This window comes from Temnothorax americanus, unplaced genomic scaffold (genome assembly GCF_048541705.1).
Source record: "Temnothorax americanus isolate GAGA-0224 unplaced genomic scaffold, ASM4854170v1 Scaffold48, whole genome shotgun sequence".
In the NCBI taxonomy this organism is placed as follows: Eukaryota; Metazoa; Arthropoda; class Insecta; order Hymenoptera; family Formicidae; genus Temnothorax; species Temnothorax americanus.
In genome coordinates, this window is record NW_027509635.1 from 343,606 (window position 1) to 476,215 (window position 132,610).

The 132,610-nt window shown below is 39.4% G+C and overlaps 8 protein-coding genes and 2 long non-coding RNA genes across 16 annotated transcripts; 4 read left to right on the forward strand and 6 right to left on the reverse strand.

Moving 5' to 3' along the window:
• Positions 1-2,698: 2,698 nt before the first annotated feature.
• On the reverse strand, positions 2,699-11,214 carry LOC143903513 (uncharacterized). Its single transcript, XM_077417156.1, has 3 exons — positions 7,158-11,214; positions 4,636-4,690; positions 2,699-3,720 (listed from the first exon to the last, which is right to left on the reverse strand). The coding sequence occupies exons 1-3, from the start codon at positions 7,336-7,338 to the stop codon at positions 3,654-3,656; spliced, it is 303 nt and encodes a 100-aa protein (XP_077273282.1). The 5' UTR covers positions 7,339-11,214; the 3' UTR covers positions 2,699-3,653.
• Positions 11,215-11,466: 252 nt separating this feature from the next.
• On the forward strand, positions 11,467-64,014 carry LOC143903505 (putative inorganic phosphate cotransporter). 2 transcript variants are annotated; one of them, XM_077417143.1, is made up of 9 exons: positions 11,467-11,819; positions 23,427-23,671; positions 23,870-23,941; positions 41,968-42,101; positions 50,402-50,702; positions 58,430-58,686; positions 60,605-60,754; positions 61,587-61,961; positions 62,664-64,014. In XM_077417143.1, exons 4-9 carry the CDS (start codon positions 42,045-42,047, stop codon positions 62,829-62,831), a joined length of 1,308 nt encoding a protein of 435 aa, XP_077273269.1. In that variant the 5' UTR covers positions 11,467-11,819; positions 23,427-23,671; positions 23,870-23,941; positions 41,968-42,044; the 3' UTR covers positions 62,832-64,014. The 2 variants fall into 2 exon arrangements, with proteins under 2 accessions (XP_077273269.1, XP_077273270.1); XM_077417144.1 differs by lacking the exons at positions 11,467-11,819; positions 23,427-23,671; positions 23,870-23,941 and adding an exon at positions 15,735-16,634.
• Positions 20,051-21,845, forward strand: LOC143903536 (uncharacterized). The gene is made up of 4 exons (XM_077417179.1): positions 20,051-20,393; positions 20,490-21,271; positions 21,390-21,549; positions 21,666-21,845. The coding sequence occupies exons 2-4, from the start codon at positions 21,230-21,232 to the stop codon at positions 21,743-21,745; spliced, it is 282 nt and encodes a 93-aa protein (XP_077273305.1). The 5' UTR covers positions 20,051-20,393; positions 20,490-21,229; the 3' UTR covers positions 21,746-21,845.
• LOC143903516 (uncharacterized) lies at positions 29,536-30,641 on the reverse strand. Its single transcript, XR_013258730.1, has 4 exons — positions 30,426-30,641; positions 30,156-30,224; positions 29,856-30,002; positions 29,536-29,706 (listed from the first exon to the last, which is right to left on the reverse strand). It is a non-coding gene; the product is annotated as an uncharacterized LOC143903516 (long non-coding RNA).
• On the reverse strand, positions 35,220-37,587 carry LOC143903521 (uncharacterized). Its single transcript, XR_013258731.1, has 3 exons — positions 37,211-37,587; positions 36,673-36,830; positions 35,220-36,581 (listed from the first exon to the last, which is right to left on the reverse strand). It is a non-coding gene; the product is annotated as an uncharacterized LOC143903521 (long non-coding RNA).
• Positions 61,863-113,987, reverse strand: LOC143903503 (uncharacterized). 4 transcript variants are annotated; one of them, XR_013258727.1, is made up of 4 exons: positions 113,720-113,987; positions 113,140-113,291; positions 112,867-113,025; positions 61,863-61,998 (listed from the first exon to the last, which is right to left on the reverse strand). XR_013258727.1 is itself a non-coding variant. In XM_077417138.1 (4 exons), the coding sequence occupies exon 4, from the start codon at positions 109,023-109,025 to the stop codon at positions 103,737-103,739; it is 5,289 nt and encodes a 1,762-aa protein (XP_077273264.1). In that variant the 5' UTR covers positions 109,026-109,906; positions 112,867-113,025; positions 113,140-113,291; positions 113,720-113,861; the 3' UTR covers positions 103,227-103,736. The 4 variants fall into 4 exon arrangements, 3 of the variants coding, with proteins under 3 accessions (XP_077273264.1, XP_077273265.1, XP_077273266.1); XM_077417138.1 differs by lacking the exon at positions 61,863-61,998 and adding an exon at positions 103,227-109,906 and having other exon boundaries at positions 113,720-113,861; XM_077417139.1 differs by lacking the exons at positions 61,863-61,998; positions 113,720-113,987 and adding exons at positions 103,227-109,906; positions 113,641-113,698.
• Positions 81,534-86,657, forward strand: LOC143903524 (uncharacterized). The gene has a single exon (XM_077417171.1). The coding sequence runs from the start codon at positions 81,534-81,536 to the stop codon at positions 86,655-86,657; it is 5,124 nt and encodes a 1,707-aa protein (XP_077273297.1).
• LOC143903504 (uncharacterized) lies at positions 87,822-101,615 on the reverse strand. 3 transcript variants are annotated; one of them, XM_077417142.1, is made up of 7 exons: positions 101,559-101,615; positions 101,091-101,174; positions 100,105-100,323; positions 99,860-99,970; positions 90,745-90,831; positions 89,994-90,533; positions 89,263-89,448 (listed from the first exon to the last, which is right to left on the reverse strand). In XM_077417142.1, exons 3-7 carry the CDS (start codon positions 100,310-100,312, stop codon positions 89,402-89,404), a joined length of 993 nt encoding a protein of 330 aa, XP_077273268.1. In that variant the 5' UTR covers positions 100,313-100,323; positions 101,091-101,174; positions 101,559-101,615; the 3' UTR covers positions 89,263-89,401. The 3 variants fall into 3 exon arrangements, 2 of the variants coding, with proteins under 2 accessions (XP_077273268.1, XP_077273267.1); XM_077417141.1 differs by lacking the exons at positions 101,091-101,174; positions 101,559-101,615 and adding an exon at positions 100,397-101,075 and having other exon boundaries at positions 100,105-100,335; XR_013258728.1 differs by lacking the exons at positions 90,745-90,831; positions 99,860-99,970; positions 100,105-100,323; positions 101,091-101,174; positions 101,559-101,615 and adding exons at positions 87,822-88,517; positions 88,631-88,752; positions 88,966-89,125 and having other exon boundaries at positions 89,201-89,448; positions 89,994-90,134.
• A 427-nt stretch (positions 113,988-114,414) lies between the features above and the next one.
• Positions 114,415-116,032, forward strand: LOC143903507 (uncharacterized). The gene is made up of 3 exons (XM_077417145.1): positions 114,415-114,548; positions 114,804-115,104; positions 115,253-116,032. The coding sequence occupies exons 2-3, from the start codon at positions 114,865-114,867 to the stop codon at positions 115,736-115,738; spliced, it is 726 nt and encodes a 241-aa protein (XP_077273271.1). The 5' UTR covers positions 114,415-114,548; positions 114,804-114,864; the 3' UTR covers positions 115,739-116,032.
• LOC143903508 (exportin-2-like) lies at positions 115,133-116,983 on the reverse strand. Its single transcript, XM_077417146.1, has 3 exons — positions 116,617-116,983; positions 116,383-116,530; positions 115,133-115,616 (listed from the first exon to the last, which is right to left on the reverse strand). Exons 1-3 carry the CDS (start codon positions 116,633-116,635, stop codon positions 115,601-115,603), a joined length of 183 nt encoding a protein of 60 aa, XP_077273272.1. The 5' UTR covers positions 116,636-116,983; the 3' UTR covers positions 115,133-115,600.
• Positions 116,984-132,610: the final 15,627 nt, after the last annotated feature.

Below are 132,610 nucleotides of genomic sequence, written 5' to 3' on the forward strand. Positions count from 1 at the left end.
TTCGATACCATCCGTCATTTAAAAGGTACATTGTTGGAATTATACGACTACAAGTAGTTTGTGTTCCTGTTTTGAACAAAATGTGAGTTCTTGGCGCTAGAAAATAGCTTTCGTTTCCTTTAAGTACTGGTAATTGCTGATAACATTCTTGCGTATGTCGGTACTTTATGTCCACCGGAGTGCATTTAATTATATGTACAGCTTCTCCAGAGATCACTGCCATATATCCGGGTCCTTTCATAATTTGATATGCGAAATCGTCTGGAGCATGGATTGCTAGGGTCAGTGCGTTCTTCATTACTTGTCGTTCCAAATTACAGCGTTGTGTTAATACGTCTGTGTATAAGCGGTTCATATGTGTGCGTATATGTTTTTCTACATAAACAAATTTTGAATTAATATAAGCAAAAATATCTAAATTTTCTACTGATAATCGGCGCTTATGCGCGAAAGATTCTTCTTTTTTAATTTCTAAAATTACAAGTTTTGGATGCTCTGTTTTAATTAATGTGTATCCACAAAGAAGCTCTTCCCCCATTTGTGTTAACGCAAAAGTTACATCTCTAGTTGACAAGGAATAAATTATTTGCAAATTTTTATCTACATCACTAATCATTTTATTAGCTTTTCCTTCGTATAAAATATCATAATGATTGAATTTACAATAATCATTGGGTATTGTTTCCCAAAAGGTATATTTTCCTTCAATATCTATACAATTTCCATCTGAATATTGACAGGTTGTTCCTGTTTTTAAATGAATCTGATTTGTTTCTATATTAGTTACTGCTTGATGAGAATTTAAACTAATAGTTATTATTCCTTGCACAACTACATTTTGCCATGTCCCATAAGGATCTGAATATTGTGTTCCAAAACATTGTCCATCTGTTGTTACTGATCCTGCAAAAGTGATTGGTCGCGATGTCGTATGATTTACTTTTAGCCCATTGATTACATTGTTAACATTTATAATAAGTGTACCGGTTTTATGCATATTTTTACATTGATCTATTGTCGATTCAATAATATATTCCGCTTGCGCATTTGTTACAGTCGCTATGTGTGAGTGCATTCCGCAGTAATAAATTGTTCTTGAAATCAAAATTTTACATTGAATTACATTTATTGTATCGAATTTCGCAAGTTGTAATAATTGAATGTTAGTTTCCTCTATATGTGGTTCTATTAGTGGTATGTTGCATTCTTCGATCTCCAATAATGAGACAGTCGTCACATTGATGTTTGACGTCCCACAGTCGTACCCGATGATTCCATAAATTGGTTGAATGTTGAGAAATAGGGTGATTATTGGGATTATCATCTTCATCGGAATCTTCTTCTTCAGCTGTATTAATTACAATGTAAGAAAAGATTTTGAATTACTATTATTCTAAAGTATAATTCTAAAGTATATTGTCTTTTAAGATTAAAAATGTTGCGGGTACACTTTTAATCTTATTTAAGTTTTCATTTTTCTGACTTTATTTGAATGAACAATTCTTGATTTTCCTTTAAAAAGGAGTTTAATATTACCATTTGGTAAAATATCTGTAATTATATGTGGGCCAGAATATTGGTCTCCTAATTTACCTTTCTTCGGTTCATTTAAAAGAAAAACTTGATCGTTTATTTGAAAAGTTTGTGGATTAATCTTTTTATCATAATAATATTTTGATTTTAATTTTGATGCAATCAAGCATTCTCGTGCCAATTCTTGTAAATCATGAATATTTGTCATTAACTGATATAAATAATCATCATATGTCTTTTCTTTTCCAATATCGTTAACAATTTCACTGGATGGTTGTCTGGCTGTTTTTCCAAATACCAACTCATATGGAGTATATCCAGTTGATTCATGAGTGCTTGTATTATATGAAAAGGTAGCATATTCTAATAAATCATCCCATTCTGTAAATTTATTTACGTATTGTTTTAAATATTCTACTAATATTAAATGTGACCTTTCCAAAGCTCCATTTGCTTGTGGGTAAAAGGCAGTTGTTCTATATTGTTTAATTTTAAATTGTTTGGTAAATCTTTTCATTAAATTACTCATAAAATTTGTGCCTTGATCTGTCAAAATTATTTTAGGTGCTCCAAAAATGCAAATAAAATATTTTAATAATGCATCAGCTACTTGAACTGCAGTTATTGATTTTAGAGGAATAGCAAGAGAAAATTTTGTGAGATGATCTTGGATTGTTAGGATATAGGAATTTCCTTTGGTGGTTTCAGGTAATGGTCCAACTATGTCCATTGATATTTTTTCAAATGACGAAAATGGTGTGTCCGTGATTAAAATGGGCTGTTTAGTTTTAACTCTTACTAATTTTTTAATTTGACATTGCAAACACTGACTTATATAATTTTGAATATCAGCTTTTATATTTCCCCAATAAAAATTTTGTCTAATTCGATTATAAGTTTTGGTTATTCCTTTGTGTCCCCCGATTTTCGATGAATGAGCCTCTTCAATAATATCTTTCCTTTTTTGAATTTCCGGAATTATTACTAACCCATGGCATATAATTAATTTGATTGAAATTCCAAGCAATGTTTTTCGAATTTGATTTAAAATTTCCTCCCATTGAATATGATCTATTTCTTTTGTTTTTGCAATATTTATTATTTTAATTAAGTTTTCTTTTATTACTTCTCTTAATTTAAATGTAAGTTCAATTAATGTTTCTCTACTCATCTGTTCTTTAACATCTTCTATACAAATTAAAATCAAATGAATTTTATTTCCCCTTCTAATGATTTCAATGTTTCCTGATTTACTTTGTTTAATTTTGGGTAATAAATTTTGATTTTGAAGTTGTTTCGATCCTTCGTCACAAGGTTTACCATTTCTAGTTAGGAAATATAAATAATTTTCTTTCCTCATAAATATTTGATCACGACTATTTATTACACTGTGTTTTTGTCTTCGCGTAATTATTTGTCTTTCAGTTCTGTCCACGGTCTCGTCTGTAATCGTAAGTTCATTAAATGTTGTGTCTATGTCCTCTTCACTGTCACTGTCTCTTTCTTCTTCACTTCGTTCCACCTCTTCTTCTTCCTCAAAGTCGTCGTCGTCAGTAACTTGATCTTCTTGGTCATCTTTCAGGTTGTCGCCAATGGTTTCTCCTTCGACAATTTTTGTTTGGTCTTTGCAATGATTAACATGTGTAGCCTTATTTTGATAAAACTCATAATTTTCACAATCTCTTGTTAAACTATTTAATATTTCTAAAAGATTAGATGGTATAATTATTTGTGAATTTATTGTTTCATTATTGGTAATTGAAAAATTTAGATCATCGTTATTAATGTTTTCTAAAGATGTTCCTATCTCAAGTGTTTCATTTTGAGCGTCATCTATAATGTTCGGCGATTCCAAAGGTGATGATTCGTCATTATTTATCTGATTTATTGGATTGTTGTGTATTTCTAAAGATTCATTATTGTTTATTTGATTTTCTGAATTATTGTGTATTTCTAAAGTTTCATTATTATTTAATGACTCTAAAGGCAAAGATTCATCATTATTTGTTTGATTTATTGGATTATTGTGTATTTCTACATGGATTGTGTGTTCAATAAATAGCGGTTCTTCTAATTCCTTTTTTGTAAAGGGTATGCTTTCTCCTTCTGATTTCTCTGCATTACGTGTTCGCATTCCTGTAACTGTCGGCTCCGGTTCTTCTATCATCATTCCCCTTCTTTGCGAAACTGGAAAAGGTTTAGGATTAGCATTTCTTTGTCTTGCTTCATCATCTTCTGGACACTCTTCGATTTCATCAAATGAAGGATGTATTGGAAATATATTTGTCACAGGGTTTCTCGATAAAGCATCAGCATTAGCATTTATTTTTCCCGGTTTGTAAATTATTTCATAATCATATTCAGTTAATTTAATTCTCCATCTCGCTAATCGTGAAGTAGGATCTTTCAATTTATGAAGCCAGGTTAATGGTTTATGATCGGTTATTAATTTAAATTTTTTTCCATAAAGATAAGGTCTAAAATGTTGCACAGCGTAAACTATTGCTAATAATTCTTTTTCAATTGTAGAATAATTTTTCTCAGCTTCATTTAATACTCTTGAAGCGTAACTTATTGGTTGATCTTTTCCTATTTGTCCCTGACTTAAAATTGCACCAATTGCAGTTCCAGATGCATCAGTTGTTAAAAGAAAAGGTTTAGTAAAATCAGGATATTGTAATATTGGTTCATGACATAATGCATTTTTCAATATATCAAAGCTTTCTTGCTCTTTGTCCCCCCATTTAAAATCAATGTCTTTTTTTAATAAATTGGTTAATGGTTTAGCTATTTTTGAAAATCCTTGGATAAATCTACGATAGTATCCCGCTAGTCCCAGAAATTGTTTTATATTTTTAGCAGTTTTTGGAATTGGAAAATTTTGTACTGCCTCTATTTTTTTAGGGTCTGGACGGACTCCATTTTCTCCTATTATATGTCCTAAATAAGTAACTTCTTTTCTTAAAAATTCACATTTATCCGGTTGTAGTTTTAAATTTGCTTCGCGTAATCGCTTAATTAACTTTTCGAATTTAATTGCATGTTCTATTAAAGAACTTGAATATAATACTATGTCATCTAAGTATACAAAAATTTCATTACCTTGCATTCCTGTAAGCACTAAATCCATTAATCTTTGAAAGGTTGCCGGTGCATTCTTTAATCCAAAAGGCATTTGATTAAATTCATAATGTCCATATGGCGTTGAAAATGCTGTTTTATGACTATCAGCTGGATGCATTTTGATTTGATGAAAACCTGAAGCAAGGTCAAACACCGAGAAATATTTCGCGCCACCCAGCTGATCCAATATCTCCGTTATGTTTGGAAGTGGATATGCGTCACCTACTGTCTTATCATTTAGGTCGCGGAAATCTAACACCATTCTCCACCGTTTATTCCCCTTTGAATCTGGCTTCTTAGGGACTATCCACACAGGCGTGTTATATGGAGATTTTGACGCCTTAATGATATTCTGATCTAATAATTCATTTACCTGCCTACTTATTTCATCTTTATGAATTACTGGAAATCTATATTGTCGTGTGTGTATATTGGTATTTCATTTACCGTTGGAATTCGATGTTTTAAAACATTCGTATGTTCAAGTTTTTCTCCAGGCAAGTAAAAACAATCTGAACTTTTTTCAATTAATTCTTCAATATGTAATCGTTCTTCAGTATTTAAATGTTCTAATCTTAATGTTTTTATGATTTTTGCTTTTTTTCTTCTTTATTCACGTGAAAACAAAATCTTGAACTTGAGTTAAGGCTTTCGGAATTCGGAATTAGAATTATATCAGAGCTCGAGTTTGAGTTGAAATCAGAGTTTGAGTTAGAATTTGAATTATGAATTGAACTACCTAAGCAGTCCGAGTTTGGATTTATATTTGAATTATGAATTGAACTACCTAAGCAGTTCGAGTTTGGATTTGAATTTGAATTATGAATGGAACTACCTAAGCAGTCCGAGTTTGGATTTGAATTTGAATTATGAATTTGCTTTTCAGTTGTTTCAAACTCATATATTTTGATTGTGGGTACATATATCTCTTCTTCTTTATCATTCGTATTTATTACTTGTAGATATGCCCTGTCATCTTTTACTGTAACTAAAGCATCTCCTAAGTAAATGCCCTTTGTCACGTTTAATCGCGGTACATATCCTTCTTTTAATTCTGGATTTGCGACTCTAATATGCATTTGTGAAATACATCTCGGAGCAATTATGAAAGTTTCTTCTTTTTCTTCAAAAGGAATATAAGTATCATTCCATTCTAATTGATTTTGTTCATAATTAACTTTCACTTGAAATTGTTTAAAGAAATCTGAACCCAAAATCCCATTTTGTGGTATCGGAAAATCATCCTTGACTAAATGAAATACAACTGGACATCCTAAGATATCTATCTGTGCCAGCCCTAAGGTGGTCACATGATGCGTTGTTATTCCACTAAGTCTCAGAGTTTCATTTCTGTCCACTATGGTTTCAGGTGTAATAAAATTATCTTTAATTATATTTGGCCCTGATCCACTGTCCACTAAGAATTTTAAATTTTCCGTAAAGTTTGAACTATTTAATTTCACAGATGGTACATCTTCAATGTCAGCTATATTTACTCTTCGATATCTGATTCTGGTTCCCCCGATACTACTCGTGTGGGACGTATTTTGGCATTTCCCGGGGTCGCCCCTGTCCTCACGGGAATCTGTTCGTTTCCCTGATTTTGTGAATTCTGGCGGAGATTATTATTATATATACGTCTACGACATTCTTTTAATGTATGCCCGGATTTTTTGCAATACCTGCATATTATTGTTGAATTTAAATTTTGATTATTTGAATTTTGTTGTATACCTGAAGTTGTTCTTGATTATTATTAGTATTGTTCTGCGGATAGCCAGGTGTATTTTGATTCCCGTTCTTACTATTTCCCTGAAATTTATTGATTTGCCAGCACCGATCTGCTGTATGGCCTTTCTTATGACAAAATTGACAGGTTACTACTTCAGTTTCTATACGTCGTGTTGATGCTCGTTTTTCACCAGGTGTATTCTCAGCGAGCACAACGCTCCTTATCATTTTAACTGTCTCTAATTCTTTTTCAGCATCAATCGCCCGACTCTCAACCTCTTCGAACCTTCCTTCTTTTGATATTATAATTTCCTTATCTAAACCGCGTAAAAAGCTTGTTTTTAAATGATTTTCAATTGAATTTTGAAATTCTGGGCTTATCTGTCCTGATTCTCTTCTTTGTGCATCAAGTATTCGCTTCCCTAATTCTCGTATACGATTTGCATACGCGACTACTTTTTCATCCTTTTTCTGATATAAATAAGCTAACCGTCCCTGAGCTTCCTAAACTGTTTCTCTAGGCCCGTATTTAGTTCTCAAAAATTTTACTAATTCTTGCATTTTACCGAAAGTTTGCCCGAGAATTGATCTATGTGCGTCCCCTTTTAATTTGTTACGCACTGCACGGACTAAGTTTATTTCTTGTGTCGGCGTGATCATGCTGAGTGCTTCCTCACAACCCTCGACAAAATATACAAAAGGAATATTTCCTCCATCAAAATTTGGCACTGCTTCTAATGCATCTCTGATTGAAAAGTGCAAATAATTACCTAGTGTTCCTTCATTTATGATCGCCATTCCTGAACTCGGTGGTCGTGAACTTTGTGATTGTTGTAATTGTTGAATTACTTGTTGCTGGTGAGCCAAGGTCCTTCGTAATTCATCGATGTCCATATCTCCTGTTCCTGTACCCGTTGGCGTTTCCGTTTCGGAAGGTGGCGTACGAATCATCTTAATTTAATTTATACTTTTGTCACTGTTTACTTTGTTCCTTTTCACACAACCTTTAGTATCCCACCGCTGTCACCAAAATTATGTTACGTTCTGTCGTCCGTTTTTGGGTCAAAACATTTAAGTTATTTACCCGGGATTTGGACCAAGTTGTGTGATTAATCAAGGCCGAAAAGATAGCGAATTTTATAAGTTTTATAACGAGGATCAGACCTTTTAATTATTTCAAAATTAGGGAAATCAACCGTAAAATCCAAAGGAATTAATTTGTATGGAGTTAAGGGTTTTTTAATTTGAATTTTGGTTTCAACTTCCTTTAATTTTAAAAATAATGGAAAGGGGTCGTGATCAAATAGAATAGCTTGTTTAATAAGATATTTTAATTTTTTGATTTGGAATCTTTTGCCCCCTTTTCTGGGCATTCAGGAATCCTGTTGCCACGCTTTTGGCAGCGACAAGAATAATAGGAAATCTCCTGTTGCCACGCTTTTGGCAGCGACAAGATTAATAGGAAGTCTCCTGTTGCCACGCTTTTGGCAGCGACAAGAATAATAGGAAGTCTCCTGTTGCCACGCAGTTTGGCAGCGACAGTTAGTAGTGATGAAATCAAAAAGGTTTTGGATATGAAATTAGTTTCAAAATTAAAATTACCTTTATTCCGGAAAACTCGATTACAAATGTTAAATACGGTTTTTTAAAGTTGTTACTACGAGTTTAGATTTTGACAATAGAGTATCGACTACTCAAAACTCCGGACTTCGAATAACTACTGAATTAATCCTTCGCTCTTATTTATACTTAAATGGCGAGAACCTCCCCGCCTGAGCTTCCCACCATTTCATTGTCTTATCCTAAGGGAGGAGGAAGGTCTTATCACCAAGTGTAACTCGATTCCCTGTGAACCACGGCCAGAGAACTGTCTCCATGAGAAATCGGATAATTAATCGATATCGATTAGCATTCTTGGCTATTTAAAGATTTTAATATCAATTAGCACTTTTGGTTATTTAAAAGACTAAAATTTTGTTCACACGTAACAGAGAAGAAACACTTTATTCAAGTGATAGCAAAGATGAAGATTTTTAAACAAAATGCATTTTTGTGTGTGTACACATATATGTATGTATGTAAAATAAATATTCATAATTTGCGTGGAAAAATTTTTATAATAAATTTGTCAAAATGCTGCTGAAAAGTCCAATAATAATAGTCACAGCATTATCATTGCTAGAGAGCTAACATGTTCCAATATTTTCATCAGACACGTGTGAAAATCAAAAGTATATAAAATTTTAAAGAATTTGACAACTTTGTCCGATAGAAATATTCCAGTAAATAGTATCACATGTCCAATAATAATAATCACAACATTATTTTTGTCAGAGAGCAAATATGTCCCACTATTTTCATCAGACACGAGTGAATATCGTTAGTATATAAAATTCCAAAGAATTTAACCACTTTGTCCGACAGAAATACTCTAGTAAATAATATCACCTGTCCAATAATAATATTTACAATATTATTATTGTCAGAGAGCAAATATGTCCCACTATTTTCATCAGACACGAGTGAATATCGATAGTATATACAATTTCGAACAATTTGACCACTTTGTCCGACAGAAATACTCCAGTAAATAATATCACATGTCGGATAATCATATTTTCAACATTATTTTTATCAGAGAGCAAATATGTCCTGATATTTTCGTCAGACACGTGTGAAAATCGAAAATATATAAAATTTCGAACAATTTGACCCCTTTGTCCGACATAAATATTTCAGTCATTAATTGATGATTAATTAACATAACAAAGACGTCAGAGAGCGGTTCTGTCCCACTAAAATTGTCGGATAAGGTTATATATTTCATCCTTAATATATTATTAAACTGTAAAATAAAATTCAGTTGTAAGAAAATAAGTCAAGAGTCAAAGAAAAAATTACCGCTAGCTCCTGGACTATTAGACCTAGAGGTACATTATTAGGTGTATATAACAACGAATTTTTACTTTTTATTTTGATTGGACTTAAAACAATATTTTAGATACAATCACATGCATATTACGTGTTTGAAATGATAATAGACATAGTTTTAAAAGTTTCACGTACAGTGTTTATGATTTCCTCAAGCATTCTGAAAAGTTAAAATAAAGTCAAGTTTTGTACGTAAAGAAAACATTTGTCAAATAGGTTTTTATAAATAGAATAAAAATAACTTTTAAGATCACTAAAAGATTACTGGAAGCTAATCATAATAATTAAGCACTGTAATACTAAAATTACTATAATATATGCTAATTATAATGTAAAAGAAAGTGTCTGGAAACCGATTATGAGAAGATTTTATTCCAAAACAAATGCCTAGTAACTTATCAGGAAAAAACGGGTTCTAAATGTTAAATATGTGTAAAAATTGATTGTGAATATAGAGAGTGTTTTAGAAGGTATGGGACAAACGTCAGGGGTTGATAGGTCTCTCTCACGAAAGAATTTTTATTAAGGGACTTTTCCGATGCATCCTTGAGGAGCTATGCGATCTTGTTCGGATCGCCTGTGAAGTAGGCAATCAGTCGCATGACAGTGCGTGACAATACTCGTCCACATGTTCTTTAATGTTGTATTTTTTATTACTTTTTAAACATTTTATTTACATACTTTATTACAGGAGATGCTCAAAGTATCTTGTCTTGCACTTGATTACATTTATCACATCTGTGTAGCATTGAATTTCTTACTGCTTGGAATATTTCAATATTTTTCCTGATTTGATTAGAAGCCCCCGTTATATTTTCAATTAGCTTTCAATTGTCGGTCAACTTGACGCCTCTTGATTTCTTCTTGTAAATACATGTTACGTAAAAGTGAAAGGATAAGGAATTTATTATTCAGATGTAATATTAACGTAATCAGGTGCGAGGCAAGCACTTTGACCACCTCCTGTAATAAAATGTGTAAATAAAAATTAAAAAAAAACAACCAAAAAGCCTAAATAAAAGTAAAGAAAGTGGACTAGTATTGTCAGACGTCAATGCTGTCGTGCGACTGGTTGCCTACTTCACAAGCGATCCGAACAAGGACGCGTCGAAGAACACGAGTTTGTTAACAAAAATTAATTCTTTTAGTGAAATTTAAAACATTTTTTTATATACCAGTTTTAGAGATATTCACTCGTAATTAAATATATAGAATTTCTTTTGAGGGGTTGTTTCCATCCCTAAAAACATGCTTCGGAGCGGATAAAAAGAATACGTGTCTGTTATTTTTTTCGCCACTCTGCAATATATCCAAATTTCACCGAAATCGGTGAAGGACAGTTCCAAATCCTTGTAAGTGTTACGAAATTCCCGTTTTTTCCATATCTTTCGACGTTCATTTTCCTGGTATGTATTATTGATCGATAGATACGACAATACACGTTTTCGCCAAGGCTCTGAATACTCGAGAGCAAATCTCTATCTGATAGAATGTCAACTGGCCAGTGTGGTGCTTAAGTTATTGTTATTAACATTCGCGTTATCTGTACAGAACGCAGAAAAGATTATTTATCGTTCGCGATTGATTCATATTCACGCGATGAAATCTCAATAATAAAATCTCAGTAAGTGACAAAATAATTAAGACTCAGTTACAGATTTTGTTAAGTCTTTTTCCTTTTTTTTTATCGTACATTTTATTAACGAAACACATTTATTTCAAATCAATCATTAATTCATATTGCTCGCATCTTGGCAATTAGTGTTAAAATTTTCTTCTAATTACAAAAAATTTCGATGTATATGATTAATTTAATCAGTATTAAATTAATAAAATCTTGGTGACAGACAATAATTTACCTCAAGTTTCTGATTCGCACATCTTTCAACTCTCTTCAATTATGTATTTATGAAAAGAAATATATCCAACAGAGAAGATTATGTAAGTATAGAAAAAAATATTGTTTTTAAATGGAGAAATATCTCTTTCTTTAGTTATTTTAGTTAGTTATTTTATATTCCTTTTTTTTTATTTGTTATGATCATTAAAATATATAAATTTGCAATTTGAAGCAAATCTGTGTTATTAAATTATATCACAATAATAATGCAATAAAAATCCAAAGATTAAATGTTAATCCCATTCGGGAAATTAATGGAAGATAAAACAGACAGTGAAGAATATTGAGCAGGTGTATAATTGAGTAGGATTACATTTTGCTATACAGTGATTTTTGATGCTAAAGAAATGATATCTGTTTATTAATATGACAGCAAGACGTGCCGTCGCTTAAGTAGACGTTCAAATGTAAAAAGGTGGGAGAATCAGTTTTCGGTGATAATATAAAGCTACGTGGATACGGTCGATGTGTCGTTGTTTCTGCAATTTGCTTCAGTATCAGCTTCGTTAGAAGTTCACTATAATGGTCGTCTTTGCGAAGGAAAGTGTCTTTACGATACCTTTCTCGGAGAGGATAAAAGTTCCACCGACTAAACCGAAAGGTAATCTATTAAATATATAATGGTATAAATAATATAAATAATATATATGTCATAAATAATGCATACAGATTAATAAAATTCTTGTGCAAAGGAACAATTCTCTATAAAGGGAGGAAGAATTTCAAAAAATATTTCGTGAATAAATCCATTAACCCTTTAGGGGCTACATTGCACATCGATCCCGTTGGAGTAAAATGTTATAATTTATAAGATAGTTTTAAAAGACGTCCCCGATGAAAGTTTTTTAGTTTTTTTAGTTTTTTTAATGTAGGTACATATGTACACAGGCCCTTAAAGGGTTAAAATGGAAGATTTCAGTAAAACTTAGAATTATCAGACTATCAATACTCATTTAAATTTATTTACATACTATAAAAGAAAAAGATAGCTATTGCTAAAATATACGTCTGACACTTCGCAAATTATTAATTTTAGTGACAAATTCCTTAATTAATTTGGAGTCAAGATTTTTTTTAGCAAAAATATCTTAGTTTTTAAAAATATTTTTATTTTCTCGTTCTAATATCAATGTCAAACTGATTTATGTACTTTTTTTAAATCAAGTTCATAGCAATTGGCAACCCTACACTGTTGATTGACGATGCATAGCAGAAATGCGATTAAATTAGTAAGCATGTCAAGATGTCTACGTTTGATGCATATAGCAGATTGGAGAAATTCTTATCGTAGTCTGACGATGCCGAATTGATTAAATCAAATTACGTTAAAATTGATTACATCAAAATTGTCAAGTAAAAAGCTCTTTACAATTTAATATCCTACAATACAAAAATTTCTTTTCTGTCTTTCGAGGAATCTTACACAGAAAAAAAAACATTTTTATTTAGAGAATATTTTTATTTTTGACATGTAAATCTTAAAATGGGATTATATAAGCGTTGAGCAAAGATAAATTATTAGCACCGAGGCATTATATATAATTCAATAAAGAAAAATATATTCTTATTATTGAAAAATAATTTTTAATAACGAAAAGCAAAAAAATGGATAGAGAATAACAGTACTTTTAAACTAAGAATATTTATATTATAACGATAAAGACAGTTTAATCTTATTTTAAAATTCAATACTCTTTATAACGTAAATACAAACAATGTTGATTCAATTTTATTATGTTACAATAAAGAAGAAAAAATCGAAAGAATAAGACATTGTGGACGCCCATAAAATGCATTCGCTTATTTTACTGACCAGTAATTCGCACACTGAGAGACCAAATTAGTTGATAGGACCAAAATTTTTTTGTTAGCGAGTTTTGTTTTGTTGAATTAAATTAATTGATTTCTGCAAATGATTAGGTTGTTTAGAGAAACCAACGTCTTTTGTTGGAAAGTATTTGTTCCTTTAACAAATATTATTTAAATTTGTGTTGTCCAAAACAAAAATATTGTTGTAGTTGCGATTCGTAGTTAATTCGTAAACCCAACACATTATTTTTCTTCGTACAACACAATTTACTTTGTTCAAACAAATAGTCCCTGTATTTGGTTGTAGCCGAATTGGATCTTTTTTTCTTTGAACAAATATTTGGTTCCACATACATATTTTTGCAACAAAATTATTTTGTTCTTCCAACAAAAGTATTTGTTTGCTCATATAGAAACTGTTAAAAACTAAAAAGATTGTTGTTTCTCTATTTAGCAAGCTGGCTGATAAGAGAGAAATAATTATATTTTAACATAAGTTCACAATATGACAGATGGGTTCGCAGCAAATATAATCTAAACAGACATGTCACTTATCTTATTTCGTATGTTGCTCACCACACGATTAACATCACTGCACGTTACACTCGTCTCAACACAGCTCACAACATCTTATCTGCTCACAATAATATATATCTCCACACGTTCGTTTATTATATCAGCTCACAATATATTTGTACACGTCCGCTCTAGTCCACACACGTCCACACACCACGACAGTTCGCGAAGGAAAGGGACAAGCAACAAGGGATAAGCAACACGTTGTTCTAATGTTTTTTTTAAATATATTATTAGTTCACTCTATTACTCTTTTCATAATTAATTTGATGTTAATTACTTCACTACTTCAACAGAAACAAATAACTTAATATGTTGTGTCAACCAAAATTTGGTTATTTCCATCAAATGGGTTTCTTATTGCAACAACGATGTTAGGCAGCGCATGGCAAAAAGAGCTTTCTCGCATTTAAAATACTTTCAGCCGCGTATATTAAGCAGAAGCAAAGAGCAGATTTGGTTTCGGAACCTCATTATCATCAATAAAAATTATTTTTTAGTAATAAGAATATATTTTTCTTCTTTTCTGTGGGTGATATTTGAGGACACCATTATCATTAAAAAAATCATATTGTTTATGTCACTCTTTAGGTGACAATTATTATATTCAAATTAAATTATAATATTCTTAAAATACAAGAATATAAAATTATTTTAAGAAAGTTATATATTCTTGCTTATATATGATACAATGATTGTGTTGATTTGAATATATTCGTCTTGATTTAAGATAACTTTTTTCTGTGTATATATTTAATTAGAGTAAATATAATTAAAAAATATCGAAATTAAAAAAAAAGATAAATTTTCTACAATTAAAAGATACGGTAGTGTCTTGCACTAATAATAAGTGTACGCGTAGCGAGACACATTGCAGTCCAATCCCCAGATAGCACATATTAATTTCATATACGTGATTTGAACGTATACGTAGTTTCATAACCGTAAAGAACCATTAAGAAACGTATTTTTTACGTTTCTACAGTTAACAAAAATACCTATTTGTTAAATTTTTCCTTTCAAAATTATAATTTGCTTTATATATATATATATATATATATATATATATATATATATATATAAATAAATTATATATATATATATATATATATATATATATATATATAACAAATATTAAAAGTATATTTACATATAGGTATAGCCCTTATGACCTTGTTGTATATTACGTTTGAACTCTCCGTATCTTTTAAAATGTTTTGTTCACATTCGCAATGCTATCCAATAATCATTTTTCTAATTGCCCAAAGCGTGTCAGGCCGTTAGGCTAACAGCCGGCTTTTAGCCTAAAAGGCTGAATTTACTAGGCTATTACACTAATTCACGGTTCATTACTCTATTGGCCGGCATTTAGCTAAAGTTCCTAGGATTTTAGCTAACGGGCTGATTTTTCTATAAGCCTACGACATATATATATATATATATATATATATATATATACGACATAAATATATATACGACATATATATATATGTCGTAGGCTTATAGAAAAATCAGCCCGTTAGCTAAAATCCTAGGAACTTAGCTAAACGCCGGCCAATAGAGTAATAAACCGTGAATTAGTATAATAGCCTAGTAAATTCAGCCTTTTAGGCTAAAAGCCGGCTGTTAGCCTAACGGCCTGACACGCTTTGGGCAGTTAGAAAAATGATTATTGGATAGCATTGCGAATGTGAACAAAACATTTTAAAAGATACGGAGAGTTCAAACGTAATATACAACAAGGTCATAACGACTATACCTATATGTAATTATACTTTTAATATTTGTTATACCTATATATAAATATATAAATATATATATAAATATACCCGTGAAACACTCATTGATATAAATATGGTATAATATACGTATCAATGGTTTAGAATTGGTATAGGTATAAGTAATAGACGATTATTATACCGTATAGCAGTATACGTTAAGAAATTGTAATAAATATACATTTTTTAAACGTTTCTAATAAACGTAATAAACGCTTACTGCATGGTAATGTTTTATACGTGCAATATGCAATGCGCGTGTGTTACAAATATTTACAATTATTTTTTCCACAAAAATCTTAATATCCATATAATCTGCAGTATATATGTTAGAATTCATTTATATACGGAGATGGAGGGGATAGGCAGCTCAACACCGCGCCGCGCTCTTCTTTTGTTCCGCGATCTCGCCTCTCCATAGTCTCCATCTCCGTTTTGGCGGGACCAATCCTCTGGTATCACGAGCAAGGACGCGAGCAAAGACGTAGGAGAACGTGACATTCTAGCTCTAGCTGGTTACTGAAGTGGCACCATATATCCATAATATTCTTGTTGAGGAATAGAGAACCGATCTTTCCTGCTGTGTGGCCTGCTGTATTTTAATAATATTGTTGTGCCCGTGCCGAGACGCCCGGTAGAGGCCCGAAAAGCAGTCGCGAAGCGCTGCGTGACGTCGAGCCTTGACGACCAGCTGTTGCGTTTGTTTGTTTACTTCTGCCGTCTGTCAGATTCTCCGCCGGGCCTTCGAACCGTTCAGACGTGTTCATGAGCCATTGTTCTATTACATTACTGCATTAAACGAGTTCTTTTCTATTTGTGTGAGTTTATTCCCGGTAACGGAAATGCGCGCCGCGTTCGCGAGTGAGTGCGTGAAGGTGTGTGCTGCGAACGCGCGGTCGAGCGCAACATTTTGGGGGAGTGTTGCGCCCGTGCCGAGACGCCCGGTAGAGGCCCAAAAAGCAGTCGCGAAGCGCTGCGTGACGTCGAGCCTTGACGACCAGCTGTTGCGTTTGTTTGTTTACTTCTGCCGTCTGTCAGATTCTCCGCCGGGCCTTCGAACCGTTCAGACGTGTTCATGAGCCATTGTTCTATTACATTACTGCATTAAACGAGTTCTTTTCTATTTGTGTGAGTTTATTCCCGGTAACGGGATTGCGCGCCGCGTTCGCGAGTGAGTGCGTGAAGGTGTGTGCTGCGAACGCGCGGTCGAGCGCAACAATATTATTCGATTTCGCTTTTGGCCTACAAATAAGGTTAGAGACCTCTGATATCAATTACAATACCGCACCTCATGTCTGATATCCCTGATGGTTATCTAAATACCAAGTCTGTCTGTCTGTCTGTCTGTCTGTCTCTCTCTCTCTTTTTTGTTACCTATTCTAACAACGAAAACGTCTGATTATTATCATGAACAATCGGAATTACATAAGCGACTTGTCTAAGTTTTTCGGTGCCCATAATTAGTTATATAAGCAATGTTTCATATTATCTCTAATTATCTATAATCTATGTTGAAATAAATACTTTGGAAAAACTATTATAGCGAACATTATTCAATTTTTTATTTTTTTGTACATATTTGCTGAAATCGCTCTCAAATGATCATATATAATATTACAAATAATTTTTAATTATTAATTTTAAACCTTGTAGATATATCTCTTAACAAGAAAATTTATAATATTAGAAGTTATATATATTATATAGTCAGGAAAGTCGGCAATTGAGAAAGTTAATCGATTAAAAAGGAAATAGAAATGGAAACTGATAAAAATACAAACTAATATTATTAAAACATAGAGATATACTGTTAATTAGCGTTATCTACAACAAGTAACTATCTATTTAATCTCCATCTCCGTTTTTTGGCGGGACCATTCCTGGTATCACGAGCAAGAACGCGAGCAAAGACGCAGGAGAATGTGACATCCTAACTCTAGCCGGTTACTGAAGTGGCACCATATATCCATAATATTCTTGTTGAGGAATAGAGAACCGATCTTTCCTGCTGTGTAGCCTGCTGTATTTTAATAATATTATTCGATTTCGCTTTTGGCCTACAAAGGTTAGAGACCTCTGATATTTGTTAACTTACGCACATGCATATTAGATTTAAATTTCCAAATCTGATAAAAAAAGCATTTTTAATTTAATTTTATTCTTTTAGTTTTCAAAAATAATTTGCACATTTAATATGCCTCTAGAAAAGGAAATTGTTAGTAAACGACAACTGCGTCGCAAAATTGAACGTAAATTAAAAGCAGTGCTTGCAGATTGCAATAAAAATAATGATATTTCTTCTATCTCCGCACGCAATTAAGTTCTAAAGATAATGAAAAGTTTATATTTCAAACTGTTGCAAAGACAGACTGTGAATCCGATTTTATTAATATTAAACTATTATCTGATAATGAAATTAACTGTGAAAATACATTAGATCGTTGTAGTATTAATGGAAACAAGTCGAATTTTGAAAATAATGTTTATAATAGCGATGATGATTTTATTGTAAATGAAAATAACATACTTACGAGTATAAGTAGCGCTGATTTTAACATACAAACAGGTCCTTCATGTGTAAGTACAGTTGTCGCAGAATATACGCCTGTGCATGATCCAAACGAAAATAATTATTCTAAATGTGATGAAACTAAAAGTGCAATATTGAATCCAGATGATTTACGCAACTGGGCTCTCAGAAATAATATCAAGCACACCGCAATCGATGAACTTTTGCAAATGTTGAAACGGACATATAATTATTTACCACTTACTGCGAGATCTCTCTTAAAGACTCCGAAAGAGACGAAAACTTTTACTTTAAATAATGGTGACATGTGTTATTTTGGCATAGAGATGAAATTAAAATAAAAATTAAAACGTGGTTTAAAAGATACGTTAGTAGATAATGTTATTCAATTAGATTTTAATATTGACGGTTTACCACTGTTTAAGAGTAGTTCAACTGAATTTTGGCCTATATTAGTACAAAGTGATGTGTTTCTTGATGATTCACCGTGTATGGTAGGTTTATTTTGCGGAAGTGGAAAACCTGATCCGTTGGAATTATTTTTAGATGATTTCATAAAAGAAATAAATGATCTAATATTAAATAATATAGGATACGAAGACAGTGTATTTGAAATAGAAATAAAAACTTTTATTTGTGACGCTCCTGCGAGAGCAATGTTAAAAATGATTATGGGTCATACAAGTAAACATGGTTGCGAAAAATGTTGCATAGTAGCAAAAACCGAAGCCTCTAATAAAGAGCATAATAAATTTTTTAAATCCCATTTAAAAAAGAAATTGTATTATCCGGTGAGAAAAAAATACGAAGCAAGAAAAAATAGTGATTTTTCATTAAATCAAATTAACTGTACACATATTAAAGGTATATCTCCTTTACTTAAAATCAAAGATATAGGATTAGTGACACAATTTCCTTTAGATCCTATGCATTTATTATACTCAGGTGTTGTGAAACGGATTATAGTAAACTATTTGATAGAGGGAACACGTAAATGTAAATTATCGAAAGGAAATTTAGTTAATATGAATTGTATGATGAAACAATTACGAAAATATGTATCAAACGAATTTGCTAGGAAACCTCGTAGTTTTAAGGAAGTGAAAAGGTGAAAAGCTGTGGAATTCCGGAACTTCATAATATATCTTTGTCCTATTGTAATGTATAATAACTTAGACAGCAAAAGATACAATCATCTCTTATTGCTACACACAGCTGTAACGATTTTATGCAGCAAAACATTAATTGCTTCATATTTGCATATTGCAAAGCAAGCTATAGTTAAATTCGTTCAGCAGTCAGCAACAATATATGGTCCATGGTTTGTAGTATATAATGTACACTCCTTACTTCATATTTGCAAAGATGTAGAAATGTATGGCCCACTAGAAAGTTTTAGCTGCTTTCCATTTGAAAATTATTTAGGTAAGATAAAAAGATTAGTTCGTGGTACCAAATTTCCACTTCAACAAATAGCAAATCGAATTACAGAACTAGATTCTTTAGTTCTAAATTGTTCCATTAAAACAGAGTATATTCCGAAACAAATTGTTGGTAAATCGCAAAATAAAAGTTTATTTAAATGCTTGACTTTAATAACTAACCGTTTCAAACTTTCTATAAGAAGACCAAATAACATCGTTTCGGTTTATAATAAAATTGTGGAAATTAAACATATTATTTGCGCATAGAAGGGCGTTATAAATGTGTTGGAACACCTTTTAAATATATACAGGATTTGTACAATACTCTTATTCCATCTTCCAAATTAGGTATATTTTTTGTTCACGGTTGTGATTTATCAATTACATTCTTCGTAGAAGAAATAAATCATAAATGCCTACTTTTTCCGTTCAAAAACGGATATGCTACATTTCCAATTCAGCACCAACAAGGAAATAAATAAGATCTAATAAAGTTTTACAAATTTATGTACATTAGTTTTACGTAACACTTTCCACACGTACCTTATATGAATAGATAGTTGCATTACTAAAGACACATAATTTTAGGGATATATGTATATAGACTGCAAAATAAATATCTTAATTATTTTAATTGCGTGGAGAATTTTTTCTAAAAATTACTAAAAATTATAATTTATACAGATAGCCATAACATGAATGTAAATGAATTTAAGTGACAATTACATATAAATTGTTAAATTATAATTGAGATAGCTGCTTTATAAATATTAATTATGAATATATTTACTCAATGTACCAAAAATAGATACTAAAAAAATAAGGCACAAGACAAATCCCACTGGCTACAATGAGTGCCTATGCAGTGGTACAATTTTTAAATGGCACTCAGAAGGAATGTGCAGTCGTCCCTCTTATCTGGTTAACAGATAATAATTCAGTTTGTTACTGGCCAAATACCAAATCTGATGGCAAATTTAAAGCACTAGTAAAATCTAATGCAGTCTACCAATCGTCATGGAAAAAATTTGACGTTAATACTGTTCTACGTACAGAAGGTATATTATATAAACACATATTCTTTAAACTTATGCAAATTTATACGTAAAAATATCTACAAATATTTGTGCTTTAATATTTATCTGAATGTTTAGATAAATATGATGCGGCTGAGCAGTTTATGAATAATTATATTGAACAAGTCACTTCATCAGATAATTCAACAAATAAAAAAACAAAAATAATTGAAAAACGAAAGAGAACTAAAAATCCGACTCTGTCTTCAAGTACCGATGATACAGAAGATACCGAAAGTTCTTCAACGAATTCAAGTAAAAATAATATGGATACTGAAAAGATACAGAAAATAAAAGAGTACACAAGAAAGAAGAAAAAGAATAAGAATGATAAAGATTTTTTGCTACAAAGAACAGTTAGTGGTCCACTTAAAAATCAATTAAAACATACAACAAGCATGCAACCCTCATCGCAACAAATACCTGCTGGCCCTACCATTAAATCTATTCAACCTGTCAGTGGAGTAAAAGTAGTTAAACAATCAACTGCAAGAATTGGATGTCAAAATATTGAAGAAACTTCGTCTAGTACTATGGAAACAAATAGCATAGATCAGGAACGTCAATCTGTCGCTGAGACGTCTAGTTTTCGTTCTAATAGCAAGATTCCTTGAATAAAGAATTTTGCATTATTGCCTGAAGTTGAATTTCAGAGCGTTGTTTTATCATACTTACAAAGTATTGAGATTACGTATGAGCAAATTCAGTCACAAATTAATGTACTTTAGCGACATATGAATTCAGCAGGAATGGAAACATGGAAGAAACCTGAAGGGCTACCTAAACTTCCTCTTTCAACTATGGAATAATTTGAGGAAATGGAGAAATTACTAACAGTTAAAGAAAACTTTAATTATTATGTAGGTATAAATAAATGCATTAGAGATTTTAAGATATGTATTAACAACGTTCTTCTTATATAATCACGTACGTATTTTATATATGAATTATATTATACATTTCTTTCTCTCATCACAGCGCAAAAAACTAGCGTCAATCGGTGGCGAAAATCAACGTTGCTGTGTGATGAGTATGTTACGACTTTTGTTAACCAACGAATTAGCAACGCACTTTAATTGGGTTGGACGTAAAAATAAGATAGCCTTTAAAGAAAAAAAGATCATGGACGTTATTTATGGTACATGCAACATACAATAATATATAAAAACGTTAATACTATTATTAATCTTTTCACTAATACTTTTTACCTAATTAAATAAAACAATTATATTAATATATTTATTATTTTTTTAGAAAGTGCTAGACTTGCCTTTAATGAGATAAATGGACCATCCACGGGAGATAAAGTTATTGCAAATGCCGTAAAAGATTAATTAAAATTAGCTACGAATCGGTTAAGCTATTCTATTGCTAAAAAACCTACATAAATTTTTTATAATTAATTTTTATATTTCTTTTTTTATGTATTTATAATAATCCGCTTAATAAGAAAACTAATTTTTATAATCCATATATTGAAACTATATTGTGTGTGTGTCAATGTCATTTTATAATATTTTATAATATTTTATAATATATCATTTTATAATATTTTTCTTGTAATAAATTATAAAAAAATTATAAGCTTTTATTTTCGCAGTTTTAAAATTGTTTATTTATTTATATGTATATGAGCTATTTATTTTTAAAATGCATATTTTTTTCTTTTCTTCTTTAATTATATTAAACACAAAAACTTGTATTTATATTTCAATATATTTGTAACCATATTATATATAACAACATGCACATATTACGACAGAATTTCTTAAAATTGAACTTATACACCACTTTCAAAATAACAAACTCATATATATATAAATATATATATATATATATATATAAAGCAAATTATAATTAAAAAAAAAAACTTTAACAAATAGGTATTTTTGTTAACTGTAGAAACCTAAAAAATACATTTTTTAAATCATGGTTTCAGAAACATGTTTGTTCAAACGTTTCTTAATGGTTCTTTTACGGTTATGAAACTATGTATACATTCAAAAAACGTACATGAAACTATAATGTGCTACCTGGGATCAAATCCTGAGTAGGTTCAATCGATAGTTTGGATTTGAATTATACAATAAAAGTGCTTTTATTTTTCGTCTATATATTACAATGCAAAATCCGAAAGTGTTATATTAAGATACGTCATTGTCGTCGCTCAAGAAAGGGAGGAGATACGTGTCTTTTTCTCTTTTCGTTAATGGAAGACGTAGTTCTTCGCTAACGCTGCATTAAAAATAATGATAATTGTTGAGGATATCTTTAGCGTCTCCATATATACACAAAAAAAATATTTTTGTTTTGAAAATATTTTTAGTTTTAACGTGGAAATCTTGAAATGATCGAGATTATACTGCGTTAAACTTGCTTGAAGAAAACTTTGCTTGAATAAAGTCATTACATAGTGCAACCAAGAAAAAAATGTTGGAATAAAAAGTTAAAATTCTTATAAGAAGATTATAGTGATCTTGCTTATATATACGAAATAATCTATATTTTATTATAAGAATTTCAACTTCTTATTTCAACATTTTTTTCTTGGTTGCACTATACAATGACTTTATTCAAGCAAGTTTAACGCAATATAATCTCACTTCAAGATTTCCAAGTTAAAACTAAATAAGATATATTTTCAAATTAAGAATATTCTTTTTCTCTGTGTGTACGTAAGGAATATCTGATCCGAGCATATATTTTCGCGGGGTTGAAGTCTAAGAGGAAAAGAGAATCTTAATCAATCAAAATGGTGCCCTCTCAGGAAAGATTTCTGATAATAAGACAAAGATATTCTTGACATGTTTAATCTCATCACAACTTGAAGTAGTATAAAAATAAAACATTATTGAGATTAAATCAATAAGTCCTATTCTTTTCTCTCGAATAAAATAAGATTGATATCTTGACTTAATATATCTTCAGACAAGAGTAACATATATACACACACATATATATATATATATATATATATATATATAAATTTAAGCTTATATATATTCTTGCGTTTAGATTAAATTTTCACGCGATGTTATAACGCGCGATGTTAGTGCCACAAGGCGTTTCCGACAAGTAGTCGGATTTCTAATCGGCTCGAGCAGTGGTACTCAATCAGTTCATTTCGAAAAATCCCCTAGACTAATCTTTGCTGTCTCAGCACTCGGATTACGGATTACTGCGTTGCGTTGTGAGACGTAGGCGCAATTGTTCTCTCTGAAAGTTGAGTTCGTTGAGTTTTAATCAAAGCAGAGAAATAGGTACGTATTATTGTTCTAATGATTAACACTTTATTTTCTTTGAAATATACATTAAATAATAGAAGTATATGTACATACACGTTTCACTGACAGAAATCCCGAAAAACGAATTGTTAACCTCACTAACCTCTAACTTCACTTAACCTCATTACATTGATTGTTAATAAGTAATTTAATTAAAGCAATATTTTTTTTAAGCAGCTTGAAGACTTACAAGTCTTTTGAAATGGATGCGAGTGAGAACAGATCCATTGTGAGCAGGACTTTTTGGTAGGTATATTATAAAATTGAAATCGTTTGAAAACCTTCTACTTTGCGTATGTTTGTATAAAGTTAAAACGATAGACATCTCGTCGATATTTATACGACTTAACCGAACCGACACATCTATCGTTTCTTATCAGGATTTTCCGACATACAACTTATCATCTTCTGTACGGCAGCAAATCGGTTCGTTTTCTATCGTATATTAATGATATAAATTGAATCGTTTGAAAACTTTCTACTTTGCATATGTTTTTATAAGGTTAAAACGATAGACATCTCGTCGATATTTATACGACTTAACCGAACCGACACATCTATCGTTTCTTATCAGGATTTTCCGACATACAACTTTTCATCTTCGAAAACAAAGTTCGTCAAAGTATTTTTATGTGTGTGTGATTTGTTATTAAGATTAAAATAATAAAATATTTTATTTGTATTTTAGTGCAATTTTAAATAAGACGTTTCTAATGTAAATGTTGTTTTTATTTCTCTAATAACCGTGAAAATTTTGGCCCTTGGCTTCCTGGTGCTGTTGTCGCAAAGGTGGAAGCTTAATTATTTCAAAAAAAAAAAAAAAAAAATGCAGTTCTTTCTTTATCATAGAAAGATCTCTGATACGGTTTATTTTTCTTTTACATGGTTATAATCCGGTGGCATGCAGAGTAGCAAACATCTAAAGATGTTCTGACTGATATATAGCAGAGAAATTTCAAATTTTTTCAATTTTTTTCTGACAGGGCGTCGTAAATAAACGGTTCACTATTAACCATATTAAAAAGACAATTATAGCTACTTTAATACCATTAAAAATTATAGAAACCGATGCACCACTAATAAGAAATTTAGGATGCAAGCCCATGTGTATTGTATCGAGAATTTTTTATAGAGTCTCGTGAATAAACGAAACTTCAATTATGTTAAAAACTGATTGAGACCGATATAAAGGTAATAAGAAATTTCCGATAGAATCCCAAGTATTTTGCAACGTGAGTTTCTGATAAAATACCGTAAATAAATGATTCACTAATTATATTAAAAACAATAGAAACTGATATATAGCTGATAAGATATTTACGATAGGATTCCAAGTATTTTGTAACGTGAGTTTCTGATAGAGTACCGTAAATAAACGATTCACTAACCATATTAAAAACGATAGAAACTGATGTGCAGCTGAGAAAACATTTACGATAAGATTCCAAGTATTTTGTAACGTGAGTTTCTGATAGAATACCGTAAATAAACGATACCTAAAAAAAAAAAGAAAGTGGTAGTATTATACCTCGAAAAAACCTAAGTAACAAGTGGTAGATCTTTATATCTCGAAAAATCTCGAAAAAATCTAAGCAGTAGTATCTTTATTTCCGAAAAATTATAACCCAAGTGATACACGTCACAAAATTATGTTACCTTATCAAAAAGAAGATTCGCGCTTCAAGTGATCTATTACAATTACAAAAAAGAAATGATATCTCTTTAAGTTAGAGCGCCAATTACAGAGAGAACATTTATATTGCCTCAAAAAATAATTGTTGCACTACATTGAAAAATCTTTACATTGTGTCAATTAGAAAAGAATGTATAATAACAATTTTATAAGATTAAAAAATTTTATTTAAATTTAACAAGGGAATACAAGATATTTAAATACAAAGTTATTTACATGTGTATTTTTTAATGGCCACAAAGAATTACAGAAGTAACAGTACAAAATAAAAATATTTTATTAAAATACATAAATTTTTCTTGTAAAAAAACTTGGCGCTGCTAGACCTTTTAAATAAATAAAAACAACAATAAATAAAAATAATTCAGAGAAGAATACAATGGGAGTAATATTAAATGATTATCAGCGTGGATGTGGGAGTGAGTGATATGGGTGTGCGTGACTACGCGGACGGCGGATAATGCGGCTTATAATTAAGTATAGAATAAGTTTATTTATTTATTTAAAATTTCGAGGTCTAGCAGCGCCAAGTTTTTTTACAAGAAAAATTTATGTATTTTAATAAAATATTTTTATTTTGTACTGTTACTTCTGTAATTCTTTGTGGCCATTAAAAAATACACATGTAAATAACTTTGTATTTAAATATCTTGTATTCCCTTGTTAAATTTAAATAAAATTTTTTAATCTTATAAAATTGTTATTATACATTCTTTTCTAATTGACACAATGTAAAGATTTTTCAATGTAGTGCAACAATTATTTTTTGAGGCAATATACAAGTTCTCTCTGTAATTGGCGCTCTAACTTAAAGAGATATCATTTCTTTTTTGTAATTGTAATAGATCACTTGAAGCGCGACTCTTCTTTTTGATAAGGTAACATAATTTTGTGACGTGTATCACTTGGGTTATAATTTTTCGGAAATAAAGATACTACTGCTTAGATTTTTTCGAGATTTTTCGAGATATAAAGATCTACCACTTGTTACTTAGGTTTTTTCGAGGTATAATACTACCACTTTCTTTTTTTTTTTAGGTAACAACATATACACTACTATACGTGTACTTGGCGCCTTTTTTACCTTTTTTTAAAAAAGGTAATTTTGTGCGGATATCACGCCTTTTTGTAGTATATTACGCATTGTATAAACAGTATGTACAGGATAAAGCTATTTGGAGTTATAATACTACCACTTTGTTTTTTTCGAGGTAACAACATAACAGGGTAACAACATAATACATATACACTATTATGCGTGTACTTGGCGCTCATTTTACCTTTTTTTTAAAAAGGTAATTTTGTAAGGATATCACGCCTTTTTGTAGTGTTACGCAACTTAATCTTATAAACAATATATCTTATAATTTCATAAACCGTATATAAAACAAGGTATGAAGCTAAAAGTGTTACGGACTATTATTTCTAAAAAAAACAACAATTTAATATTTTGCTCAGTTTTTTAAAAATAATAATCTGTAACCCTTTTAGTTGTACACCTTGTATATATTTTTCAATTTCAACATAAAACATAATCGCAATAAAGCATGATTAATGTTAATAAGTCGTTAACTGTAAAATTCTTTATTTATTTTTATTTGCGTGTCTTACTGAATGTTGTTCGCAACTGTATATGTACCGATATCTTCAGGTATCGATATTTTTGATAATTATTTTTACGTCAGACATAATTTTAATTCATCCAATTTTTATTATGTCTAAACATAATTTTTGTCCAATTTTTATTATGTCTAGACATAATTTTAATTCAGCAATTTTTATTATGTCATGACATAATTTTAATTCTGCCGCTAGGGAAATTTTAAGTCGATTTTTATGAATCAAGCTTGAATTCAATGTTTAGGTGTCCCAGGTTGCCGATGACGAGGTCCACATAGCGCGCTCTATAGTTTTCGGTGTCCAGGTGTATTAATACCTTGAATTTGATGGCCACGTGTTCCAAGTTGCCGATGACGAGGTCCACATAGTGCGCTTCGTAGTTTTCGGTGTCTACATGTATTAATACCTCGAATTCGATATCTACGTGTCCTACATTGGGTGCGTTCAGCCGATACTTTGCTAGCCTAGCAATCGTGAGCAGTCGCTCGTTTTCGCTCGTTTCCTCTTTTTTGACTTACTGGATTAAAAAGAGAAGAAACGAGCAAAAACGAGCAACTGCTCACGATTGCTAGGCTAACGGAGTATCGGCTGAACGCACCCATTCAGATTTAAAATTATTAATACACCTAGACACCAAAAACTACGGAGCGCACTATGTGGACCTCGTCATCGGCAACCTGGGACACGTAGACATCGAATTCAACGTATTATTACACCTGGACACCGAAATCTATGAAGCGCATTATCTGGATCCCGTCATCGGCAACCTGGGACACGTGGACATCGAATTCAAGATATTAATACACGTAGACACCAAAAACTACGGAGCGCACAATGTGGACCTCGTCATCGGCAACCTGGGACACGTAGACATCGAATTCAACGTATTATTACACCTGGACACCGAAAACTATAAAGCGCACTATCTGGACCTTGTCATCGGCAACCTGGGATACATAGACATCAAATTCAAGCTTGATTCATAAGAATCGACATAAAAATTCCCTAGCGGCACTTTCTGCCAAGCATAGAGAACCTACTTTTCCGTTGACTCAATATTTATTATATATATACCTAATTTTTACTTAAATAGAAATCTTCCTCCTGACCGATAAGTTTATCGACCTAATTTTGAAATACGCGCGCGATATCGAAACTGGCGATACCTGCGCCGCCAGCGTCGAAAAAGTGAAAGGGACGTTTCTCTGATAATCATAATAATATTGAATGAGAGCGTTAGGAGGAGGAGTATCTTAAAAATAAATTTTCACATTTGGACTTTGCGTCGCAATATCTCTGCTCGTAAGGCACGTAGCGGAATATTATGAGAGAAACCCCCCCCCCCTAATTGGACCCCAAGCTATCGATCAAGCCTACTTAGAACTTGATCCGTTCACTCGTTATCGAGATCTCAACATCTCGGGTACTCGCAACCCGTCGCGTCGCGTAAAAGAGTCACGGTCGGTCTCGCTCCGCGTGTACTTGGCGCGAGACACTACCGTGTCTCTTGATTCATTCACTAACCATATTAAAGACGATAGAAACTGATGTATAGCTGATAAGACATTTACGATAGGATCCCAAGTATTTTGTAACGTGAGTTTCTGATAGAGTACCGTAAATAAACGATTCACTAACCGTATTAAAAACGATAAGAAATTTTTTTATCGTTTTCTATCGGAGATGGTTACCAGGGATATTATAAAATTGAAAAATTTTTGTGCTAGGAAGGTTAATTAAATATATATATTTTTTTGCTATTATGTTATTGTATGTACACATGTTTAGAATGAGGAACATATATTATTATATTACTTCAATAAATATATTCCTTTACAGAAAACTAGATTTTAGCGGGCTGTTGACAGACATCGACAATTAAAGTCTGTATCGAGGCAAGTTAACGCATTTACTGTAAAATATCTCTTTCAAGGTAAATTCAAAATGTAATTTATATTGTTCCTTATCACTTGGATGTATCAAAAACCGCAATAAATTATTTACATTCTATTACATGTCTATTGAAATTGTTGCTGAACATAGGGATCATACAAGGATGGATATATTTCTTTTATGGAATGTTTTTTTTAATAACGATGAGGACAATGAAGCTAATTGGCAAATGCACCACGTTAGAGAACCGCATTTCATAATTAGTTTTGTGTGTGTGTGTGTGTGTGTGTGTGTGTGCGTGCGTGCGTGCGTGCGTTCGTGCGTGCGTGCGTGCGTGCGTGCGTGCGTGCGTGCGTGCGTGCGTGCGTGCGTGCGTGCGTGCGTGCGTGCGTGCGTGCGTGCGTGCGTGCGTGCGTGCGTGCGTGCGTGCGTGCGTGCGTGCGTGCGTGCGTGCGTGCGCACACACACACACACACACACACAAAACTAATTATGAAATGCGGTTCTCTAACGTGGTGCATTTGCCAATTAGCTTCATTGTCCTCATCGTTATTAAAAAAAAACATTCCATAAAAGAAATATATCCATCTTTGTATGATCCCTATGTTCAGCAACAATTTCAATAGACATGTAATAGAATGTAAATAATTTATTGCGGTTTTTGATACATCCAAGTGATAAGGAACAATATGAATTACATTTTGAATTTACCTTGAAGGAGATATTTTACAGTGAATGCGTTAACATGCCTCGATACAGACTTTAATTGTCGATGTCTGTCAACAGCCCGCTAAAATCTAGTTTTCTGTAAAGGAATATATTTATTGAAGTAATATAATAATATATGTTCCTCATTCTAAACATGTGTACATACAATAACATAATAGCAAAAATATATATATATTTAATTAACCTTCCTAGCACAAAAATTTTTCAATTTTATAATATACCTACCAAAAATATCCTGCTCAATGGATCTGTCCTCACTTGCAGGTTTTTGATACATCCAAGTGATGATGAACAATATTTACAGTGAATGCGTTAACTTGTCTCGATACAGACGTTGATGTCTGTCAACAGCCAGCTAACATTTACAGTTTTCTGTAAAAAAAAATATATTTATTGAAATAATATAATAATATATGTTCCTTTAATTCTAAACATGTGTACAATATAATATATAACAGCAAAAAATATATATTTAATAAACCTTCCCAGACACAAAAAAATTTTTCAATTTTATAATATACCTACCAAAAAGTCCTGCTCACAATGGATCTGTCCTCACTCGCATCCATTTCAAAAGACTTGTAAGTCTTCAAGCTGCTTAAAAAAAATATTGCTTCAATTAAATTACATATTAACAATCAATGTAATGAGGTTAAGTGAAGTTAGAGGTTAGTGAGGTTAACAATTCGTTTTTCGGGATTTCTGTCAGTGAAACGTGTATGTACATATACTTCTATTATTTAATGTATATTTCAAAGAAAATAAAGTGTTAATCATTAGAACAATAATACGTACCTATTTCTCTGCTTTGATTAAAACTCAACGAACTCAACTTTCAGAAAGAACAATTGCGACTTGCTTCTCACAACGCAACGCAGTAATCCGTAATCCGAGTGCTGAGACAGCAAAGATTAGTCTAGGGGATTTTTCGAAATGAACTGATTGAGTACCACTGCTCGAGCCGATTAGAAATCCGACTACTTGTCGGAAACACCCACAATATTTGGCGCGAGCTAGGCCGATGAGCTACCGTCTTTTGTCGACGCCAATATAAAGGTCGATTTAGACACAGGATGGAGACAATAGGAATCCTTGTCTATAATGTTTTTGTCCGTGTACGGTATATACGGATACGGTACGGGTACGGCACGTTCAAACGCTTTAGAGCATCATTTGGTCCTTGTTTAACATTTGATAAACAACAAGGATGAAATGTTTCGAAGAGCGTTTGGAGTGCCAAGTGAATCGGTTTTCGAGAACAAAGCGTTAGAGTTTCCGCACAAGACTCTCGTATGGTAACATAGCGTAACGTAATGTGGATCAACGCACAAAAAACGTATCAGGTACGGCGTAAGGCTGGGGGCTACACTATGCGCGTTTTCGCGAATCGGATTCGTATGATATGTTACGTTACGTTTTTCTATGTGCGTTGCCGTACCTTTGGCTTACGTATGGCGTAATGCCGGGATTACGATGAATTTAACTCAGGGTTCCGTCACATGGCAGTCAGAAATTCGAAAAACGAAATCTCGGAAAAGTAACGATTTTTGTGACTGCATGGGCTCCCCATGGACTGATATTTCCAGAATAAGTAAAAATTGAAAAAACTATTTTTATTGTTTTAGAAGAAAATAGATACCGTAGTAGTAGAGTCTATTAAAAAATAAAGCTTTGACGTATTTTTTATTATACTCTAAAATTATATAAAAATTTCTTTAATTTAAAAATATGTTAAGGTTAGATTGCCATTCAGTTTTCCGTAAAAGTCGTTCCATGAGGAGCCCGGCCCTTGAAAAATCGCACCGATCGAGCTGACTCTGATTAGTTGACCCCCTCTCCGTTACTTTTCCGAGATTCCGTTTTCCGATTTTCTGACTGCCATGTGACGGCACCCTCACGTTACGTTACGCTACCATACGAGAGTCTTGTGCGGAGGTTCTAAAGCCGAAATCACATGATTTCTTGAATGATTAGCATGCTGCTATATGCTTGCTTTGATGCATGCATAGATACGTTCATGCATTGAGCGAGGTCAGCGAAGCACGCTGGCATGCATCATTACATGTATACCAATTAAAACATTGAAAATAGTCACGCTCGAGCAGACGATCGACAGTATCTTCAGAAAAGAAATTTTAATTGTGCTAATTTTATAGTACATACACGTCAAACGTCAGATTCGAAAATGTCGTGGAATAAAAAACAAATAACAATATTAATAGAGGCATATAAAAATAAACCTACATTGTTAAACACTCAAATTACCATAATAAACATTTACGTAATAAAGCTCTACAAAGAATAAAAAATTAGAAACTTACACATTGGTTCCTCATCATTATAGATCACTACCATTGCTATTATTTTATTTCTCTCATAAAACTCCTCTTATGAGGAAACTTGTATTTTATTTGATGCATAATTATTAGTATTTATTAGTTTGGCTTCCTCATAGAGAAAGCTTTATAAGCGAAATAAAATAACAGCAATGGTAACGATCTGTAATGATGAGGAAGCAATGTGCAAGTTTCTAATTTGCACACTTTTTTTAATTGTAAAATTTAACCTTTTTATGAATTGAAAAAGCATTTACATAATAGCATTTACAATAATTGACGCAATGTCAAATCGATATTCGCTGTGTGCGCAGAGACTAGTGCTGCCACGGTTAGTGAAATATCGCACTTTTTGATGGAATAGCTGTATGGAATAGCTGTCATCCCAGCAAACGCAAAAGGATTAAAAGATATTAAAATTTTTTAATACCTTTGAATCCCTTTTTTGGCGGAATTAGATGAAATTAGATGGGATTCGAAATGAGATGGCCCAATCCCATGGAATCCAAAAAAGAAATTTTAAATTCCATCCACTCCTATGAAATCCGTAAAGGTTATGGAATTGCATGGCATTAGATGGTTTAGGAAACGTCTCGCGCCTCCGTTGGGCGACCAAGCGCCGTTGTTCATCGGTAAGCTTTTGTGTATGCCTAAGGGCATTACACGCACTACTGCCGACGGGCAATTAGCCCGAAAATGAGATTTGTAAGATCTGTCAGGCACCGTAGGGGGTCCCTTTACATAGCGGTCGAGACGAAACTTTGAACTCGAGAAGATGCCCCGGCGATGCGACGCCTAGCGGCGTCGACGCGAATTGCCGGTAATGCAGATACCGCGCGGGCGTGTACTATTATTGGCGCGTACCGCCACAGAGTTCAACACGGACACTTTTTAATCCCTATCCTGGCATTCAATGGTATTCATTTTATTGTCAGAATAGACGAAATTCAATGGAATTCAATACGGAAATTTTTAATTCCTAGTTTGGCGTTCAATGGTATTCATTTCGTTAACGGAATCAATGGTATTCAATGGAGTTCATCAAGAAACTTTCCAATCCCTAACCTGGCATTCAGTGGTATTCATTTCGTTAACGGAATCAATGGTATTCAATGGAATTCATCACGAAACTTTCCAATCCCTAACCTGGCATTCAGTGGTATAATATTTTTGTGTTGGAATTGGATGGGATTCAAAAAAGACAAATTCTTTCCAAAATAAGGAATTCCATGATATTGAAACTATTTCAATCCTTTTTTTGGACAGAATGGAATTCGGAAAGTTCTTAATTGAATTCCTGGCAATCCTGTTTTAATTCTTTTCAATCTTTTTTCGTTTGCTGGGATCGATTGTGAATATTTGAGCTACGTAAACTGTCGTTAGGTAATTTAAATCTTATTTTCAATGATGATATTACAAAAATTATAGTTGAAAAGATTTTTCGAGAGAAATTAACCTACATTTGTTTTAAAGGTTAACCTCTCTCTGACTTTTTGCAATGAATATTATCATACGAACGGGATTTGGACCTGTCACTCATGACATTAAATTTAATCCAAGTGCAATACCAAAAGAAAAAGCTTTAGCAATATCGTATGTGGTTCGCGTTGAAGAATTGCGTAATGAAAATATAAGCCATTTAATAAGGTACAGTGTAATACCGCAAACATCTGTCAATGCTATTCCGTACAAGGTACAATTACATGTAAGTATATCAATATTAATGAAATTCAAGTCAATCGTAAATAAATAAAAAAACGTTTAAACAAGGGCAAAAAATTATTGTTTTGATTATTTATTCAAAATACATTATTGCAGCTTTCCGATAAACGTCACATAACTTGTGCATCGTGCACGTGCGTATCACAAGCCGGAAGAAAATGCAAGCACATATATGCTCTTATACATTATGTCAACTCTAATAGGAGTGTTACAAAAACAAGTCTTTAGCAGGAATGGGGCAGACCATCAGACAAGCAGTTGGGCCATGAAATGTTTGCAAAACCAATGCGTATCGCAAATTTATTTAAACCAAAAGTACCCGAGACCAATTGTGCAAATTCCAGTGTTCTTCTTAGTCTACAACTCGGAAATCTCAAGCATTCCTCGGCATTACGAATAATTCTCAAAGAATACAACGTAACCCAAAACGAACGATTCGTCAAAGAAATTTTGCTACAATATATCTACTTAACGATTTAATTCAGTGACATTAATAATTGCGATGCATGCATTATTAATTTGCTTAACTTTTGCGAGGATCATCTAGTATACTCATCAAATTATATAATAGCGGATAAAGTGCTGAAAGCTTTTTACGCACGAGAAGTTAATCTGGATGAGACTCAAATAATCCTGATATGCGTGGACACTCGGGAACAGTCTTACTCAGATAAATGGTTTTCTGTGCGAAACATTAGGATCTCTGCTAGCTCAAGAGCACATTCGATCAAAACGAGGCAATCAGAAAAGATCGATGCTTTGGTCAACAAGTTTTTGACTCCCTCGTGTATAACCGGTCAAGCTAAAAAAATACACAGTATGGCTCAAAAAACGAAGGTAAAGCTTTGAAAGAATACGAAGCCATCCATGGAGCAAAAGTCATTCAGATAGGAGTAGTGGTATCAAAAACTCAGCCGTGGCTTTGCGCCATCACCTGATGGTGTGGTAATTGAAGATGAATGTATAACGCAACTAGTTGAAATCAAGTGTCCTGTCTCGTGCGAAAAACTTCCGGTTGTCGACTTTGATTCGTATAAGATAAACGTAAAATATCTATATTATTGGAATGGCAATATCGAGCTAAAAAAAACTCACCAATACTACACTCATTGTCAGATACAGTTGTATGTGACTGGACTAACGGTATGTGACCTTTATGTCTGGTCTCCTAAGGGAAGCTGTGTCGTGTCAGTTCACAGAGACAAAGATTTTTTGAAATTTCTGATCCCGAAACTTGAGAAATTTTATTTTCAACACTTTTTGGAAGCAATAGTGCGTTTGGACAATAATAATAATGTATAAAAAATATATTATATATTATATATAGAGAATATATAAAAATAATATATACATATAATAATATATAAAAATTTAAAAATTAAATAGTAAAATAATTAAGAGGTTTCTCATAACTTTAATATTTTATTTACTGTTAAACCGTACCTTTGGTGAAATAAAATATTAAACAATGTTTTTATTTATTTTATATTTTATTAATTCGATATTTATTTGTATACAAGTATTTGGATACTTATTTGTATACTGAACATATCATTATACCGAGCTCTTTATTCTATTCTAGTCTACCTTTGCGATTTCTGTTTCATCTACATCTCCGTTTTTAATAATCGGTGGCTGCAAGTTCACAAGGACGCACATGAATACAATATTATTGGCATGAGGAAGCATATCGATTGAAAATTTATCCAAAATTTTGTAAATTCTCAATCTTTGCATAATTTTTTCGATGTGAATTCTCACTTTCGCGACTTTATACGTTCTCTCTACATCTTCAGCTGAAAACTGTGGATCGCGTAAGAATGGCGGCATAACAATTAGAGCTCCTTTACCATTTTCATCAATAACAGTTTGAATTCCTTTATCCGCAAGGACAACATCACCAGGCTTGAGCAAGTCTAATATCCCTGAATTAATAGTGATTTGACTGACACTAGTTCGTCCTCCATAACAATTCGAGATAAATGAAATTAAACCACTTGAAGTGCATCCAACAAAAATTTTTACTGTAAAGCCTTTTTTATAATGCGAATACAGGTACACCCGATTTTCTACAGTATTTGGTTGTTCCACCTTTATTTCGGTACAATCGATAATTACTCTGCAATCCTTGTACGATGTTTTGAAAACTTCGGGCAAAGTATTTTGAACTACTTCTCGACAAGGCCAGAAAATGAATCGACTACAAGCAACTCTTAATAATTGCAAAGTAGTATAAAAGATACGAGAAGTAGTTGTTCTATGAATGCGAAATAAAACCCCTATGGCTGAGAATGACATTCCAGTTTTCATCTTTAAGAGAAATATAAGAAGCCGATTTTTTGTAGAAATCTTCTTCGGTTTGATGTCGGGTAATCATTTGAGCAGCAATTGAAAAGTGGATAAGGTGACATCGCCAAGATCAAGCATTTCTTGGTCTTTTGTTATTGACAATATGCCATGAAAATCTGTTGTACACACTATTGAATTTTTCAAATTAGAAGTACCAGGACCAATCGCTTTGTCGATCTGAACAATTATATTAGAACCGCAACACTTGTCTATCATATGCCTTCTCTTAACAATTTGTAAGCCACGATTTTCAGGTATATATACTTGAGTTTGTGCATGGCAAATCTCATTATGCACATATTGAGTGCATATAAACATCTCTGTTCTTTCATAGAGTTTTTTACAATCCACAGTAGTTTCAAACATCGAAACCTGAACCTACTGGTTAACTTTGAATGATGGTGCAGGGGCCTCGATTAATTTATCAAAATAACAAGACTGCTTTTGCGGTTCCTCTAAAGTATTTTTTCCAGCATCAACTTTCTTTACATTGTCCTTGACACACAATGTATTGCATATTCTTCAACGCATATGTCTGTTGAATCTACACAAAATAATACACACTTAATTATATTTTATTTTATAAATCATAATTTAAATTTTACTACAAACAAGTAATTATAATTTTTATTTACCGTTGAATTGAAGATTTCTTGGTAGAACTTAATTCATGATTTTTTTTGCCGAGATGCTCGGAACGTAACTCGGACTTGATTGTATTGAAGATGAACGATTCCCCACGAAGTGTGCACTGCAAATTCGTGAATATTTTGTTGGTTGCCAATCATGTGAGCTACAGACAAATCGTTTCAAAAATTATTTGTATGACAACATAGTACAAATTATTTTGGTATTTATTTAGAATACGCTCCTCACCTCCAATATCGATAAAATTATGCTTAACCGACGCGTTTTTACACGAAACGAAAGAATCTGGAAGAAAAACGCGGCGGTCTGCCTCGTGAAGCGAGATATTAATCGTTAAAGTTGACAACCATTTAGGTTAGAAAACCTGTCATATCGATGAAATGTAGCGACATGTACATGCCCCGTGGTCACATGTCGATTAAGCATAATTTTATTGATATTGGAGGTGAGGCCCGTATTCTAAATAAATACCATTATTTTAAACGAGGTGAAATATGATCATATAATCTCAAAAAATATACTTACTTTATTTTTTGTACCCAACGTATCCACATTTTTCGCTGCTCAATTTTATAAATCGCTTTTGGAAAGGAATAAAATTTTATTTCTGAACTTGTATTGTGAAATACATTCTTACACGTGTGCACGCAAAAATTTAAATTTCCTTTCCGCAATTTTTCCATTACGATGTATTAGAAAACTCCAGCAAATAATGCAAATTCCGGCCACCATGGGCGCTCTAAGTCCTACTTTTCCGCTATAGTATACTAGCGCACACAGCGAATTGACTTCGGGAGTTCAAGCTACATGGTCTATATATGGATTTCGCATATGGACCTTTAATCGCGTATAAAGCTGGGTCTAATCAACCAAATCCTAAATAATTATATGAAATAGGGATAGAAAAAACTGAAGAAGATAATAGAATTAAAAATAGCTTGCTATCTCCAAATTTGCGGAAGTTATAGCTATCACAGACATTTCTAAAAAAATAATGGACTTTGATCGTGTATAAAGCTGGATCTAATCAACCAAATCTTAAAGAATTATATATTATATGAAATAGGGGTAGAAAAGACTGAAGAATATATAATATAAATTTATATCCACAACTACGATGTTGATGTAAACACTTACGCTTCGTTCTCGGTCAATAGCGTATCACGTTATTGGCGTTCACGAAAGACGGTAGCACACATCGGTTTCGCGCTAAATACTGTGGCGCTGACACGGCTAACATCGCGTGAAGATCAAGAGACACGGTAGTGTCTCGCGCCAAGTACACGCGGAGCGAGACCGACCGTGACTCTTTTACGCGACGCGACGGGTTGCGAGTACCCGAGATGTTGAGGTCTCGATAACGAGTGAACGGATCAAGTTCTAAGTAGGCTTGATCGATAGCTTGGGGTCCAATTAGGGGGGGGGGGTTTCTCTCATAATATTTCGCTACGTGCCCTACGAGCGGAGATATTGCGACGCAAAGTCCAAATGTGAAAATTTTTTATTAAGATACTTCCTCCTCCTCCTAACGCAGATGTCTTATATGATGACGTCATAATCAGAAACGTCACTTTCACTTTTTGGGACACCTAGACATTGCATTCAACGTATTATTACACCTGGACACCGAAAACTACGAAGCGCACTATGTGGATCTCGTCATCGGCAACCTGGGACACCTAAACATCGAATTCAACGTACGATTACACCTGGACACCGAAAACTATGAAGCGCATTATCTGGATCCCGTCATCGGCAACCTGGAACACGTGGACATCGACTTCAAGGTATTAATACACGTAGACACCGAAAACTACGGAGCGCACTATGAGGACCTCGTCATCGGCAACCTGGGACACGTAGACATCGAATTCAACGTATTATTACACCTGGACACCGAAAACTATGAAGCGCATTATCTGGATCCCGTCATCGGCAACCTGGAACACGTGGACATCGACTTCAAGGTATTAATACACGTAGACACCGAAAACTACGGAGCGCACTATGAGGACCTCGTCATCGGCAACCTGGGACACGTAGACATCGAATTCAACGTATTATTACACCTGGACACCGAAAACTATGAAGCGCACTATGTGGACCTCGTCATCGGCAACTTGGAACACGTGGCCATCGAATTCAAGGTATTAATACACCTGGACACCGAAAACTATAGAGCGCACTATGTGGACCTCGTCATCGGCAACCTGGGACACCTAAACATTGAATTCAAGCTTGATTCATAAGAATCGACTTAAAATTTCTCTAGCGGCAGAATTAAAATTATGTCATGACATAATAAAAATCGCTGAATTAAAATTATGTCTAGACATAATAAAAATTGGACAAAAATTATGTCTAGACATAATAAAAATTAGATGATTTAAAATTATGTCTGACGTAAAAATAATTATCAAAAATATCGATACCTGAAGATATAATCGGTACATATACAGTTGCGAACAACATTCAGTAAGACACGCAAATGAAAATAAATAAAGAATTTTACAGTTAACGACTTATTAACATTAATCATGCTTTATTGCGATTATGTTTTATGTTGTATAAATTGTTGTATAAATTGAAAAATATATACAAGGTGTATAACTAAAAAAGTTACAGATTATTATTTTAAAAAAACTAAGCAAAATATTAAATTGTTGTTTTCTTTAGAAATAATAGTCCGTAACACTTTTAGCTTCATACCTTGTATTATATACTGTTTATAAGATTATAAGATATATTGTTTATAAGATTAAGATGCGTAACACTACAAAAAAGCGTGATATTTGTACAAAATTACCTTTTTGAAAAAAAGGTAAAAAAGAGCGCCAAGTACACGCATAGTAGTGTATATGTATTATGTTGTTACTCTGTTATGTTGTTACCTCGAAAAGAACAAAGTGGTAGTATTATACCTCCAAATAACTTTATCCTGTACATACTGTTTATAAAATGCGTAATATACTACAAAAAGGCGTGATATCCGCACAAAATTACCTTTTTTAAAAAAAGGTAAAAAAAGGCGCCAAGTACACGTATAGTAGTGTATATGTTGTTACCTAAAAAAAAAAAAAGAAAGTGGTAGTATTATACCTCGAAAAAACCTAAGTAACAAGTGGTAGATCTTTATATCTCGAAAAATCTTGAAAAAATCTAAGCAGTAGTATCTTTATTTCCGAAAAATTATAACCCAAGTGATACACGTCACAAAATTATGTTACCTTATCAAAAAGAAAAGTCTCGTTTTAAGTGATCTATTACAATTACAAAAAAGAAATGATATCTCTTTAAATTAAAGCGCCAATTACAGAGAGAACATGTATATTGCCTCAAAAAATAATTGTTGCACTACTGTGAAAAATCTTTACATTGTGTCAATTAGAAAAGAATGTATGATAACAATTTTATAAGATTAAAAAATTTTATTTAAATTTAACAAGGGAATACAAGATATTTAAATACAAAGTTTACATGTGTATTTTTTAATGGTCACAAAGAATTACAGAGGTGTAACAGTACAAAATACAAATATTTTATTAAAATATATAATCCAACGAGGGAATAAAAATATTTTATTAAAATACATAAATTTTTCTTGTAAAAAAACTTGTACTGTTACCTCTGTAATTCTTTGTGATTAAATCTTTTATTCTATTGAAAAATACATATATAAACTTTATATTTAAATACAAATTGTATTCCCTCGTTGGATTAAATATTTTAATAAAATATTTGTATTTTGTACTGTTACCTCTGTAATTCTTTGTGAAAATTAAAAAATACACATGTAAACTTTGTATTTAAATATCTTGTATTCCCTTGTTAAATTTAAATAAAATTTTTTAATCTTATAAAATTGTTATCATACATTCTTTTCTAATTGACACAATGTAAAGATTTTTCAAAGTAGTGCAACAATTATTTTTTGAGGCAATATACATGTTCTCTCTGTAATTGGCGCTTTAATTTAAAGAGATATCATTTCTTTTTTGTAATTGTAATAGATCACTTAAAACGAGACTTTTCTTTTTGATAAGGTAACATAATTTTGTGACGTGTATCACTTGGGTTATAATTTTTCGGAAATATTTAGTCTAAACGCAAGAATATTATATAAGCTTAAATTTATATATATTACTCTTGTCTCAAGATATTAAGTCAATCTTATTTTATTCGACAGAGGAGAATAGGAATTATTAATTTAATCTTAACTTTCTGAGAGTGCGCGGCTTATCTTCATGTGATTTCTGCATCTTATCGGGTTGCATTTACTACATCGACCCGTTATCATCTAATTTTGTTAGAATTACCCGGGAAAAAAGGATTATAGATCTGACCAGATCAAATTATATCTAGTTAGATATGCTCAGATATGACTTCTCATGTCTACGCAAATCTGGTCATATATGTTTATATATAACTATATAGAGTGTAATCTGGTCTTCTTAGATTGAACCATATCTCCTCATTTGTAGTGATAAATTTCAAGACAATTTCTTTAGCACAAGCAAACAATGTTTTTGTGTACGTGGTATACATTTTTAATATCAAAATTGTTCTTTTTGCGGAAGAAAAATTGTTTTGCAATATACGAAAAATATAGAAAATTTTACATTTGCTTTTATTTATATCCAAACATCCTTGTTGTTTACTTAATTTGTTTACTTAATTGTCGCTAGTACTTCAGATCAATCTTTTATCCAAGATTAATTTTAACGTTGTGTGACAGTCATAATTCGGGGGATGTCCCGGTAGTATTGAAACTGTTGAATCCCGGGACATCTCCCAAACGCTTGAAGTAGGCCACCCGCGGTAAGAGTCCGGCATAACCCTTGGCTCCTACCCGGGGGCCGAGGGTATCCATGATGAATTTCCTTCGCGAAAAGAAATGTCATATCTAATCCAAAATTCCTTTAAGTTTTAATAATGAGCGAAATTAATGTGCTTTCGTCTAGATTGATTAATGTTTGAATAGTGTTCCTTTGTTTGTCAAAAATTTTTGAATTTTGTCCAAAAAACCACAAAAATTTATAAATGATTACTTCGGACAAGCACTAACTATAAGTAAAAACTTATCCTTTCTTTTAATACAATTAAAAAACTTCTGAAATAGTGAGAGCTAAGCACTCGGCCACTACTGATTATATAATAATATTTATCAAATTTAGTTAATTGAACAACAAACTTCTCGAAAATTCTAAATATAAATATTTATCAATTTAATTGTTATAATGATTTTTGTTCGTTATTACAATAAAGGGGTGATCTTCTCGTAGGTACCCTCGGAATTAGGCACCTGCAGGTGACGCTGCTTTTCCTAGGTACTACCATCGGATATAGTGTCAGAGTTGGGATGTCAGTGGCAGTGGTGCCGATGGCGAACGCGAGCACCGCGAATCCTGACATCGAGGTAAATCACATACTTATCTTTTCTGCATCGGCTTGAAACTGGTGACTCAAACACCGATGCTGCGCTCGGACAATTTAAAGCACTCAAGATTACGTTCTAGCGATTGTCAGATGAGCATATACCGAGCATACCGAGCTTCGATGACGTCAACTTTGCAGATAGCAACGTGTCTGCATTGTTGCTGGCATGTTGCCGACATAGTATGTGTTGCTATCAGACTTGTGGCAACTAAATCCGCATTTTTCGGCAACTTGATGCCTTCACGATATAACAATTTTGTATAGCAACTTGCCAGCAACTTGCTGGTAACTTATGCTGCGGTCTAAAATCGTCTGATTCAAAATTTGAGCTATTGCTGTCATGTTGCTGTAATAGTTCATAGGATATAGGATCCCACAATGCCGTCATATTGCTAGCAACGTGAAGTAAATTTGATGCTACTGTTCAAACTTGAACTGAATAAGATGCGTAAATAAGGCACGGATATGTAAAGAATGATATCTTTATTCGGGGTTTCTCAAGAACGCACGTGTCGCTAGCACATCTCAACGAACTCTGCTCGCACACACTCATACCACACAGGAGACAAGCCTGCCAACTACTCGAAAAATAAGAATTTTCTCTCACAAGCCACACAAGCGCTCTCTAACAAAGTTCTCCCTCTACATTTTCTCCCACCTTGAGTTGTTGACAGTCCCAACAACTCAACACACAGGGTTTACTTTAACGGCTCAAAACAAAAAATAAAAATTTATCTCTCATTACAAAAGGAATAAGCTCAATGAACATTAACACATGACAATCCTTAAAGCTCTACCGGGGGCTTCACAAGTCTTCCGTAACGTGTACATACGCGTTTCAGGCTTTTCTACGTCAGCGTTCTTTCGCACTTTGCAAGTTTCATTAGCGGGAACAGTCTCTGCTTTCTCTGACGATTTCTTCTTCGATTGATGACAAGCTCTCAGCTCATCTGAAGATTCTTCCCCAGAGTGTACTTCTAAGGGAAATACTCGTTGTGTGCGTGCGTGCGTGCGTGCGTGCGTGCGTGCGTGCGTGCGTGCGTGCGTGCGTGCGTGCGTGCGTGCGTGCGTGCGTGCGTGCGTGCGAGCGTGCGTGTGTGTGTGTGCGTACAGGACGTATAAGTTCTCCCGTGGCTGTTTTTAAACGAACAATTCTCGTCTCTCCATCAATTCCAGGAATAAGTTCAATTATTCTGGCCAAGGGCCAGTCCAGACGTTTCTGCAGGTCGTTGCCGATGAGGACGACATCTCCCACCTTGAGAGTGCGTGTAGTAGATCGCTTCGAAGGACACTGTTTCAGTCGACCAAGATACTCGATTCTGAAACGCCTTCTCAGAGCCTCGCGTAGTTCCTGAATGTAGCGAAGTCTTGCAGTAATTTTCTGAGTGGTAATCGCTATATCGACGTCAGGAAATTGGTCATTTTTCAACTCGTGAAGAAATAATGAAGGCGATAACGGCACGAGCTGACAGGTATCTTCAGCCAGGTAAGTTAAGGGTCGACTATTTATAACAGCTTCACAGTCGCAAAGTACAGTAGTAACCTCCTCAAAATTCAAGGCAGCTCTCCCAAGGACCTTTCGAAGCATATCTTTCATAGAGCGTACCATTCTCTCCCACCATCCTCCCCACCAGGCAGCAGAGGGGGGGTTGAATTGCCATTGAATTCGCTTAACGACGCCATACCTTTCCACTTTTCTCCAGTCGATGCTCTGCAAAAGGTTGTTGGCTCCAACAAAATTGGTACCGTTATCCGTGTAAACGTAGGAAGGCCGACCTCTCCTCGACACGAATCGCTGGAACGCTTCCAGGAAATTCTCCGTGGTCAGAGAAGACACTAGTTCAAAATGGACCGCTCTATAAATGGCACAAGTGAAAAGACAGACCCATGCCTTAGTTTTGTCTCGGAGAAACAAAGGGCCTGCGTAGTCCATTCCAGTAATCTCGAAGACGGCTGCATCTCTAACTCGTTTTCCAGGAAGAGCCGGGGACAATGTTTCAACTCTCTTAGCATTAAATCTGTGACAGGAAGCACAACTGTGTATAACAGCGTTAACGCCTCTTCTACATCCCAGTATCCAGAATCGCTCTCGTAGAGCGTTAATCATAATACTTGCTGGTGCATGGTTTAACCTCAAGTGCGTGTATTCAATGAGTTTGTTTACCAAGGAATGTCGTGAATCTAACAAGATCGGGTGTCTGAAATCCATGGTATCGTCCCGATTCGCGACCGGGTTTTTCAGTCGAATTATTCCATCTTCGTCTAGATATGTGTTCATCGATTTCATCCTTGAATCCTTGAAGCCAAAGAAACTTTTACGTTGAACCATGCGTATCAATTTTAATTCCGCAGCTGTAACTTCTTTTACTTTTAAATAGGACCTTACTCTTTTCGAAGCCTCTAGTCGACAATTTGCAACAAACCTCATTATCCAGGCGAGTCGCCGTAGAATTCCCTCATAAGAAATATCCAGAATCACCATTTCTCCACTTGCCTTAGATTCATGTCCCGTTGCATTGGCGACTAGCACGGACGAGATTTGTACAATCTTTGATCTGACCGTTCCTTTCTTCATCTCGCTTCGAACACAGCATCTTCATCTATCTTAGCGTCGGATAGGGGCCACTCTTCTTCAGGGTGCGAGAGCCATTGTGGTCCTAGCCACCATTTAGTCTTGATTAGTTTCCTGGCAGAACATCTTCTGGACGGAAGATCAGCAGGGTTCAAATCTCCAGGAACGTGACGCCAATCATCAGGTTCTGTCAATTGCCTAATTTCTTGCACTCGTCGCCAGACAAACGTCGCCCATTGATTCTCTCTCTTGATCCATGCAAGCATCGTGGAAGAATCAGTCCAACAGTATACCTTGACCTCAGGACAATTCAAATACTTAATGGTGCTACACAGTAATCGAGCTCCAATAACAGCACCCATCAATTCCAGGCGTGGGATCGTTGGCTTTCCTAGGGGTGCGAGTCTAGATTTGGCCTGAAGTAAGTGAACTTTAATCCCCTGACTGCAGACAATTCTTACGAAAATTACTGCGGCATAGGCGGCTTGACTGGCATCTACAAACAAATGGAGTGACAAAAAATCATTAGTTCCTCCAAAAGCCCATCGCGGAATTCTAACTTCACAAAGAAGCTCTAAGTCTCGAAGCCACTTGACAAATGCTGCGCCCGTCTCTTCATCGACCGTCTCATCCCAATTTGTCTTCTTAGTCCACAATGCCTGCAGAATCAGCTTCGGGCACAAGAGCACCGGGCAAACAATGCCAATCGGGTCGAATACCTTCTGTGTGGCTGCCAAAATCTTTCTTTTTGTGACTACCTCGGGGATCCTCGGCTGTAAACAATGGCCGGAAATCTTTAATATATCCTCACCTTTATCCCAGACAAGGCCTAAAACTGGAGTTTCTGTCGAGGGATTCATATCGCCAGAATACTCCCACCCTCAAAGGTCAAATCCTCCTTTACTCATGTATAGAGTCGCCTTCTCCTTGAAACCTTTTACCTCGTCAACCGTTGGGAGACTCATTATACTGTTGTCAACGTAGAAGGATTTTGCAAGATCACGTATTAAGTTGATTTCCTCCTCAGGCAAGTCTCGAGCAATGTTCTCCAGATGAAGATCGATGGTTGCTCCCAACAAAAATGGGCTGCTTGATACTCCAAAAACGACACGACAGTGTCGATAGACCACAAATTCCGTGTCTTCAGGCCGTCTCTTTCACAAAAATTTCATAACGTCTCGATCCTGCTTCGAGACGCTAATCTGGAGAAATGCCTTTCGTATATCTGCTATCACTCCAAATTTCTGCAGCCTGAATTGTAGCAGCAACTCGGGTATCAATTCAATAAAATTTGGTCCCGTCTCTAAGCACTGATTCAACGAGGGACCTCTTCTTTCTCTTGACGATGTATCGAAAACCGGGCGAATCTGAGTCGTGCTATATTCCTTAACTACGTGTCTGTGTGGCAGGTAATGTCCATAATCCTTTGCTTCATTGCTAGAAAGTTCTTCTATTATACCATCGTTTAACCAATCCTGAAAGACGTCGTCGTAGGCTTGGTAGAGACCATCTTGTTTTAGCTTCTTGATTGTACTTTCTAACCTCCGCTCAGCCGTCGCACGATTCATTGGTAGAGTTAGGTGGTTCTCCTTCCAGGGCAAACATACCTCATAACGTCCTTGCTCGTTTATGATTGTAGAGTGTCGAAAGCCTTTTAGGACGTTTTCTTGATGCTGTTCTTTCATAGATTTTTGGATGGGATCTTGTATTTCCAAAACGTCCAAATTCCACCGGTCTTCGATCTTCGCCTCGTCCACATACATAGAAAAAGCGATCGCCACACTGTCGTTGTGCTGACAAACGTGCGATGGATTTTTGCCCATTATTGTCCATCCAAACTTGGTATCAACAGCCGTTACTCCATTATCAAGTTGAACTATTCGACCGGTTAGAAGCTTGCCAGCAACATCGGCTCCTATCAAGAGGGAAATCGGTATTTCATCGTGGTTAGCATCTGTGAGATTAATATATTTTCTACTTAGGTCCTTGATCCAAGAACCTCCGGTCACCCTGGGAATATTGACACATATTTTATTTTGCTCAAATGCATTAAATTGCACGCATAGCCACCGTCAAGACTACGTAAACAAACGAGGTAGTGTTTGTGATCCAGAGGTTGAGTACTTACGCCTCCAAACAGCGAATGAATCATCGTGCGATTACCTGTTTTTTTGAATTGCATCTTCGCAGCAACGTCAGCAGAGATATACAAATGATGTGACCCAGAGTCAACGACCGCTCGAATTAACTGTTCCTGATTGTCGTTGTATACTTTAACCATAAGTGTCTGCATAAAAACTTCCGGGCCCGATGACAGATTGGACAGATTCTCCACGACGTCCTTTTCTTGAGTGTCCGTCTTCGCTTTACTTCCGGAGCTCGACGTATTAGAGGCCACACTACGACACAACAACAGAATATGCCTGTGACCACACCACGCACACTTACCCTTATAACGACAACTCTTGAGGTTATGTCCGATTTTGGCACAACAAAAGCAGGCTTTTTTTTCTTTAACAATCTCCTGCCTCTCTGCCAGAGATAGTTTCTTAGCCTTTTCACAATTCACACAGTTATGCCGTTCGTCACAAAAAATGCATTTAGAGAGTCGATCGTTTCATTTACTGTTAAAAGTCCTGCCGCCGTTGGTGTTTCCGACGCTTCCTGTTTCGTTCTCTTATTCCTATCCTTCACTTTTGCCTCTGAGGTGATGCCGAAACCACTAACAACCATTTCAATTTTTTGTTCTGCCTGAACCTCTTCCGCCAAAAACGACATGAGGTTAGTGAGCTTGTCCTTTATTGCGACGGTAGCGCCAGACGACGCCGGTGATCGCTGCCAAACTCTCAATAATGTCTCCTCCGGCAGCGAAGATTCCACTAGAGGATACAACATGGCCGCACACATTTCAGTAGTGACATCAAGCGACTCGAGCGCTCTCAACTGCGTTTCGAGCTTATCGAACAGGTTACTGACGGATGGCTTCTTTCCCGACTTAGTGGTGTTGTTCAACACCAACTTGAGCAGCTCGCGCACGTATAACTCAATTAACAAATCGTTTTTACCGAATCTTGATTTTAAACTGTCTATGACTTTGTCATAATTTTCCGCGATTGGTGGATAACTATTCACGAGATCACTAGCTCTAGAATCCTTTACCATAGCCTGAACTAAATATTGGAATTTATCTTCCTTGGTAATCTGTTGATCTTCGTGGATATTCTTAAAGAGACTCCAAAATTGCAGCCACTCGCGTAACTCTCCGCTGAATTTCTGTAACTCGATCTTCGGTAGCTCGAATCGTTTATCTTGGATGGCTTGTTCGTTGTCACGTCTGTTCCTTGGTTGAACAACCTCGCCGTCATTTGCAATTGGGGGATTCGGTTGCATCAGAGTAGTAACTGTTGCAATTTGTTGGATTGTCACCGTGAAATGACCTTTAAGCTTGGCGCGCTTCACGCCGTTATTATTATTGAGGCAACAGCGACCGTGCATGCGTTAGCGTTTTGTTTTTTCTTTTCCCCTCCGGCTCGCCTCTCTCGTCAGTCGCGCACGCCGCAGTAAGCAGCACGTCGTTGTACAAGTCGTTACTCATGTTCAGTTCGACAAAAGTTTAAGTTCGAGTTTACGTTTCTGTACTCTTTGAAATATATTCTAGTATATCTTTTACTTGCTCAATCTTATTCGCGAGGTTCCCGAAACCACTCGATCCTGCTAAATAATCAACACAATTTATCGTTGAGATCCTCGATTTCACTGGCTTTATCTTTTAACAACGCAAACTGTGCTTGTATATCCTCGATTGCTGCGTCTCTACTTATATTCGTTGAGAGCCAGTTGTTTGTTCTTGTGAATGCCGCACGCGCGGTTTTCCTTAACTTCTTGCAGTTATCCATGATCACACGAGATTATTTACGCCAGAGTCCTGTCACGGTCGCCAGATGTTCAAACTTGAACTGAATAAAATGCGTAAATAAGGCACGGATATGTAAGGAATGATATCTTTATTCGGGATTTCTCAAGAACGCACGTGTCGCTAGCACATCTCAACGAACTCTGCTTGCACACACTCATACCACACAGGAGACAAGCCTGCCAACTACTCGAAAAATAAGAATTTTCTCTCTCAAACCACACAAGCGCTCTCTAACAAAGTTCTCTCTCTACAGCTACTGTCTTGCCGACAAATTGTTGGCAATACACATAGCCAATGTTGCCTGCGTTGCTTCAAATGTTAAATTACTCGAAATCAATTGAAACAAATGTACGGTAAGTTCCCAGCATCATAAGCAATCACAGGTTTGCGCGATTTTGCTCAGACGCGCTTTGCTATCTGGGTTATTAATTATTGTTGCTTGCGCGGAAACGGAAACTGATATGTGTGTCTATAAAACATTCGTTTCTTTAGATTCGTAGTTTTTCGCAACTATTATAATTTAGATTAACGGTACATACCTTGTGCGCGAGTTTACATCTCTAGGTGACGAAAATGTTGAATTTGACCGATCAGAAATCTCTAAGTTTCTTCGTAGATATGTCATGCTGTAAATGACGCATCTGCAATGATTGAAGTATTCTTCACGTATTTTTTACATATCTATTATTTCTGAAATTAAATTTTACGTTCAAGATATCGAATTTCATAGTTGATTTGTCGTCGATATAGACTTTTATATCGAGTTGTATGCAGAGAGATAATCAAAACTGTTAAATTATTAAATTTGCTCAATCGAGTGTAGCTGCTTACGTCAATATACAGGTGGGTTTTTACCGGTCGCAGAATGTTCTGATGTAAATTCGTAATTGCGCCGATTACCTATCTGGAATCTGTACCGGAGGAAGGAAATTTTTCTCGATTGTCTACGGAATCGGGGGAATAACGTGCATCGAATCGAGTCGAAATGCCTTGGACGCGATGAGATATAATGCCTTTTCCTCTTCACGCGTGAGATTAATCGCGATGACCGCTTACGACCGCTGAAGAGACTATCTTCTTTACATTGATTTTGCGTTAAATACAGTAAAGCTAAATATATTTACTTCTGTGCGAATTCTTGCCGCATATACACGAATCTCGACTGATTGTGAGCGGATAACGGCTACCGTTGTCTTTACAAGAACTCTAATAAAGATTGACAAGATAATGACTTGTCAGATTGTAATCGCCGTCATTGTCTCGTCGATGATCTTGTCATGATAAACTTCACGGAATTGTTTTAATACTTAAAAATTCTTGTTTATGTTGAAAAATTAAGAACACACACACAAAATTAAATTAAATTAGTTAAAATAATATGCATTGTGAAATAATTATTTCTGCCATGAGTGCGGAAACAGTACAATCGTAAAATATTTTATTTTTAAGATCAGTTTAGATATATTTCCTTTTTTTACGTTTTATCAATTTTATTTCATATATATATATATGTATATAATTGGATATAAAAATTACCATAAAAGTTATTTTAAATGCTTACATGTCTACGATAATTTTCGAATAGGTAATAGTGTTCTGTATAAATTTCATTATGCAACTTACATTCATTTCATTATACAAAAGTTACTATTTCTTACTTAACAATGTAAATGCAATGCAACACATGTTATATTGTAGGATATTGTAACTTGTATGTAAGTTGCATGTTACTTACTGGGTAGGCTTACTGAGGTTTAAAATCTTTCGAAAATTATATTGATTACGTTGTCAGGATTACGGTTGGACTAAGCAGCAAAAGGATTTGGTGCTCAGCTCGTTCACCTGGGGATACGTGGTAACAATGGTGCCGAGCGGCTACATTGCCGATGTTTGGAGCGCCCAAAAGCTTCTTGGCATCGGGATGCTGCTTTGCGGGATTCTCCAAGTCTTAACACCGACCCTCGCCCATTACGGGGGTCTGGAGGCCGTCCTGGCTTGCAGGATAGGCATGGGTCTCACTCAGGCTTGCTTATATCCTTGCATACAAACCTTCCTCTCAAAGTGGGCGCCACCCGTTGAAAGAGCACGACTAGGTGAGAATAGATTCAGTATCTGCGCGCGGTAAATTTCAATCGGATATCAGGAAACAATCGGTTTTCAGGTTATTTTGTGAAAAAATATAATTTAAATACTTGACATAAAAAATTCTTACTCTCTAAATTTGAATAAGCGAAAAGTCACTGGATCCAGTGATTTTTCACTGATTCAGATTTAGAAAGTAACAAGGAAAGGTTCTCAACTCGGAAATTCAAAAAATTCTGAAACTTTATCAATACGTAGAGGACATCCTGACATGTAAAAAACTATTTTGTTTGTTGCCCGAATTTACTCTAAAAAAGTAAAATTTACCACAGAAATTTCATCCATTTTTCATTTTATATAAAAATATTATTTTAATATTCCATTTTATAAATAAATTAACATGTAAACATTGTACATATGAACATACGTTAAAGAGATATAAACATATAAATATACAAAATTGTTTTTTAAAACATTTATTTTTGTGGGTTGAGCTACCTATCAAGCGCGTCTTCAGGTGGCGGATTTACTAAAAATTAATAAGGGACATTGTAAAAGACCCAATTCTTGTGATGAGGCAAGACAATGTCACCCTTATTTTTTAATTTAATAAGAATTACACATCAATTACAATAAACTCAGAACTCTGGGAAGACGGGAACCGAAGGCTGCTTGAAGATGCTATGATATGGTTTACTGACGGTTCCTAAACTGACTCGGGCAGCGGATCTGGAATATTTGGCCTAAGACCAGCGGCGCAAATAAGCGTTTCTCTGGGTAAACATGTCACCGTTTTCCGGACTGAAGTTTATGTCATTCTACACTGCGTGTGGGAGAACTTAAGGAGGATTTATGCAAATAAGCGGATTCTCATATTATCGGACATCCAGGTAACACTAAGGGCTATCATCAATTTTAAGGTAACCTCTGAACTAGTCCTGGAATGCTATCTCTGTGTTGGCAGACCGGAATAGTACATATCTTATCTAATAAATTAAATGTTAAAAAAAACAATTTTGTATATTTATATGTTTATACTTTTTTATTTACATGTTTATATCTTTTTAACGTATGTTTACATATGTTAATCCTCTTCTAAAAAGAGCATGTCGTAGGTATTGTTGTCACTTTTCCGCGATGCCGATTGGTTTTCTTGCTGCGCTTACTTCATTTGCAGCTGTCATTGTATAATATTTTGACACTTGTGTGTATCAAGAGTTAATAGTGTAATAGTAATAGCATAATGTTAAAGCTAAATAGCGCGCGCAAAGCGCGCGTCTGTAGTGTCTAGTTTATTTATAAAATGGAATATTAATAATATATTTAGATATATAAAACAAAAAATAGGTTATGTCGTCGAAATATCGATATAATGGAATTAACAAGTGACATCCCTGGTAACCATATCCGATAGAAAACGTATCGTATCTTATCGGTTCTATCGTTGCATATTTAAAAGACAGATAAAACATTAATCGAATCGAATCGGTTTCTATCGTTTTAGGTCCGAATAAGAAAATAACTATACAAATTTTATAGTTATGAATCGTTTTCTATATGTACAATTATTGCTCATCTGAATCAATCGTATATACACGATATAATATGTATCGTTATTTATGGTAAAAATTTTACCGTATGCATTAATACGGATATATAAGAATAAAATGATAGACATCTTATCGATATTTATATGACTTAACCGAACCGATACATCTATCGTTTCTTATCAGGATTTTCTGACATACAACTTATCATCTTCTTTATGGCAGCAAATCGGTTCGTTTTCTATCGTATATTAATGATATAAATTGAATCGTTTGAAAACCTTCTACTTTGTATATGTTTGTATAAAGTTAAAACGATAGACATCTCGTCGAAGTATTTTTGTGTGTGTGTGTGTGTGTGTGCGTGCGCGTGCGTGTGCGTGCGTGTGCGTGCGTGCGCGTGCGTGCGCGTGCGTGCGCGTGCGTGCGCGTGCGTGCGCGTGCGTGCGTGCGTGCGTGCGTGCGTGCGTGCGTGCGTGCGGGCGTGCGTGCGTGCGTGCGGGCGGGCGGGCAGGCGGGCGGGCGGGCGGGCGGGCGGGCGGGCGGGCGGGCGGGCGGGCGGGCGGGCGGGCGGGCGTGTGTGTGTGTGTGTGTGTGTGATTTGTTATTAAGATTAAAATAATAAAATATTTTATTTGTATTTTAGTGCAATTTTAAATAAGACGTTTCTAATGTAAATGTTGTTTTTATTTCTCTAATAAGCGTGAAAATTTTGGCCCTTGGCTTTCTGGTGCTGTTGTCGCAAAGGTGGAAGCTTAATTATTTCAAAAAAAAATGCAGTTCTTTCTTTATCATAGAAAGATCTCTGATACGGTTTATTTTTCTTTTACACGGTTATAATCCGGTGGCATGCAGAGTAGCAAACATCTAAAGATGTTCTGACTGATTTGATATATAGCTGAGAAATTTCAAATTTTTCCAATTTTTTTCTGACAGGGCATCGTAAATAAACGGTTCACTATTAACCATATTAAAAACACAATTATAGCTACTTTAATACCATTAAAAATTATAGAAACCGATGCACCACTAATAAGAAATTTAGGATGCAAGCCCATGTGTATTGTATCGAGAACTTCTTATAGAGTATCGTGAATAAACGAAACTTTAATTATGTTAAAAACTGATTGAGACCGATATAAAGGTAATAAGAAATTTCCGATAGAATCCCAAGTATTTTGCAACGTGAGTTTCTGATAAAATACCGTAAATAAATGATTCACTAATTATATTAAAAACGATAGAAACTGATATATAGCTAATAAGATATTTACAATAGGATTCCAAGTATTTTGTAACGTGAGTTTCTGATAGAGTACCGTAAATAAACGATTCACTAACCATATTAAAAACGATAGAAACTGATGTGCAGCTGAGAAGATATTTACGATAAGATTCCAAGTATTTTGTAACGTGAGTTTCTGATAGAATACCGTAAATAAACGATTCATTAACCATATTAAAAACGATAAAAACTGATGTATAGCTGATAAGACATTTACGATAGGATCCCAAGTATTTTGTAACGTGAGAATCAAAACGACAGTCATAACTGAACAATAATCATTGAACAATAATCATTAACTAACATTTACTTGGATTTTCTTGCAAAAAATAACGCTCTTTTTAGTATACTAGACACTACAGACGCGCGCTTCGCGCGCGCTATTTAGCTTTAACATTATGCTATTACTATTACACTATTAACCCTTGATACACACAACTGTCAAAATATACAATGACAGCTGCAAATGAAGTAAGCGCAGTAAGAGAACCAATCGGCATCGCGGAAAAGTGACAACAATACCTACGGCATGCCCTTTTTAGAAGAGGATATACATAAAGTTTTGAAATTACTTTATTTCTTGTTGGAGAATGTAAGATCTTTTTGATTGCCACATCGCTGAAAATGGCTCAAAGCGAGATCTAAACGTCCGATTTATAATGGGTTTTTTGTCTCTAGAGTGTTGCGTGTGCGTGTGCGTGTGCATGTGCGTGTGCGTGTATGTGTCCGTCATTATAGGTGTAGTAACTCTGTCTCCGCGTTTTATTGTAAATCGTTTCTAACAAACAAAAGTTTAGTAAAATTGCCTTTTCCTTTGTCAAGCTCATTCTATAAATAACCGTAAGACGTAAGCAATAAAAATTGAACAATTACAGTCAATTATTCTTGAACTGTAAAAATCTTATTAGTCAATAGCTTACTATTTACGTATTATTGCATATTTTTATGGCTATTGTAAATGAGCCTTCACCGTGTTAAATCCACAATTGTTAACATTTTTTAATTCCTTCTTATAATTCTTTTTTTTATATATGCATATACGAACAGATATTATCTTATATATCTATACTATTATTATAAAGCAACAGGGTTTGCATTTTTTTTTGTTCGCTATGATCTCGGAAAACAATGGACCGAATTTTTACCAAACATATATGAAATAGGGGTAGAATTTCCCGGGGAGTGCTATAGGGTGTATAGTTTTTTGTTACCGATCTTCTGGAAACCGGTTTTTCTAATTTCTTCAATTTTTCGGTAAATAATTGACGGAATTTCAAGGAATTGTATATAAAACAGTGGTTGAATTTTCCGGGGAGTGCCATCAAGTGTATAATTTTTTGTTACCGATCTCTTTGAAAGCCGGTACTGAAATTTTTGAAATTAAAAACCATCTGACCAAATTTTTATTAAATTTCATATACTTTTAATATCGATTTTTTTGGAAACCGGTATCAGAAGTTTTTCGAATTAAAAACCATTTGACCGAATTTTTATTAAAAGTATATGAAATAGGGGTAGAATTTCCCAGGGAGTGTAGAGGTAGAGTGTATAGTTTTTTGTTACCGATTTTCTGGAAGCCGGTTTTTTTATTTTTCTAATTTTTCGAGAAATAATTGACCGAATTTTTACTAAAAGTATATAAAATAGGGGTAGAATTTCCCAGAGAGAACTATAAAATGTATAATTTTTTGTTACCGAAATTATAGCAAATAAAAAAAGGTTACAAACTGTTTTTTTATTATAATAGTAAAGAATTTTACATAAAAAACAGGGGTAGAATTTTTGAAACTAAATAAGTTGTTAAATTCACATATTAAATATTAATCAATTAATCAATATCGAAAGTCGCTTTCGGAAAATAATTGATCGAATCTTCCTGTGGTGTTATTTTTTAACCCGGTATATTTATTCTTTATACACACACACACATACAAACACTAACACAAACACACATACACTTGGGTAATGCTAATGCCGGCGGTATTGACACAAAATTGAGGTATGGCATGTTATATGCAAAAATGCTTTATTTCCGAAATATAAGTTTGTAATATTGAAAATTAAAAAATGGCAAAAGCTACGCGTATGAGAGCAATGCATATGGAGAGAGGGAGAGAGAGAAAGAGAGAAAGAGAGAGAGAGAGAGAGAGAGAGAGAGAGAGAGAGAGAGAGAAAGAGAGAGAGAGAGAGAGAGACTATTTGCGTGTCTTAATACACATGTTCTCCGGGGCGAAGCCCGGCGGGGCATGCTAGTGTATGTATGTATATATTGTCACGACTTTTTGCACTCCCGGACCGCTCCGGGACGTGAGCCGGATCAAAAGGACTTAGGAGAGCGGGATGGATGGCCTCTCCAGTGATTTCCTCGCACCTCCGATACTCCACGAAATGTTTCGAATGTTAGACGCGTACCTTCGCGTCCACGAAATCGCGAAAACCTAAACGAGACGCGAAACGAAGTGTGGAGGTGCGTGGAATCGGCTAGCTTGACCTAATCACGGGCCGGGTTAATGAAGGGCGGCACGGCACTCGGCGGGGTGACACGTTAATTTCATACTCAGTCAGATAACAAAGAATATAATATTTATTGAGTACTGGTTGTCGGGAAAATAACAACGTTTATCCATCCGGCTTCGATCAAACACAAGATAATTTCGATAACTAAATCAAGAATGCCGGTGGCGGGGTGTCGAGATTCCTTTAACAGAACTAATATTACTGCGGACGCGAGACACCCACGGAGTATTAACTGGGTCTCTAATAAACCCGCTGAAGGTTCTATTCTCAAACGATTAATAATATGATATGAATAATATGAATAATAATAAGACGCTTAATATCACTCACGAGAGTGAGATTCAACACAAAATGTCGCGAAATAAGGGTACGTCACGCTTGGATTGCGTGGAAACCACGTCCGGGACCGTACGAAAACTCTGTCGCAATAATATCTTAGCTTAACGCGAGATATCCGGCTCGGGCGCAACGGGAAGGCGCCGAGTCATTTAACCAAGCCAGTCGCGATATCGCTAATAATGTTGGGCGCCAGGTGTGGAGAAGGCCACACCACCTTTGACTCGAAGTGCTCTTCTAATCTCCACGGAACGCCAGGAAGAACTACGCAATTAACATCTAAACGCACGAAGCGTGTGAACGCCGGTACTTTATTAACGCGAGTATAGGACGCAGCGCAAGCAATACCGGACGCAAAGTTTCTCAGCGCGAGAGCACAATTCTCAGCCCGTAATCACGAGATCCGAACACCGATCGATACGCTAACACCGACGCTCAAACACCAGAACTTCCCGACGCGAAGAAACGGAACGCAATTGACGAACTACCGGCCCGTATGCGGCCGTATACCAAGGTCGCGAGGACAACGCAATATACTCGCGATACCGAACTCATTAACGCCTATCGCGATCTCCAGGGATTCGCCACAACGCTTGTACCGCGGTTCCGCGGCCACGATACCATCCCGAGGCCCTTCGCTCTCGTTATCGATCGCGAAATTACACTCAATCTTAACAGACGTTATCCCGAGCGAGAGCGTGTACCGGAGGGCGGTGTCGTGGCTTTACATATCGCGATTTACGGGCAACCTCACCGGGAATACGCCTCCTCCTGGGCTCCTCGCCGTCGCCTTCCACCACGATCCTCGATCCTCCAGACGAATATCGAAATACCCGACTCGGGGTGGCTATCGCGTATCTTACAAAACGATTCTCGCCGACGGACGACCAGAGAGTGAAAACGCTAGACCCGCTCGATTGCGGAATCGATACGGTACCCCTTCCTGAGGGGCGCGCGAGCCAATCGGGCGCGAGCTTGCAAGCCCGCGGTGTCCCGGCGCAGTGCTGTCGATACGAGATCTTTCGGGGGCGTGCAGCGGTCCCTCGGCGGCGTGCGACTCCTCAATTCTGTCCTTAGCAGCGGACGGAATTCGGTTCTCGCCGGTGTGTCTCCGGTTTGACCCTGGGGCGGTGATCAGTCACCCCGTAGGTCGATGTTTTGTAGAGATCCTTTGTTGCAGCCGGGTGTTCACCCATGCGCTTGGGGCCCCGCTATCGGCGGCCTCGTCCGTCGCTGCCGTACGTGCCGCCCGCCTGCCGCGCTGCTCTCGCCAGCCCGCGATCTCTGCTGCTTCCGCGTTTGCCACCCCTCCCGGGTCATCGATCGTCCTTGATTTTCCTCGCCACGTACTCCCTCGGCGGTGTGCCGTGGTGTGGGTGAGGTGCCGCGCGTATTACATTGCAAAAAAAAAGGAACGTCATCAGAACGTGGAAACGCAATTAATTATGACCCCTGGAGATCTCGCCGTTGCCTCCCTGGTCCGTCCCTGGGCGCAAAATTCCGCGTCTTGTGACGGCGGCGGGGCGCCGTGACGATGCGGCGAGCCGCAACGTCACAATATATATATATATATATATATTGTATATATATATATATATATATATATATATACACATATCACGAGAAAGAAAACATACATGCGTGGGATATAATTTATACATAATTATATATATACATATATATATATATATACATTTTAATTGGTTAGAAAGTAATTTTTATTTTTTGCCATCACGTTACTTTCTGCTTTGCTTATTAAAATTAAATTTAGTTTATTAGAATTCGGATATAATTTTATACCTTTTTTTCCTTTCCTACTTTCTCTTCGTTTTGTTAAAAATTTCAAAAGATTATTGACAAACGAGTAGAACTTGATGCAAAAACACACACACACACACACACACACACATACTCATACACAATAAATTTTATAATTCTATTTTATAAAATGACTAATTGCTTCGCTTACAGCAAATCGTATCTAATAGTGTGGTAATATATCTTTAACTTTAATTATAATATGGAAATTAAATAAGTCTATTTTGTATTCCAGGAACACTCGCTAATGCGGGTAGCCAATTTGGCACAGTGATCGCAATGCCAATTGCTGGATTTCTTGCTGCATCCAGCAGTGGTTGGCCTAGTATCTTTTACTTATTCGGTGTATTAATGATTATCTGGAGCATAGCATTCCTTTACTTTGGAGCAGACGCACCGTCCAGTCATCACAGCATTTCTTTGGAGGAGAGAATGTATATAGAAGAAAGTTTGAGGACAACTGGAGCGAAAAGCGATGATGAAGTCAAACGGGTAAAAATCTATTACTATAAATCTCAATGACACGATTAATGGTTTAGGGTTACGTAGGGGAGACCGGGGCTAAAACGTCTACGGGGTAAAACTGTCAAATCAAATATCTCGGAACCTGTATATTGTGCGAACTCGCTATTAACATTGTAAACGCTGCTTATGGTACCCATGTGCCCCCATGTGACCAACGGAGTTTCGGCAGGTTACCTGCAGTGTTACGATTTTTACGAGGGCAAACGTTTTTTCGGAAGGTAAAAGTGAAATTTTCTGCGCGGAAATTTTGTAATATCTGCAGTAATATTTGCTCTCCAAATCTCGAGGTACGTAATTATAAAGAGTAATGCATGCTGAACACGAATCCAGTGTAGTTTTTTCATTATCGTTGATGTCTAATATTTCGTGGGCGATCAAACCTGAAACTTGTGTTTGAGGCTAATCGTCAGTAAGTCGGATTCTGACGAAGACTTGGATAATACGTGCTGCGTGTGCTCAGAGAAGTTGACAATAAACAGAGCATATGAGAAACAATGCATTGCGTGCGAGCGTAGGGCACACAACACATGCGTGCGTTTGTCAGGATCTGTATTCACGTGCCTAAATTGTTTTATGGAATAGGTAAAACAATTATTTTTTAATAATGTTTTGCATAAAAATTTTAAATAAATTTTTATACATATTTTTTTAAAACAATTATTAAAATGTATCCTATCATTTTTCAGGATTAGATGTACGTATATGTATTGAAAATGCAGTGTGATTTGCCCCGGGGGGTGATGGTTATACCCCGACATTTTTGAGATTTCAATTTTTCCACCGTTTCGTTTTTGCTCTATACCGGTTAAACAAAGCGACGTAGACAAGAATTTCCTATATAAATTTTGTAGCTAAAGGTTCACTCTTTACAGTGGTATACCACATTTAACTAAAATTATTTATTTTGTTGTTAAAAATCGGCACCGAAAAAAAACTGACGGTTTAATCCCGGTCTCCTCTATAGGGTAACTCCGGTATATACGCCGCAGCTAAGGGAAACTTAATTTATCGAGTACTATTTACAATGTTTAAGGCAAATGAATTATACCAATAAAAATTTTATACTGTCTACTACTATAAAAAAATAGAAATATAAAATATTTATTTTTTGTATTTAATAAAAAAAACTTTTAGAAACCCTTGCATTTTTGCCATATATCCCAGAGGGGTAGGATATATGACATTCATGGGTAAAATATACGCCTTATAAAAAATTACAAATAATGTTTATAAATAAGGCAATAATGTCATAATAAGTTACAAAATGTTTACACAAGAAGGATATACAAAACATCAAACTAAAAAAAAAATACAAGAGCTATGCACTTGTATTTTGCTGCATTTCATCATTTACTATCCCTCTACACTTATGTATCATGTATTTACACAAATAATAATTAAACCTTTTACATACATTGCAGTAATCATTTTACGTAGGTCGTAATATATGATCGCGCTTCTTACTACGGTGAGAAATCGATTCAACTCACGACGGTTTCGTTAATATTAATAACAGTAAAGAACTGAAATTACAACACAATACTAATATAATGGCATAAAGGTGCATAACATGCAGTATGATTGCGAGCAAGTATCTTTATATTCCTTCTATTTTTTTATTTCTGCGGCGTAAATACCGGAGTTACCTTAATACTTATCTATTGCCTCAATATAATTTTCTGTTTCATAAGATAAAGAAAGGTTTTCTTTAATATCGAGCTTGAACATCTTTCTTAGATTATTTTTACGTTATAAGGTTATAACAGTTACTTGTAACACAAAAAATATTTTATAAATTTATATAATAACTATAAAAATGTAATAAAAAGTATTATAAAGTATTTAGAATAATTTGTAACATTCAGAATGATTTTATACCTTTTAGAAACTGAAAATACCATGGAAGCAGATTTTCACTTCGATACCTATGTGGGCTATCATAATAACTCACTCTGCGCAAAATTGGGGGTCCACGACTTTATTGACGGAAATACCGAGTTATATGACAAGCGTGTTGAATTTCAAAATCGAAACGGTAAGCAATAAAATTTAGCAAAAAAATAAAAAGCACAAACACTGTAAAAAAGTATGTAAAAGTACGGGAATAATAAGTGTAAAAATTACGCAATTAATAGCGGATATTTGAAAATTGTGTAGATATTTTTACACTAAAAAATAAATATATCTTTATATTTAGTGGAAAATTACACGAACGATTCTGTTTTATAGATTTTAGGTGAATATACCAATTCTTGTAATATTCCATAGTATAACGATAATATAATATATACACATCACAATTAAATTTTTACATAAAAAAAGATAGATACACAAAATTTAAGGAAAATTTAAGTAAATTTACATACAATTGTATGCAATAGATAGTTATAGAGTGAAAACAATACACGAAATGGCGTTACCACCCCAATGCTGCTATGTCATGTAATGCTTTTGCGCTTCAAAAAAAAATTTAATATTAAGAATATTTAAAAATATTTTTAAAAAATATTATTACATAAACGTTTCTATAAATTTATGTTCAACTGTAAATTTACTGGTACAGCCAGTTTAATTACTATATAAAAAATAAATTTTTATATAGACGCAGGAAATTTACATCTATAATAGTTTGTCCTAAAATTACATTACAAAATTTTTTACAGTAAAGAATATTTTTTCTTACATTATAGTTTCACAATTTTGGCAAAATTTATTTATCGATTGCACTATTTTAATATTTATAATATATTTGAAATTATTTCCACCTTATTTGGAATTATTTCTCCTTTAATTGATTAGACATATATATATATATATAATATGTACTTTACATAAAGAAATTAAAATATACATTTTCTCTTGTGTAGAGTGGTGTAATTTCCGCCCTGCCATACCTAACGCAGTGGGTCCTCTGCTTGGTTATAAGCTTTTTATCCGACTTCGCATTGACGAAAGGTGCGTCTAGGGGTACGATCAGAAAGATCTCCAACACAGTGGCTCAATGGTGTCCGGCTATCGCCCTGGCATGTATGAGCGTCGTACCTGCCGATGGTTATATCTGGGCTATCGCCATTCTCGTCCTGGCGGTAGGTCTGAACGCTGGAGTGTTTTGCGGTGTGCTCATAAATCATATAGATCTCAGCCCAAACTTTGCTGGGACCATGATGTCCATCACCAATTGCATTGCCAATGTTATCTCTATTATAGCCCTGCTGACATGTGGCGTTATCATCACCGACGAGGTAATCATCCGTTTTTTTCTTTCCAAGTGTGAAATATCTGCATATATAGTAAATCTAGTTTACCTACTTATTTCTGAGGATTCTTATTTAATTCTATCTCGTATAATTTAACTATATCTATCTTATTATTTTAACTATCTTAATAAATGCTTCACACACACACACACACACACACACACACACACACACACACACACACACACGCACACACGCACACACGCACACACGCACACACGCACACACGCACACACGCACACACGCACACACGCACACACGCACACACGCACACACGCACACACGCACACACGCACACACGCACACACGCACACACGCACACACGCACACACGCACACACGCACACACGCACACACGCACACACGCACACACGCACACACGCACACACGCACACACGCACACACGCACACACGCACACACGCACACACGCACACACGCACACACGCACACACGCACACACGCACACACGCACACACGCACACACGCACACACGCACACACGCACACACGCACACACGCACACACGCACACACGCACACACGCACACACGCACACACGCACACACGCACACACGCACACACGCACACACGCACACACGCACACACGCACACACACACACACACACACACACACACACACACACAAGAACAATGAGAAAGTTTCTATCGAGAGATCTCTCGCCTTTCAGAGTAGCGTGTATCAGTGGAACATCGTGTTCTACGTCTCAGCGGCAATTTTCTTTTTGGGTAACTTGGTGTTTGTGATATTCGGCAAGGGCGAGGTACAATGGTGGAATGAACCAGAGGCACAACGGCAGAAACAAAGAGGGAATGAAGAGAACAAGACGCATACTTGAATTATAATGAAAATAATCTTGATATACTCTTGTGGAATTCTGTAACTTTTGCCACTGGACTAATTGTAAGTTCCACGGCAAGAGAAAGAGAGAGAGAGAGAGAGAGAGAGAGAGAGAAAAAAAGTTACAAAGTATGCGGGTGTGTGACCCAAACCAATTTGTAAGTCCGAAGTTAAGACTGAGGAGCCAATTTATATGAAATTTAGCTGTAAGTGTACTTCTTAAACTCGGAAGATTACAATTGACTACATTTTACTACAAAATCGTAATTTGTTGCTGTCGTCGGTAAACAGCTGTACCTATATTAATGCTAAGTCATGAAGTATAATGTGAGCTTTCTACTCTATGTTACACCGGTGTGTTGGATGCCCATTATTTCCACTCACTAGCTTCGATTATAATAATCGTTAATCTGACTAAAAAGTTAGACCTATAATAAGGTTGCCACAAGCATGCTAGGAAGTAAAATAAAGTCAAGTCTTGCAGTTAAAAAGAATATTTATCGAAAATTTTTCTATAAATAAAATATAAACTTTGAAAATTACTGTAAAAAATACAATTAAACACTATAAGGCTAACTATAATATAAAAGAAAGTATCTAGAAATTGACTATAAAAGGATTCATTTAAAAAAAAAAAAAAAAAAAAAATGCTTGGTAACTTGTCACGAAAAAATAGGTTATATTATTTATAAATTAATTTTATATAATTATTATTTAGTATTTTTCATATACAAAGTATAAATAAACGTTATATTGCACAAAGTTAAATAATAAGATAGTTTAATTAACATTTAAATTTATAGTAAGTTTATAATAATATACATTTTTATAGTTTAGTTATGGTTGGTATATGTATGTGTATGTGTGTTTATTGTCTCTCCCCTCAGGGTTTACAAGGCGTTTTTATACGAGGAACGTACCCAAACCTCTTACAAAATTTCCCCTTTATTCCAATTCCTGGCCTTTTGCGACCTCACAATAAGTCTTTTTCCCTTCCCTTATCCCTCTCCTCTTCCTTCCCGACCTTAGGCCGCCTCCTTCCATCTCATCCTGTCTCATCTCTTCCTTCCTGTCTATCTCCTGCCCTGTGTCTGTTAGCCCTCTTCCCTGCTCCTGTGGGGTTTCTCCTCCGTCTCTCTCGTGCTCTCCTCCACCTCCTACCTCCTCCCGCTCCTGCTCTCCTCCTCTCCTCCACTCTCTCTCCTATTCTAATTTCCCTTCCCTCTCTCTCTCTCTCTTAACCCCGTTTTCACCCTCCTCCTTCTTGCTTTTCTTCTATCCTAATACCCTCCCCTTCTCCTCCTCCTCCCGTTCCTAGCTGTCAACCTTATCCCCTCCCCTTTATACCTCCTCCCATTTTCCCTCCTCCTCCTTCCATTCTATCTCCCTACCATCCACCCACAGTCTCCTGTTTTCCACCCTCGCTCTTCTTCCCTTCCCATCACCACCATCCACTGTCCCTCTTCGCCGCTCCTGTTCTCTTCCGTCTCGCTTCTCTCCTTGTCTCCTTCCCTCCTTTTCATTTGCCCTCTCACCTCTGTGCTCTCCCCTCTCCCCACCTTCCCTTCCCTTCTCTCCGGCTCTCTTCTTATCCTCTCTAACTCGTCCGCTATTCTGCCCCACACCCTCAACCTCCTCTGGGACTCCTCCATCTCTTCTCTCCGTCCTCCGTCCCCCCTTCTTCGCGCTTCCTTTCTCTTCCTTTTCTACGTCCCCTCTCCTCGCCCCTCTCATATGGTTGGTATATATTAGTATAATAAAAATCTACGGAATTAATAATAATCTTTGAAAAATATATTGTCCTAAGGTGTAAGAAATGATTCAAGAGATAAATGTACATAATATAAATATATATGTATAGTTCTAAGATGTACGATATGATTCTGTTATAAGATAAATGAACATAGTGATTATTATTTTTTCTTTGCCAGAAAAATACACAGAACTACAAAAATTTGCTTAATAAACATTTAAAATGTAAAAAAGGAAAAGCAGCAAGTATATATTTTTTACCAAAAAAATTTATGATATGGACTAACGTTATATAAGTTTTACATAAAATAAACGGAAAATTTTGAGTAAGAAGTCAATACATTTAAATTCATGATATATTTTTTCTTCCACGTTGTGTCATATGTAAAATGAATCAGTACAAAATTACCTTTTTCAAAAAAAAAATTAAAAAAAGCGCCAAGTAGGCGCGCAATGTATGTTGTAAATCCAAAAATCCTAAATGGTAGTAGTTTTATTTTTCCCTAATAAAATAATTCACAAAATTGCGTTACCTAACTCAACCTAAGTGATATCTATGTATTTAAAAAAAAGTGAAATTTTTAAATTGCGCCAATTGCAAAAAGAATATATATATATTGCTTTAAAAAATAATTTTTGCGCAACTACTTTTAAAAAATAAAACTCAAATGGTACGTATATCTTTGTATTCTTATTCAAGGGTCTTCTCAATCCAATTCAAGCTTTAATTCTTTTTAACAAAATTATAATATTACAAAAAATCATTTTAATCACAAAAAATTAAAGAGATAACAGTACAAAATAAAAATATTTTATTAAATAAAAATAAATAAATTTTTCTTGTAAAAAAACTTGGCACTGTTAAACCTTAAAATTTAAAATAAAGTACTAAAATTTTGATTAAATTTAATAAAGCACTAAATTTTTGATTAAATAAAAAAGCAATAAACATAATTTAGGGAAGTATGCAGCGGGAGTAAAAAAACAGCGCCAAGTTTTTTTACAAAAAAAATTTATTTATTTTATTTTAATTAAATATTTTTATTTTGTACTGTGCATAAAGAAAAGCGTACAATATGCATAAATATTATATCATACTTCATACTATATATATACTATATATACTATCTATTATATAAGTACCGGACGTCTGTCTGTCTGTCTGTCTGACCGCGAACTACTCATTCGTTAGTGGACCGAATTTTTATCATTTTTTTTTGTGGGGAGAATTTTCCACTACAGGGAAACCTGACCCACAAAGCGGCAACCAGTCACCGGACCGGATCGTGGAGCGCCCGAGGCAACCAGTCACGGGCCTAAGGCCCGATCGGGGGAAGAATTACGCCCCGGGCAACCGATCAGCCGGCCCGGATCGGGGAGCGCCGCAGCGGCGGTCGTACCCTGTAGCCCCTCCGAAGAGTGGAAGACCCCTCCGCCCCCTGGGTGGGACGGTGGGAGTGTGGGATTCGACGCGACAAGCCAATAGGCCAGCCGCGCCGCCTACCTACTAAACTCCCCACAGATGACCCTCGATGCACTGCGTGAGGAAGACCCCGGGAAAGCGCAAGCGCATCACGTCCATGGGCCTCCCGCACGTTGCCCTTTCGGGCAAACCCTCTATCTAATAAGCGACGAGTGGGTGTCATCACCCCCATCCGTCGCCCCCCTTCCGGGAGTTGCTTTTGCAGTGGGCGAGCGGCGTCACCCAGACCGCTCACTCACCCTCCCGGGCGGATGAGGGGAGGATGGCGGATGCGCCGGTTCCTCCCTCCTCCGCGCCCGCGAACGGGTGGGCGGGTGCTGTAGCCCTCGGTGGAGCCACAGCCCCCTGCCCTCGCGCGCCAGAGAGGGGCGCTCGTGGCCAGCACCCCAAAGTGTCAGCCCAGGCCCCCCCGGCGCGCTACCTCCGACAGCTGCCCTGACAGCGAAACGGGCGTCAGGGAGGCGGACCCCTTCTGTGGGAAGAGATTGTCCGCTCCCGTGACGCCCCCCTCTTCCTACAGCACACCCGTCCCGTATTAATGCGGAGGGCGAGTGTCCTAGGCGCTGCCTCGTCGGAGGACGGCGCCACGTTGGTTGCCGATACCTTAGCGGCAACAGTCGGGAAGAAGAACCCCGACCGTGGAACCTAAGAAAAAGAGGTTTGTCAATCCTCCTCCTCGCTCTCCGGAGGAGGGAGGGGAGTGGCCTCTCCCCTCTTTATCCTCTCACTCGCCTCCTTCCGCGACATGACCTGGTCGCAGAAGGAGACGAATGCCCTCCATGCTCTTTCACCTCTGTCTCCCAGTTCGACCGACGCGGCCACGACGGCCGGGAGAGAGAGGTCCTCTTCTATTTCAGCCCGGAGGGCACGGCGCTGGTCATCCCACGCTGGGCAATGTTCCAGCGTGTGTTGCGCCGTGTCCGCCCCCTCCGGACAGTGGTGGCAGCGCGTGGTGCGCTCTTTCCCGATGCGGTGCAGGTACTTGCCAAAACAACTGTGGTTCGTCAACACCTGCACCGCGTGGAAGGCTAAATGACGTTTGCGTCGGCTCTCCATCCACTCCGCTAACACTGGCTGAACAGCGTCCACCGTCCTCCTCCCGTATACCGCCTGGCGTGGATTAACCAACCAGGCCGACCACCACCGGAAGAGGGCTTCCCTCGCCCGGAGTCTCAGCAACATCCTCGCCCTCGGGATTATCGCTGTACCTCGCTTGCGCATCTTCGCGATGTCCTTGTATACCTGTGCGTACATTCTCGCAAGGAGATGCACAGGCGGCATCTCGGCGAGGACGGTCGCCGCCGGATGGGAGACGGTCCGATAGGCCCTGGCGGCGCAAATCGCGAGGATTCGTTGGGCTGCCGCCAGGCGCCCACAAAGACGGGTGTTGTTGCCCACCCTCTCCCACCATATCGGTGCTGCGTAAAGCAGCACCGACTTGACCGCTGCCACATATAGGCGACGCACGCGCCCACCGGCTCCGCCGAGATTTGGCAAGAGCCGGGCCAGGCTGTTCGCTGCTTGGCTCGCCCGACGAGCCACTTGGGCGACGTGCTCGCCGAAACTCCTTCCGCTGTCCTGCCACATGCCCAGATATTTGAGCTGCGGAGTGGTCGGGATTTTCGTTCCTCGTATAGAGAGACCAAGCCTTTCTGGAAGTGGACCCCACTCCCTCTTGTTGTAAAACACGGTGACTTGTGTTTTCTGTGGGGCCACTTTTAGGCCCAGTCCCTCTATTGAGCGCACCACGCTCTCCGCTGCCACATTGGCCAGCCTGAAGAGCTCCCACCATCCCTCCCCACTGACTCCCAGGTATACGTCGTTGGCGTATCTCGAGAGCCAACAACATGTGAGGAGGGGAGTCCTGAGGATCCTGTCGTAACCGATGATCCACAAAAAAGGCCCAAGCACGGACCCCTGCGGGACACCGCATTCGATCAACCGGGTCCTCAGGATACCGTCCTGATCGACATATGTCAATCCCCTGTCCCGGAAATAGTCTCTGACGACTTCTATGAGGTAATCGGGGACACCGTAGCTCTTGAGAGCTTTCCCGATTATCGGCCAGAAGAGGGAGTTAATCCTTTCAAAAATCTTACCCGCCTCGTCCAGCAAGCATATCGGACGGTATGAGCCGGGCAATTCAGGCGATTTGCCCGGCTTTGGCAGGAGCACCAAGCTGGCTTCCTTCCATCTGTTGGGAAACCGGCCGGCCCTCAGGCAGACAGTATATACCTGCCGCGTTTTGCCAGCCAGTCCCCCCGCCAATTTCCACGCGCGGCCTGGGGTCCCATCCGGGCCAGGAGCCTTACCGTTCCTGACCCTCTTGACGACCCTCGTTAGCTCCTCCATGCTGACCCCCCACCCGTCGTCCCACTCTTGAGGGACGGTGGAAAGGAAGTTAACTTCCCCCCCCATCCGCCCGCGGGAATAATTCGTCGACGATTTTGTCGACGAACGAGGGGTCAAGCTGCTCTGTCAGCGGTGGCGCCCACGGTTTAAGCTTGTTAAGTACCAGCCTATAAGGACGCCCCCATGGATCCTCTTCCACACTTTCGAGGAGCTCACTCCAGGCGCGCGCTTTGGCCGTGAAGATCGCAAACCCTCTTAGCGTGGACCGAGGAGCGCCTCAGCTCGGCCAATTCCTCAGTCCACCAGTATGTTTGCTTCCGAGGCGGCAGCGGATGCTGTCGGGGCATGGCGACGTCGCACGCCTGCGTGACGATCTTTACCACGCCCTCGGCCATAGCATCTACATCCACATCTGCCCCCTTGGGTGCTCCCTCCTCCTCCTGTGTCCATAAGGACGCTGTGATTGAGGCCTTAAAAAGGTCCTCGTTCATCTGCTTGAGGGCCCATCTGCGTCTCGTTCCGCCAGCGGCGAGTCGACGGGCGAGCATACCTGGCGAGCTTGTTTGGACCACCATCTCGATATATTGGTGGTCCGACAGGGTCTCCGCACCTGAGACCACCCACCAGTCGCGTATATCGCGGGCAACAGAGGGCGTGGCCCAAGTAAGGTCCATGATAGACTCCCCTTGTCGCCGCAAGCAAGTGCTCTCTCGGCCCGTGTTAGCCAGACACAGGCCGAGACCCGTCGCCCACCGCTCGGTGGCGTCGCCCCTCCCGTCGGTCCGCGGGGATCCCCACAGCGTTGACTTCGCATTGAAGTCCCCCGCAACCATGACCCGGCTACCGGCGCAGGCCCGCACACAGCTATTTAGCTGGTGCAGAAACTGCCCGTACCTGGCCTGGGTCCATCTGGGAGGGGCGTAGACAGCCACCACGCAAATGGACCCCCATTGAACCGCCACGTACCCCTCCCCGGCACATTTGGTTGTGCACGGAGGAGACGCGGGCAGTGTTTTCCAAACTATTGCGGCGGAACCCTCCTTGTCCTTGGTCCAGCAGGGATGATCCCTGGGGACCCGGTAGGGCTCCGTCACGATTCCCAGACCACACCCGCGCTCCGCCAATACCTGGCAGAATAAATCTTGCGCTGCGCGGGCGTGGTTCAAATTAACCTGAAGGACTCTGAAGGCCATCACATATATCCCGCAGAGTCCTCCGGCCTCTCCTCCTCTCTATCTGGTGAGGCGGCAGATCCCGACCCTACCTCCAACTCCGTTATCATCGGAGTCTCGTCGCGAGTAAGCTCCACCGCTCGCAGAGCTTCGTCGTCCTTGTTGAGGGCGGGAGGAGACAGAGAAAGTATCTCCACTTCCATTACCTCAACCGTTTGTCAGTCTTTCTTTTTAACGGTGCGGGTTGACCTGTCTCACCGTTGCCTCTGTGGTTTCGGAGGCTCTGCTACGATTTCCGTTATTGCCGGTGTTTCAGCCACCCTCACGCTTTCGTGCGTGACGGTGAACCCCGTCACGACAAAGCTCTCCTCCTTTTTCTTATTCGCGGGCTTTTCTTTAGCCCGCGATGAATCTGGCTTGGAGGGTTTATCTCTCCCTGCCCTCTCCTTACCTTTGCGACTGCCGCGGCAGGCAGGGCCGCCCACGCGATGGTCGTGGGGCATGCCCTTGTCCGCGCAGATTGCGCACCGCACTCGGCCGGTGCAGCTTTTGGCCGGATGACCAGCTTCTCCGCAGTGGTAGCACACGTCGGTCCTGTCCGTTGTACTGGTGCAGGTAGCCTGCGTGTGCCCCTGTTTTAGGCAGCGGTAGCACTGGACCGGTCTCTTGGTTAACATTTCCACCTTGGTGGACAACCACCCCAGCGCCACCCTGCTGTTCTTCGCTACAGTGATCGCTGCTGCCAATAGTCCAATCAAATTAGACAAAAAAAGGCTTTTGCTCGGAAGTGAAGCGGTATCAATGAAACCTTTTTAGGGTTGTTGGGGAGATGTAGAAGAGCTTATTTCTGAGTTGTCGGGTTAATCGGACCGATGGGTTTTTAAGGAGGAGAGGGGGAATAAAAAATTTCGTTTTTTTGCAATAACTCGGCGAATTTTGACCGTACATGATTTACTAACCTTTCATTTTGTAGCTCTTTTAAAGCCTTACAATTCATTTCCTGAAGACCTTAACTTAAAATCAATATTTGTCGAGTTCTAGCCGGTGAAAGTGGGAAAAAATGTATTTTGTCGCGGTTTTTTGCGTTTATCTTGTTTCCATTAATAGATAGAAATATGCCGCCACTGACAAAGTTGTAGGGTTTAAAGAGACCTACAAAACGAGGGGTCAGTCGTTCAGATTTGTTAAAAATTGAGCCCAGGGAAGCCTTTGGAAGTCGCGCTTTTAACACGTGGCCGATCGTCGCTGGCGGCGGCGCGCCGCCGCAATGACGATCGGCCATGCGACGGCGCGTCGCATGTCGAGTCGAGTGCGCTCGGGACTCGCTAGAACTTGACAAATATTGATTTTAAGTTAGGGTTTTCAGGAAATAAATTGTAGGGCTTTAAAAGAGCTACAAAATGAGGGGTTAGTAAATCATGTACGGTCAAAATTCGCCGAGTTATTGCAAAAAAACAACCTACAAAACGAGGGGTCAGTCGTTCAGATTTGTTAAAAATTGAGCCCAGGGAAGCCTTTGGAAGTCGCGCTTTTAACACGTGGCCGATCGTCGCTGGCGGCGGCGCGCCGCCGCAATGACGATCGGCCATGCGACGGCGCGTCGCATGTCGAGTCGAGTGCGCTCGGGACTCGCTAGAACTTGACAAATATTGATTTTAAGTTAGGGTTTTCAGGAAATAAATTGTAGGGCTTTAAAAGAGCTACAAAATGAGGGGTTAGTAAATCATGTACGGTCAAAATTCGCCGAGTTATTGCGAAAAAACAAAATTTTTCATTCCCCCTTCCCCCCTTAAAAACCCATCGGTCCGATTAGCCCGACAACTCAGAAATAAGTTCTTCTACATCCCCCCCAACAACCCTAAAAAAGTTTCATTGATACCGCTTCACTTCCGAGCTCAAATGTCTAATTTGACTGGACTACAAGGGGCAGCCGACGACCACCGTACAGAGCCCGTTATTCATTTGTCTGACGGGCCCCACCCTGACACTTTCGGGATAGGTGTTGCCCGTCTTTGCGATCATTTCACAGATCTCGCTTTCCGCAATCAAGCTCTCGAATCTAGACAGGCGGAGGTCAGCTGTCATGATGGGACGTGCCACCCTGACGCCCTCCTTATCCGACAGGACATCAGCCATTTTGGCCGCTAAGGCGTCCGCCTTTTCGGCATTGCCCTGACCAGCCAGCTCCAGGCTGAGAGCGCCTGTTGCGATCCTCCTCATGTGTGGGACTTTGGTGATCCCAAAATCCCTGAGATTGATCCGTTCGCGAACCAGTCCCATACATTCCGCATACGTGTCCGGCGGGCACGTAAGCGTAATCGCGGAGGTGCGTGGCACCCTCTGTTTTCTCTCACCCTTGGCCTGTTGAGAGGTAGGGGTAGGGGTAGGGCCGTTGCTCTCTACGCCTTTTCTCCCACCTGCCTTACTCTCCTTTGCGCCGGCGGCAGTGTTCTTCCCAGCCGTTGAGGAAGAAGCAGGCCTCTGGCACTCGGTAGTTTTACGTGGCCCCCTTAATGTCCGAGATCCGCTAGGGGCGCTGGCAGTAACTTGGTCCGCTAAGATGGCTGCTCTGGCTGCAATCTTTGCACCTGCGAGCCCTACATAACCCTACATAACGCACGTGACGCGGTAGCTCAAACAAACAGTCAGTCGACACGGTATAAATAGTTTGCCATACCCGTTCGGAAAAGCGTAGGTTCGTTTCTCGGGGCGCGCGTTACTCATCTGAGCTAAATCTGGTGATTTATACATGATATCGGGGAATCGATATCGCTCTTGCTCGAATTTGCCTCTCGGGGTGGTATTTTGCCTCTTAATTATATATTGTACACGCGAGATACGGTGTAATCGGTCCTACGTGCGATTGTTCCGTCAACGCCGCCTGATCAGTGTGACTTGATGTGACTTGGTGACTGTTGATCAGTGTTGATCTATATTGATCTGTATCAATTTGTATATCAGTGTATATGCGCATCATGCCACATTGCATAGCACCAGGATGTACTTTTGGATATAAAACGAATCCAGAAGTAATACATTTTTTCGCTGTGCCTAAAGATCGAAGTATAATAAATTTGTGGCAAAATGCTATACGAAGAAAAGACTTTGTGGTTCGGTCAGGACAGTTTCTTTGCGAGAAACATTTTTTGGCTGAGGATATACTGTGGAAGCGAAAACTTAGAGATTCTGATGGACAAGTGCTCGGCGTTGTAAGTTGTAAGCAAAATATTTTGTTATCTATTTAACTCAATAATACAGTTTATATAATCTTTACCTACTAGTCGTATTATAAACAACCGAGGTTGCGAAAAGGGACCGTGCCATCGCAATTTCCGTGGACAAAAATTTCCATACCGCTGCAAGACACATCGCTTCAAGAAACAGCATAGAATCCAGTGCATGACGTCTCACAGCATTGTATTCAAGAAAATTTACAAGAAGCAATGTCAGATGAGCCACCTAAATTCTCTTTTACCGATTTGGTAGCTTGTACTACATTGCGAGTACCAGTAAACTGGAGCAGACGTACCGTAATCTGTGATGGAATTAAATTTGAGTCATTTGTGACTGTAACGTGTATAAAAATTGAAAACAATTTTGTCACTGTAAATATAAAAGAACTCGTGGTGCAAGAAAACTTAAATCTCAAAGTTAATATAATGTGCAAACCTTTTGACGCTACCAGTTTTGGTATTTGCAGTGACACAATAAGCAGTATTGAAGACGTAGAAACTACATTAAACACTTTGGAATTATGGAAAATTTGTTGTGGAGCGTCTGCTGCAAACAATGTAATTACTTATGGCTCCAATGTCACTTATGTTGATAGTATTGGCACTGTACGACATAAACAATGTAAGATACTTCTTGACAATGCATTGCAATGCATATTTTGCAAAAGACTCGAAGGAACATTGAAACGAAAAGAACTTCGTATGAAAAAACAACAACAAAGTAAAAGAATTCGATTAACACTATCTCCGAGAAAGCAAACGAAGCTTCTTAAACTAAGAGAGAAACATCATGTAGCTCTTAGAGCCAAAAGACGAGCCCAAAAAAGTACTTTAAAAATGAAGAATAATCTGGAAGAAAGTCGGAGAGCTATGGCTAAAATAAATAGTCAATCACTTAATGAAATGCTAGCAAAAAGCAATATACCAAAACATCAATGCATTGCAATTACAGAAATTTTATCATCGGCAAATTCGAAAAATAAATATGGAAGAAGATATTCGGAAGAGTGGATGCTCCTGTGCATGTTGATGCATATGCGGTCGCCGACGTCATATAATTTTTTGCGAAGCAACGAAATCTTGCCTCTACCATGCGTACGTACTATTCGAAGGTAAATCATATTATTATTATGTTTAATAGAAAACGAATATTAATTACACTTTGTTCTGTGTGTGTGTATTGTTCACAACTTTTCAATAATAATTATATTGTTACAGGTACCTTTCTGTTATTGACTCAACGTGTGAATTTGATCCTAAATTTTTTGAATTGTTAAAAACAACATTTCAGCAAAAAGAAATTTTGGAACGTCATGGAGTTATCCTATTTAATGAAATCTCTACTCGAGAAAGTATTTCTGTCGACTCAAAAAATTTGACATATAAAGGTGTGGTGTATGCGCGTAGAGAAAGAGGGCACCACGTACTGGCGAGCGAGAGTGTGTAAGAAAAGCGAGGCGCTCGCGGAGATATGTAAGCCGGAAGTCGAGTGAGTGTAAGCCACGCGGCGAGGCTGAGAGAGAATATATATATCAGAGTGCATTTCATAACGAGTTGTGTATCAGTCACCCCCTTGCATCCTAAGGCATCCTCGCACCCACGGCAAGACGGAGACATTGCAATTGGCGACGAGGATGGGATTCGAACCCACGCGTGCAAAGCACGCGTTGTCACAATTGCAATGTCTCCGTCTTGCCGTGGGTGCGAGGATGCCTTAGGATGCAAGGGGGTGACTGATACACAACTCGTTATGAAATGCACTCTGATATACATATATTCTCTCTCAGCCTCGCCGCGTGGCTTACACTCACTCGACTTCCGGCTTACATATCTCCGCAAGCGCCTCGCTTTTCTTACACACTCTCGCTCGCCAGTACCCTCTCTCTCTACGCGCATACACCACAATTCTCCCCCTTTTTCAAATGATCGCCCTTTTCTTAGTTGCTAGACGCTTCGATCGCCGCGACGGTTTAATGATTTGTCTGGTGTACCGTTTAGTTACCTTTCCCGGTTCGGTCTGGACTCGAAAAGTTGACGGTGACAACTGTTCAACGATTTCGCCTGGGACGCGCTTTCCACCTGACTTCCCATAATTGTCAATCATTACGGTATCCCCCACTGACAATTCTACCCTTCGCGCCCGTGTTCGAGACCCCATTTGTGCGCCTTGCTTCTCGCTGACTTTAGCGCGCATGTTCGGTCGAAGCAGATCAAAACGCGTTCGGAGCTCGCGTCCGTACAACAGGTACGCCGGTGATTTGCCCGTCGTACAATGTGGTGTACTGCGATAGTCAAAAAGGAACTGGTTCACCGCCGTATCCACCCTTTTCCCCCCTTTTACAACGCGACATTGCAAAGGTCTTATTGATTTTGGTGAGGATGGATTTCAATCGACTGATGTCACAGAAAAAGCTAACCATGGATTGGTTCTAATGTTCCAAGCATTTCATGCAAAGTATACGCAGCCTATTGCAGTTTTTGCATCAAGAGGTCCGGTGACAGGAACAAATCTGTCTCTTATAATTGTGAAAGCAATTACATTGCTGGAAAAGGCTGGTGCTCGTATACACGGAGTGATATGTGATGGTGGTTCAACAAACAGAAAGTTTTGGACGGAAATGGGTGTTACAGGAAAAATGGGAAACGTAAAAAATTACTTTGAACATCCTACAGAAGAAGGCCGGAAAGTCTACGTTTTTTCTGATACGCCTCACCTGATCAAAACGATTCGAAACCGCCTGTACAATAAGTGTACATTGCAGGTAAGAGTAAATGAAAGTAATTGAAATATATATATATATATATTTCATTTATTTATTTATTTATTTATAAATATATCTTTCTCTTATTCTATTTTGAAATTTTTGTACTGGTAGATAGACCCTGTTGAACCGCCAATTTCTTGGAAATATTTCAATATGTTGCACACTAAAGACAAGGATTTACAAGCTGAATATCGGGTATGCCCTAAAATCAGCAAAAATCATCTCGATTTGAATAATGCGGCAAAAATGAGAGTTCGACTGACTGTTCAGGTACAACTTGTTTTGTAACCTAACATTTATTTTTTAATTTGCCCAGGTTTTCTGAAATATACAACTTTATTGGTATTCATAAAATCTAAATCAATTTAACTATATTTATTCCAGATTTTCAGCAAATCTGTAGCGAAAGGACTGCGATATTATAAGAAATATTACCCTAAAGAATTTGAAAACTGCGAACCGACTGCAGCTTTCTGCGAATGGATAAATGACATGTTTGATGCGTTGAATCGAAAGCAGCCACAAAATGGGTTAATACCGAACAACACCGATTTTAAGGTAAATTTCTAGACGTTATTTACTTGTGTGTGTGTGTGTGTGTGTGTGTTGTGTTAGCTGTTGCAAATTTCTTTCAGTTGAATTTTCTGTGCCACGTTAAGAAAGTAATATGCACAAATAGAAGAAAAAAATAGCTAAAAATTATTTAATGAATTTTTTATCTATTTCTTTTACTACATTGATATTAATGTTACACGAATAATATGTTTGGTTTTTTTTTTCAGGTTGTGGAAGACGCTTTACAGCGATTAAACGAATGGGAAAGAAAGGTGCAACTATCTATACTTCCTGAGTCGTCATTTTTAACTCGTCAAACTGCTGAAGGATTAAGGGTGACCCTACAGTCAACAATGGATATTGTTTGCTATCTAACCGAAAAGTGTCAATTTACCAACGTTCTAACTGGAAGACTCAATCAGGATCCACTTGAGGTTTGCCACAGTCATGTGTTCAACGATCACGATAAATTCATGTCGGTACTTGCAAATTGTTGAACATGACACTTATTTCATTCTCATCTATCACACTTAGCACTGTTCCAACCTTCTTGTTTCTCGTAGTTAACAAAATTTTGTATAATCAATTAACATATCTTTACAAATGTTTCACATATGTTCTGCTTTATGCAACAATATTCTACAATAATATGGAAGTACAATTGTGCGTGCGTGCGTGCGTGCGTGCGTGCGTGCGTGCGTGCGTGCGTGCGTGCGTGCGTGCGTGCGTGCGTGCGTGCGTGCGTGCGTGCGTGTGTGAATTGCATTTTCTGCATCATACACACACATGCACAGTTACAGTGACAATACTGTTTAAAATTTATTTTGACATTTTTTTCCATTTTTCCACATTTTTTAGAATTTTTTTGGTATGATACGACAAGCAGGAGGAGCAAACGATCATCCTGCAACTCCAACTTTTCTGCAGTTATATAAGATCCTATCCACATTTAGCATTCTGAAACCCCCCTCCTGTGGAAATTGTTCGAATCAAGATGCGCCTCGTAATTTTCTTATTTCCTTGTCAGATATTAAAAGTATTTATACAGATTCAAGTAAGAAAGTTGACATTCGTGAATCGATCAAAAAGCGGTTGAATTTCTTAATTGAATGTGAAGAATGGGATTTCATCGAATCAGTTGAGGATGATTATGCTTTGCCAGAAGTTGTCGACTGTTTAATTTATTACAGCACCAGTATTATTACAAAAAGAATTGTGCAATTTTCAAAATGCGATGTCTGTAAGAAAGCATTTGAAAATACAGTACATCAATCTGAGCCTATTTCATTATTTTTTGAACTGACAGGTGATAGGCAGTTACCTACTCCCAATAAAAAATTGTACGTATTTTTACGGCATGTAGAACATTCGTTTCAAAAGCATCACACTTTTAGTAACGTTCTAGAGCTAATTATTACAGACATTCTGCAAAGCACAGTCATGACATTTCCATGCATCGACCATGCAGAAGAAATTATGTCACTTATTATTTGTTTGTACGTTGAAACTCGTATGCGTCAATACGCAAAACGATATAATAGAGATCAAATAAAAAAGAGTGGGTTGAAAAAAAAAGAATCTAAATTCTATTATACATGAAATAAAAAAAATATATATATTTGCATACATCAATGTGCCATTTATTTATTAATAAATCCTGTCCATTAAAAATTAAGAAATATATTTTTATATACATCCCCGTTACTTATAAGCACTAAATACAACAAAAATACTATTTCGTTCTAGCTTGACACATTCATTATTCGCAAATCCTAAATTGCAGAATTACGTAGAAAATATTTTAGCGCACAGTTGCGTTTCAAAAAGTGTTGCGGCATGGGACTAAATGGACCAAAGCGGACTAAGTTACTACCAGCGCCCCTAGCGGATCTCGGACATTAAGGGGGTCACGTTTTAACCTAGAAATATAGGCGAGTGCCAGAGGCCTGGGAAGAAGCGATGTTTGCTCCCCTCCCCGGCTGTGTCGGTTACCGTCGCGCCCTAAATTGCCCCTGTGAGGCGGGCTTGTCATCCCGCTTTTTGGGCTTCTTCCTTACTACCTGGGCTCACGAGGTGTCGTTGGATCCAGGTGTTGGCAGTGCCACTTCCTTCCCCAATTCCTGGGGCTGCGCGACAGGCAGCACGGCCCCAGTTGGAACAATTGCTCCACTCTTCCGTCCCTGTACCTGCGGCCGCGCTCTTCCGGACGTGGCCGATGTGGGAATGGGGGTCTCTTTCCCCGGTCCCGGTACTTGCGGCAGCTTCTTTTACGAGTGTGGTCGATGTGGGAATGGACGTTTTGCCATGTCCTTTTCCCTTTTTCTTGGCGGCGGATCTTTTGCCCGTGTTGCCGTGTCCTCTTTTTTTCCCTCCGGCGGAGGCCGTCGCCGCCAGAGCGACAGACGTCTTTTTTGGCGCCGGCTGTGCTTGCGTCTGAGGGAGTTGATTTGCGATAACTTGCATGAGTTCCTCCCTCATCTTACCGACCTTCTCCTCGACGCTGAGTACCAGTACTTCCGCTAGTCGCTTCTCCATCTACTCCGGTTGCACTGGTACCTTTGCCCCTGACTCCGTCGTCGCCGCCGGCACTTCCGGGTCCAGAACCTTCCTGGTATTGACGGACGGACGGCCGCAGGCATGACATTGTGGGCGATTTCCGCAAGGATTTCGTCACGCTTGCACTCCTGTTCCACGTCGCAATCCATTTTGTCATCGGTTGCGACGGGGGTATCCTCCGCTCCCAACGATGTGTCTGAGAGTATCTGGATCCTCTGTCTTTTGAAGCCCGTTGCGGCCCTCGTTATCCTGACCTCCCTCTGCCCCTGTTGAGAGTGCAATTGCTCGAACTCATTCCTGAGCTCTTGCAGCTCCCGTTGGGTATTTGCGTTCTGCGTTACGCTTTTGCGCAACGCAGTAATCTCCCTCTTTTGTGCGGAAAACCGCTCTCGAAGTCGTTTGACCTCAACGTCGCGCTCGAGCCCTCTTTCCGGGGCGCCGTATCGCTGCACGAGGTGTGTCAACGCGGTCTTGATTTGCGCGGCAGACTCGTTAAGGCATTTACGGTATTCGCCTTTCAACGTGCCAGATTTCTCAGCGACCAGGTCTATGCCATTGATCGCCTTGAATATCTCGCTTGGTAACGCGCTTGCCGTAGTGTACTCCAGCTCCTCCATAGTTTGTTTCTCGGCGATTTTCCTATTTTTGGAAAGATTCGCCGGAACAATGGCGTCACGCAGGATCTTTATCTCGCGTGCCCTGTTGATCAGCTCCCTCTGTGCGTTTCTGAGCTGCTTCAGGTATTAGTCACCTGTTTCCGCTAGACGGCCTCTCCCGCCCGGCTTTCGCACCTCGCCAAGCGCGGGACACTCTCCCGGTTCGACAAGTGACGATACCTCTTGTCCTGTCTCCTCCATAATGCGCCACAGACTTTAATATCTAATAGATATCTATTAGACATCCACAATGTACATCCTTGATATCCACGAGATATTTATTAGATGTCTATTAGATATCCAGATGTTTGGCGCACCGCCGTGTATCATAGTGTAAATAGTAGTTAATTATAAGATTGATTTCGTGTTGTCGTTTTACATTGTTAATGGTACGGTTTTCGTATTGACTAATTATACCGGGTTAAATTATCGCGCCTATTAGCGAAACGTCGGTGGATCGCGATTAATACACTTGTCGATATTCGCGCGACTCACCCGACTCGTGCTGCCCGCCCACGGGTGGCATCCCCAATTATGAGAAGAATTCGGTACTCGCTCGCGCCGTACTTCGCAGGTGCGCGAGCCGGAGAACGCCGAAGAGGCACTCACCAGTCGAACGTCGTGAAGCTCACACGTTACCGTTTTTGCATGTGCAAACTCGGAGTGCTCGGTCGCCTATCGCAGACCACGAAGGCCTAATCGCTTGATATCCTGCCTATCTGTGACTGCTTACTATCCTGCCTATCTGTGCCCGCTTGCTATACCTGCCTGTCCGTGCCCGCTTGCTATACTGGACGGTTGCACGCTTTCGCCTTGCACGCCAGAGATCTCGCCAACGGGAGGACGACGTCGACACCCAGGAGGCGCCGGGCAACGACACGGTGAGTCGCCTCGCATTTTGATATTCGCTTGCTTGCTTCGCTTTATTCGCTTTCGCGAGGGCACGGGCCCTCTGGTCCTTCGAGAAATTTTGTTGACCAATCGCAAATCCGGGGAGCGCCTCATACCCCCCCGTGCATTGGTCCTTCGAGCCGGATTCGCGCGCTAAAGCAATAACGCCGACCTTTCGCTCGTGGGTAGCATTTCTTAGTAGTTTTGATCGCGATTGCATTACAATTAATCAGTCGCGTATTCTACACCCGCCGCGATATCTCTCGGCCGCAACATTGCTTCGCGACGAGAATACGCGCGGGAAACTTGTCGTTTGATCGCTTTGTGGTTAATTGCTTTTGTCGTTCGTTATTGAATATTGTCGTTAACCGAAATATTCAACATTGGAATATTCTCGGTTAAGCCATACGTTTTCGCCGCGCCGTCGACGGCCTTGACGCTCGGTCACGGGCCGGCAGCGTATATACACATTTTTTCTACATAAGCTCGCGTTGATAATAACACGCGATACTTGTTCGTTGCTACCGGGTGTGTTTTCGATACAATTCGAAAATACATGCGTACATACACACTTTCTCGATCGTTGGAACGCTTGCGAATATTTGCCATCGAACGACAACACTGTTTGGCGGCACTGGTCCCCGGGATAAAATATATCAACACTCATATGATATTTCAATTAGTCATTGGAGATTGTGATTGTAATTGAGCCAAATAAATTAATGCTTGTGGCGTGGATTGCTCATGTGGTATACCGCTCATGTCGTATGCTCATGTCGTATATTCCGCTTATGTAGTAAAACCGCGCGCAACGCGTATTACTGAGGCTCGACCAGATAAGTGCCTGAGTGCAATTTCTTCGTCGTAACCGGGTACCTGTGCCAATTTAATTGATCATTTTGATTTTGATGATTATTGATTACTGACTGTTGATTTATTATTGGTCTAACTATTATATTATTTTGTATCCTTTGCAACCATCTTCCTCGTTAATCATCCTACTTGATCCCCCTCTACCGCCAGTGCTCGCACCCTATCATTTTGCATCAACCTACCGTCGTGAAATTGTACGAATCGTTATTATAGCCTCTCGAAAATATCCGTCGTGCCTTCGAACGGAAATTCGAGCCGAGCCGACTCGTCATCATAACAAGGAGATAGTTGTTTTGTTTTGCGAACATTACGGAACTTGAAGACCGTTAGCTTCCGGCATTGTTGATATTCTCACATCGAAGTGAGCTGCTATCGTCATCTTGGTTGACCTAGTGATTGTATTCCGGGCATCATGAGTCGAGGGAATGTAACCAAACGCGAGTTATGCGTGAAACGTATGCGGGAGATTCATGAGCTGTCGATGCTCGCCGCGGACAATGTAAGTCAGAGACCGAACTTCCTCGTGCGATATCCCATCGTGACCAGATTGGTCGAGGACTTTGAGGCAACCCACCTCAAAATAATACAAAACGCCTCAGATGAAGAGTTCGAAACGGAGGATTCGATTCGCCGGGACTTTGACGAGATGCGCTTCGCGGTAATCGGGCGTTACGAGAGATTTGTGGGCGCCGACCGAGTAGCCGCTCCGGTCCCGCAGGCCCCGGCCCAGACGTCATCGGTCAAATTGCCCAAGATCTCACTTCCGCAATTTTCGGGAGATCTCACGCTTTGGCCCTCGTTCATCGCGTTATACAACATCTCTATTCACGAGAACCGGAACGTCCCTACCATAGAGAAGTATCAATATCTGATATCCTGCTTGAAAGGAGAAGCGCTGAACGTCGTCAAGAACATCCCTCTCTCCGCCGATAACTACGCGATAGCTTATGACGCCTTGATTTCGCGATATCAAAACAAACGAGACTTGGCGGATTATCACGTGGACTTGATGCTGAAAGCTCAGCCGTTGAAGTCGGAGTCGGCCGTCCCCCTGCGCACGCTGTTGAGCACCTTCACCGAGAACACGCGAGCATTGAATCTATTAGGATTTCCTACAGACGCTTGGGATTATCTCCTTCTCAAATTCTTGCTGGAGAAGCTCCCTCGTTCGCTCCGCGAGAAGTTCGAATCTGAACACCGGGCGGAGGAAATACCAAAATTCACGCAACTCACAAAGTTCCTCTCTGATCACTGCCGGGTTCTCGCGTCGGTATCGGGCTCACAAAATACGTCGCAAAAGTCTCAGTCGACTTCGTCAAAGAATTCCGCGCCGGCTTCGTCGCTCGCAACGCGAACCGCCGAGTGTCCTGTGTGCAAGGAACAACATCTCGTGTTTAAATGCCCTCGATTCTTGAAATTATCCCCTCGGGAAAGGCATTCAACGGCTAAAACTTCGAACTTGTGCTATAACTGCCTCCGCGCGGGCCACAGCGTTAATGACTGTCCATCGTCGTGGACGTGTCGGTCGTGTAAGGCCAAACATCACACGCTCCTGCATTTTGAGCAGAACTCGGGCTCGGCGAATGCACCCACAGACGCCGAACCACCCTCCGAATCGGGGACAACGTCATCGCAGGGAAGCGAACCCCTCGTTAGCATGGCTAGTGTCGCGCGGTCGAACCCGATCGTATTGTTGTCGACGGTACAAGCCGAAGCGCTCGACGCACACGGAAATCCCTTCCCCGTTCGTATTCTGTTAGATAGCGCGAGCCAGCTAAACTTTATCTCCGAAAGTTGCATGCAGAGGGGTGGTTTCGGACGAACCAAGTGCCATACGGTAGTTCTCGCGGTAAATGATACAAAGGCGGCTGCAACTCGAGGCCGCACCTCTCTCGTAATACAAGCACAGGGCAGGGAAAGCACGCGCACCCCAGTAGAGGCTACGATTCTTCCGCGCATCTCCGCCCCGTTACCTAGCAGTCAGGTCGAGCGAAGAGCGTGGAAACATTTGAACGGATTGCGGCTAGCTGATCCGCGGTATCACCGACCCGGTCCCATCGACATCCTGATCGGCGCAGAAATCTTCGCGTCGTTACTTCGGGATGGCCGTCGCGTGGGAAGGAAGGGCGAACCAGACGCCTTCAATTCCGTCTTCGGCTGGGTTCTCGTCGGTTCGGTATCAACGCAGGCGCCGGGATCCACACATTCGTTTATGACTCTCGATTCGTTGGACGCATCTCTTAGTCGATTTTGGCAACTAGACGAGATTCCATCGGTCCCACCGTATTCGCAGGAGGATAAACGTTGCGAGGAATTATTCGCTCAGACCACGCGTCGGGACGCGTCCGGTCGTTTTGTTGTATCGTATCCTTTCAAAAGGGATAAACCTTGTTTTGTCGGCACGCGTCAAGTAGCCCTAAATAGATTTCGCGCACTTGAGCGTCGCTTTAAATTAGATGCAGAGTTTAAATTGAGCTATAACAAATTCATGCAGGATTATTTGAATAACGGTTATATGAAACTGATTGAACGGCCGTTCCCGGTGGACGGACCTGTGTTCTATTTGCCCCATCATGGGGTAGTTAAATCGGATAGCACTACCACAAAATTGCGGGTCGTATTTGACGCCTCGGCGAAGGATTTGAACGGCGTTTCGTTGAACGACGTATTGCGATCCGGGCCTAAGTTACAGACGGATATAGTCGTGATATTGTTGAGGTTCCGGGTAGGCCGCGTGGCGCTCACTGCGGACGTCAAACAAATATTCCTTCGGATCTTAGTCGAGCGCGGTCGATGTGACTACCAGAGAATAGTCTGGCGTTTCTCGGAGAATGATCCGATATTAGACTACTTGATGTTGACTGTCACTTTTGGATTGACGTGTTCTCCGTTCCTGGCAATCGCCTGCTTGTTGAAATTGGCAACGGAAGGCAAAGTGAGCTACCCTCTGGCCGCGGCGGTCTTGGAGGAGAGCGTCTATGTCGACGACGTGGTGGCGAGCGCCGAGTCTGAGGGGGAAGCCCGTGAGCTTCAGCGGCAGCTACAAGCTTTGCTCAAAACCGCGGGTTTCGAGCTCAGGAAATGGGCCAGCAGCCATCCGTCAGTCTTAGCAGATCTCGATCCGGAGCTTTGCAGTCAATCATTGCTATCGTTTGAATCCTCGGAAGATCAGTTTCTCAAGGTTCTCGGACTTCGTTGGTATCCTCAGACGGACAACTTCGGCTTTCAGGTCCACCCGTTGGACAGAGATTGTACCAAACGCACCATTTTCTCGGAACTGGCTCGTATTTTCGACCCGTTAGGCTTTCTGACTCCCCTTACGTTTGCAGCTAAAAGACTGATACAACAACTCTGGGTGCTCAAATTAGAGTGGGACGATAGGCCTCCTTCGGAAATATGTTCTCGATGGGGACGATACAAATCGGAACTCCCCGCGCTAGCTTCCATTCGCATACCTCGTACTATCGCCATGGCCAACGTAATCCGACGGGAGATACACGGATTTTGTGACGCGAGCGAACAGGGCTACGGAGCCGTTGTATATATTAGAATCGTCGCCGAGGACGGGGTACTGATTCGAATGCTCAGCGCCAAGTCAAAGGTGGCCCCGCTTAAGGCCATCACCTTGCCGAGACTCGAGCTTTGCGCAGCCGTTTTACTGTCGGACTTAGCGGAGTATATCGGGAACATCCTCCGGCCTAAGATTACTATCGACGGCACGTACGCGTGGTCTGATTCCGAGGTCGCGCTCGCCTGGATACGTTCGGCCCCCCACCGTTGGAAGACGTTTGTGCGTAATCGTGTGGCCCGCATCCAGTCCAACACAGATATCTCTTGCTGGAGGCATGTCGACACCAAGTCTAACCCCGCCGATTGTTGCTCAAGGGGCTTGTTTCCTCAAGAATTAGTGGATCATCAGCTTTGGTGGACTGGCCCTGCGTGGCTCGCCGAATTCGAACCCACTCCAGAAACGATATTGGAAAATGACGATTTTCCGGAGGAAGAAAAATCTCATGCTTTTGTTGTTGTAAATCCTGCTGATGTCGTAAACTCTGCTTCTGTTGTTGATTCGCTTCTCGATCGTTTTTCGTCATTGGATAAACTCGTTAGAATATTTTCTTATTGTCTTCGTTTTGTTAATCGACTCAAGTCGAATTCACCTCACAGAACTCTTGTTGTAGACCAAGTCGAATTCCATTCGACCCTGCTATACCTCGTTAAAGTTGTTCAATCTTGTCGCTTTGCAGAGGATCTCGATAGATTGAAACGCAATCAGAATTGCTCTAAACCTCTGCGACAACTCGCCCCTTTTGTGGACGCGCGCGGAGTCCTCAGGGTGGGCGGTAGACTCACGCACTCCGCAATATCTCATGAGGCCAAGCATCCCGCGTTATTGCCCGGTAAGCACCGGCTCACGGAACTTATAGTAGAGCGCACCCACCGCCTACACTTGCATCCGGGGCGTCGAGCGTTGCATTACCTACTACTGCAGCATTTTTGGATTCTGGGGGCCCATCAGGCCATCAAACGTTGTTTGTCGCGTTGTTACCAATGTTTCCGGGCGAACCCGCGTACTTTGCAACCGCCCATGGCGGACCTACCGCTCGACCGGGTACGTCAGGCCAAACCCTTCTCAATCGCCGGGGTCGACTACGCGGGCCCCTTCTTCGTATATAATCGTCGTTCTCGCGGGGCAACGCCGTTCAAGGCGTACGTGTGCATTTTCGTTTGCTTTACCACAAAGGCGGTTCATTTGGAACTTGCTTTTTCCTTATCTACAGACTCGTTTTTGTCGGCTCTGAGGCGTTTCATCGCTAGGCGCGGTCGCTGCTCGCGGATCTACAGCGACTGCGGCACCAATTTCGTGGGGGCTCAGCGCGAGCTCGTCAGCTGCATGGAGGCAGCCTCAGGGCGAGAACAAATCCAGTGGTCCTTTAACCCCCCTTCCGCGCCACACTTTGGTGGCCTCTGGGAAGCGGGGGTTAAGGCGACAAAGACCCACTTAAAACGCGTGGTGGGAGCGCAGATCCTCACGGTGGAGGAATTCAGTACCCTCCTAGCACAGGTAGAATCCATCCTGAATTCCCGACTTTTGTGCCCCACCAGCTCGGATCCCCACGACCTCGGGGTGCTCTCCCCGGGGCACTTTATCACATTAGAGCCGCTCGTAGCGGTTCCCTATCCCGACCTAGACCCGGTGCCGATAGGCAGACTCGATCGATGGCAGCTGGTGCAGCACATGCACCAACAGTTCTGGAAACGGTGGCATGAAGAATATCTACACACCCTCCAGCAACGACCAAAGTGGTTAAAGCCGGCTGACGCAATATCAAAGGGCACGTTGGTCCTTCTAAAAACCGAAAACGCCCCTCCTCTGGCGTGGAGACGAGGGCGCGTCGAGGAATTACATCCGGGTCGTGACGGGGTCGCCCGGGTCGCTACGGTGAGGACGGCGGATGGCCTCCTTAGTCGCCCTCTGGTGAAGCTGTGCCCTCTGCCGATGGACGGCTCACCGGAGGGACCCGCTCAAACATAGAAAATACGGTGTATTTTGGTGGGCGGTAATGTTTGGCGCACCGCCGTGTATCATAGTGTAAATAGTAGTTAATTATAAGATTGATTTCGTGTTGTCGTTTCACATTGTTAATGGTACGGTTTTCGTATTGACTAATTATACCGGGTTAAATTATCGCGCCTATTAGCGAAACGTCGGTGGATCGCGATTAATACACTTGTCGATATTCGCGCGACTCACCCGATTCGTGCTGCCCGCCCACGGGTGGCATCCCCAATTATGAGAAGAATTCGGTACTCGCTCGCGCCGTACTTCGCAGGTGCGCGAGCCGGAGAACGCCGAAGAGGCACTCACCAGTCGAACGTCGTGAAGCTCACACGTTACCGTTTTTGCATGTGCAAACTCGGAGTGCTCGGTCGCCTATCGCAGACCACGAAGGCCTAATCGCTTGATATCCTGCCTATCTGTGACTGCTTACTATCCTGCCTATCTGTGCCCGCTTGCTATACCTGCCTGTCCGTGCCCGCTTGCTATACCGGACGGTTGCACGCTTTCGCCTTGCACGCCAGAGATCTCGCCAACGGGTGGACGACGTCGACACCCAGGAGGCGCCGGGCAACGACACGGTGAGTCGCCTCGCATTTTGATATTCGCTTGCTTGCTTCGCTTTATTCGCTTTCGCGAGGGCACGGGCCCTCTGGTCCTTCGAGAAATTTTGTTGACCAATCGCAAATCCGGGGAGCGCCTCATACCCCCCCGTGCACCAGATGTCCGCCACCCGAGATCTAATAGCTATCTATTAAATATCCATGAGGATATCTCTCTAATAGATATCCATTAAATATTAGTGGATATCCTCATGGATCCACAAATGTATAATATACGTCCAGTAGGTATAAAATGGGATAGGTTGATTATCTAGGATAGAGCGGGGTCAAAAGTAACCGCGAGGCGAAAGTAACAACCTCAGATATCTATTGTTATAGGCATAGATGCGCATGCGTCTGTTGGTTAACGGATGAAGCTGAATAAGCTATAACGTGTCTCAAAACGCCTGCTTCATCCGTTAACCAACAGACGTATGCGCATCTATGCCTATAACAATAGATATTTGAGGTTGTTACTTTCGCCCCGCGTTACTTTTGACCCCGCTCTACTCTATATATATGTATAAAACCCTATATATAAAAACAAAATGGCTTTTATTTAATAAACATTATTTTTAAAATTTTTTAAATGTTGCGTATGTACATGAACAAATGTTTTTTTAGACTCAAAGACGCTTGTGATATCGTTTTTAAATGCATAGACTTATTATATAAATCATACTTGCATACGTCGTCCAAATTTTCACATTGCTGTTTTTATGTTATAAATAAATCTTAGGAAGAAAAGAATTGCACGTAGAAGAACTTATTAATAAGGACGAAACGCTAACGACGCGAATGCCCATCTTGGATAACGAACAAAGACTGCGAAAATATAATAACGTCTAATCCTAAGGCACTTTCCGTGCCGCAAACAGCAAAAAAATGAGGAGAAAAAATAATACAGCCAGTCGGTCACAAAAATAACTTTCTCCTGATATTTAAGTAATTTGAAATCATCAACATGCAAACTATTTGGCTATTTGTACTACATCCGTCGAATTTCTCACAAGCTGAACAGCTAGATAGTCTTCTTGGTTTTTCCGTAAATCCGCGTGTTCCGTCATAACATATAACAAGGTAATGGTCCGCTATTATGCACGCAATCAGCATTATTAAATACGTATGTGTTTCCGCAATTTCGATGGATGTGCAACGGATCTCCAAAATCGGCATCGAGAGCGCTGACTGAATGCGTGTCATTGCGTTCGGAACGCTGTCTGGCTGGCTATTCCTGAAACAATCAAATAAACCACATTCATTTTAGTTTGATATTTTCGCTTAAAAAATCACAATTTAAATGGAAAAATCTGTGCCTATAAAAGCAAATAAATCATAAAAACCAACCTTCGTCGAATTTTGTCGTCGTTTTTCATTCTCGAACCTGTGTTTCGCATGTCGAAACTAATCCTTACATTTTAACTCAAATTCTTTCTCCGTTACATTAGGAAATGTCTTCCTGACAACTTCTGCAACAAACAGATTTTTATTAATATTCTATTTTCTGTACTTTTATACTATCTCTATATGATAAAATGATTTCTATATATTCACAATATCATGAAATTTGCAGTGATAGAACGACAAAAATGTTTTTCAAAAAAATGGAAATCTTAAAATCATGGTATTTTAGTATCTAAAATATAATGTAATAATAAATAATAAAAAATATTTTTACTTACTAAGCATTATTTTCATTATTTCTAAATGATGAAGTTTCAATTTTCCTTTTTTTCCTAACCAACTGTAGGACCCTGCTAACTCATTTGTAAAAACATGTATCAACATTCTCTTCAACATTTCTTCATAGGTACTTCCACCAATTGTCTTCATTATATTGAACTGAAATATTTTTCGTGTCATTGTAAAAGCATTCTTAAAACGAATGGATATACGTTAGGGTACTTTATAACTCACCACATGGTCTTTTGAGTTTTCTTCGTTTGATAAAAAAATGCGTTGCAATGTATCAATTTCATGCACAGCTCGCAGAGGGAAGGATAATTCATTGAAACCACTTGGCGTAGGACTACGTAGTTCTTGTGTCCGATTGGAAACATTTAAGTTCAACTTAGTTAACATAACTTCATATTGCTCAGCCATATGATTGATATCAAATTATAATGTCTGACAACGATCTTTCAATACGGTACGTTGAAGAGAATCTAATAAGAACAAAAATATATATAAATTACGTTGATAATCGTCTTCGGTATAGTTTAATTTTTGAAGAACTACTATTCTCAATTAAATGGACAGTAAAAAAAGTTTGATGTCATTTGCATTTCAAAAAATATTAAAAATTAAAGAAAAAAAATCAAATCAGAGAAACATGGAGCCCTGGCTGAGGTAATATTTTTCGCAATAAATTATTTAGTTTTTTAAATAAATAAATCGCGTAGATTTAATTCCGGACAGGGAAGGGTATTGATGTTCCAAGATAGCTGTGTTTAAAGTCAAACAAATTTGCGGCGCGCAGTCTATTAAGTTAGAATATATATATATATATATATATATATATATATATATGTACAGTATGTACATTATAATTCGTTACTTCTTTACTTAAGTATAGAATATATAAACACCAACACTTTGTTACGGCTCAATGCTCCAGGTTTCTCTGATTTGATTTCTAATCTTGTGAGCTCTTATTATTATTTAAAAAAATATATTGTCCGAAATGTATATCGAATTATGTTCTACTTACTTCTAATTGTCATATGTTCATCTTCTTCTTGTAAATGTCTTGTATCTAATGAATACTTATTTCCTTTTTGTGCGTGCATAATCCTTGTATCTGGATATTCATTTCCTTTTTGTGCGTGTATACGTCTTGCATCTGAATATCCATCTTTTTCTGAATGCCTTGTATCTGAATATTCATTTCCTTTTTGTGCGTGTATACGTCTTGTATCTGAATATCCATCTTTTTCTGAATGCCTTGTATCTGAATATTCATTTCCTTTTTGTGCGTGTATACGTTTTGCATCTGAATATTCATCTTTTTCTGAATGCCTTGTACCTGAATATTTATTTCCTTTTTGTGCGTGTATACGCCTTGTATCTGAATAATCATATTCTTTTTGTGAATACCTTGTATCTGAATATTCATATTCTTTTTGTGAATACCTTGTATCTGAATATTCATTTCCTTTTTGTGCGTGTATACGCCTTGTATCTGAATATTCATCTTCTTGTGAAGGCCTTGCATATGAACATTTATTTCCATTTTGTACATCTTTCGTATCTGAAAGTGTATGAAATTGTATTATAAATATATATTTATAAGACTTTACAATACAGAGATTATTTAAAATTATATAACAAATAATATTAATATTGTGATATTATTTTCAGCAATTTGTATTCCGCATGTATTTTGAGATATGTATATATAATATACATATCTCAAAAAAAATACATGCAGAATACAAATAATTTAAATATTATATACTTACTCATATGAACCACTGGCGCTTTTGGCAATGGTGCTAAGCGGGACTGATAATCTTTATAATCGCTTGTATCTGATGATTTATCAGTATAAGTTATGACGACGACGACGATGTCCTCACGGTCTCGCCGGCCGTGGAGGAGCGCGCCGTCGCTTTCTTCACTATAATCTCTACCAATATTCGCGATACTGCTCTCCGAAACCCCGATGGTAGCTCGACTGAGTATTTTAGAGATGTTATGTTGGGCGCCAGGTGCGATTCCTCGCACCACGATTCACGAGATCGCAGTATTTCTCAGGCGTGGGCTTCTTTGATCAACCGCGGATGGAATAGGAGAGGGAGCGTAGCGCAATCATCACACTCAAATACATAAAACATTAAATTATATTTCGGTTAAGGCAGATAACAAGTGGACGATAGCGAGTTCCACGGCGAACAAGCAGAATTCGAGCACACGCCACGTGTCACCTCACGAGCGCGATACTCATTCCGTCGCTGAGCTGCACGGCAATCCCGATTGAATTCGCACAAGAGTATTCCCCGACATAAGTTGCAGCGAATTCCACCCGGACGGTCAAACGCGAGATGCTAACAAATAACCAGCGCAATTTCCTTAAACAATTACGCAATTTCCCTACGGTCTACCGCGACAGCGCCGGGGATCTTCTCTCCCCTCGAAACGCACGAATGGCCCCACCCGTTAACTCGACACAACCGTGGGCCATTAATCCTGATGAAACGCACGTATAGCTACTTACAAATGGCATGAACTTAACCGGCAACGATAACTACGAGGCTCTCTCACGCGCGAGAGCCACTTCTCCAAACTACGGCACGGTTAAGCCAACGGCGTTCAGGAAATTCCACGCGACGAAATCACCCGCAACGAAATTACGCGAACGAAATTACTCACAACGAAATCATACGCAACGAAGTACACGAAACGATATCACAACGAAATTACATGTACGCTGACTGTCGGCGGCCGTACGTTTCATCCCCGAGGCGGGCACTCGCGATCACTTCGTCGCCCGGGCCCTCCCGCGGTATGGCGCTCGATATTCTTTAATTACAGCCGATTTCATACTTTACCGCGGCACAACGCGACTCCCGGGAGGGCCTAGGTATTCTCGCGATCTTACTTCGAGGAAGGCTGAGCAGTGGCCTTACAAATTCCGTCTCGTTCCGGCGGCTCGTCACTCGCTCTTAGGGCTGGATGTTGCCGGGATGGCGGCTCGCTCGACAGTGGCGTTTCCTTGATCCGGCGGGACCACGCAGGGCCCGCGCACGCCCGCGCGCGCCGGTTTCCCTAGCCTGATCGGTGCTGCGCCCTGGCCTGCCAGCGATCCCTCTAGGCGATCGTCGCGCCCTTCGCGAGCGCCCCTCGTCACTGCGCCCATCCGCCGGCGGTAGTTTTGAAGTCCGCCTATTTGAGACCGGCTGTCCAGGCCGCGTCTCATCGTCCGGTTCCTCGACGGCCAGGCTGGACGGGCCATGGCTCGTCGACCGGGAGCGGTACTCAGCGGTGGTGGCCCCGTTCCTTAACGGGGACCTTCGTCGGGGCGTCCCCCGTATCCGGGCTGCAGTGCGCTCGTGCCATCCGTGACGCCTTGACAGGTCATCTGATCTGCCGGCTGTGGGCCCCAGCGTGACCCGCCCGCCGATCGTACGCCCTCGGAAGCTCCTGGTTGTCCAGCCGTAAGTCCCTCGACGCGGCATAAGCCGTTACACTCGTCGTGACCCTGGCCATCTGCTCCGCACTCCCTTGACCTGTAACGCTCGCAAAAGGTCTTAATCCTAACCTAAGGGCTCGCTCTCCGCCCGCCTCGGGCGGAGGCACCATCCCTGACGCCTCCCTCGGCCGAGCTCCCATCTGGGGTAAGGGACGCGACTTTTGTCACGTCACAACTCCCCGCTCCCAGACGAGTGCCGAGGGGGACGTCCGCCCCGGTCCGCCGGAGACCACCGCTCAAGCCTTCTGATATACCCCATTCATTTCCCTCATGAGACCTCACTCCGTCGGTGACGGCTTTGCCCCGTCCGACCCCGATCAGTCCATGCGTCTTCCCTTCCAACGTTACTCAATAGTACACGAAAATCACCGGAACGAAAATCTCCGAATTACTTCTCAATCTTTCCCCAAATTTAACTGACCAATTCACCGCACCATTGTTTCCCGACCTTGTTCCCCTCCGAATTTCCTCAACTACGTCCCACCCCGTTCATCCCGCCCTGTTCCATCCTCCACGCGAATTTCCTTCTCAGGGAACAGGAAGGAGGCGGAAGGGTTCGACATGCACACGCTCAATTACCACACGTAGGTTCGGTGTTAGGGGGGTAGTACGGTTTCACATCCTTAACATGCACTTTCCCTACGGTTGACCCGTCCAGCTGTGTCAACTCGTACACCACCGGAGAGATCACCCGTTTCACTCGTAGGGGTCCCTGGAATTTCGGCGCCAGTTTTCCCGCGATATTCTGTGCGGCTGACGACAGCACGTGCTGCCGCCTTAATACTAAGTCCCCGACTCGGAATCTTCGCGGTCGCCTACGCAGATTATAATGCGCGGCCTGCCTTTGGTCCGCCTGGTCCATATTCTCCGCCACCCATTCTCGAACGGCCCTTAATTCGATCATCCGCTGGGACCACTCCGCCGGGTCCCGCGGCTCCACCTGAGTCACGTCCTCCCCCTGGTCACGCAACAAATTCGGCGGCACCAGCTCACGTCCCAAATTCACGAACGCCGGTGACGCTCCCAACGACGAATGCGCCGCCGTATTATAAGCAAAACGAAACTGTGGGAGGTATTTATCCCACTCCCGATGATCCCTCTCAATAAACGACACGATCATTGTTTTCAGGGTCCTATTGATCCTCTCCACGGGGTTGGCCTGCGGGTGGTACGGCGGCACCGTGGCGTGTGTGATGCCATGCTCCTCAGCGAAACCCTTCATCACGCGATTCACGAACTCAGTTCCATTATCCGTGAGGAGGATCTTCGGCGTACCCCACCGCGACACGATAAGATCCTCCAACGCCTCTTTAATTTTCGGGCCGGTAGCCGCTCGCAAAGGCTTCAACTCGATCCATCTTGTGAATAAATCTTGGATCACCAGAAGGTGCCGGTAGCCGGCCTTGCTGCGAGGCAAGGGCCCCACTATGTCCGCGGCGATCGAAGTCCACGGCCCCTCTATAACGCGGCGGCCCATCCACCCCGCGGGACTAGCTTGCTCGACCTTCGTCCTCTGACATGTGTCGCACGTCCGAATGTACCGAGTGACCTCGCGAAACATATTTGGCCAATAGTACGACACGGCGAGACGCTGATATGTCTTTTCGACTCCCAAATGACCGGCCTGCGGCGCGTCGTGGGATTCGCGAAGGGCCTCGGCGCGTAATTCTCTCGGCAATACCAGCTTCCACCGGTCCAAATCCTCAACTATGTCCGAAATCACCGGTCGCGGTCGCAAAAAGTATAGCTGCCGATCAACTATTTTCCAGTGAGCAAACCGCTTCGGGTCAGTCGCTACCTCTCTATACCGCCTGCGATACCACTCGTCACTTGTACCCTCACACTCCTCGATCTCGATGGCGGCGTTTACTCTTCCACCTTCCGCGCTTTCGTACATTCGCGACAAGGCATCGGGCACGTGGTGTAGGGCTCCCTTGCGGTACTCCACTGTGTAATCATACTCTAATAATTCTAACGCCCATCGGGCCAAACGACCCGTGGGATTGTTCAAGTTGTGGAGCCACCGCAAGCTACTATGATCCGTAACTACGGTGAACTTGTAACCCTCTAAGTACGGCCTAAACTTCTGAATGGCCCACACCACGGCCAGGCACTCTTGTTCAGTCACCGAGTACCGCTTTTCCGGGTCCGACAACACGCGACTGGCATAGGCTATTACGCGTTCTTCCCCCTCTAGGTTCTGAGTCAAGACCGCCCCCAACCCAACCGAGCTCGCGTCGGTTTGTAACACGAAAGGTTCTTTAAAATCTGGGCATGCCAGGACGGGGGCCGCCATTAAGCTACTCCTAATGCTATTAAATGCATGAACTTGTTCATCCCCCCACTCCCAGCGCCTGCCTTTCTTCAAAAGGCGGGTCAAGGGCTCACTTAGCGTCGCGAACTCCGCTATAAACTTCCGATACCACGATGACATCCCGAGAAATCTACGCAATTGTCTCAGTGTTCGAGGCGCCGGGTACTCTAGCACGGGGCGCGTCTTTTCTGGGTCCACCGATACGCCTCCCGCCTCCACCACGAAGCCTAAATACTTAACCTGAGATCTACAGAACTCGCATTTATCCATATTAATCGTTAATCCCGCAGCTTTAATTTTATCTAGCACTCGTTTTAGCCATTCGAGGTGTTCCTCGAAAGTTTCCGTCGCGATAATTATATCGTCTAGGTACGCGAAAACGAAAGGCTCCATTTCCGGGCCTATTAAACTATCTAATAGTCGCTGGAACGTCGCGGGGGCACCCGTTAATCCGTATGGCATTCGGACGAAATGATATAAGCCTTTTCCCGGGACGCTAAACGCGGTAATCTCTCGGCTATCTTTATTCAACGGAATCTGAAAGTAAGCCTGGCTGAGGTCGATTGTAGAAATATATTTTGCCGAACGTAACTTATTGAGTATCCCGTCCATTGGTGGTATCGGGTACGCGTCCTTTTTAGATATCTTATTAACTCCGCGGAAATCCAGGCAAAACCGGTACTTGCCATTCGACTTTTTCACCATCACGATTGGGTTCGACCATTGACTTGCTGACGGCTCAATTATTCCGGCCGCTAACATTTTATCTACCTCTGCGCGGATTGCTTCTTGCACCTTTGGCGAGACTAAGTAGCAGCGTTGCTTTAGCGGCGGATGATCTCCTACTTCTATTTTATGTTCGGTTAGGTTGGTCAGACCGGGGTCTCCCGATGGTGCTACTATTTTCCGTAAAAAATTTTCCAGATGTTTTTTCTGATCTTTAGTTAGCTCCGCGAGCCCACAAACGCGGGGGTCCGTTTCTTTCAATTGAAACTGGTAGCGGACACGAGGCCTATCCGCAAAATGCCACTCCCCTTTTCCGAAGTCTAGCGCGATACCGAACTTTGTCAGGGAGTCCATCCCCACGATACACGGCACGGCCAAATCCGGCAATATGCTTACCGAGATCTTCCGACTCCGGTCCTTTAGATGGATAGAAAGCAAGGCTTCTTTTTGAATCGGGGCTATTTGTCCGTTTGCCATTCGGATTGTTGCGCCCCCCTCTCGCGTGGTTGGGACGCCTAAACTTTTTACTATTTGCATCTCCTCGCGACCGAGGAGCGTCATGTTCGAGCCCGAGTCCACCAACGCTAACAGGGGCCGGCCGCCTATCCGGATTGTAATATACTTCAGCGGGGGGAATTCGTCGGGATCGAGCGTCACGTACGAGTTTTTCTTCCGGGGTATTCGCGGTCCGGGCCTCGTTCTCGATAATTGGGGGCGTAGGGACCCGTCCTACTGACCCCCTTTCGCGTTTCCCGAACACCTAGGGCATGTCCGCGTCGTAAACCCCGGGTTCCCGCACCGGTAGCAATGTTGCCGTCGAGCCGCCCTGCAGGTCCTAGCCCGATGGCCCGTCTGATCGCAGTTCCAACATTTTAAGTTGGAATCATCGGGAACCGATCTCGGTGTGGTGGCGTCGGTGGACGCTGCGGCGCTCCAGGCCTCTCCTCTACTTGGGTCTCCCTGAGCCACGGCCTCCCCCGCGGCAACGGTATTCGGGGATCGCGGTTTCCCCTTCGGCGCGTGGTACGCTAAGTCCGGAAAAAGTGACTGTTCCGGTAACAAGGGGGGTCTATACATTTTGTCCGCGAGGAGGGTTCGTTCCGTCCGCGTAGCCAAATCCTCCAACGTGTGAAAATCGCTAAACTCCCACCGTCGAATCGCGAACTGTAGCCGCGGCAATAAGTTCCGGTGGGCTAATGTGAGCTGCTCCGGGAGGGACCACGGAGGGCTCATTCGCGTGAACAAAGACCGTAAGCAGGTCAAATATTCGACCGCCGGCTCGTGTTCTCCCTGCGTTCGTCGCTGTATCTCTTCCCGAAGGGTCGTTAAATAGTCCGGGTCGCCAAATCGACTTCGCCACGCGTGTTCGAAATCCCGCCAATCCCGCCAATTTTCGCTTTCCAATCTTACCCAATATAGCGCGGTACCCGAAAGGAATAGGGGCAAGCACTTAAATAGTTCGGCGTCATCTACGTGAATAATGGAGCGGGCCTCCTTAATCCGTAACAAAAATGCTTCCGCGTCGCTACCGCGTTGTCCGGAGAAGTGGAGGTTCCACTTTCTCATTATATTATAAGCCTCGGCCGCGGATCCGCGCGTATTTCCTCTATCATGGCGCGGCGGGTACTCTATTCGCGGCGGGGGTGCCCGCTGATAAGTTTCCCCCCATGTTTTGTGGGGGTCAGGCGGAAAATTGTACGCCCCCAGACTCACGAAGGGGTCCTCCCTTCCCGTCGCCTTGTCCCTCGGGGTCGCCCCCTGGTCCCCCTGAGGACTAGCGGATTGTATTTCGATGGCCGGCGGGGGTGGGGGTGGAGTCGGTTGGTCGTTCATTTTTTTCCGAATCGACTTTTCCTCAAATCTAGCTAAACGTGCGCGTAAAGTTGGCAAAATTCCGGCCGTGTCCAACCCCCGATCTTCTAAATGTCGCACCGCTTGTCCTTTCGTTAGGCGGTTGATCCACCGAAGAGGCGATTCCAGCAAGTCGTCCTCCCGCATAGGAGTCCTATTCGCCTCCCCTTATGACGTCCACCGAACGCGAAACCGAAGACACCAGCAAGGCCTTTTTCCTTTTCCCAATACGCGGAATTACCAAGTACGTTATTATTCTCCTAGCTTATTATTTGGACGAAGAGGTATGCCAGTCGCAATATTATCGAACGGTATTTACTTTCGCGAAACTTAACCGAAATCGAATCAACACGGTCCCCGAAATCGTAAACAGGCAGGAATTCGACTAAAAAACTCAAGTTCCCAAATACCGGCCGTGCGCGAACCAAAACAAAGTCGAGCGAAGCGGCCTTCACTCGGCACTACACACCGCATTCATGGCACCAAAATTCCAGGGCCACGAAATAATAATTCGAAAATCCGATCGAACATATAACTAACACAAGAGAATCACATAAATCATAGGGAAACACATAAATATAATGATTGCACAAAACAAGTTCACTTACGCACGCTCTCTCTCCCGATTTTCGTTAATTGATAACCTTCGGGCGAGAGGCCCCACGTTGGGCGCCAAAATTTTATAACGACGACGACGATGTCCTCACGGTCTCGCCGGCCGTGGAGGAGCGCGCCGTCGCTTTCTTCACTATAATCTCTACCAATATTCGCGATACTGCTCTCCGAAACCCCGATGGTAGCTCGACTGAGTATTTTAGAGATGTTATGTTGGGCGCCAGGTGCGATTCCTCGCACCACGATTCACGAGATCGCAGTATTTCTCAGGCGTGGGCTTCTTTGATCAACCGCGGATGGAATAGGAGAGGGAGCGTAGCGCAATCATCACACTCAAATACATAAAACATTAAATTATATTTCGGTTAAGGCAGATAACAAGTGGACGATAGCGAGTTCCACGGCGAACAAGCAGAATTCGAGCACACGCCACGTGTCACCTCACGAGCGCGATACTCATTCCGTCGCTGAGCTGCACGGCAATCCCGATTGAATTCGCACAAGAGTATTCCCCGACATAAGTTGCAGCGAATTCCACCCGGACGGTCAAACGCGAGATGCTAACAAATAACCAGCGCAATTTCCTTAAACAATTACGCAATTTCCCTACGGTCTACCGCGACAGCGCCGGGGATCTTCTCTCCCCTCGAAACGCACGAATGGCCCCACCCGTTAACTCGACACAACCGTGGGCCATTAATCCTGATGAAACGCACGTATAGCTACTTACAAATGGCATGAACTTAACCGGCAACGATAACTACGAGGCTCTCTCACGCGCGAGAGCCACTTCTCCAAACTACGGCACGGTTAAGCCAACGGCGTTCAGGAAATTCCACGCGACGAAATCACCCGCAACGAAATTACGCGAACGAAATTACTCACAACGAAATCATACGCAACGAAGTACACGAAACGATATCACAACGAAATTACATGTACGCTGACTGTCGGCGGCCGTACGTTTCATCCCCGAGGCGGGCACTCGCGATCACTTCGTCGCCCGGGCCCTCCCGCGGTATGGCGCTCGATATTCTTTAATTACAGCCGATTTCATACTTTACCGCGGCACAACGCGACTCCCGGGAGGGCCTAGGTATTCTCGCGATCTTACTTCGAGGAAGGCTGAGCAGTGGCCTTACAAATTCCGTCTCGTTCCGGCGGCTCGTCACTCGCTCTTAGGGCTGGATGTTGCCGGGATGGCGGCTCGCTCGACAGTGGCGTTTCCTTGATCCGGCGGGACCACGCAGGGCCCGCGCACGCCCGCGCGCGCCGGTTTCCCTAGCCTGATCGGTGCTGCGCCCTGGCCTGCCAGCGATCCCTCTAGGCGATCGTCGCGCCCTTCGCGAGCGCCCCTCGTCACTGCGCCCATCCGCCGGCGGTAGTTTTGAAGTCCGCCTATTTGAGACCGGCTGTCCAGGCCGCGTCTCATCGTCCGGTTCCTCGACGGCCAGGCTGGACGGGCCATGGCTCGTCGACCGGGAGCGGTACTCAGCGGTGGTGGCCCCGTTCCTTAACGGGGACCTTCGTCGGGGCGTCCCCCGTATCCGGGCTGCAGTGCGCTCGTGCCATCCGTGACGCCTTGACAGGTCATCTGATCTGCCGGCTGTGGGCCCCAGCGTGACCCGCCCGCCGATCGTACGCCCTCGGAAGCTCCTGGTTGTCCAGCCGTAAGTCCCTCGACGCGGCATAAGCCGTTACACTCGTCGTGACCCTGGCCATCTGCTCCGCACTCCCTTGACCTGTAACGCTCGCAAAAGGTCTTAATCCTAACCTAAGGGCTCGCTCTCCGCCCGCCTCGGGCGGAGGCACCATCCCTGACGCCTCCCTCGGCCGAGCTCCCATCTGGGGTAAGGGACGCGACTTTTGTCACGTCACAAAGTCTTCTTCTTGGCTCTCGTTTTTCTTTGTGCTTTGTCGTCGATATCTGTATTTACATCTGAATTCATCTCGGCCTTTTTTAGTTTATTGCATGCATCACTGTAGGACTCTATAAAATTATGAAATATATCTAATCATATTGATAAAAAATTACATGATAAAATGTTTGTCACAATAATTCGCAAACTACTGTTTACACATAGATAGCAAATTAAGAACAATTGTAACAATACATTTACTTACCATATATACCAAATAGACGTATTATTGGATACAATAACCAATCATCTTGAGGTGTTTGTTGATTTTTTATTGCTTTATTTATTTCTTGATCTTTTTTATAGTTTGGATATAAACATTCGTCTGTAATTTTTTTTATCCAATTTTCGGGTACTACTTGCAACCCGTCTTCAAATTCTACCAAATGGTATCTATATTTTACAGCAGACATCTCTCGTAAATCTGAAATTAAATCTGAAAGATACACATATGCACAAAACGTACATACCAACAAATGATGTAAAGATGTGCATACATTGTATGTGTAATAATGGTAGAAGTACGAATGTATTGCAGTAGTCCAATTTCACATATTTTGTCGTAACAGATGTTAGAGGCCAGGCCGATAAATCTCCACAATCTTTCGACTTATATATGCCCAACAAAGAGGAATTACACGGCTCAGTATACAGGTTACTCAAACCAATGAATTTTCGACCAATAATGCGAAGATCATTAACACCACTAGTGGCAATATTCTCTATGATGACAATCGAACCATCGTTTAAACCACAACAGTTATTTGGCTTATGAATAGATAGAGTGAAATCTGTTGTTGAAAATTTTGAATATTGAGGACTACGTGTTCCAGGTAAGATTGGGCCTGCATTGTGTGTTCCACGTACACCTATTCTTCGATGCTCTTCTTCAAACGAAAAGCAATATTCCAATTCTGTTATACGATTGTGGATTTGTTGTAAGGGATGTTCAGCTTTTCTAACAAATCGTTTTATTCTTCTTAAATAATTTTCATATCGAAAAGCACTAAATGTATCCAATGTGCCAAATTTTCTAACATCATCTACTAGATGAATTAGTGCATGTATATTGTGAGATGTATGCTGTAGCCCATATAAGATTGCAATTAGGAGACATGAGAGGTGTAGCATAAGTGGGAGATGGCAACATCGCCGGTGAAATACCACTACTATCATCGTTTCCTTACTTACTCGGTTAGGCGGAGCGCGTGCCCCGAGGGCTTCGTGCCCCGGCGGTCACGGTGTTCTAGAGCCAAGCGTGTCAGAGTGGCGTGACTGCACAAAGTGTTCTAGTAAGGATTCTGCATAATCAACATATGAAAGATCTGAAGAACATAATAGCCGAATGGCCACGTGCAATGTTAAAAAATTCTTGTAAATATCTTTTTCTATATAATTCTTTAAAACAATGGGACCAGTATATAAAAGAAATTGTCTCAAATCTGTGGCTTTCCATAAGCTCAAAAAATGTAATTCCCGTGGTTTACGAACAAATTCTACGGGTATCGATGTCCGCATTTCAATTAACAATTTCGAAATGCTGTTTACTGATTGTGCCGGCAATCGAACATTTAACGGTCCAGATATCCAAAAAATCAATATTTTCTTCATTACACCAACGAAAATTAAGTGCATGGGATCCGACGGGGTGTGAGTTACCATTCCAAAATTCGGTACATCTGATAAAATACTCCATCCAGTGTGGTGCTCTATTTGTGTTTGTTTAAGAAAACTTTCATTAGTCCGTTTACGACAATTAATATCCGGGAAACACATCCTTCCATCTATATATTCGCCTTCGGTTGTACATTTACTACAACTATAGTAGCCGGTATGTCCTTTCGTGGCAGTTACAAAAGATTTTGCGGGTGCATCAGCAATTAATGAATGTATGGATACAGATATATGTTTTCCTCTAAATTCGAGTCCTTCAGTAACAAGAATTTTTGCTTCATCCACAAAATCATTCAAAAAATCGTTACAATTATATGGTTTCTTGGAACCAAAATAACAGCCAATTATAAAAATGTCACTAAGGCTAGGTATCACTGAGCCTAAAATAAGCCACAATTGATTAGTAGAGGATTTTGAAATTGGTAGTCCATCTGTGCTAATTTGCACTTGAACTGAATCAATGTCATCTTGACTTTTTTGTAGAAACGCCATTATTCCTGATCTTAAGCCATTATGAAAGTATTCCCCTGGTGCAACTTTTCGTATGAATGTATATCTTGGTGTTTTCATCAGTGTTTTAGAGTTTTTCGGTAAACAGTTTTCAAAACCATGTTCTCTTAAAATTGACAACAATGCAGTTATTGCTGTGTGTGTTATCTGATATTGTCCTTAGTGCCCAGTTTGTTAAATGCTCTTTAATTGACAGAACACCAGACATACTTGTAGAGCTAGCATTTTCCTCGTTATTAAAAATTAGTGCAGTCGGACATGAATTTTCCAAATTAGAACTGTTGTCATCAAGATCACATGCAACAATTTCATTGTCAAGAATACTATTATATTGTCGTGGCGGTTCATTTCTTAATTCAACATTTGTTGCTTGATCAACATCGCGATTAATATCAGTAATTTCATGTGCAGTAACATCGCTTAAATTTTGAGGATCATCTATATATATCAGCAAAATCTTTTGATAAGTTACTCATTTTATTGCCACTTGCGATATTACGTGCATCGCATTTTAATCGTCGGTAATGTCTGTCAGACATTTCTGACAGCAATTTTCGTTTTGGCATGATTGATATATTCTAAAAAATAATATAATATATTTTTTTATTCTATGTTAAATCAGATATTTAAATTCTTTTCAATAAGATATTACTTTCGTAATCAATAATAAAGCAAAGTGTGTCATGACAAAATTAAAATGTGCACTTATAACATCTTTTTAATATGAAACAATAAATGGGAAGATGTGTCTCAAACTGCAAAATTATTAATTAAAAAAATGTTTTAATTGCAAACAGCAAAAACTGAAAGAAACTGTAATAGTAAAGAAAAAAATTATAACCACAAACATATTTATACAGTACTGAACAACACAAATAGGAAACATTTTTCATACCGTAAAAATTGGACTATTTTCAAACCGCGGCAATTCAATAAAAAATCATCGTAGACAAAAAAATAAAAAGCATTTTAAAGCTAGAAATCAAATATCATGATTTATGAGAAAAATATGTATATTTACTTATTTATATTTGTTTCGGAATGCTATTTTGCTTGGAAAACACTCCGGGCGGAGCTGGTACTATCTTGTTAGAGACCGGGAATCGAGGAGGACGGACCACTAAGCGAAATGAGAGAGCCGTATAGAGTTGTAACACTTTTATTGTTCCTAATACAGATACTTGACGAAATCAGAGTCAATATCGATCGAAGTAATTATTCGCGCCATTCAAGATAGCTCGCCAGACGAAACGATCGACAAACGAAGTCGTTCAATATACTTGGTTTCCGAAGAGCTGTCGCGTAACAGTGTATTGAAAGCGCTCCGGAAGCAAACTGTCTATGCTCGAGCTCGAACGCCCGCACGCGTGTGTTTATGTCGATCATCTTATTCGAGGTGAGGCTCCACGTGAACCTCGCATGTTCCACGCGATATCGTACCGAGCTGGGAAACTCTCCGGATCGCAGGCACCGCCGGAACGCGACAGATCGGAAACAATAATAATAACGCGAGATATACCGGGACGCTTCTTCATTTCGTTTACCTTAGCTTTAATTTTCAAATCATTCCGGAACATACCGCCCGCCTCGAATGCTCGCATTCGAAAATATATATCCATATATAATGTCGCATTAAGTACAAAGACTTTATCGCTAGCTACAGTGAGTCGCGGAAGTCACCTCGCCTCCGCTCGTGTCACACGGCTCAGACTCAACGCCGCCCGCCATGGCGGAATCTTGTGTAGAATTTATATCAATAGGAAGAAAGCACAATTTGGTAATTGGGCGTTTGTACTGAGAACGCGCGGTTTGAATCGTGACGACACGGGTGAGGCCATCGTCGCCGGGATGACAAGCCGTTATGCGGCCAAGCTCCCATTGACATGGAGGCGCGAGCGCGTTTCGTAGGAGCACCATTTGACCGACCTTAGCGAGCTTATGCGCGACCCTCCACTTGGGCCTCTGCTGCAAGTTAAGGAGATAGTCATTCGACCACGATTTCCAGAATTGCTCGGTAATTCGCTGTATTAATTGCCATCGCGACAATCGGGTCTCGTTGATCTCGAGAACGCTGGGTTCAGGGACAGCCATAAGAGGTCCTCCGATAAGGAAATGACCGGGAGTTAAAACCTGGTAGTCGTCTAGGTTCTCGGACACCGCCGCGATTGGACGGGAATTTAGGCAAGCCTCGATTCGACACAACACGGTAGCGAGCTCCTCGAACGTCAGCGTGTATGACCCGACACAGCGTTTAAGGTGATACTTAACACTGCGTACTGCGGCTTCCCACAGCCCTCCGAAATGTGGAGCGGAGGGTGGTAGGAAGTGCCAGGCAGTGCCTTCGGTAGCCATGTGATTCAGAAAATTCGGATCCTTGGTAGTAAGTTTTATCGCGGTGGTTAGTTCACGATCGGCACCCTGAAAGGTAGTACCATTATCGGAGTATATGGACGTAGGGCGTCCGCGACGAGATACGAAGCGAGACAAGGCGGCAAGGAAAGCGGGGGAGGAGTAATCGCTGACGAGCTCCAGGTGGATCGCTCTCGTGGTCATACAAATAAAAACAGAGATATAGGCCTTATGAGCCTTATTGCCGCGTCCTTTCGCAGTACGTACAGAAACGGGGCCGGCGTAGTCGACGCCGGTGTGAACGAATGCTCGGACGGAGCGGTTTACGCGAACGCCTGGGAGGTCGCCCATGAGCTCGCTTGGAATTGGTGCTAGTTCTCGCGTGCAAATAACGCACTTATACAAGACGGCGCGGACGAGTGAGCGCGCGCGGAGGATCCAATACTTTTGGCGAAGCAACGCTAGCGTCAATTGCGAGCCAGCGTGAAGCGCTCGTACATGAGTATCGCGAATCAACAATCTCACTAATGGGTGGTCCCTTAGGACGATTGGGTGTCGAGCGGTTTCCGAGATGTTCGCATTACGCAATCGACCGCCGACGCGAATAAGCTTTTGATTGTCGAGGAACGGGTTTAGCGGAAGCAGGGAGCTTGATTTTGGAATAGGCACGGCGTTTGTCAGGGAGGTTATTTCGTTTAGAAACAGATCGGCTTGGATGGACTGTAGCCAGAAGTTTTCCGCGGATTCGACTTCGACAGGCAGTAGTGCGATGGAAGGCGGAGAGATAACGAATGGATCTTGCTGCTGGGATCGGATGTTGCGGACGAATCGCTGGATGTAAGCTGTGACGCGTAGCAATTTCGACCATGATGAGTACCGTTTCGATAAGTCCCATGAGGGGGTGACCGTCGTGGTATGTGCTGTCGACATAGGCGGTCGTTCTTCGAGAGTGGTTTTTGTTGCTTCTGGTAGGACGTCTTTTGGCCATTGTTCGGGTGGCTGGATAAGCCAGGAGGGACCTGACCACCATAGGTAATTTGCGGCTAGCTCGGCGGGAGAAATACCGCGGGATGCGCAATCGGCAGGATTCTCATCTGAGGAGACATGACTCCAGGAGGTGTTTGGGAGTGACGTTTGGATGTCTGCGACACGATTCGCCACGAAAGTTTTCCAGCAGGCCGGTGAGCGACTCAGCCAGGCCAGAACTACTTGGGAGTCGGTCCAGCAATATGTCGGTGTATACGGCATATCGAGCGATCGACAAACGAATAGGAGGAGTTGGGCAAGCAATTGGGATGCACAGAGTTCCAGTCTCGGGACGCTCATGGTCTTCAGCGGAGCGACCTTGGATTTTGCGGCCAGCATCGTCACAGTCACCGTACCGTCCATCGACACGGTGCGCATGTAGACTACCGCCGCATAGGCCGTGGTGGAAGCGTCGGAAAATCCATGTAACGCCTGGTCGAGTGTATGAGGGCCGTATTGAGTCCAGCGTGGGATGGTGATTTTTTCCAGTTCCGGAAGTTGCTCGTAGTAGCGGCGCCATTGCGTAAGAAGGTCGGACGGAACTGGTTCGTCCCAACTGCACTTCGACGCCCACAGTTGTTGCATAAAAATTTTTGCCCGAATAACAACTGGAGTAGCCCATCCGAGTGGATCGAACAATTTGGCAATCTCGGATAGAATTTTACGCTTGGTTTCTCCCAGAGTGGGTGATCCTTTCACTTGAAACTGGAAGACATCGCGGTTCGGGTTCCAACTGAGGCCGAGGATTTTTATTCTTTCATCTTCGCGAAGTTCTCGAGCTTGAGCAAGGCCGTGATCAGCAGGGTCGATGTCATCGAGGAGGTCAGATGAGTTGCTCGCCCACTTACGCAGAGTGAATCCACCTTTCGCCATGATCGCAACGACTTGATCGCGAGTCTGCCGCGCGAGGGTTTGGTCATCCGCACCAAAGGTAAAATCGTCGATGTATCGTTTTCGTTGAAGCACCGGAATGGCGAGTGGAAACGCAGCTCCGTGGTCGACGACGAGTTGTAATGTGACTTTCAGTGCCAAGAACGGGGCAGCGGCAGTACCATATGTGACCGTGCCTAAGCGATAGGCCAAAACGGGGGAGTCGGGATCGGGCCGCCAGAAAATCCGTTGGTAGTCACAATCGAGGGGATTTACCAGAATCTGTCGGTACATTTTAGTCACATCAGCAGAATAGACGTAGCGATACAGACGCCACTGCAGGGTGACGGCAGCGAGATTCGTTTGTAGCTTAGGGCCGACAAGGAGGTGGTCGTTAAGAGAGGTGCCGTTGGTGGTTGGACTTGACGCGTTGAATACAACACGAATTCGCGTCGTTGTGCTACCCTCCCGGAAGACAGCGTGATGAGGGATGTAGACGATCTGTGTCGGATCAGTCGACTCCTCGTTGTCAGGAACTAGTTGCATATGCTCCAGATCGGCATATTCCTTTAAGAAATCGTGATATTCGGCGGCTTTAGCTGGCTCTCGTTTTAAACAATTTTCTGCGCGAAGGTAACTTTGGAGAGCCGACCGGCTAGACTCTCCTATGGAAATCGGAGGTCCCCTTTTAAAGGGTAATCGGACAACGTAGCGACCGTCGGGATTTCGGTAATGTGTGCGGAGAAAATGCTCCTCACACGCTTGGTCCTCAGGAGTTAATTGGGACGTGCGGGGAATTTCTTCCACCTCCCAGAAGCGTCGAATGTTGAAATCGAGATCTTCATCCACTGAGGCATGATGTACGTCGATCCTTTGGCTCGAACGCGCTCCTCCCGTTGGGCCGGAGATAATCCAGCCTAACACCGTATTTTGGGCTATTGGCTCGTTCGCGGCGCCCTTCCGAACTCCGTCGAGAATTAAGGAGCCGAACAGTTCGGCACCAATGAGAACGTCAATCGGAGCGGATCCCGCGAAGTCCTGATCGGCGAGGGTGAGGTCCTTTAAATGGGGCCAGTTCATCGGAGCGTTAATACGGTTAGGCAAATACCGCGTTAAGGATTTTAAAATTAAGGCGGAAATGGAATAGGCCGGACTGACGGACGTACTTGGAGTAATAGTGATGGTAGCTGCTTGTCGAACTGAAGTGTGCGTCTCCCCGATACCGGTTACAATGATGGACGTGCGAGCTTTCGGAATGCGCAACGACTGGGCTAAGTTTTCGGTTATAAACGATGCCGCGGATCCTTGGTCGATTAAAGCGCGCACGGTTTGACATCGACCTTGCTCCGAGTAGACTCGAACTCGCGCGGTCGCAAGGAGAATCGGCTGGGTGGACGGAACGGACTTGGCAACAACATGAGAGGCGATACCGGTTTGGGAAGCTTCACTTGTAGGAGGGGAGGGGGATGCGTCACTGTCGGATTGTTTCGCAATTTCCGGAAAATGCAGCAATGTGTGATGCTTCTTCTGACATTGCTTACACGAGTGAGGGCTCGTGCATTCCTTTGCTTGATGCTTTGCACTAAAACAATTTAAGCATCTTTTGCATTTCTTAACGAGCTCGTGTCTTTGAGTCGGCGTTTTATTGAGAAATTCGGAGCATTGGTACAAGAGGTGTTGCGCGGCGCACACAGGACACGAAAGCTTCGTAGCGCTCGCAGCGTGGGATGCTATCGCCTTCGGCTTCGCTTTATTTTTTGCCGCCGCGTCGGCCGGTTTTTCCGTCGCAAACGGTATTATCGAATCGAGGGCGCGGATGCGAGAATCCATAAACGCGTCTATTTCGGCGTAAGTCGGATAGTAAACGCTACTACCTAACTTAAGTTCCCATGCTTCACGCGAAGCGTTATCGAGTTTCTGCGTAATCAAGAATACGAGAATGTCGCTCCACTGATCCACCGGACGCGCTAAATTCCTCAAAGCCGCGGTCGCGGCATGTACTTTGTCTCGCAACGCACGCAATTCTTGAGCCGATTTCGCGGTGACATTGGGCAATGTAAACAGTTTGTTCAGATGAGTATTAATAAGACGCCGTTTATTTTCAAATCGCGACGAGAGAATTTGCCACGCGACATCAAAATTCTCGGACGTTAACGCTAAATGTTCGATGGATGCGCTCGCTTCACCCTTTAAACACGAGAATAAATGGTGTAGTCGTTGAACGTTTGACAAACTCGCCTCGCAAATAATCATCGAGTAGAATCGGTCTCGGAAGCTCTCCCACTTCTCGTACGATCCATCGAAGCTTGGTAGGGTGACCTTCGGCAGATTGAGCGCGGTATGCGATGGAAATTCTGGGACCCGACTTACGTTTACGGAGGCATCCCGGGGTGGAAGAAGCTCACCGAGCTGCTCGTAGAGATAATCCAGCGCAGCATCGTAGCACTCCTCACAATGCTCGAATTCGCGATCGGTGAAGTAGGAGTATGACGCCTTGGTCGCGGCGTCGGTGATGACGTGCAGCTTCGCATCTAAAACTCGGCACTGTTCGAACCTCTCCTTGGTACTTTCGATTCGCGCCTTGGTAGCTGCAGGGGTCATCTTCGCCTGTCCCAATTTTTTGAAATTCGAGATAGTATTCATAACGGAGTTGAATAATGAGCGCTGTTTGAGGAGCAGTTCTTCGAAGGACGACATCTTGGCGGCGATAGTGACTCAGACACGGTCACTCACAATTCACGCCAGCAGCCCACTTCACTGTTCACAAGACCTCAATCCCGATCCGGCTCGAAGGACCAAATGTTTCGGAATGCTATTTTGCTTGGAAAACACTCCGGGCGGAGCTGGTACTATCTTGTTAGAGACCGGGAATCGAGGAGGACGGACCACTAAGCGAAATGAGAGGGCCGTATAGAGTTGTAACACTTTTATTGTTCCTAATACAGATACTTGACGAAATCAGAGTCAATATCGATCGAAGTAATTATTCGCGCCATTCAAGATAGCTCGCCAGACGAAACGATCGACAAACGAAGTCGTTCAATATACTTGGTTTCCGAAGAGCTGTCGCGTAACAGTGTATTGAAAGCGCTCCGGAAGCAAACTGTCTATGCTCGAGCTCGAACGCCCGCACGCGTGTGTTTATGTCGATCATCTTATTCGAGGTGAGGCTCCACGTGAACCTCGCATGTTCCACGCGATATCGTACCGAGCTGGGAAACTCTCCGGATCGCAGGCACCGCCGGAACGCGACAGATCGGAAACAATAATAATAACGCGAGATATACCGAGACGCTTCTTCATTTCGTTTACCTTAGCTTTAATTTTCAAATCATTCCGGAACAATATTTATATTTATATTTATATTTATATTTATTATTTATATTCATATTTTATATTTATATTTATCATTTATATTTATATTTTATGTATACTTTTTAAATTTATATCTCATATAACTATATTGTTAATATTGCATTACTTCTCTGCATTCCCAGCAATCCCAGCCGTTTAACTTTGCTCTGTCAACTTTACATCGCATATTAAGCTGTTCTGAAATGTTCTCTTTTTTCGACCATCTGTAAATAATGTTTCATTGGATATATAAAAGCAATACCACATACATTACCACAATTATTAGTGATAGTTATAAGTGATATTTACATATTAAACTTATCCAATAACATCTTTTTTTCAGGTGACTTGTTTTCTGACTCTGTGTCATCCAAATTAGAATTATCTATTTCATTTTTATTTGCACTTTGGACTGGAAATGCAAGTCGAGATTGTTTCCATCTCTTCCTTCGATGTGGTGTTAGAGACAACATCGAAGGAGATTTCAGAATTTTTGGCTGATTATTATCGTCGGTATTGTTGTGCAAAGATTCATTTGCATCTGATGAACCAGTTTTCGCATCGGAATTAAAATTAATAAGACTGATATTTACTGTATCTAATTCCAATAATGGGATACTGTCGCTTTCTTGCATATTAGCGTTATTCAAATGTTGTTTTATATTTTATTTTCATACAGTGTATGAGATTAACTGTCATAAAAAAATGGTTACAAAATGACATATAATTATATATAATAATAAATCGATTCGTGAATTAAAATATGTCTATACATAAATAATACCGAATTTTGTTTGTATTCTAGAGGATTGATTGTGTATTTCAAAACAGTGAAAATTACAAAAATGAGCGAATATTCTCCAGGTGTTAAACAATAAAATTATAAATAGTTATATCTAGTAAATTTACAATTGACCCTCAGGTAGAACAGAGAAAGTTATTTATGATAAACGACGGTTTTGGCGTTATTGATGACACTATGCAGTTTCATAAAAAAAATTTCTCTCTAAAAACTCAATTTAAGTTTCATAAACTATAACCCTTTTGCCTACAAAATGCTTCTTTAAAAATTTTTCCATGATTTTTTTTAACCAAGTAACACGACTTTAAAACAAATTTTGGTAAAAAAAAAGTGTAGACAAATTGTAAGAAAAGCGTTTTGTAGGTAAAATGTTAAAATTTATGACACTTAAGTTAAGTTTTTCGAGAGAATTTTTATCAAACTGTGAAGTATCAAAAATTCATAATTTTAAAGAACAAAACAATGTGTACTTTTTTAAAGCACAGAACAAAGAGGATACAAAATTTTTTTTTAAACCACCAATAGCCCGTTAAAATTGAAACCTTAAACTTCAAAATGCTTTTTTAATTTTTTTTGTCTACGATAATTTTCGCTGAGTTTCAGCAAACAGAAAATCACATACTTCTTCAATATAAACTAAAATGTACAAGCTACGGAAAATGTATATTAAAAATATCATATCATAAAAGTATCATAAAAATTGTTATGTATACATTTGCTATACAAAGCTATTGTAACAAAAATCGCTTTTGACACCACATCAGGCAGGTAATAGCATGAAAGGATAAGAAAACATACACTTAATGATCATGGTGAATATCAATTGTGAGTACATCCAAATTTGAAAAAAGAAAAGACTATAGGAAATAGAAAACAAAGTAAAACAAATATTTCAGAACTGAGAAGATCGAACATGTCAACGAATTTGGTTTAAAAAAACAATCATGGAATATAAGATTTTTGTATGTAAAAAGGAGAAAATTAAACGCAATTGGCCAAAAATAAAATAAGATTTGCTAATAATAAAATTAAACCAAAACAGAAATCAGAAAAACACTGAGAACAGCAGGACACAATGAAAACAAGTTTAAATGAAAACACTGAATAAAAGACGCAAACCAAGATGTAATCATTGCCATCAATTATAAAGGAAGATAAAATGACGTTGACAAGAAAAATAAATATAACCCAAATTTTTATAATTAAAAGAGCAAGATTGCAAGTTTGTATGCAAGATATACAAACATATACATATGTAAAATATAACGTTGCACATAAAATATAGCGTTATAAATTTTTTTCCAAAAATATTGTTCGTAGAGAAAATGTTTCACACTAAAGTTGTAGGGTGTAAAAAGATCTATTTACTGACTGTATTAGTTTGACCTTAGGTACAATCGTTATTTTTTATTGCATATTCTTGTAGCCCTTGTCAAAATGTTTTCAAAACACTACAATAAAACTCTTCTTTGTTAAGAATTTCTTAATATTTTAAAGTTTGTCATGATATTTTTAATATAAAATATGGAATATCTCGTAAAGTATTCACTTTTTGATACGACAAAAGCTACAAGAATATGCAATAAAAAAATAGGAGGTCCAATTTAAACAATTCAAAGTGACCCTGACTTAACTTTAACAACTCTACCTAAGGCCGAACTAATACAGTCAGTAAATAAATCTTCTTACACCCTATTTTTGTCTAAAACATTTTTTTCTACAAATAATATATTTAGAAATAAAAATTTGTAATGCTTTATTTTATACACCCTGTGCTCAGTATACCCTGTGTATACAAATACGTGTGTACCAAAAGTTCGAGAACGGCTAATTATCTCTAAAATTATTCGTTTATTGGAAAAATGTCAGATAAAAGTTGGAGCGATCAAAAGAGATCAATAAACGATCTTATTAGATTTTAAGTCCGGGGCTCGGTTTGAACTGAGTAGAACCCAAGTCAAATATTTTAAATAAAAATTCAAATTTTTTATTGTACGATCTTTTTTTACAAATTAATTTCAATAACTTTTGTCTGAAACATTTTTGTTATTTGCCTAATACTTTTTGAGATATTTAAGAAAAACTTGGTAACTTTTTCAATATTTAATTTATGACATCTCAATAAAAATAATGGGATACTATTGCAACAGCATATTCTTGAGATCAAATCAAGTCAAAAAGTTCTGTATCACTTGTCTCTCTGACAAACAGTTATCGAGATATTGTAAATATTGAAAAAGTTGTAAAGTTTTCCTTAAGAGTATCTCAAAAAGTATTAAACAAATAAGAAAATGTTTCAGACAATACTTTGAGGTGTGACCTATACACGTGACCGTTCATGTTTCAAATTTTGACGCAACTGTTTAAAGGTTAAAAACATACCTGATAAACAACAATGTTGAAGCAAGAGTTCTCAGGCGTCAATTTTCCTCTATCTCTAGTTATTCTCTAGCTATTCTCTTTTCGAGATCAAAATTCTTTATATATACTTTTATGTAATAATAGTGTAGAGACGCAATGAGAAAGCTGAATGAAGCAGAACTGCAACAAAAAATATTTAAAATAATTTACACACATGCTACACTTTAAATATGAAATATATATGTAAATATTGTCATATTGAATATTGTAATAAAAACTTTTTAAAAGACATACCTGACAAACCACAATATTGAAGCGAGAGTCCTTGTGCGTCAATTTTACTCTCTCTCGTTATTCTCTCTCCGAGATCAAAATCTTTACATATACTTTTATATAATATGTAAAATGGTGTAGACGCAGTGACGAAGTAACTGAATGAAGCAGCACTGCAACAAAAAATATTTAATATAATTTACCTTGCTCTCCTCGCTCGAGGGACACCCCTCCTCGGAGTGTATTCTCGCGATTTTCACGCTCTCTCTCTCTCTCTCTCTCTCTCTCTCTCTCTCTCTCTTGCGGAAATCGCGAAACGCGAGCACGGGCTGACACGCACAGTCCACATGTCAATCTAACCTTTATACACAGAGAGGTTAGATTGATATGTAACTGTGCGATATGTGTCTTGCGTTTTCCGAACAATGCGAACTGCATATCAGCCCGTGCTCGCGTTTCGCGATTTCCGCGCGCACGCAAAAGAGAGAGAGAGAGAGAGAGAGAGAGAGATAGACTAATTACGTGTTTATTATATGTTCTCCGGGGCGAATCCCGGGTAATCTGCATGCATGCAGCTATAGTATTGTACATATATACTTACGTGCAAAGAAAAGCAGTTCGCCAAAGGCACAATAATACACGGCGTACACGCCGAGCGGCGGCGAGCGGAAAGAAGAAACTGCTCGACGCACGATTTGCATGAACGAAACCGAACAATATTAAATATCACCAGCGGAGAAAAGTCGCGGCATACACGCCGAGCGACGAGAGCAGGAAACTGCTCGACGCACGATTCGCAAACGAAACTACGAAACGAACGGGAAAAATCGCGCGCGTCCGACGCGTCTTGCACGAAGCCCGTATCACACTAGCGGCTCGCGGCGCGACTGCGACTGCGTCTGCGATTGCGACTCTATTTCAGCCAATCAAAAAGGTAGCTATCAGCGATTACGATTGGCGTCAGCGATTGCGACTGGCGACTGCCGTTTGGTAAAGCCCATATGGCCGCGACTACGATTGCGTCTGCGATTACGATTCTATTTCAGCCAATCAAAAAGGTAGCTGTCAGCGATTGCGACTGGCGACTGCCTTTTGGCTTTGAATCCATTTTTCGAGTCGCAGTCACAGTCGCAGCCAATCACAGGATCCGATTTGGTCACGTGGTGTAATGTGGTGCTAGTGCGTGAAAACCACGTGTATACGACCGTGTTGAAAACAATAATATTGAACATCTGTGATATTGAAGCAGATAGAAAGTCACACAATGCCACCGAAACATAATTTCTCGAAAGAGACAGATTACCGTCTGATCGACCTTGTGGAATTAAAACCACTTCTTTGGGACTGTACAAGCCACTTGTACAGACGAACAGATCTCAAGATTGCAGCATGGGACGAAATAGCCGAGCAGTTGGGTTCAGATTTCACAGGTATGTCTTACAATCAGAAGTGAATCGGTTCAATACTATCAGCTATTTATAATTTATTATAATTAATTTAATATTAACTAACATAACACCTATAATTAATGAATAATTAATATATATATTAATGTTTCTTATAGTTTATATTGGAGTGGATTAAAGAATTACAATTTTTTGTAGGAAATATATTAATAAGTTAAAGTTATGCAGAATTAAAATAATAAATTTATGTAATAGGCTTTTTATTGATGCTATTTACAGGTGCTGTTGTATCATGCCGTTTTAGAAACATGAAGGATACGTTTGCAAGAAATTTAAAGCTATGAAAGAATCAAAGCGCAGTGGAGCTGGCACAGACAATATATACAAGCCCAAGTGGCACCTGTTTGAGAGATTAATGTTTCTCCAAAAGAGTTGTATCCAAGGAGACTCACAATCAAATATCCAGCTAGAGACAACTGCAGCATCAGATTCAGAATCTTCACAAATCATTGATGAAGTGAATGATAATACATCATGTACACAAAATACACCACATATCTACTATGATGAAGCATTGCAGGTAAATTATTTTTTAAAGTAATCGCCACTATGTTATTTTCTTTTTATTTCTTTTTATTTTTTTTTTCGAAGTAAAAATGATATTTTTACAATCTCGGTAAATCACAGTACAGAAACTAATTCTATATGTATCTGTAATTATTTTTCAGGAATTTGCGATAATTCCACCTGAAGTAAATGTAGGAAGTACACACTTGACATCTTCTGATCCAAATTCTTCTAGTGTATCTGTATGTAGCGATTTTGAACCAATTGCACCTCTACCAGAAAAGAGTCCGTCACCTCAATCTCTCCCAAGGCTGGCATCTAATTTTGCACTCAACAGCATCACTCAATCTTCTCAACAACAACAAAATTCTATTACTGTATCCAACAAGCGATCATCAGAAAACCAACAGCAATTATTTTATAAAAGAGGATTGAAGACGAAAAAACAATCATCAATAATGGAGGAGGCTGTAGGTGCCTTGAAACAGATGGCTCAACCTGACCCAGTTTTATCTCTTCCTCAACCTGAAATCAATGATTCAGCTCATACTTTGGCATTATTCTTAGAAACCAGGCTTCGTTCGTTACCTCCGGAAAATCGAAAAAAGTGTGAAGACGAAATTTTGAAACTGTTAACACAGTTTTGAAGAGTTTAAAATTAAGTAATTAGTTAATAAGTATTTTTTTCGGCTGTCATTGTAATGCAAATTCCTAATTTTTTATCCAAAGATAAAGTAAATATTATCTATTATAGTGAGACATTTAAACAAGTGTTAATTTATTTTATAGAGGAATTGTTACAATACATGAACATATATTTTATTTTATAGAGAACACTTATTTGATACATAAAATGTTTCTATGGCTTATTTTCATATTGTACTTATGTAATATTGTACTAAAAAAAAAATTAACAGAAAAGTATATATGTACCATTGAGATCTCAAAACATATCTTTATTGTAGCGTTTAACTATCGTTAAATACATTATATCTGAGTACAAAATTCACAAGGGACTCATATTGCTGTTATCCGAATCAACATTGATTAAATTTCTAACCAAGCATCACTGCGCTTCGGTCTTGACAGTCTTCCTACCCATACTTAATTGCGAAAATGTACCTTTTATTAGCGGGAGGATTAAGAGCTTAGACGACAAATGCACGAATGCCTCAAATAGAGTAGGTTATTAACTAGGTTATTAATTTATTTTTAGGTTATTAATTTTTTAATAGAGTAGTTTTTTAATTAATTTTTGACATTAAAATAAACAAATGAATATAAAACCAACCACTTTCCAGTTGCGCTTAACATAATTCTTTTAAATGCAACTGCGCCGGCAATCCTAATCGTGATGTTAATCTCAGACTTGTCCACCAAATGAAGTAGTAGTAAAGGATAATTCTGATTGACTTCCACCGACTCCAGAAACTTCTCGGCTAAAAGATAAATCGGATATTAACGTACGACACGCGTACAACGTGTAAAATATCACAAAAATGATAAGTTTGCAGGTTATACCAACCTGGACGTCTGACATTCATGTCTGGGCTGAGTGTGTATTTCAGATATTCGCTCAACGTTACCAAATTGTCGTCGGTGAGCTCTATGTCGGCGATCAGGAAAACGATTCACTCAGTTAGCCTTTCTTTCAGGAGATACAACGCGGCGGCATCGGCAAAGGTATCGAGAAAAGCTACGCCGCATATTACCGCATATAATGTAACAACGCCACTAATCTAGTTATAATATAGATCAGTGAACAACGCGGCTTTCCGTTGGTCTGTTCGGTCTGTTGTGACAGGTCACACGAATTCCGATCAACGAAAAGCGTAAACTGCGCCACCGCGGCAGCAGTAATCGTGATTGGACAGTAGCCAGTCGCAATCAAAATCGCAGACGCAATCGCAATCGCAGTCGCAATCGCAGACGCAGTCGCAGTCGCGGTCGCGAGCCGCTAGTGTGATACGGGCTTCCGTACGTGAAACAAATGCCGCGCGCCGGCTAGCATGACGCAACACGCACCACGTAATGGCCTCGTGAGCGAAAGCGCGGGCTAGGTGCGCACCACGTGACGGCGTCGTGAGCGAGATTCAACATCATGATATTTTCAACAAGCAAAAATCTTCAGAAATATCTTTTATTTATATATATGTATCCATAAAATATTATTACTTGAAGATATTACTTGAAAATAATTATTAATATTTTACGTATTTCGAAGTCTAGTTAATATTGTTTGATTGTACGTACTAGGACGATTAACACGACGATTCAGCGACGACGCTGAATACTAAACAAATTCAATTTCATTTCTTTGACGCTTAATTATTAACGCTCATTTTCAGCGTCTCATGAATTGGCACCTTATCGACGTAAAGAGGATCGCGCAGGCACATTATTATATATATGCCCGTGCGCTTTGTCTATCGGCCTATCACCGCAGTAGCCGCGGCCGGCACGCGCATACGTATAATTACAATATGTAAAATATAGAATAGTAATTAAAATTAAAATAACACTATATATTCAGCAAATTTTTAATTAGGTAAAACTCTCGATAATTAACAATAAAAATTAAATCTGACCAAATAATGTGCGATATTTTGTGCGTGATAAATCAAAATTCGTCCGGACGAAGATGTGAGAAGAATTAATAATTTTTTTGCGCACAAATAACCGCGTTGACTCTCAGCCAGATTTAATTTTTATTGTTCTAATTAATAATTCATTTATAATAAAATATCTCCGCGATAATTCAACAGAAATGGATATGTAAATAACATGTGGATATCTAATAGATATCGCTGGTGGCTATTTGATAGATATGGATATTTTTATATTTAATAGATATCTATTAAATATCCACCATAGATATATATTGGACTTATGTGGATATGTAGATGTCCATTAGACATCTATTAAATATCATGCTCTGTGTGGCGCGGCGGGTTTCTTCCAACTGCTCTTTGGAGAGTTCCGCTCTCTGCGTACCCTCTGTCACCTCCATGAACTCGACATCGCTTTCGCTATTCGAGTTTGCTCTCTCCTTGATCACTGAGGTGGAAGGGTTTCCACGTGTACCCCCCTCCCTCTCAGCTGGCGCAGTCTTTTTCCCGCTCTTTCTAACCTTGGAGCGGGAACGCGTGCGCTTGTCTGAGTCCGACTCGGAATCGGCCGATTCCGAGATTATGTGGGCTCTTTTGGGTGCAGACTTAGCGCGCCGCCGCGATTGTATGCGGTCCTCCTCTTCATCGCCAGCGAGGATCTCGTCCTCCTCTGACTTAGTAGCGGTCTTATCGGGATGCTCCGCTACGTCCGCGCAGCTCTCGTAGTCCTCCTCCTTATCCTCCTCCTCCGATGGTGTGACTCCGGTGTCCCTGAACACCCTGTCCACCAGTGATTTAATATTTAGCCCGACGTTTAATAACGACGGTGAGAGACCGGGACGATATCCCTCATCCGCCGGGTCCTGGGGGTCCAAATCCCCTGAGCCGGTAAACGTTGCTCCTTGAAAACTCATTTCCATAGCTTTTAAGTTGGTTTATTTTCAGGGTGTCCTTCCCCTAGGCTGGTTGGCATCACCCGCCTCACGAGCCCAGCCTGCCCGAGCCCTCGGGTATCCCCGGATTCGCCGTACTCGTATCGAGAGCGCCCCCCGAAGGCCCCGAAGAGCCCCCAGGGACCGCCCCCGACCCCTGAGGCACCGTCCGCCGATCGACGCCGACAAGAGAACCCCGACGCCCCCACACGCGCGCAACGAGGGGTGGCCGGCCGAGAGACCTCGATCCCAGCTCCGGCCAAGCAAACTCGATCCCGGTCCCCGCCACGCACGAGCAGGGACACGGAGCGCCCACTTCACACGCCGACCCAACGAACTCTGCGCTCGTCACCGGCCCTTGCGTCCGGTGACCAGACCCGCCGGCCCCGAACTCGGAATACGTCCGAGCGGCCCGACGGGTCTGCACCCACCCAGGCGGCCCCGGCCCCGACCTCGGAATATGTCCGAGCGGTCCGGGACTGCCCTGCGCACAGCGGACACAATGGGATCACATCCCTGGTGTGCAAGTCCGCTGTGCGGGCCTCCCCTCCGACCCCCTCTGCACCACGTACAGAGAGGGACCGGAAGAGGGTTACCCCCGCCCGCCCTGAAAAGGGGCGAACGCCCTGCGAGGAGGCGCAGGCGAGGGGTCTTTCCACCCCCACGACGAGACGGCATCCTTGCCCGTCGCAAGGGTGAGGAAGGGAACCCCTCCCCTGGGAAACCCCAGGTCCCCCCTGCCGCTCTAATGAGTGACAGGAGGAACGGGAACCATCCTCACAAGCGGTGAGTCCCCCCATTAGAATCCCTCCATCCCCAGCCTGCCGGAGCACCGGCGTGCAATGGCTGGGGACTTCGGGATACTCCATGGCCGGCGGGAGGAGTAGAAACTCCTCCCTAACGGTCCCGGCCGACCGGGCGTTTGAAGTCAGAGTAGCCATCCCTTACCGGCCGTTGGAGTCCGCGTGGCCGAAGCCAGTTAGACTCCTAAGCAGGGCGACCGGTCCCCCGGTTTTTAGTTGGGTTTTTCTTCCCCTAGGACAGTTGGGAAAGCCTCTGGCCCTTCCCTCACGGCACTGTCCGGTCCGCGCTACTTATTATAGAGGGCTCCTCCCTCGCGAGTCCTAAAAAGGACTCCCCGGCTCACGACTCGCGCCGTAGGTTACGGTACTGCTGTACTCGGGCACTCCGGGTGCGTAAAACCCGTATTGTTTGACGCTCAAAGGCCCCCGAAGGGTGCCAATAGCCGCCAAACAACCCTTAGAGGTACTGAATTTTTATCAAAGGTACATGAAATAGGGGTAAAATTTTCCGGGGAGTGCCATAAAGTGTATAGTATTTTGCTACCGATTTTCTGGAAACCGATTTTTCTAATTTTTTGGGAAATAATCGAGCGAATCTCAAAGAATTATATATGAAACAGGGGTAGAATTTTTCGGGGAATGCTATAAAGCGTATAATTTTTTGTTACCAATTTTTTTAGAAACCGGTTACAAAATTTTTCTAATTTTTTCAGAAATTAATTAACCGAATCTTAAAAAATTATATAAAGTAGGGGTAGAATTTCTCGGGAATTGCCATAAAATGTATAATTTTTCGTTACCAATTTTTTGCGAAATTGGTATCAAAAAATTTTCCAATTTTTTAAGGAAATTAATTGACCGAATTTCAAACAATTGTATATAAAACAGGGGTAGAATTTTCTGGGGAGTGCTATAAAGTGTATTATTTTTTGTTACCGATCTTTTTGGAAACCGGTTACAAAATTTTTCCAATTTCTCAGGAAATAATTAAATCTTAAAGAATTACATATATGAAATAAAGGTAAAATTTCCCCGGGATTGCTATAAAGTGTACAATTTTTTGTTACCGATTTTTTGGGAACCGGTTACAAAATTTTTTCAATTTTTCGGGAATTAATTGACCAAATCTTAAAGAATTATATATGAAATAAGAATCGTATCGAAATTTTTTTAATTTTTAGAGGATAAGTTTAATTTTTTATTAATAGATAATTTCTCATTAAGAATTTATTTTCTTGAAACCGGTGCCAAAATTTTTGTAATTTTTTGATGATTTCGAAAAGAAAAAATAAAATGGAAGTAAATAAAAAAGAGTTAATAATGGCGGGTCAACGGAGGGTGAAAACGCGCGAGGCGCGAGCAAAAATAAAATTTAAAGACTTTAATATAAGGGATTGCATTTTTGAAATATTTGACAATATGCTAATTTACATCTATAATATTATCTATTATTTTTTATTTAAAGAAAAAGAATTCGAAGATGTAGGTTAGAGTTTGAGGAGAAAGAATATCAAAGGTGCTCCTATATAATTAATGAGTGAGTTTGGGGAGAGGGAAATAGATTTTGAGCCCGCGCGAAGCGCGGGCGAAAAATCTAGTACTATAATATAAATAAACAAAACAATTTCCGTCGCCAGCGAATAATTCAAAATAAGTCGTTTTATTTTCGACCCAACTGGCCAATTGAAACAAGATTGCACAACGTTTCGACCGAATTCCGGTCCTTATCAAGTGCTTTAATTTAGGTTACACCGATCCGCATAACAAATTTAATTGCATCGTTGACGTAGTGTCCTGACAACGTCAAGACAAACGCAAAACTAAACAAAAGAGAAAATAATAAATTTAACAATAGAAAACTATACAAAATCGTTACAATATCGCGCTGGTCAAAAACAATAAATTAATACATTTAACAATAGAAAACTATACAAAATCGTTATAATATCGCGCTGGTCAAAAACAATAAATTAATTAACACTGTAAAAATCAGTTAAAAACTTACAATTTTTATGCGTTCCAAAACAAACGGTGAGATCAAAACGTCACAAGCCATATCGAGGCACAACGTCCGAACAGTAAGACAGTCAAAGCGAAATGAAATTGTCAAACGTAATCCGCGGTTAGCAAAAGGTGCTCTAATGGGAAAAACGAGCAGAACCAAATATACAGGGCCGATTAAGTAATACCAATGACACCCGAGTGTTTGTCTGTCTGTCTGTCCGCGAACTCCTCTTACATTAATGGACCGAATCTTAAAGAATTGTATATGAAGTAGGGGTAAAATTTTCCGGGGATTATCATGAGGTGTATAATTTTTTGTTTCCGATTTTTTGGAAACCGGTACCGAAAATTGTCAAATTTTTTGGGAAATAATACGTAATTTTTTGGGAAATAATAAGTATTTAATGTCCGACCGCGAACTACTTATTTATTAACTGATTTTCTTGAAACCGCGAGTTTAATTTTTCATTAATGTACCAATTTTCTTGAAACTGGTGCCAAAATTTTTAATTAAACGGGGATGGGTTTAATTTTTATAATGAACCTGACATCTGTCTGTCTGTCTGTCTAACTGCAAACTACTCATTCGTTAATGGACCAAATCTTAAAGAATTATATATGAAACAGGGGTAGAAATTTTCAGGGATGGCAATGATGAGTATTATTTTTTGTTACCGATTTTTTGGAAACCGGTTTTTTTAATTTTTTAATTTTTCTAATTTTCCTAATTTTTTGGGAAATAAATGACCAAATCTCTAAAAGAGAGAGAGAAAGAGAGAGAGAGAGAGAGAGAGAGAGAGAGAGAGAGAGAGAGAGAGAGAGAGAGAGAGAGAGAGAGAGAGAGAGAGAGAGAGAGAGAGAGAAAGAGAGAGAGAGAGAGAGAGAGAGAAAGAGAAAGAAAAAGAGACAGAGAGAGAGAGAGAGAGAGAGAGAGAGAGAGAAAAAGAGAAAAAGAGAGAGAAATTAAAAAAAATTAAAAAAACTTGGCACTGCTATATATGGACTTTGAAATTTAAACATTAGAGTTTAAACATTAGTACTAAGATTTTTGATTGAATAAAAAAACAATAAACATAATTTAGGAAAGAATACGACAGAAGTAAAAAAGCAGCGCCAAGTTTTTTACAAAAAAAATTTATTTATTTTATTTTAATTAAATATTTTTATTTTGTACTGTTACTTCTTTAATTTTTTGTAATTAAAATGATTCTTTGTAATATTAAAAATTTGTTAAAGAGAATTAAGAAGCTATTACCACTTGGGTTAGAATAGGAAGACCCTTGAATAGGAATTCGAAGATACCACTTGAGTTTTATTTCTTTAAAGTATTTGCATAACAATTATTTTTCAAAGCAATATACATATTCTCTTTACAATTGGCGGAATTTAATTTAAAGATTTCACTTTTTTTTTTTGAAATACATGTCACTTGAGTTAAGTTAGGTAATATAATTTTGTGAAGAAGAAATTAAAGATTTCACATCCCAGGAAAAAATGGAGGAGATCTGACCATGTCTGATTTGATAAAATAAGATACAACGAGATCTGAAATTCAAGTAAAATCAGATCTGATTGGATACAATTTTATCTCGCCAGATCTGCATGGCCATATTTAATCACATGCAGCCAGATATGCTGAACTATAATCCGATCTCACCAGATCTGACCATTGCTGCCGTTCGATATTGAATCGCAGATCCAATCGGATCTCTTCCGATCTAATCGGACATTATCTGATTGCTTCAGATCTCCTGAAGTACGAGCAGACATTATGCCTCAGATCTTGTCGGATCTGAGCAGACCTAGCCAGACATATCTTGATCTCACCAGATAAGTCCAATCTTAGCTTACAAAGTTGTGTTGCTGATTCAATCAGATCTTTTCCGATCTTGCCGGATCTGAGCAGACCTAGTCAGACATATCTTGATCTTACCAGATAAGTCCAATCTTGACTTACAAAGTTGTGTTGCTGATCCAATCAGATCTCTTCCGATCTTGCCGGATCTGAGCAGATCTCGCCAGTATAGAACTTATAAAAATTTCGTTCTCAAATCGTCCATTATTAATTTTTACACCCAATGTTGGACATTATTATATCAAATATAATATTAACTCTGTAAAGGGAAAGCTTTTAAATGATTTTTGGTCAAAAAATCAATTAATTTTTATATTAAAAACAGTTTTCTCAATTTTGAAACATTAACATTATATAATAAATATAATCTCTGCCAATTTTTAATAATAATTGTTAATTTCAACACCATATTTAGAATTTATTATAAATATTACATTAAAAAAGTACCGTGCAAAATTAATTAATAATAGATAAATATAAAAGATTAATGTGTATATGTATATATAAAACATAAATCTTTTAAATTATTTTGCAAACATACCTTATAATTTAAACTGATAAAATAATATAATTACATATAAACTTATATAGTCATATAAGATTATATATGATCAGATCATAATGTTGCATCTCAAAGTATCCGATAGATGGCATCCGACGGAATCTGATTCTCGTATTTAAAATTTGATGAACAGTGGTATAAGAACGGTATCAGACACGGCAGTGTCGTGCTAAGTTGCGCCAAGTTATATAAATCGTGGAACGGCACAACTTTTGTATCATAGAGTCCACTTTTATAATAAAGTGGCACATTTAAAAAATAATATTTGAAAACAACAATTTTCTGCAGTGGATGGACACCGGATCGGATCAGATCTACTCATGTCTGATTGGATCTGAGCAGATATAATAAATTATATTATTCTCGTTACATATCTGACTTTATCCTCTAGGATCGGATCAGATCCACTCATGTCTGATTGGATCTGATCAGATAGGGCCAATATTTTGATCAAACCAGATCTGAGTGGATTGGATCTGATGAAATCTGTTCAGATCTCTTCCATTTTTTCCCGGGATCTTTTTTTTTAAATACATGTCACTTGAGTTAAGTTAGATAATATAATTTTGTGAAAAAAATATAAAGCTACCACTTAGGTTAGATTTTTGAATTTACAAAATACATTGCGTATACTCGGCACCTTTTTTTAACTTTTTTGAAAAAGGTAATATTGTACTGATATCACCTATTTTGTAGTGTTAAGCAATGATCTGCAAAACATTTTTATTTTTAATTATTCACAAAATTAGCAATAACAACAAATACATAAAAATTAATAATATTTAAGTAAAAGTAAACCTCGAAAAAAACAAAGTGGTAGTATTATACCTCCAAATAGCTTTATCCTGTACATACTGTTTATACAATGCGTAATATACTACAAAAAGGCGTGATATCCGCACAAAATTACCTTTTTTAAAAAAAGGTAAAAAAAGGCGCCAAGTACACGTATAGTAGTGTATATGTTGTTACCTAAAAAAAAAAAAGAAAGTGGTAGTATTATACCTCGAAAAAACCTAAGTAACAAGTGGTAGATCTTTATATCTCGAAAAATCTCGAAAAAATCTAAGCAGTAGTATCTTTATTTCCGAAAAATTATAACCCAAGTGATACACGTCACAAAATTATGTTACCTTATCAAAAAGAAGAGTCGCGTTTCAAGTGATCTATTACAATTACAAAAAAGAAATGATATCTCTTTAAGTTAGAGCGCCAATTACAGAGAGAACATGTATATTGCCTCAAAAAATAATTGTTGCACTACATTGAAAAATCTTTACATTGTGTCAATTAGAAAAGAATGTATAATAACAATTTTATAAAATTAAAAAATTTTATTTAAATTTAACAAGGGAATACAAGATATTTAAATTATACAAAGTTATTTACATGTGTATTTTTTAATGGCCACAAAGAATTACAGAAGTAACAGTACAAAATAAAAATATTTTATTAAAATACATAAATTTTTCTTGTAAAAAAACTTGGCGCTGCTAGACCTCGAAATTTTAAATAAATAAAAACAACAATAAATAAAAATAATTCAGAGAAGAATACAATGGGAGTAATATTAAATGATTATCAGCGTGGATGTGGGAGTGAGTGATATGGGTGTGCGTGACTACGCGGACGGCGGATAATGCGGCTTATAATTAAGTATAGAATAAGTTTATTTATTTATTTAAAATTTCGAGGTCTAGCAGCGCCAAGTTTTTTTACAAGAAAAATTTATGTATTTTAATAAAATATTTTTATTTTGTACTGTTACTTCTGTAATTCTTTGTGGCCATTAAAAAATACACATGTAAATAACTTTGTATAATTTAAATATCTTGTATTCCCTTGTTAAATTTAAATAAAATTTTTTAATTTTATAAAATTGTTATTATACATTCTTTTCTAATTGACACAATGTAAAGATTTTTCAATGTAGTGCAACAATTATTTTTTGAGGCAATATACATGTTCTCTCTGTAATTGGCGCTCTAACTTAAAGAGATATCATTTCTTTTTTGTAATTGTAATAGATCACTTGAAACGCGACTCTTCTTTTTGATAAGGTAACATAATTTTGTGACGTGTATCACTTGGGTTATAATTTTTCGGAAATAAAGATACTACTGCTTAGATTTTTTCGAGATTTTTCGAGATATAAAGATCTACCACTTGTTACTTAGGTTTTTTCGAGGTATAATACTACCACTTTCTTTTTTTTTTTTAGGTAACAACATATACACTACTATACGTGTACTTGGCGCCTTTTTTTACCTTTTTTTAAAAAGGTAATTTTGTGCGGATATCACGCCTTTTTGTAGTATATTACGCATTGTATAAACAGTATGTACAGGATAAAGCTATTTGGAGGTATAATACTACCACTTTGTTTTTTTCGAGGTAACAACATAACAGGGTAACAACATAATACATATACACTATTATGCGTGTACTTGGCGCTCATTTTACCTTTTTTTTAAAAAGGTAATTTTGTACGGATATCACGCCTTTTTGTAGTGTTACGCAACTTAATCTTATAAACAATATATCTTATAATTTCATAAACCGTATATAATACAAGGTATGAAGCTAAAAGTGTTACGGACTATTATTTCTAAAGAAAACAACAATTTAATATTTTGCTCAGTTTTTTAAAAATAATAATCTGTAACCCTTTTAGTTGTACACCTTGTATATATTTTTCAATTTCAACATAAAACATAATCGCAATAAAGCATGATTAATGTTAATAAGTCGTTAACTGTAAAATTCTTTATTTATTATTATTTGCGTGTCTTACTGAATGTTGTTCGCAACTGTATATGTACCGATATCTTCAGGTATCGATATTTTTGATAATTATTTTTACGTCAGACATAATTTTAATTCATCCAATTTTTATTATGTCTAAACATAATTTTTGTCCAATTTTTATTATGTCTAGACATAATTTTAATTCAGCGATTTTTATTATGTCATGACATAATTTTAATTCTGCCGCTAGGGAAATTTTAAGTCGATTTTTATGAATCAAGCTTGAATTCAATGTTTAGGTGTTCCAGGTTGCCGATGACGAGGTCCACATAGCGCGCTCTATAGTTTTCGGTGTCCAGGTGTATTAATACCTTGAATTTGATGGCCACGTGTTCCAAGTTGCCGATGACGAGGTCCACATAGTGCGCTTCGTAGTTTTCGGTGTCTACATGTGTTAATACCTCGAATTCGATATCTACGTGTCCTACATTGGGTGCGTTCAGCCGATACTTTGCTAGCCTAGCAATCGTGAGCAGTCGCTCGTTTTCGCTCGTTTCCTCTTTTTTGACTTACTGGATTAAAAAGAGAAGAAACGAGCAAAAACGAGCAACTGCTCACGATTGCTAGGCTAGCGGAGTATCGGCTGAACGCACCCATTCAGATTTAAAGTTATTAATACACCTAGACACCAAAAACTATGAAGCGCATTATGTGGATCTCGTCATCAGCAACCTGGGACACCTAGACATCAATTTCAAGGTATTAATACACGTAGACACCGAAAACTACGGAGCGCAATATGTGGACCTTGTCATCGGCAACCTGGGACACCTAAACATTGAATTCAACATATTATTACACCTGGACACCGAAAACTACGAAGCGCACTATGTGGACCTCGTCATCGGCAACCTGGGACACGTAGACATCAAATTCAACGTACGATTACACCTGGACACCGGAAACTATGAAGCGCACTATCTGGATCTCGTCATCGGCAACCTGGGACACGTGAACATCAAATTCGAGGTATTATTACACCTAGACACCGAAAACTACGGAGCGCGATATCTGGACCTCGTCATCGGCAACCTGGGACACGTGGACACCGAAAACTACGGAGCGCACTATGTGGACCTTGTCATCGGCAACCTGGGATACCTAGACATCGAATTCAACGTACGATTACACCTGGACACCGAAAACTATGAAGCGCATTATCTGGATCCCGTCATCGGCAACCTGGGACTCGTGGACATCGAATTCAAGATATTAATACACGTAGACACCAAAAACTACGGAGCGCACTATGTGGACCTCGTCATCGGCAACCTGGGACACGTAGACATCGAATTCAACGTATTATTACACCTGGACACTGAAATCTATGAAGCGCATTATCTGGATCCCGTCATCGGCAACCTGAGACACGTGGACATCGAATTCAAGATATTAATACACGTAGACACCAAAAACTACGGAGCGCACTGTGTGGACCTCGTCATCGGCAACCTGGGACACGTGGACATCGAATTCAAGGTATTAATACACGTAGACACCGAAAACTACGGAGCGCACTATGTGGACCTCGTCATCGGCAACCTGGGACACCTAGACATCGAATTCAACGTATTATTACACCTGGACACCGAAAACTATGAAGCGCATTGTGTGGACCTCGTCATCGGCAACCTGGGACACGTGGACATCGAATTCAAGGTATTAATACACGTAGACACCGAAAACTACGGAGCGCACTATGTGGACCTCGTCATCGGCAACCTGGGACACCTAGACATCGAATTCAACGTACGATTACACCTGGACACCGAAAACTATGAAGCGCATTATCTGGATCCCGTCATCGACAACCTGGGACACGTGGACATCGAATTCAAGATATTAATACACGTAGACACCAAAAACTACGGAGCGCACTATGTGGACCTCGTCATCGGCAACCTGGGACACGTAGACATCGAATTCAACGTATTATTACACCTGGACACCGAAAACTATAAAGCGCACTATCTGGACCTTGTCATCGGCAACCTGGGATACATAGACATCAAATTCAAGCTTGATTCATAAGAATCGACTTAAAAATTCCCTAGCGGCACTTTCTGCCAAGCATAGAGAACCTACTTTTCCGTTGACTCAATATTTATTATATATATACCTAATTTTTACTTAAATAGAAATTTTCCTCCTGACCGATAAGTTTATCGACCTAATTTTGAAATACGCGCGCGATATCGAAACTGGCGATACCTGCGCCGCCAGCGTCGAAAAAGTGAAAGTGACGTTTCTCTGATAGATCGCGGCATTAGGAGGAGGAGGAGGAGGAGGAGGAGTATCTTAAAAATAAATTTTCACATTTGGACTTTGCGTCGCAATATCTCCGCTCGTAAGGCACGTAGCGGAATATTATGAGAGAAACCCTCCCCTAATTGGACCCCAAGCTATCGATCAAGCCTACTTAGAACTTGATCCGTTCACTCGTTATCGAGATCTCAACATCTCGGGTACTCGCAACCCGTCGCGTCGCGTAAAAGAGTCACGGTCGGTCTCGCTCCGCGTGTACTTGGCGCGAGACACTACCGTGTCTCTTGATTATACATTTCTCACAAAAATTGAAGGAACACTAAATATCTACGTTATTCTAATATATCTATCATATCTACGTTATGATAATATCTATCATATCTACGTTATATAAAAAAATTTGGCAATTATACCGTTTAATAGAGCAAAATTTCAGCTTTAAGAATCTGTTTTTTGAATTGCAATAAAATGATTTCTAAGGGAGTTATGAGCAATCAAAGTCAAAAAAGTTTATTTTTTGTTCAATCCGCAATAAATTAGTAACAAAAAATTGTAAAAACATTAAAAAAAAATTTTGCAAGAAAAATCAAGCTTTTACGTTAAAAAGTCCAAAATTTTCGCGGATTTTTTTTGTAAACATGACAGGCCCACAAAGTGAAAGAACAATTTTTTATTTTATCCAACTCGTAGTTTTCTATATGTAAAAATTACCAAACTCACAGAAACTAAAAAATAATAATACCTAATTTTTTGAAAGTAGAAATTTCAAGCTTTAAAATCCTTTTTTTAAATTTAAATTTTGTTTATTTTTAACAAAGTTACAGCTGCTTTAATTTTGCCTATTTTTAAAGATAAATTTAGTATTTTTTTAATTTTTGTGAGAAGTGTAGATTTCTTAAAGAATTGGTAATTTGTCAGAGAAAAATATCTAGTTTGTGAAAGTTAGTATTTAGGTAAATAAGTATTAATTTCTTTTGTAAACTGGTAATTAGTAGAAATAAATTCTTTATTATTAAAATAACTAATAGAGTCTATAAAAAATAAATAATTATTTATTTAAAAATTAATAATTAGTGAAAAATAATTATTAATTTTTTCAATATTAAATAAATAGTCTCAGATAAATTACTTATTAATCAAATATATACAGTATATCTGCGTACATCTGGATTAATTCGAAAGCTTAGTCTCTATCTTTTGAAACATAAAATAATTTTATGCCACGACTGTGAAGTGCGGAATACAAGTTACTGAAAAATAATGTTCAAAAGACAAATCTTTAAATGAATTAGAGCAACCTTTAAATAATTTGAAAAGATAACACGAGATGTTAAATAGAATGCTCCATTTAACAATAACTTACTTAAAGTAACAAGTTTAATCTACGGTGACCTAAATAAAAAAAGGTAAAAAAAGGCGCCAAGTACACGTATAGTAGTGTATATGTTGTTACCTAAAAAAAAAGAAAGTGGTAGTATTATACCTCGAAAAAACCTAAGTAACAAGTGGTAGATCTTTAAATCTCGAAAAATCTCGAAAAAATCTAAGCAGTAGTATCTTTATTTCCGAAAAATTATAACCCAAGTGATACACGTCACAAAATTATGTTACCTTATCAAAAAGAAGAGTCGCGCTTCAAGTGATTTATTACAATTACAAAAAAGAAATGATATCTCTTTAAATTAGAGCGCCAATTACAGAGAGAACATGTATATTGCCTCAAAAAATAATTGTTGCACTACTTTAAAAAATCTTTACATTGTGTCAATTAGAAAAAAATGTATAATAACAATTTTATAAGATTAAAAAATTTTATTTAAATTTAACAAGGGAATACAAGATATTTAAATACAAAGTTATTTACATGTGTATTTTTTAATGGCCACAAAGAATTACAGAGGTAACAGTACAAAATAAAAATATTTTATTAAAATACATAAATTTTTCTTGTAAAAAAACTTGGCGCTGCTAGACCTCGAAATTTAAATAAATAAATAAACTTATTCTATACTTAATTATAAGCCGCATTATCCGCCGTCCGCGTAGTCACGCACACCCATATCACTCACTCCCACATCCACGCTGATAATCATTTAATATTACTCCCATCGCATTCTTCTCTGAATTATTTTTATTTATTGTTGTCCTTATTTATTAAAAATTTCGAGGTCTAGCAGCGCCAAGTTTTTTTCCAAGAAAAATTTATGTATTTTAATAAAATATTTTTATTTTGTACTGTTACCTCTGTAATTCTTTGTGGCCATTAAAAAATACACATGTAAATAACTTTGTATTTAAATATCTTGTATTCCCTTGTTAAATTTAAATAAAATTTTTTAATCTTATAAAATTGTTATTATACATTCTTTTCTAATTGACACAATGTAAAGATTTTTGAAAGTAGTGCAACAATTATTTTTTGAGGCAATATACATGTTCTCTCTGTAATTGGCGCTCTAATTTAAAGAGATATCATTTCTTTTTTGTAATTGTAATAAATCACTTGAAGCGCGACTCTTCTTTTGGATAAGGTAACATAATTTTGTGACGTGTATCACTTGGGTTACAATTTTTCGGAAATAAAGATACTACTGCTTAGATTTTTTCGAGATTTTTCGAGATATAAAGATCTACCACTTGTTACTTAGGTTTTTTCGAGGTATAATACTACCACTTTCTTTTTTTTTTAGGTAACAACATATACACTACTATACGTGTACTTGGCGCCTTTTTTTACCTTTTTTTAAAAAAGGTAATTTTGTGCGGATATCACACCTTTTTGTAGTATATTACGCATTGTATAATCAGTATGTACAGGATAAAGCTATTTGGAGGTATAATACTACCACTTTGTTTTTTTCGAGGTAACAACATAACAAGGTAACAACATAATACATATACACTATTATGCGTGTACTTGGCGCTCTTTTTTACCTTTTTTTTTAAAAGGTAATTTTGTACGGATATCACGCCTTTTTGTAGTGTTACGCATTTTAATTTTATAAACAATATATCTTATAATCTTATAAACCGTATATAATATAAGGTATGAAGCTAAAAGTGTTACGGACTATTATTTCTAAAGAAAACAACAATTTAATATTTTGCTTAGTTTTTTTTTTAAATAATAATCTGTAACCCTTTTAGTTGTACACCTTGTATACATTTTTCAATTTCAACATAAAACAATCGCAATAAAGCATGATTAATGTTAATAAATCGTTAACTGTAAAATTCTTTATTTATTTTTATTTGCGTGTCTTACTGAATGTTGTTCGCAACTGTATATGTACCGATATATTCAGGTATCAATATTTTTGATAATTATTTTTACGTCAGACATAATTTTAATTCATCCAATTTTTATTATGTCTAGACATAATTTTTGTCCAATTTTTATTATGTCTAGACATAATTTTAATTCAGCGATTTTTATTATGTCATGACAATTTTAATTCAGCCGCTAGGGAAATTTTAAGTCGATTGTTATGAATCAAGCTTGAATTCAATGTTTACGTGTCCCAGGTTGCCGATGACGAGGTCCACATAGCGCGCTCTATAGTTTTCGGTGTCCAGGTGTATTAATACCTTGAATTTGATGGCCACGTGTTCCAAGTTGCCGATGACGAGGTCCACATAGTGCGCATCGTAGTTTTTGGTGTCTACATGTACTAATACCTC

Excerpts from the sequence above, each read along its gene's own strand:
- LOC143903505 (XM_077417143.1), top strand. The coding sequence starts at position 42,045 with ATGTCAGTGGCAGTGGTGCCGATGGCGAACGCGAGCACCGCGAATCCT. Across the intron at positions 60,755-61,586 it reads TGAATTTCAAAATCGAAACG|AGTGGTGTAATTTCCGCCCT; the intron begins GTAAGCAATAAA and ends TCTCTTGTGTAG. Across the intron at positions 61,962-62,663 it reads GCGTTATCATCACCGACGAG|AGTAGCGTGTATCAGTGGAA; the intron begins GTAATCATCCGT and ends CTCGCCTTTCAG.
- LOC143903524 (XM_077417171.1), top strand. The coding sequence starts at position 81,534 with ATGAGTCGAGGGAATGTAACCAAACGCGAGTTATGCGTGAAACGTATG.
- LOC143903507 (XM_077417145.1), top strand. The coding sequence starts at position 114,865 with ATGAAAGAATCAAAGCGCAGTGGAGCTGGCACAGACAATATATACAAG. Across the intron at positions 115,105-115,252 it reads ACTATGATGAAGCATTGCAG|GAATTTGCGATAATTCCACC; the intron begins GTAAATTATTTT and ends ATTATTTTTCAG.
- LOC143903504 (XM_077417141.1), bottom strand. The coding sequence starts at position 101,075 with ATGATAGTAGTGGTATTTCACCGGCGATGTTGCCATCTCCCACTTATG. Across the intron at positions 99,971-100,104 it reads ACGTCTATTTGGTATATATG|AGTCCTACAGTGATGCATGC; the intron begins GTAAGTAAATGT and ends ATAATTTTATAG. Across the intron at positions 90,832-99,859 it reads GAGAGCCAAGAAGAAGACTT|ATACTGATAAATCATCAGAT; the intron begins TGTGACGTGACA and ends TCGTCATAACTT.
- LOC143903536 (XM_077417179.1), top strand. The coding sequence starts at position 21,230 with ATGGAGAAATTACTAACAGTTAAAGAAAACTTTAATTATTAT. Across the intron at positions 21,272-21,389 it reads AAGAAAACTTTAATTATTAT|CGCAAAAAACTAGCGTCAAT; the intron begins GTAGGTATAAAT and ends CTCTCATCACAG. Across the intron at positions 21,550-21,665 it reads GATCATGGACGTTATTTATG|AAAGTGCTAGACTTGCCTTT; the intron begins GTACATGCAACA and ends TTATTTTTTTAG.
- LOC143903503 (XM_077417138.1), bottom strand. The coding sequence starts at position 109,025 with ATGTCGTCCTTCGAAGAACTGCTCCTCAAACAGCGCTCATTATTCAAC.
- LOC143903513 (XM_077417156.1), bottom strand. The coding sequence starts at position 7,338 with ATGATTCGTACGCCACCTTCCGAAACGGAAACGCCAACGGGTACAGGA. Across the intron at positions 4,691-7,157 it reads CATAAATGAAGGAACACTAG|AATGCACCGGCAACCTTTCA; the intron begins GTAATTATTTGC and ends TTTGGATTAAAG. Across the intron at positions 3,721-4,635 it reads AGTGCTTACAGGAATGCAAG|TTTCGCAAAGAAGGGGAATG; the intron begins GTAATGAAATTT and ends AACCTTTTCCAG.